General features: G+C 34.5%; 1 protein-coding gene across 2 annotated transcripts; it reads left to right on the top strand.

Moving 5' to 3' along the window:
• The first annotated feature begins 39,421 nt into the window (after positions 1 to 39,421).
• LOC149571508 (zinc finger protein CONSTANS-LIKE 9-like) lies at positions 39,422 to 112,562 on the top strand. Of its 2 annotated transcripts, XM_089813015.1 has the most exons (8): positions 39,459 to 39,732; positions 41,242 to 41,374; positions 41,487 to 41,587; positions 41,798 to 42,402; positions 60,967 to 61,359; positions 86,736 to 86,963; positions 111,607 to 111,947; positions 112,072 to 112,562. In XM_089813015.1, the coding sequence occupies exons 4-8, from the start codon at positions 41,833 to 41,835 to the stop codon at positions 112,199 to 112,201; spliced, it is 1,662 nt and encodes a 553-aa protein (XP_089669141.1). In that variant the 5' UTR covers positions 39,459 to 39,732; positions 41,242 to 41,374; positions 41,487 to 41,587; positions 41,798 to 41,832; the 3' UTR covers positions 112,202 to 112,562. The 2 variants fall into 2 exon arrangements, with proteins under 2 accessions (XP_089669142.1, XP_089669141.1); XM_089813016.1 differs by lacking the exon at positions 41,487 to 41,587 and having other exon boundaries at positions 39,422 to 39,732; positions 41,608 to 42,402.
• The last annotated feature ends 31,617 nt before the right edge of the window (positions 112,563 to 144,179 follow it).

Genomic DNA, 144,179 nt, shown 5'->3' with positions numbered 1-144,179 from the left:
TAAGTGCCATCTTATCTCCTTCATCATCAGATTCATCTTTCACAGCTATATATACCATTTCATCTTCAATTTTATTAGAATCTTTAGCCATAAAACAAGATTTCTTACCTTTTTCCTTGAAGCTCTTGTAGTTCTTGGAGTCTTTCCTGCCTTTATGCTTATAGCTTTTCTTTTCATCCTTGATTTCCTTGTTTGGACACCTAGCAACAATGTGACCAATTTCTTCACAAGAAAAATAGATTAGGAGAACTTTACCTTTGTACTTTCCTCTTCCTTTGGAATACTTCCTTGCAAGCACGCTTCAACAACTTCAAGATCACTATCTAAACTTTCTTCTGATGATCTATCTTCTTTACTTCTTGATTGACTGGATTTTGACATTTTACCCTTTTCTTTGAGTGAAAGCTTAGCTTTAAGTGCAAATTCAATGTTCTTTGAAGTAGGAACATAGTTATCATAATTGTCTAACTCAAAAGTTGTTAATCTTCCAACTAGAGCATCCAATCCTATTTTATTATTTGGACCACATCTCATTTCTTGAATAGCAGATACTCTAATAGCATAAATAGGAAGAAGAGTTCTGAGTTTTGCAATCTTTTACCTCATCAAATTCAACATAACTGAGAGCAAATGCAATATCAATCATCATGATATTATGATTCTTCTTTTCAACAATGTCTTCAACTAATAATGTTCTAGTCAGAGTTTTATATTCAGCATCAAGATACTTGCAACCTGAGTCATTGATGGTAGCTAGATGTAATCTCATAAATCCTTGCCATGCTACAAAATTGTCTCTGTTCAGCTTGGGAATCTCTCTTTTGTAAGACATCCTAATCTTTAGCTTAGGTCCTTGAAACCTTCTCTACAAGCACCAAAATCTCCAATACCAATTGTTGGAAATATAAGAGGAGTAACTAAGAGGGGAGGAGTGAATGATTTACTACAAAAATAAATCCCAGATCCCTTAGATATCAGTACAAAATGCAAACAGATAACTGAATACTATTGAAGCTCGATAAACACACAGAATGTTGTAACTTGGTAATAACTAGATTAGCTCAGTAAAAGATTAACGTATAAACCTTTATATGTTATCTATGATTACCATTACTTTAATTTAGTTGCTAACACATAAAAGAAAATAGCATGAACACATTTGACACCAAGATTTAATGTGAAAACCCAATTTGGGAAAAACCACCAATAGCAACTAGTTACTGATTTTCACTCTTCTAAAGTGAGCCCTATTAGGAGCCAACCCTGTTAAAGGTTACAAAACACACTATTAGGTGTGACCCTATTAAAGGATTTAATCACCCTGTTAGGAGTGGCTTGGTTAGAGGTCTTGAGAACAATTCAATGGAATTGACACCTTGTTAGAGGATTTGCAAATAATTGTTAAGCCAACTCTATTAAGAGATTTAGATCACTACTACAATGGTTAGAGAGTAACAATGAGATGACCTAATTTGAATGCAATTGAATTACTGATTTTAGATCTCTATTTTAGCTTGTACCTGATCCTTCCTGATCAAATATGGCTTTGCTACACCATAAAGATATTCTACTTATCCTTCAAATTCACTTCTTCTACTCATCAATAGATCTTCAATCACATCATCACAATTTGCACATTCACTTACACTTTTTCACACATTTTGAAATCACAACTTGACCTTATATCTTTCACTTTAAGTTGGCTCAAATACAAATTACAATAATCAATATTCATCACTTTAGTTGGCTGAAATCTATAGATAAATCAATTAAGCTTAATACAACAAAATAAGAAAATCCTTCGTTAGCTGACCCTGCTCAGTAAAAACTAACTCTGAAATGATTTCCTTTGTTAACCAATAGAAGCTTGGTTAACACTGCAAACTTATGAAAATCCTTTAGCAATCGACTGAACTCGGTTAGCACTGGTTCCATCCAACTTTCCTTCGTTACCCAAGTGAGCTCAGTTAACACTCGCTTTCTGCAACTTTTCCTTTCATACCCAAGTGAACTCGGTAGACACTGCCTTCTGAATTAGGAAAACACAAGAATGCTCAATAGACACTGAGAACTATCTTCACTGATGAGTGAGCTTGGCATATACTGACTGCAAATGATATGACATTTGTGTAACATCAAAGACAACACACAATTTACCAATTGTATCCAACAAAGGATGTCTCGCTCTCTTCAAACTAAGTTTCTGAACCATCTCCTTAGCAACAAGGCTATCAGCACTACCAGCATCCACAATCACCTTGCAGACTTTACCACCAAACTTACAACAAGTCCTAAACAAACTAGTCTTCTAACAAGAATCTCATGTTATCTGACTCACCAGTACTCGTCAAGCCATCAAACTTTCTCCTTGCTTAGGCTAACTATCTTGGACTGCAACCTTATTCACAACAGCAGTTGTCCTACCAATCAGACATTCAAAAGATCTATGCCCTTCTTTACCACATCTGAAACAATTACCTCTACATGTCCTCCTTTTTTGATTAGTAGGTTTTGGTTCACCTTCAACACTTGGTTTAGCTTGTGCCAAGCTATCTTGCTTCTCCTTCCCTCTAGCATTACCTTGACTTTTCCTTTTCAACTTATCTTCTGCCTTCAAGGCATACTGATAAGCATCCTCAACTAAGGAAATATTCAACATACCAACCTCATCTTGAATATTGAATCTCAAACCATTAATGTACCGAGCTACCTTTTCCTTTGACAATTCTCTATGACCAGACCAAATAGTCAACTTGTAGAACTCCTCGGTATAATCTTTCATAGACATATCCTTATGTTTTAGATTCTATAGTCTTTTAAACAACTCAAGTTCACAATCAGAAGGAATGAACTTAGCTTTCAACTTAGTCACCACCAATCTCCATCTAGTGATCTTCATTTCACCTTCCTCTTCTCTGTCTCTTTGCAATTCTTTCCACCAAAGAATAACATGTCCTTTCAACTTAGTTTGTGCCAATCTCACTCTAAGTGGATCCTCAATATCCTTAAGCTCAAAGTAGTCTTTCAACTCACCAATCCAATCAATTAGGTCTTCAAGAATCAAAGTACTTGAGAAATTAGAAACCTCCATCTTATGCTTCAACTTCAACTGAGATCCAGGTCTAACAATCTGACCCACCCTAGTTCCAATAGGTCTCTCCACATGATTAATTTTGTCCTCACCACTAGATCCAATAGCTTCAAAGTCTTCAACAACTTCCTCATAACTACCTTCAATACCCACATGCCTAGGTACACCACTTGAAGCACTTACAATTTTAGCAATCATGTCACTCTTCATCAATGGAATCTCAAATATGAACTCTGCTCTTATCTTCTTTGAGATCCTTTCTTCCATAGCATCACTAAGATCATTAATTGTCCTAGAGTCCAATCTTCTTGGAGGCATCTTCCAATTTTTTTGTAAACCCAAAGTAATAGATTCACAAAAGCAGAAGATCAATTGACCACTAGATCAACCTTCTCTTCAAATCCTGGTGCAAATTGCCTCAACTTTGATGATTTGTCCACACACTCAAGAACAACCTTGGCTCGGATACCATCTAACACAGTTCAAGGTAGGAGAATCTCCAAAGGAGATGTCCAAACCCTTGACAAACAACCACACAACAGAAATACAACAACAAAGCAACAATAATGCAATATCTGATACCAAATCACAACTCTTTATTCATAGATATAACTAATTACATGCAATATGCCCAGTTGTAAGGCCTTCTTTGTTAGGGCCAACTACAAACAATAATTACAAAATAAGTTCTACAAGACCCAACAAGATCTAACTTACAAACCCAATCCCAACTAATCCAGATACACAACTGGATAAGAACACCAAGAAAATCTACACTTGTACCCTTAGGTCCACCGAATAGTCCTCTAGTTCTCAAGTCATAGCCCTAGCTCTTCAAAATTCGCATCTACACTTCATCCCCTTCTCCAATCTGGAATGATAACTCCCTGAAGACCCCACAAAACCCCTTACTTATACCCATCTAAGCCACAAGGTGGCCCAACTCATTACAAACTAAATTAAATCCCTTACATAAAGTAAATGCCAAAAGTTGGCACATAGACAAATTGGCATGAACAAAACCAAAACCAATATTGGCATACGACACATATAGGAACACTCGGCATCCACTAGAAAACTCAGCACCAACAGGTTCACTCAGCACATGAAGGAACATTAAGTCAACACAAGATTGCTATAGTAACTCAACATCCACTAGGAGCTACAGTAACTCGACATTCATTAGGGCTACAATAACTCAACATCCACTAGAGCTACAGTAACTGGGCATCCGCTAGAGCTACAGTAACTTGGCATCCTTTAGAGCTACAGTAACTCGGCATCCACTAGAGCTATAGAAACTCAGCATACACTAACTAGCTTGGCAGCAATAGAAAATTGGAAACCACTGGCACTCGACTCCAACATGCAGGATTGCAAGAAAGCCTAGGATGTTCTTGCATCAAGTTTTCTCTTGTTTTGAATTATTGTTTTAATTATTGGAGTAGAGATTTATAAGTCTGGATTAATGTTTAATTTGTCACAATTGATTGACCCTAAAATTTTGTCTAGGATTTACTTGTTAACAGATCTATGATCGAGATGAGAGAATGTTTTGTTTGTCATAGCCTATGTACCAATGCTTTCATCAATAATTTTTGTTTGTGGGTCATAGTTTTATGCTTACTAACATGAATAATATTGTAGAAAAGTTATGCAAATAGATTCCTATACTTAAGAGGTGGTGATTTAGTAGTTCTTTAATTTTGTGTACCTTCTAATATAATAATGGACACCTTTCTTGAAGTTGTGAATTATTTGTTATGTTAAGTGGTTTTAATGAGATTGACATGAAGCATGCAAAAATGTATGTGTACTTATGAAAAGCTTATGCTTTAAAGGTTTTATAAGTTTTGACTTAATTTGTATGCAATCTTACACAAATGTCATCGGCATGACCCTTGCACCTCATTGGCGCAAGTGCTAGTATACATTGTATTTAATAATATCTTCTATACTAAATAAAAATAATTTAATCATTCACTTTACTCTTAACAATTACAATAATTTCCTCATCATGCTTAAACTTAAGTGAATTCTACTTATATTTAATTTAGTCCTCATATTAATTACATTGTGTTATTTATTCTTAATCTCTACTCATATATTCAAATTTATTATCTATTTATTTTATCATGATATATATATGTGGAACTTACTCACAAATAGATTTTTATAAATAAAGATTAACAATAATTTAAATGTTTACATCAATGTAGATGATAAAATATAGATCCATTGGCTTTTATAAATATTCTACAAGTATTTGATCTTTATCACCAATTCATAATATTACTACACAAAGAGTATTTCATAATAGTTAATGTACCTAATTTAGAGAAGAGATAGATAATTTGTAAGGTAAATGGTCTAAGTTAATGTAATACCCCTCCTTTGCTATCATTGTAGACTTAGTTGTTAAAGTTCTATATGACTCTTCTATAGATGTGTTACCCCTTATTTGATAGTTGAAATGCAATTCTTTGATATGTTGAGTAATTAATTATGTTAGGTTGTAACAATTTCCTACTTGCAGTGATGATGTTTTAATTGCTCTTAGTTAGTTAATGAAATCACTTTTATGATGATGTCATATGGTGTGTCTTAGAAACATGTTTATTATGTCCTTGTGATGATGAAATGGTCATGTTGGAAAATGATGTTATTTATATTTAGGATTTACTATTATACTTACCCCATACTTGCATGTGTATGATGTGTGTATTTGTTTTACATTTATGTTTGACACGCCTAATATGGCTTAGGAAGGGAGTCGTAGTCACCAGCTAGTTAGGATGTACACGATGTACCACTCCCCGCCATTTCCTATATATATATATATATATATATATATATGCTCATCTTTTATACATATTTGTAGGTACTGGACATCAACTTCCCTAAATTGCCAAGATGAGTGTGTTATATCACATATCTCAATGGTAAGAACGAGGGGATAATGTTCAAGTCCAATCCCATGCATAACCTAATTACTTGTCTTAAGAAGGAAGACTTGTATTGATTGTCTACCCTTTTTAAATCCATGAGTTTATTTTTGTCTATGTTGTTTGATTTTGAGTTTTGGTCAATTTTTGTAATGTGGCTTTTATGTGGATTTGGTTGTGTGATTTATTTGGTAAATGATTTAATTATAATATTTGGGTTAATCATAGAATATTGAGAATATTAAATATTATTTGATTAAAAAGAAAATATTAAAATATGAGAATATTTAATTAATTAAAAAATAATTAAATGTGTGCTTTAATTTAAAAGACTTAATTTGGAAAATTAGTTAAAGAGAAATTAAAATATGATGATATTTAATTAATTGGAAATTAATTTAATATGTGCTTCAATTTAAAAGATTTAATTTAAAAGTCCAAACTATGGAATTGGGTAAAAAGATATAAAAATATTAAAGAGTTCATACAGTGTTATTGTAATTCATTAGTTAATAATAATTAAATTAGAGTTTCATTTAAATAATGAGCTTCAATTATCATTATTAATTTAAATAATTAAATTATGCTTTTTATAGCACTTGCACAATTTAATAGATTGGAGAAAAATAATTAAAATAACATTTTAATTAAATAACTCTTTGAGTGTGCATGAAATGTTTAAACAATGAAAATATTAATACTTTTAACAAAGTTAGTGGCTTTTGAAATATTGGGGAACAAAAACCCTAGTTAGAGTTATGATTCTTTATTAGAGGGTTAGTAGTTCATTTGGAAGACACACATGTTTTGGGGAGCAAATTTTGGACTGAGAGAAAAAGTTATTAGAAGCTTCGAGGGTTTTAGATTAGTAAGGGTTTCACAAGATTGTCAAGATTAGTAGCAACATATTAAGGTAGGGTTTGAAACTCATGGTAGTAAATTCATTTGAAAAAATCTATATTCTTCATGTTCTCTTGAGTGTTTGCAATTTGGTTGTCCAATTTATTGTAGTAACTTAGATCTGTGCAAACGGTTGAAAATCTTGTATCTAAATTAGAAGAATTAAGAAACTTGTTATTATCAAATCCTTAATTGAAACTTCACAGAAGGAAAATTGGAAAAAAAATAAATACATTTAAGATAGAGAATGAAGTATATTATGTTTGCATGTTTTTAGAAGATCAAAGGCATGTGAAAATAATAATTGAATTTTTTTTTTTCATAAAAAATATAATTTAATTTTTAGATTTATTTTTTAGAAATTATTTAATTATTAATTTTGAAAATCAAAACATATTTTTAAAAGTATTATTTATTTATTTCAAAAACAAAATAAATAGTTACTACTTATTTTCTTATAAGTGGGTTTTAATATGATTTCTTTTTAAAATTCTTAGTTGGTTATATATATATATATATATATATATATATATATAATTGTGATTTAGTTATATTTAAAGAGAGATTATAGTGGAGCTCACTATGTATCATCTAACTATGAATATTTAATATTATGAGAGAATCTATAAATAATTTAATTATAATTATAATTTAAAGTTTGAGTTATCTCTAGTTTTATTATGAATTAAAGGAAAAGCAAATATTAATATTGTATTTCAATATAGAAGTCAAATTAATATTTTTTAAAAATGAAATTGATATTAATATTTGATCTAATAATATATATTTTTATTTTTATTTATTTTTAATCAGTAAGAGGCTGATGTCAAGGTTCATTATTATTATGTGTTGTGATTAATTATTATTATTAAGTACTAATCTTGAGTAGATTCAAACTCAAGACCTCCCACATAGGAAGCTCACAATTTACCATTGTGTTGTGGGTTCTTGCCTAATAATATACATTTATGGTATTAATTAAATTATTTATGATTTAATATTATTTAAATTAATAACATGATAATATTCCATGATATTTTATATGCACAAAGAGATTTGACATTTAAATAAGTATATCAACATAACAATTTATTTTAACATGTATATTCTTACGTTATTCTTAAACACATCTTTATGGCCCAAATTAAATAAGAGAAAATGATGGAATAACACCATGTGGCTTAAAAACTATGCATTTTATTATATTATCTTTATAGTCTTGTGATGTTTATTTTTGTGATGGTTTTCTTCGTGGGTTGTTTAGTTGACCAAGTTAGGATGTACATTTTTAAGACTTTTTTAATGATTATTTGACTAAATGTCATGATGTATTTTAAGATTCAAATTGAGATTTTTTTATGAGATCTTTTGATGAGCATTTATGAGAACTTGAGTTTTCAAAACCAATTCTATTTTTGACTTGCCTATCATGGAAGTGAATTTGATCTTTATTGCTTTTGTGGTATGACACACAATTGTGGTTTGTGAGTTTTTGGGAAGGTAGTCTAGGTGCATCCTATGAGAGTGGCTTGCAATGAGGGTCAGGGCCCAAAGTGGCTACTAGGGTAACTCGTTGTAAGTTGTGTAACAAGTGATAACATGCTAATTAAAATACTTTCATCCCCCATGCATTGAGATAAATTAAAAAGACAAGTTAGAGATTTCACCTCGTCCATGCCTTGAGTGCTTGTATAGGCTAAGTATGGGAATCAGATGATACCTTTGAGAGGTATGATTGATTTTCTTATTTTCACAAGAGGTTATTCTAGTTATGCATAGAGTCACTAGGAGATCGAGGTCTTGAGAGACTATTAGGATAACCTTAGAGTTGGTTCATGTGATGACACTCCATAGTATGTAGCCTGAGTCTCCTTCATGTTTTCTTTATATTTGCCTCTAGTGGTGTACTTGTTGGATGTTACTTTTAGTGGTGTATTTACTGTGAGTGGTTACTTATTGATTGGATGTCATTTATTGTTGATAATTGACTTTTACTGATGACTATCAATTATTCATTGGTGGTGTTTTTATTATTGGAGTTAGAGATTGGTGATTTACTTTTATTGATGGCAGTTGTTAAATCTATTGATTATTTTGGTATGTGATGTTATTTTGGATGAGTGTCTTTTTTACTCTGGTTATCTTTTCTTTGTCAACATTTTGCGTTATCCTTGAGGTAGAGTTGGCTATCAGGATCCCTTGTCTATAATTGTTTTATGATTTGACACCCGTATGTGGATCATACATTATATCTCCTATATGGTGGGACTGGGAGCCTGATTAGGTGACCACGTGTGTAGTGCCTGCCCCTAGTTTACATTTTCGAGCTACATTTCTGATATCATTGCCAAACTCTTTTAGGCCAATTTATGTTTGATGATTAGTATTATTATTTTAGAGATTATCAGATGATGTTTACACTCAGTTTATTATATGATGAGATTACTTGGTACTCTATATTTCATGCATGTATGATGATTATTCAATGGTTTCAGTTATCGATGATGATTAGTTAGATGGTTTATTATTCCATGTGTTTCTTATGGATACTTACCCCATAATGCATGTGTATGGTGTGCGTGCTGTTTTATTTATGTATGGTGTTTCTGATATGGTTAAGGAAGGGAGTCGTAGTCACCTGCTAGTCGGGATCTACACGATGCACCACTTCCTGCCATTGTCTGTTTAGCTTAGAATATTGTGTTTGTACATGCGTGGATTTTATGCAGGTTGCAGGTACCGAGTATCAACTTCCCTGAATTGTCAGGATGAGCGTACCCTATCGCACTGTCTCAATGGTAAGGGAGGGGAGATAAACTCTTAAGTCCAAATCCTAAACCCTTTAGCCAATTGTCCTAATTGATAATTAGGACAAGTATCTGAGTTAAGTACCCTCTGAATGCATCAAATGATGTAATTTCGTGATTATAACCCTTTTTGTTTGATTTGGTATGTATTTTTCTATGATGGGTTTTCGTATGTTGCTTTATGAGTCCTTGGTGTATTTTTCTATTAATTAAGTCTAATTAAAAAGACTAATTAATGATTTAATTTAATAAAAAATTATTATGATATCTTTATATTTAATTAATTAATTAATTAAATAAAAGAATTAAAGTTGGAGATTAAAGTTCAAAGATATATTTAGAACAGGATAATATTTATTTAATTTAATAATAATATATTTGGAGTTCATTTTTAAATAAATGCTAAATATTATTGTTATTTAAATTAATTAAATATGTTATCAATTAAGTTCTAAAATAAATTAAAAGTTGAAAGATATTAATTTATTAAGAATTCTAGATCGCATGATCTAAACATGAGTTAAATTTAAGAATTAAATTAAAAGATTAAATTATAAAAATTAATAATGTTATTTTAATTTCTTAAAAGTGCACATAAGATTTAAAGTAATAAATTAATTAAGAATTAAAGTCAAGTGAAATTTTAAATAAAGTTATTTAATAATTCAACTTAATGTGCATGAAAGTTGAATGCAAAAGAATAAGAAAAGATAATAAAAGTTAAATTGGAGTTAACTGAGTTGTGAAAAGAGTCTTCTCGGGTAAACGCACAATTGGTGCCCCGAATTGAGGAGAAATTGCTTATCACAACTTTGGGGGTTCATTTTTTGACATAGACGAATTTGGACGGGAATTTTTGGGAGACAATTTTTGGAAGCAAATTTCAGAAGGCTGATACCAAGAAAGTTTTCCAGGGGAAGGTTATTGAGAGGAGTGAATTCGCATACAGTACCTGGAGATTGCATAATAGCATCAGGATCAGGTAGGGTCTTGTGTTTTGACTATCCATTAAATATGCAATTATCCCTTCCTGTCTTCTTCGTGTCTAGGGTTTGTAGATCTAAATTCTCTGTGATGAAAGTTTTAACTGTTCAATATTGTGAATTTATTAATTGCTCTTCAATAATTTCTGTATCCATGGAGACTGGATGAATTATTAGAACCCTTGTTTTCTTGATTTAGATATTTACATTTTATTTAGTAGGGGTTTTGATTTTTTTTGAAATTGAAAAGTTCTAGAGAAATAAATATATATATATATATATATATATATATATATATATATATATATATATATATATATATATATATATATATATTTATTTATTTATTTATTTATTTATTTATCCTTTGGAAGAAATTGTTTTTATTAAAAATTAAACAAAATTAATTTTTAAAATAAAACTTGATTTATTTTATTTATATTAAAATAAAATAAAATTAAAAAAAAACATATATATATTTATAGTGGGGGGGGGGGAGGGAATCACCCCGTACCCGCCCCCCACTGTCGCAGGCTGACAGTACCTGCGTTGCAGGTACTACGACAGCAGGTACAGGGTACCTACCGCCGCAGGCCCTGCGACCACAGGCCTGCGGCCAAGCCGACGGGCTATAAACGTTATTTGTATATAAAAAAATATATATGAAACTTTGATTTCGATTTTGTTTTTTTTTTATTTATATAATTTTTAATTTATTAAAACAAAATTTATTTATTTAAAATTTTTAAATAATAAAATTATAATATATTTAATTTTATAATAGTTTAAACTTTATTAACATTTAATAAATAAATATTAAATGCATAGACATAGTTTGTAAATTTTTAATTTATTAATAATTTTGCTTAAATATTAATAAATTAACAATTAATGGTTAGATTAAAATAAGTAGTTAGATCAAATGATTATTGATTAATTTAATTAAAATTAGTTTAATTAAGTTAATTAATAATGAATTTTATTTGACTAAATTATAAATTTGGATATTGATTTAATGAAAGTTATTATAGAAAAGGGATAATCGTAAAGGGTAGTTGAGAAAATTCTAGTTACTTGAATTTGACATTAAACTGAAACATAAACCTTACCTTAACTCAAACAATATACTTTCAGATCCAATCTCTGAGACTTTGATGTTGTCTTTGTACTTTGAATGTTTTGGGGTTGGTTTAGCGTTGACCAGTTCAGGTTGTTACCAGAGGCTCGGGATTGTGAATGTGATGTCATGATGATTTGGTCTCGATCTTTCTTAACCTGACCATGGTAATGTGATGAAGTGCTCTATGACATGATTGTGTTACTGTTTGTTATTGCTTTCCAGTTTCTTGTGTGAAGCTGAGGTGTATGTATTTGAGATACCTAACTTAACCATTTTTGAGTCTTGATCAGTTATATTTGATAACCATTTCTGAGTCTCGATCAGTTATACTTGTATTACTTTCTGGTTGCTCATTAGAGAACCATTGGATTTTGTGACCTATCATTGATGCCTTCAGTTGTTGATAGAGAACTGTCGTGATTACATGATTACTATTTGATGTTATCTGTTGCTCATGAAGAACTGATATAATTTTGTGGATTATCTTTTTATGATGTTTTTCAGTTGCTCGTATAGGACTGAGATGGTTTTATTATGATTCTTTGATTTACGAGTTCATGAGCTAGGGTAGGTTATCTATGTGTAGAGTCGAGAAGTGGCTTGCAATGGGGGTCGGAGCCCTAAGAGGCTGCCTTGAGAAACCCATTGTAAGTCATTTTTTTAATAAGTGAAAACATTTACACTAAATGAGAGAAAATGAACCTAACAAGATAATTGTATGTTCTCTCCCATGCCATGAGTGCTAGTACAGACTAGGATGGGGTAGAGAGAACGCTTGGTTACGACCTTGCATTCCATAGTATGCCTCGTCAGTACGAGAGGATACTAGTGGCCGCAGGATCAATAGGGACCCGGGATTCCTAAGGGATTGCTCGGGTAACTTCTACGTGACTTTTGCGATGACACTTTCCCGCTTGCATATTAGGTTTCCTACGTGTCTTGTGGTACCTCTGGGATTTAGATGTTGATCTTTTTAGGAACCCTTGAGTTAGCATACTTATAGGATTTCCTGGACTTAGAGAGTAATTTTGATTATAGGTTTTTGTTATCCTATTTGGGACTTGAGACTATCTCCTCAGCGCGGTGGGAGTGGACCATTTAGGTTCCATGCGGTCAGGTGGTAGTGCTTTTACTCTTACCATTGAGATCCGTTCCGTGGTCACCGTGGTTGGAGATTTCGTGATTGGCATTTACCTACACTATGTTCTTGGATTAGTATGATGGATGGTTAGATTTTATGATAGATGTTGTATCATGTATGGTGAATAGTTTCATATATTTTACTGTACTTTGTATCATGGATTTGAGGATGTTGTATCTTGATCTTTACATATGTATATTCTTTTAAGCCTTTCATACCCTGTGACATGTACAGTGGATGATTGAGCATTCCGAATTAATTTGCCAAGGAGCATTCGGAACAAATGTATATTATGGACATTGGAGTTTCTGATTATTCTTTTATATGTATGTGATAGTTGTTAGACTTAGAATTAATTAAATTTAAACGTGACTCAACGTCTTGGGATCTTTAAGAAATGTAACTTGCAATGTATGTTTGTCGATGATTACATGTTATTGCTTCCGCTACTATGTGTTTGATGTGTATGTCATACTTTCTTACTTTTAAAAAAAAAAATGTTTAGCAAACTTAGTGAAACTTTAGGTTAATTCTTTTGGATCCCTTGGCGGGGCGTTACATCTGGTATCAGAGCCCGAGTTTCTACATTGGGAGCTCTGGGTATATTGGAACGCCACTAGTGTTAACTAGTTGAATAAAAATGCAAACCTTAAACTGAAACTTGAAGCTAGTTGAACTGAAATAGTATATAAACTATTAGTTACCTATTTTTCATACTTCAACACTCAAAACTTCAAAACTGAAATTATAGGTAAACCGAAAATTGAAAATATCTTGTTTGCAAAACATGTGTCTTTTATCTATGTATTTCAGTAGTATGTTTCATGGTATTTTTAGCATCTTGTGTCTTGGATATTATTGTAGGATGGTATCTGGGATGAGATCTTCCGTTAGGGGCCGTAGCCTTGGCCGTGGTAGAGGCCGTGGACGAGGCAGAGATGTTAGTGTTCATGAGTCTATCCATGAGAGCCCCATTCAGGAAGAGAATAGGGAAGAGCATGTTAGTGAGCATCAGGAAGAGAACTATGAAGAGGGACATGCCGACTCTGAGGAGGTTGATCTGAGGCAAATGATGCGAACCCTTATTGATCGCTTACCTCCTGTTCTTGAGCAGGATAGAGCACACCAGGTTGGACATGAGCATAGACGCAGATCTAGGAGTCCTCAGAGGGATCGACATAGATTCATAGTATCTTCTCAGATGAAGGATCTTCAGAGGTCCAAGATCAAGCCCTTTAATGGGCAAGGTTCTGGGTATGTAGTTGAGCAGTGGCTTATTTCCCTTGACAGGATTTTTGCTATGCAGGACTTTGACAGTAATGTCAAAGTGAGGTTTTCCATTACCAATCTAGAGTTATTTGGGGCCACCTGGTGGACTATTGAGGAGAAGAAGTTGGGCATTGACATGGGTAGTGTCACTTGGGAGATTTTCTTGGAGAGTTTTCATGAGCGATTCCTACCAGAGGAATGGAAGCAGCATAGAGCAGATGAGTTACATAACCTAAGACAGTTCACTATGATCGTTGTAGAGTATGAGCGCAAGTTCTATGAGCTCATGCCTTTTTCGGGATTCAGTGACAACCCAGCACAGTTGGCACAACATTTCATCCGAGGCTTGAACAACCATTTTATTGGGGGTGTTAAGGTATTTGAGCCTAAGACCCTCAAGGATGCGGTACATCGAGCTATCCTGGTAGAGCAGAGTGTCAAATTTGGGCAAGGAGGATTTGTGGGAGCGCCTACTATAGCAGGATCTAAGGGCAACCACAATTCCGGTGGAATCAGGAAGCCTCCCTTCCCTAGGAGGAATTAGTATTCTTAGCAGCATTCTCAGCAGCAGCCTCAGCAGCATAAGGGATTTTACCCTCAGGCACAGAGTGGTGGCGGTGGATCCAACTCTAGGATCAATCCCAATGCTCAACGTAATAGACAGAATCAACAATCTCGGCCTGCACAGAGCAGCCAGTCTTTCGCTAGCAGGGGTAGCCACCAGCGGTCAAATGCACCACCTATAGGGAGAGGATCTTGTAGAGGCATGAGATGTTATTCATGTGGACAGATTGGTCATATTGCAGCATACTGCCCACAGCGAGCATCTCAGTATTCAGGACCCAGGCCAACAGCATCTGAGCCTACAGTCGGAAATGCAGGTGGTTCTCATAGAGTATTTGCAGCGGTGGATCACCGTCAGGCAGACCATCAAGGGACAGTAGTTGAGACTACAGGAGCTATCCGAGGTACACCTCTCTCTGTATTATTTGATTCAGGTGCTACAGATTCTTTCATTTCTCCATCTCTAGTTGATAAGTGTAAGCTAGAGTCGGTTAAGCAAGATCATGGTTGGCAAGTGGAACTAGCCTCAGGCGCTAAAGTTTCCACAGATTCTGTAGTTCATAAGTGTGGACTTAGCATAGGAGGGTTTGAGACTTCAGTCAATTTTCGAGTTATTCCTCTTGGCTCCTACGATGTGGTCTTAGGTATGGATTGGCTTGGCTCTCATAGGGCTAGTATTGACTGCAGAAAGAAGACCATTATGTGTCAGAATGACCAAGGGAAGGATGTTGAGATTGTGGGGATACTGAGGCCTATATCCCTACGGATGATCTCTGCTATGCAACTAAAGTGAAGCTTTCGTAAGGGATGTGAGGTTGATGAGGAAGACTCTACGAGGAAGACCCTAGATCACCCTATTTTACAGGAGTATGCTGATGTCTTTCCGAGTGAGATTCCAGGCATGCCTCCGAAGAGAGACATTGATTTTAGCATCGAGCTCACTCCAGGAGCGAAACCTATCTCTAGAGCTCCTTACCGTATGACCACTCAAGAGCTAAGTGAGTTACGTTTGCAGTTAGAGGAACTTTTGGCCAAGGGTAGTATTCGACCTAGTGTATCACCATGGGGAGCTCCAGTGCTCTTCGTGAAGAAGAAGGATGGTTCTTTGCACCTTTGTATTGATTACAGACAGCTGAATAAGGTGACAATAAAGAACAGGTATCCTTTACCAAGGATTGATGATTTATTTGATCAAATCAAGGGGGCTACAGTGTTCTCTAAGATTGATCTTAAGTCAGGATACCATCAACTTCGCATCAAGGAGGCTGATATTCATCAGACCGCCTTTCGAACTCGCTACGGGCATTATGAGTTCACAGTGGTACCCTTTGGGCTGACGAACGCTCCATCAGTTTTCATGTGCTTAATGAATGGGGTGTTTCGTTCCTATCTTGATAGATTTGTTCTTGTGTTCCTCAATGATATTCTGATATATTCTAGGTCCCAAAAGGAACATGAGGAACATTTGAGTTTAGTTTTGCAGTGCTTGAGAGATAATCAACTTTATGCCAATGCGGAAAAGTGTGATTTTTTTCAATCAGAGATACAGTATTTGGGACACGTTATTTCAGGCGAAGGTATCTCTGTAGACCCTGCGAAGATCCAGGCAATAATAGATTGGCCTGCACCCACTACTGTGTCGGAGATTCATAGTTTCATGGGTCTAGCTGGGTATTATCGCAGATTTGTTCAAAACTTCTCCAAAATAGCACACCCTATTACCTCCCTTCAGAGGAAAGGCAAGAAGTTTCTTTGGATAGAAAAGTGTGTAGAAGCATTTCAAAAACTCAAAGAGCTTCTGACCAGTGCATCGATCTTAGCAGTACCTGATCCAGAAGGTGATTTCATGGTGTGTACAGATGCTTCCCTTGAGGGTATTGGAGCAGTTCTAATGCAGAATGGTCGAGTGATTGCATATGAGTCACGCAAACTCAAGGATCATGAGTTGAATTATCCTACACATGACCTTGAGTTAGCAGCAGTAGTTCATGCCTTAGTGAGATGGAGACATTTCTTGTTGGGACACAGATTTGAACTACATAGCGATCATCGTAGTCTTCAGTACATATTCACGCAGCCTAATCTGAATGCTAGGCAAAGGCGTTGGATGGATTTTTTGTGCGAGTATGACTTTGAGGTAAAGTATATCCAGGGGAAGGAGAATGTGGTAGCTGATGCTTTGAGTCGCAGGAAACATGTGATATCATCTATGACTCTTAGTGTCGATTTGAGATGTCAGATACTTCAGGCACTCCCCACTGATTCATGGTATTCGGAGGTGTGCAGTGAGATCAATTCAGGGAGATCCTTGGAGGGTATGTTTTCAGGCTATGTCCTAGAGTCAGATGGCCTTTTGAGACATTCAGGAAGGATCTATGTGCCGCTACTGGATGAGCTTCGCATATTAATCCTATCAGAAGCCCATCGTGCACCTTACTCTGCACATCCAGATGTCAAGAAGATGCATGCAGATTTGCGATGTTTATTCTATTGGTCCGGGATGAACCGTGACATTGCTGATTTTGTGGCTAGATGTCTTGAGTGTCAGAGAGTCAAGGCAGAACACCAACATCCTGCAGGACTTTTGCAACCGAATCTCATTCCTTCATGGAAGTGGGACATAATCTCTATGGATTTCATAGTAGGATTACCTATGACTCTTCATCGTCATGATGCTATCATGGTCACCGTTGATCGGTTGACCAAGGTGGCACATTTTGCACCAATTAGGTCTTCCTACACTGCAGCTTCAGTAGCTAATGTCTTCATGCGTGACATTGTGAGACTACATGGTATTCCCCGAAAGATCATTTCGGATAGGGATCATGTTTTCACTTCCGCATTTTGGACATCACTACAGCATGATCTTGGAGCGCAGTTGAACTTCAGTTCAACATATCACCCAGAGACAGATGGGCAGACAGAGAGAGTGAATCAGGTTCTCGAAGATATGTTGAGGATGTACGTGATGGATAGGCAGACTCATTGGGAGGACTATCTCTATCTAGTGGAGTTTGCTTACAACAATGGGTATCACAGTTCTATTAGCATGGCACCTTTCCAAGCCTTATATGGACGCCCTTGTCGTACACCTTTGAGTTGGGATAGCCTTGAGGATCGCATCCTGTTGGGCCCAGAGATGCTTCGTGACATGGAGCAACAGGTGGTGCGTATCCGAGAGCACTTGACAACGGCATAGGATAGGCAGAAGAAGTATGCTGATGCACATAGGTCAGATAAGCAGTTTGTTGTGGGAGAGAAGGTTTTCTTGAGAGTGCATCAGCGGAAGAGTCCGATCCATTATGGAAAGGGCTCGAAGCTAGCACCTCGCTTTGTGGGACCATTCGATATTCTTGAGAGGATTGGTCCAGTTGCCTATCGTCTTGCTTTACCGCCCAGCCTTGCTCGCATTCACGATGTTTTCCATGTTTCAGTACTTAGACAGTATATCCCTGATGTTGTACATATTCTTGATTGGAATGCATTGCAGGTAGAGGACGGGCAGCTGGCTTTGGAGCCAATACGTATTCTGGAGCAGCGGGAGTTGACCCTCAGGGGTCGAACCATAGAGCAGGTAAGGGTCCAATGGGACCCTACTGATGACTCTTCAGCTACATGGGAGGATGCATCTAGATTACGGGATTTATATCCCTATTTGTTTATAGGCTTCCAGGAGTAAGCCTAAGTCTGGGGGGGTGGATGTAGTGCCTGCCCCTAGTTTACATTTTCGAGCTACATTTCTGATATCATTGCCAAACTCTTTTAGGCCAATTTATGTTTGATGATTAGTATTATTATTTTAGAGATTATCAGATGATGTTTACACTCAGTTTATTATATGATGAGATTACTTGGTACTCTATATTTCATGCATGTATGATGATTATTCAATGGTTTCAGTTATCGATGATGATTAGTTAGATGGTTTATTATTCCATGTGCTTCTTATGGATACTTACCCCATACTGCATGTGTATGGTGTGCGTGTTGTTTTATTTATGTATGGTGTTTCTGATATGGTTAAGGAAGGGAGTCGTAGTCACCTGCTAGTCGGGATCTACACGATACACCACTTCCTGCCATTGTCTGTTTAGCTTAGAATATTGTGTTTGTACATGCGTGGATTTTATGCAGGTTGCAGGTACCGGGTATCGACTTCCCTGAATTGTTAGGATGAGCGTACCCTATCGCACTGTCTCAATGGTAAGGGAGGGGAGATAAACTCTTAAGTCCAAATCCTAAACCCTTTAGCCAATTGTCCTAATTGATAATTAGGACAAGTATCTGAGTTAAGTACCCTCCGAATGCATCAAATGATGTAATTTCGTGATTATAACCCTTTTTGTTTGATTTGGTATGTATTTTTCTATGATGGGTTTTCGTATGTTGCTTTATGAGTCCTTGGTGTATTTTTCTATTAATTAAGTCTAATTAAAAAGACTAATTAATGATTTAATTTAATAAAAAATTATTATGATATCTTTATATTTAATTAATTAATTAATTAAATAAAAGAATTAAAGTTGGAGATTAAAGTTCAAAGATATATTTAGAACAGGATAATATTTATTTAATTTAATAATAATATATTTGGAGTTCATTTTTAAATAAATGCTAAATATTATTGTTATTTAAATTAATTAAATATGTTATCAATTAAGTTCTAAAATAAATTAAAAGTTGAAAGATATTAATTTATTAAGAATTCTAGATTGCATGATCTAAACATGAGTTAAATTTAAGAATTAAATTAAAAGATTAAATTATAAAAATTAATAATGTTATTTTAATTTCTTAAAAGTGCACATAAGATTTAAAGTAATAAATTAATTAAGAATTAAAGTCAAGTGAAATTTTAAATAAAGTTATTTAATAATTCAACTTAATGTGCATGAAAGTTGAATGCAAAAGAATAAGAAAAGATAATAAAAGTTAAATTGGAGTTAACTGAGTTGTGAAAAGAGTCTTCTCGGGTAAACGCACAATTAGTGCCCCGAATTGAGGAGAAATTGCTTATCACAACTTTGGGGGTTCATTTTTTGACATAGACGAATTTGGATGGGAATTTTTAGGAGACAATTTTTGGAAGCAAATTTCAGAAGGCTGATACCAAGAAAGTTTTCCAGGGGAAGGTTATTGAGAGGAGTGAATTCGCATACAGTTCCTGGAGATTGCATAATAGCATCAGGATCAGGTAGGGTCTTGTGTTTTGACTATCCATTAAATATGCAATTATCCCTTCCTGTCTTCTTCGTGTCTAGGGTTTGTAGATCTAAATTCTTTGTGATGAAAGTTTTAACTATTCAATATTGTGAATTTATTAATTGCTCTTCAATAATTTCTGTATCCATGGAGACTGGATGAATTATTAGAACCCTTGTTTTCTTGATTTAGAAATTAACATTTAATTTAGTAGGGGTTTTGATTTTTTTGAAATTGAAAAGTTCTAGAGAAATAAATAAATAAATAAATAAATAAATTTAAAATATATATATATATATATATATATATATATATTTATTTATTTATTTATTTATCCTTTGGAAGAAATTGTTTTTATTAAAAATTAAACAAAATTAATTTTTAAAATAAAACTTGATTTATTTTATTTATATTAAAATAAAATAAAATTTTTTAAAAAAATATTATAAAAAAAAAACATATATATATTTATAGTGGGGGGGAGGGAATCACCCCGTACCTGCCCCCCACTGTCGCAGGCCGACAGTACCTGTGTCGCAGGTACTGCGACGGCAGGTACAGAGTACCTGCCGTCGCAAGCCCTGCGGCCAAGCCGACGGGCTATAAACGTTATTTGTATATAAAAAAAAATATATGAAACTTTGATTTCGATTTTGTTTTTTTTTTATTTATATAATTTTTAATTTATTAAAACAAATTTTATTTATTTAAAAATTTTAAATAATAAAATTATAATATATTTAATTTTATAATAGTTTAAACTTTATTAACATTTAATAAATAAATATTAAATGCATAGAAATAGTTTGTAAATTTTTAATTTATTAATAATTTTGCTTAAATATTAATAAATTAACAATTAATGGTTAGATTAAAATAAGTAGTTAGATCAAATGATTATTGATTAATTTAATTAAAATTAGTTTAATTAAGTTAATTAATAATGAATTTTATTTGACTAAATTATAAATTTGGATATTGATATAATGAAAGTTATTATAGAAAAGGGATAATCGTAAAGGGTAGTTGAGAAAACCTAGTTACTTGAATTTGACATTAAACTGAAACATAAACCTTACCTTAACTTAAACAATATACTTTCAGATCCAATCTCTGAGACTTTGATGTTGTCTTTGTACTTTGAATGTTTTGGGGTTGGTTTAGCGTTGACCAATTCAGGTTGTTACCAGAGGCTCGGGGTTGTGAATGTGATGTCATGATGATTTGGTCTCGATCTTTCTTAACCTGACCATGGTAATGTGATGAAGTGCTCTATGACATGATTGTGTTACTGTTTGTTATTGCTTTCCAGTTTCCTTGTGTGAAGCTGAGGTGTATGTATTTGAGATACCTAACTTAACCATTTTTGAGTCTCGATCAGTTATATTTGATAACCATTTCTGAGTCTCGATCAGTTATACTTGTATTACTTTCTGGTTGCTCATTAGAGAACCATTGGATTTTGTGACCTATCATTGATGCCTTCAGTTGCTGATAGAGAACTGTCGTGATTACATGTTTACTATTTGATGTTATCTGTTGCTCATGAAGAACTGATATAATTTTGTGGATTATCTTTTTATGATGTTTTTCAGTTGCTCGTATAGGACTGAGATGGTTTTATTATGATTCTTTGATTTACGAGTTCATGAGCTAGGGTAGGTTATCTATGTGTAGAGTCGGGAAGTGGCTTGCAATGGGGGTCGGAGCCCTAAGAGGCTGCCTTGAGAAACCCATTGTAAGTCATTTTTTTAATAAGTGAAAACATTTACACTAAATGAGAGAAAATGAACCTAACAAGATAATTGTATGTTCTCTCCCATGCCATGAGTGCTAGTACAGACTAGGATGGGGTAGAGAGAACGCTTGGTTACGACCTTGCATTCCATAGTATGCCTCGTCAGTACGAGAGGATACTAGTGGCCGCAGGATCAGTAGGGACCCGAGATTCCTAAGGGATTGCTCGGGTAACTTCTACGTGACTTTTGCGATGACACTTTCCCGCTTGCATATTAGGTTTCCTACGTGTCTTGTGGTACCTTTGGGATTTAGATGTCGATCTTTTTAGGAACCCTTGAGTTAGCATACTTATAGGATTTCCTAGACTTAGAGAGTAATTTTGATTATAGGTTTTTGTTATCCTATTTGGGACTTGAGACTATCTCCTCAGCGCGGTGGGAGTGGACCATTTAGGTTCCATGCGGTCAGGTGGTAGTGCTTTTACTCTTACCATTGAGATCCGTTCCGTGGTCACCGTGGTTGGAGATTTCGTGATTGGCATTTACCTACACTATGTTCTTGGATTAGTATGATGGATGGTTAGATTTTATGATAGATGTTGTATCATGTATGGTGAATAGTTCCATATATTTTTACTGTACTTTGTATCATGGATTTGAGGATGTTGTATCTTGATCTTTACATATGTATATTCTTTTAAGCCTTTCATACCCTGTGACATGTACAGTGGATGATTGAGCATTCTGAATTAATTTGCCAAGGAGCATTCGGAACAAATGTATATTATGGACATTGGAGTTTCTGATTATTCTTTTATATGTATGTGATAGTTGTTAGACTTAGAATTAATTAAATTTAAACGTGACTCAACGTCTTGGGATCTTTAAGAAATGTAACTTGCAATGTATGTTTGTTGATGATTACATGTTATTGCTTCCGCTACTATGTGTTTGATGTGTATGTCATACTTTCTTACTTTAAAAAAAAAAAAATGTTTAGCAAACTTAGTGAAACTTTAGGTTAATTCTTTTGGATCCCTTGGCGGGGTGTTACAACGTGGTCGAGAGGCAGTGATTTCTTACTATTTGGGTCATCCTCAGATTGATAGATATTGTAATGCCTACCCCTAGTTGACTTTTAATGTTGGATTGCTAGACTCTTTTAGGCCAATTTTATGATTATGTTTTATGATTAGTGATACTTGGTTATCAGATTTGATTAGATGTTATTTCATATTCAGTTGATATATTTGATGAGGTACTTGATAATCAATTATTTCACGTGTTCATGATTATTATTTCGATGATGATATATGTATGTTCATATAGTGATTTCAGTTATTTCATGATGATAGTTAGATGAATGATTAATATGCAGTTTTCTATGGTTACTTACCCCATAATTGCATGTGTATGGTGTACTTGTCTGTTTTACCTTATGATTGACATTCTCGATGTGGTTGAGGGAGGGAGTCGTAGTCACCTGTTAGTTGGGATTTACACGATGCACCACTCCCCACCATTGTTTGTTTAGTTTATATTATATGTATATGTACATGCTTAAAATTTATGCAAATTGCAAGTACCAGGCATCCACTTCCCTAAATTGTCAGGATGAGCATGCCCTATAGAGTATCTCAATGGTAAAAGAGGGGAGATAATTCTTGAGTCCAAATCCTAACCCTAAGCCAATTTTTCTAGAAAGTAGGACAAGTATCTGAGTTATTTACACTTATGAATTTGTCAAGTGACATAAATTCATGATTTTGACCCTCGAGTTTGATCTAATATTTTGTTCTTTATAATGCATTTTCATATTTAGTCCTGTGGGTTTGTTGTGATTTTCAGTTATAATTAAAACAAATTAAAAGATAATTTAATGAAAATTTTATAAAGAAAATTCAAATTTTAAATATTTTTAATTAATTGAGAAATTAATTAAATAAAGGAATTATATTTAAAAGATTTAATTAAAGTTCTAATTTTGGTATATTTATGTTTATTTAATTTAATAATAATTTATTTAGGAGTTTCATTTTAATAATAAACTCTAAATAATGTTATTAGTTGAATTAATAAATATATTATTAAAAAAGTCTTGTGATTTAATAAACGAGAGAACAAAATTGTTTTAATAATGTTATTTTAATTAAATTGCAAAAAGGTTGCACGTGAAAATTAAAATATAATAAAATAATTATTAAAAAGGTTTCACATGATTGCAAAACCAAAGCCCTAATTGGAGAAAGGTCTTTATTAAGAAATTAGAGCTCATTTCTTGTCATGCCCAAACTACGAGGGCAAAAACAAGCAATTTTTTTTAAAAATTTATAATTAAAATGCTCTAAGTTTTAATCTGATTTCTTGCAAGAGAAGTGAAGGTTCACTACAATTCATCTTAAGTTTATAAACTCTTGTGGAGGAATACATCGTTAAGATTTTGAAACTTTCGTTAAAAGATTGATATCGATCATTAATCACGTTATTTCATTAATTTCTCAACAATATATTAAAAATTATTTAAATAACAATGTCAATGAATTCGGGTTTAAAATTAATTGAAAATATTTAATCAAGTTCAACTGTAAATCTCTTAGACAATTATTGATTGACAATTTAACTGATATTGAAAAGTCACTTTAAGAAAAACAATTAACTATAATTAAAACTCTATATATATATATATATATATATATATATATAATTTATTAACTTTAGATATTTCGACTATTTTAACATAATAATTAACTATCAAAATCTTACTAAATTTAAATTTAATCAACTAACAACTAATTAAATTCTAACTAATTATGGAATTAAAGCTTTCTAAATTAATTAAACAACTAAATTAATTTAAAACTAAACTAACTAATCTAATACCTACTAACTAAAAAAAAACTTTATTAATTAAAAATAACATAACATAATTTTAACATAAATCTAAACTTATTTAAATTTAAACTAACTAACTAAATCATATTAATAACCAATACCACTAATATATATTCAAAGACTAATTTAACATTAATATTAAAATTAACTAATCTTTTAACTAATCATTAAATTATAACTTTCTAAATTAATTAACAACTAAATTTATCTAAAAACTAAACTATCTAAATCTAATAATAAACTAGCCATAATTCTAACCTTAATTATATGATAATCAAATTTTAATGTAACTCTATAAAATTTAAAGCAATAACTTTTAAACAAATAACTATTAAACAAACATAATTAAAAACAACTAATCCTAAAGATGAAACTAACAATATAACTTAAAACTTTAAAACTTAAATAAAATTAAAACTAACTCCAATACTATAGTCCAAACTAAATTACATTTTGAACTAACTTAAATTTAAAAACTACTACTAAACTAAACTAACTCAACACCACAACTAAACATATAAAACTAACACTAAACCTAACATACATAATAACTAACCTACTTACTAACTTAACACTAACCCCTAACATCTTACCCTACTCTCCCCAACCCCCTACATCCTACTCTTCCCTCAAACTTTCCCCTAGACCTGTGCATGCGCTACCCAAGGCCTGCGCATGGCAGGTCAAGCCCTGTCCTTGTGCATGGCACGTAGGCCTAGGACAAATACAAACGCAGACCTTCCCATAAAGATGGGTAACCAAAAAGCAAGGTGGGGGGGGAAGAAAATATTAAAACCAATCTTAATCCCTTGATCAAGTCTGCGGAAATTAAGGAGGGGACAGGAGGGGGTGACGTCATCCTATTGATGACAAAAGACTTTGCAAACAAAACTTTGCAACAAACCTTTTTTAAAGAGCATCATGGGATCTGGCGCCCAAGGAGGGATGGTAAGCATTAAACACATAAAGTTTTCTAGGTAAGTTTAGGATCTTAGATATTAGTTTTATGTTTCTTTAGTCATTCATATTTATTTTATTGATTATTTATTTTGAATTTAAAATTGAAACAAGGAATCAACAGAGAATATTCTTTGTTCCACAAATGAATTAATTTCCTCTCTCCATGTAAAATCTAGAGAGCATTTTGCTCTTGGGGAAGATTTTTTTTTAAGCTTTATTTTTCTAAGTAAAGATTTACAAAGCAATGTATTTGATTTTTTTAAAAGGGGGGTATTATTATTATTTTTCTAAATGGTTTTAAAACATAGGTTCAATAGTTTGTTCACAACAATGTAAGATTTATTTGATTTTCTTTTCTTAACATACTTAAACTCAAAATTTGCATGATTGAATGTCATCATTTTATCTCTTTTTTTTAATGTGCATCCATCTAATTTAAAATTACAATTAAATCACATGATAAACAATTATACTTAATCACCAATTTTATTGGCAAACCTGATTCAAAGGCTCAACTAGGAAAGAACCAGGAAGAAAACTTGGCTTCGTTGCCATTACAACAAAGTTGAAATACAAATTACATAGGATTTCAATCCCGGATTTACAACAATTTAATTGAATTTCCTTCATGACCCTCATTAGGGGTTTCATAACAATTTTTGCAACACATTTCTAAGAACCGTGGAGAGAACAGAATTTGATCAGGTGACAACAAGCATGACCAAGAAACAAATCAAACATGCATATTCACACAAGGTTATCACAATAGGATTCACAATGAATCAAAACTAGGGAAAGGTGGATTTTTCCAACAGGAGATGTCAGACACAACACCAAACCAGGTGCCCAATCGGGGCTATAAATCAAGAACTTCCGTTCTTCCATTCTTACATGTCAAAACTCATACGTGGTTTGTGCTGACAGGTAGGGGCCCATAACACCCTACTCTCTCTCCCTCTTCTCGTCCTGAGAAGAGACTCTACACTGTTGGAGTCCAACTAAAAGGACCTTTCTCGAAATTGGCCACTTCTTCCCTCTCCAAGGGTGAGTAATGCCAAAACACCCATACAAGAAAACTTCGAAATTTAAACAAAAACATGGAAGAAAAGCATTCAAGAACATGGTTTTCAATCTTCCCAACATACCCACAAACATACAAGCATCCAAATAACAACACCATAGCAAAGCATGAAACAAGCATGAAAAACTAAACAAGGGAGATGAAAATTCCTACCTTCACAAGAGGTAATGGAAAATGAACAAATTTGAGTAGAGCTTTTCCCTTCCTTGCTTCAATCTTCCAAGGCTCCTCTCTAAATGTAGAGATTGGGTAACAACCTCAACTAGTCCAAGAAGGGCCTCTAAATAAGCCTCAAACTCAACCACCAGCAAAAACAATAACTTCTCCCACCCACCTACAAATCTAGAAGCTCCTAACTCAACCCACACTATGGTTAAACACTAAGTGGAGGTGAGGTAAGGCAACTCATGGTAACCACTTGCAATTTTCGCACAAAGGTAAAATGAGACTTTTTGAGTGATCTCAAAAGTCAACAAAAGGGGCTTAGGGGTTCGAAAAGACCCCCAACCCATACCCATACCCCTTGGGTATAATTATTTCATGTTTTAAAGCCTTAGGAATAGGTTTGGAATCAAACAAAAGCTAGGAAATAATTAGGACCAACTAACAACTCTAAAATGCAGATTAAGCACTAATTCGGATTAAGGATGACTAACCTTGATTAAGAACCAAATTAGCAAAAGATACTAACTTAATCCGACTTAGGTCCAAGGGTTACACAACTAACCCTAACTAGCACGCTGAAGAACATAAACAATTCACAAGTGTCAAGAGACACTAAAAGAACATAGTTATGAACACTAACATTCAACACAGAAAGATACATACATACATCTCACAATACAATACTTGAATTACGAACAACAAGGTTTCCAAAATTAGCACATAGAGATCAGTTATGTTCCTCCGTCGATTTTCTCGGTTAAAATATCTGCACACTCATTGCACACATCAGTAGTCCCATAAAATCACATGTATATATATATATATATATATATATATACGTATCAGAAATTCACATAAATTGAAACATACATCAATCAGGGTTTCTTTCATCCTATTTAATTCTTAACCATTTAAAATCTCTTAAAATCAAAGTATCAATCTTACATTTACTGATTTCATCGACATACATATACATAAAACATTAAATGACAAACATCAAATATGTGAAAATAACATCACACAGCATGAAATAATATAATATGTTTTAAGCATCAATTAATGTCTCAACATCTCGAGTCGTGAGTATCAAAATGATAAAGTAGCAACTAAGGCTACGAAGGGTCGGGGCGAGGCCTCACATTTCTCCACACATAGATTTAGAGGAGCCAATTTCTAAGAAGAAGGTTTTCAAGAGAAGGGGAATTGCTTGCAAGCTCCGTGCATTCATTATTTCAGCATCAAATTCAGGTAGGATCTTGTGAGTTTTGCGCAGTAGTTTCTATTCATTGAATTCTCTATTTTCTTCATGTTTGAATGAAATTATTTTTCAGAATTGAATTGGGTTGAAACCCTTGTTGCAAATTTCATTGTTCTTCATTTTGAAATCATATATGAATTGAGAATTAGAAACCCTTGTTTTGTAATTTTTTAGAGAATTGTATTATGATACAAGTAGGGTTTTGAAAAGAAATAAAGAATGTTATATACATATTTGATTGATTGTTCATTTCTCTCCTATTAATCTAATTGGGGGAAATCTTTATAAATTTATATATAAAAGAAATGGAAATTATAATATAAGGGGAGCGAGGGGGGGGGGGGGGGGGGGGGGACGGGGGGGGAGCTGGATTTTTGAATTGTTTTGTTTTTAAATAAACAAAATAAAATAAAATTTGGAATTGTATTATTAGGGGAGGCCTAGTTTTTCATTTGTTTTGTTTTTAATAAACAAATAATAATAATAAAATTAAATATGTTAGTGGGAGGCAGGCCACCACCTCCACCTTCCCTCCTCTTCATAACCCCACTGGTGGCGATTTTAATGTTGCATGCATAGTAGTATTGTTGCAGCAACAATAGGTACTACCTCTGATGTTGTGACAACCCTATGTACAGGTCGGTGGGCCTTTAAACACATTATTTATATATGATTTTTTAAATATTTTTTTTAAAGTATTTTTAATTTGTTAAAATTTTATATTTAATAATTTTTTAAATATAGTTTTAAATTGTTATGTTAATTATTTAATTAATATTGTTTTAATAATTATTAATTAATTAAATTAATATTAGCTGTTATTTGATAAATTTAAATAAATTTTAGGCAAGAGCCTAAAACACAATGGTAACTTGTGAGCCTCTCATCTGGGAGGTCTTGAGTTTGAATTCACTTAACACATAAAAAAAATTAATTACAATAAATAACAATAATTAATCTAGGCTTCAACCGTTTACCGATCAAATTTTTTTATTAATTTTTTATTATATTATTAATTAATGATTATGGTTATTAATAGCTTGTATTTTTTATTAATAATTTGATAATTAATATTTAAATAAATTTATAATTATTATTTAGTTTGTTTTATAGTATTTAATAAAGGCATTGGTTTTGTGAGTTAATGTTAACTGTGTATTATGGTTTAATAGGAAAAAAAAAGGGATTCAATTATAAGGGAAAATTTGTAAACCTTATTAAGTCAAAAATTTATAAGAAACGAAAAACTTGAACCTGGCATTTAAACAATATTTATGAGACCACACTGTATGATGTACATTTTCTTTGTGTTGGGTTTGGGGTTGACTTAGAGTGTTGACCAGATTTGGGATGTCTACTAGAGGCTGGGAGCTATTGTTTTGGTGATGTCATGGTTTCATTATGTGAACTTGAATTTTGGTTCAGTCCTTATAGGATGATTGTATTGATGAAATCAATGAATTTCAATAAGTGATATTTCAGTGCTTTCTAGTTTCTTGTTTAAGAACTGATGTGTGTTTTATGATCATATGAGATCTTCTTCTTTTACTAAGCTTATGGTAGGTTATCTTTATGTCTTGTTGGGAAGTGGCTTACAATGGAGGTCAGAGCCCTAAAGAGGCTTCCTAGGTAACCCATCATAAGTTATTTTAATAAGTGATAACATTTCATTAAATGAGAGTAAAATGAATTAATAAGAGTCATTATTTTTTCTCGCCCATGCCTTGAGTGCTAGTATAGGTTAGGATGGGAGTAGAGAGGATTCTTGGTTGTGACCTTGCTTCGTTAGTATGCCTTGTCTGTACGAAAGGATACTGGTGCCACATAGAGTCACTAGGGGGCTGAAGTCCAGAGAGGTTGCCAAGGTAATCATAGAGTTGGCTCATGCAATGACACTTGACCACTTACATAGCATATTTCCTACGTGTCATTGTTGGCTTTGTGTTTGGATGTCATTTGTATCTTGGTACCTTTGAGATAGATTGCTTTCAAGTTTTCTTTGACATAGAAGTTGGATTTGACTTTTGGGATTGATACCCATATGGGACTTGAGATTATCTCCTTAGCACAGTGGGAATGGACCATTTAGGTTTCACGAGGTTGGGTGGTAGTACATTTTACTTATACCATTGAGATCTGACAGTTGGATGTCATTGATGGATGTCTATGTGTCGTATTTCCTTTCATTTTATTCTTGTGTACTATGATGGATGGTTATAATCTATTTTATTGTATTTGATTTCAAAGATCTTACGAGATGGTGTAATTTATTTTATGATGTGTATTCTTTGAGCTTTTCATACCTGTGACTTGTATAGTGGATGATTATGCATTATGATTGTTGCCAAGTGGCATTTGAAATATTTGTATATTATTTAAATGGACTCATACTTGTAGTTATTCTTTGATGGAGAATTTTTTATTTATCAAATTTAGTATTAATTAATCTTAAATGTGATTCAACATCCTAGGACCCTTAAGAGATGTAATATATTTTTATATATTATGTTTATGTATGTGATTATTGCTTCCACAATATTATAATCATTCTTGTTTATTATCTTTAAAAAAAATGTTTGGCAAACTTCGTGAAACTTTAGGTTAATTTCTTTTGGGTTCCTTGGCAAGGCATTATAGATGTTGGATGCTCCTTGATATAGTTGTACCATTATCATTCTTGTTCATGTCTTGGAGACTTCTACTCATTTTATGTATCTATGTATCATGTATCTTGAGATCCTACGAGATGTTGTAATGTATATTGATGTACTTGTATTTATTTTTGCTTATTCATTTTTGACTTTATCATATAAGTTGTTCGTATGTATGCTCTTATGAGATTATGTGCCTATCATTCATTATAATTGTAGACATTATACTTAAGACTTAAACTATTATTAATAAGACTTCTTAAACGTGACTCAATGCGAAGAACCCTTGAGGAATGAAATATGTATTTGTATTGCTTATGTGTAAACAATGTGTATATGTATAATGCTTTCGCATTGCTAGTTTGATGTTGTTTAATTATTTTTAAAAATATTTTGGTAAACTTTGTATCGTATTAGGTTTATTTCTCTTGGGTTCTCGAGCGGGGCATTACAATTAAAATCTAATAGAATGCATACACAAACATAAAGAATCAATCTAGCATAAAGATTAAAAGTTGGTGTCTAATATATTGACACCCATACTTGTAATGTTTTGAAATGAAATGAGATTGATAAGAATTCTTATCATTGTGGTATAAGAGAGATTGATTATTATGGATAATAAAACATTTTTACTATTTGTATCAAAGACATGACCTCTAAAATTGATGAACAGTTATGATTTTTTGTTGTCTAACATGTAGACTATTGGTGGCTAGGTTCATGGATTTGGTATAGGTTTGTGGATGTGATACACTCCTTTGCACTCAAACACATTTGAGCTTTGACTTGAACTCCTTTTTTAATCACTATATTGATATCAATATCCTCTATTCTTCTAGTTTAATTTGGATGACTCATGGTATTTAAAAATATCTTAAAAGAGTTATTAATAGGTCACATGGAGACTATATTTTTTGATCAATCCCTAAAACATTGACAAAGGTCAAATATAACTATAAAACACCAAGGATGGAGATTTTGTTATTTGTACTATAGCACCAAATCTAAGTATTTGTGTATTTATCCCATTTTATTGATTCAGGACAAAGAAGATATGCAATACTCATATATTAAGTGAATGCATTAAATGTCTTAGGACACAAACACATGACATAAATATTAGGAAAGGTGTTTCAACCTTGTTCCTAATGTTAGGATTATAAAAATATATTTGTAAGATATAAACTAGGAAAAAGCCTCAATTTTAAGGTTGTAGAGATTTTTTTTTTTGGCTAAAACAAAAATTATAGGTTGTTCATCAACATTAAAATTCATGCTTATTGCATTATTCTTTTGACATTTACACTTTTTAAAAATTGACCCTAATGGTCTTCCATACCAAAAGTTATAGCCTTTAATTTAAGTTAGACCTCCCATGTTAGAAACATAAAATCATTTCGAAAACTTAAAAGAGCTCTATGAGGGAGTTACACCTCTTGACCAACTTATGAAAAATGTTATGATGTGTCATAAGATATATGTAAATGGAGACAACGAAACAAAATAGTATGTGTGAGTTGATGAGTGCATTATGATGTGTTTATGATAGGTGAACAAAATATATTATTTTAATCTAGTGAATTTACCTTGTATTTTGAGTGTTGGCTTTCCAACTAGGTATTTGGATGCTTCATTTTTTAGTGTTTTTAGCTCATGATTTGTGATTACCATTTGATGGTTTTGTGCACAAATTCTTATATTAATAACGTACTCGAGATAGAGGTTTTGAGATAATAAATTTTGTAGGTATCATTATATTGTTTTAATAACTTCAAACCTATTCTTAGTGACACTCCTATAAAGGCTCGACCTTCAAGTGTATTACAAAGAAACTCATTGTACAATTTAGCAATAAAAATTATATCACTCAAATCCTAAGACGAGTCCATGGGCTAGAAATATGATATTTCTTGCACTTATCAAAAACTCATTATAATCCACACATCAACTTGGATGATCTATTTTGGCTCCAATATCTCTGTTTAAAGATATCATATAATGTATTGTAGCATGTGTCATAAGTTTGTCAACAACTATTATCCCTCTTATAATTCTTCTTTGCATCATAGATCCTCTTACAATTTTCATGTAGGAAACACAAAATCTAATGCCATAATTTTTTTTGGAAACAATGATTAATTATTTGTTTTCATATTGAAAATCTTAAAACACTTATTGTTATAATTTTATTTGATTAAGATCCATTCAATATTTTTTTAAAAGCCAAATTTACCAATTAAAACTCTTAAATTATAATTTCAATACTTAAAACTAATATATAAGATTGAGATAACTCTCTTAATAATTAAATATAAATTAATAAAAATTCTTCCAAAATCAAAGAAGGCCAATTAAACTATACGAACTATGCCATTACATCATCTAAAACCAGTCATATCTAATGATAAACATGAAACTAATTAAAAATATATATAAGTTATATTTATGCATCATCTAATACCAAACCCATCTCGTACAAATTCAAATGGTGGGTAGAGATAAAACTCATATTAGATAAAAGTTTGAAGAGCGTAACTATCAATTAAACAATTATATTTTGAACAGATATAGTAGTAGATATTTTGGAAGGCATTGACAAAAATCCATTATGCTAATAAAGTGGTACTTGATTTTCAACCTAAAACAACTCTATATTCTTAGACATATTTAGTGAGGCATATAACATTCAATTTTCAAACTCTCTATATAGTTAATATACTTGTAATGCACATGCAAGCTTTAAATTGTATTGGCAATTATGAATTGTTATTTACTTCAAATATCCATGCCATTCAAAGAACCGAAATTAAGTGAGAACACATTTGAGTGTATACAAAATGGTTTCCACTGGTGAAGTTGAGTGAACACCATACGCACGTCTTAAATAAAGTGATCCACATGCACTAGGGAATAACTTTGTTACAAATGTACATTCCCATGCACCTTCAATGTTGCCAGCGTGATGTCCTTTACTAAGAGTGGGACAATGATTAAACCTTTTTTTCCCCTGTGGAGCTAGACCAAAAACTCTAAAATCCAACACTCCATTAAAGAAGCTTTAGTAGAACGATATTTGAGGCAATCACATTCTCTCATAGCATGCATGTGTATGAACACAAATAAAACACAAAATCTATGCAAAGAGAAAAATCCAAAATTTTAATAAAGATACTAACCTAATCTTATTTTTTCACTTTGATTAATAAATTATGTAGATTTTAATATCACTTGTGAGGTTTATTTCTTCTTAGGCTATACTATATTAGTTGTTACATCTTTAAGTAACTTGAAAGTACCTTTGGGAGAGTTCGTTGAAATTCAAGTTTTAAGGGATTTATTTATTTTCTTAATTATATAATTTAATATTAGTATTCAATTTTTTAAACAAATTCAATAAGTACTATATGATTAACAATTGATTATTGATAGTAATTTTATAATAATAAATTCAATTATATTTTTTCAATCGTGAATTTAGTTTAATCTTTGAAATTATCTTTTTTATTTTTGCTTGTATCTTTATCTTGTTTCTTTGATATTAATAGTAATGATGAATAGAGTTTATATTTGTTTTGATTCTCTTGATTAATGCTAGATTATAATAAAATTCTCTTCTTGTCAAGACATTAGAAATTATGCGCTTCTCATTGTTCAACCAATATTGAGCATATCATGTTGACTAGGGCTCCATTGACAATGAATTCTCCTCTTGCCAAAATATTAGAAATTAGACTCTCTCCTCTCTCTCTCTCTCTCTCTCTCTCTCTCTCTCTCTCTCTCTCTCTCTCTCGCGCGCGCGCATGCGCGCGCACACACACACACACACATCAATGATAATTAATATTTTATTAATTTAAAATAAATAATATAGTCAATTTTATTTTTTTGGCAAAATGGATGTAATTGATCAAAGTTGATAGATCCATTAAAGGTTTGCATATTCTATAATTCTACCAACTACCTACTTGCTACCACTGTCATAAACATACTTAAACATGTGCCCCAACAAACAAAATTGGGCATTAGCTCGACTATAGACTTATAGATGTTGGAATTTAAAATGAAGTCTTTACTGATAACAAAGTGGGCTGGAAACATTACAATGCATATCAATATCTATAATGAGACAACCTTGAGACTAAACACTTTTGTCTCCTTAATTGCTTTTTCCACACTTCATCATGGATTCTTTGCTCTCACCTAGGATGAACATATCACCTTTAGTATACAATCATGAGAACTTTGTCTTCTGGTCTTCCTCACCTTTAGAGGCTTCTCCTCATTTGACTGACTCTACTCCTTCATTTTCTTCATGCTTTGTTTCTCCTTCCTTGACTTTTCCTCTCTAAGTAGACACTGCTCTGCTTCAATCATCAATGGATGAACCAACACTGCCTCTCATCCTCCTATGACTTCTTCTATCTTCTTCTCCTTACGAGTGGTTGTGATCCAAACTAGAGACAATTTGAATTTGTGGTTGGTGCCTTCCACCACTCTCCATAACCCTTCCCTTGTCTACAAACCAACTCTAGGTTGTTGCATCTGTATGATAAGAAACCATCCCACTAGCCCATTGGAGTCTAACACACTGCCTTATCACCCCCAAATCCTCCTCCCTAGTTCTTAGTTGTAACTTCCAATCCAAAAATGCCAAAGAAATGTTAATACTTGTTCATGGTTTAAGGTTGGTTGTCATAAACTCCTCTCCAAAAATAATCTCCACACACTACCATAAGAGGACCACCAATCTTGAAAATCCCTCTCATCTGGTTTTCCATTTGAATGCTTAAAGTTGGTTGAGAGTGTGCAAGGAAAATTTTCCTCCATTCTGATCCTCTTTCTCCACTCAACAAGCTTTCCCAAAACTATTTTGCTCCCAACTAAATGTAATGATAATACTAATTGTCCTATACTAAGTGTCATAGGAACTAGCCCATGTCTTTCTAGAACCTTTTCTTGAAGGCATTAATACTCCCTTGCATAAGCTTAACATATTAATCTAGATAATGAGTTCGATGAATTATTTCATCAATCACTTGGTCTCCACCCTTTATACTTCAACAATTTGCTACTTCATCATTGCTAGCTATGTTCCATTGTAGGTCCTTATTAAGGGTGCCAAAGTTAAAATTTAAATTTGAGACAATTGTATCTTTCCAAATCTCTTCATTGTAGTGTATCTCTATGAGGCTTGCAAATCATCCCCTAACCAACCATTCCTTTTTAATCTAACCCTTTTTAATAACATGATTTTTTTTTCCATCTACATCTCTAAAGTCCTACATCATTTCCTCCTTCTCCCTTGACATAGTATCGGTTGTCTCGTTGGCTTCCTGCCTAACATATGTGACTTTGAATTCCTCAAATGACTCTAAAATAGACTTCCATAACCTTTGACATTGTATTAGCTGTCTCATTGGCCTCACACCTTACATGTGTGACTTTAGACTCCTTAAATGACTCTAAAATAGACCTAAACCTGCAAATATTTATGTTTAGGTACCAAACTCCCAATTCTACTTTAATTATGTCATTGTCAATAATATGTGAATTCCCTATTAAGTGAAGCTTTATCATTTTTTATTTTATGCCCATCTCTATAACTAAGAGGGTAGCTTGAGCATTTGCCTCATTGTTTATCCCTTTCAAAAGACTTTTTGCACCTAACATTTGAATGTTACCTTTGCAATCCCTCATTGCAAATCCAACCCTAGATGGACCAAAGTTACCTTTTGATGCCCCATAAAATTATTTTTTGTCCATCCATGTTCTATAGATTTCCCAAATTCCTTTTTAATCTTCTTAAAATGAGGCTTAACCCTTAAAGACCCATTAACACTCTTTCTACATTTATTGTTTGTTAAAAATTCCATTCTCATTTCTTCACACGAAAATAAAGACCACACAATAAAAAGTTTCAAAACAAGAGCTCTAGGGAGCTTGAGCCCTTGCCTTGCGCAAGGGCAAGAAGGTACGGTAGACATGTGAATTTAGCTTTGTTGAGATATTTAACTCTAGAAATTAGATGTCAAATTGTAAAAACATATATCCAAATGCCTAAGCAATCACATCAAATGAAGTGAAAATTGTTATAACACTAAAAAGGCTAATATTTACTATTTTGATACTTAAAGTATGTAAACAATTTATCCAATAAGTTTTTTATTCAAGTTTTCATTTTTAAGAAGTTTAAGTCATATATATATATATATATATATAGTTGCATTCAATATTTAATTTCTTAAACATGTTACTATTTAAATGATTTACAAAAGTCCTGAAGATTGATTTTTTGATAATTTTCTCATTTGCAATATTTTTAAGTAGAAATAATTTAAAATAAAAATAAAATAATTTTGTATGTACAATATTCATAAATCTAAATTCATTTAGTAATGGTGGAAAATTTTAATTAATGCCATAATATAAAAAACAACAAGTTTAAAATCATATAGAATATCAAATTTTAAAATTAGAAATGAAAAATTAGTCAAAAAAATCAAAATCAATTCCTTCTAAAGGTGTGAAGAATAAGTTGTAAATGAATATTAACATCATCCCTTGTACGTAACTCTCCATATAAATGTTAGACTAGTATTTGGCTGGGGTTAGTCTGGAACAATCTAGTTGTTAACAATAATAATCGAAAATGATGGCTTGGACATGGAGTCGAGGGATAAAGATTCAACATGATTGATCAAATAAGTCACCTCATATTCAAATAGTAGTAGGGATAAGTTGGTTGGACAGAGGAGGAAATATAGGTGCAGATTTGTGATCTACCTGACACCTCAGATTGCAAAGTTTGTTAATAATTACTTTCAATTAAAAAATTGTGTCATTTAATTCCTTTTAATTCCTAAGTGTGTGAAGTATCTTTACAATTTATTTGTAGGCAGAAGTAGATGCTTTGGATGGTGCACAAGTTTGGTTATTAATTTGTGCATTGTCTCATTATTCTTATCAGGAACACCTTCAACTAGGATATTAAATGGTAGGTGACCTATAGTAGTTTCTATCAATACAAAGGAAACTCTATGATATTAAATATATCCTCAGTTCTTGCATCATTATAGCTACTATATGCACCCTCTAGTATCTTTGACGTGCTATGGTCAACCATGTCTATTTCTTCTCAAGCTTACGTTGGATATTTTGGAAACCATGACTATTTGTTCAAAGGTCTAAAAATATGCATAAACATGGGTTGATTATGTCTTATGGAGATTGGCAGGGCAAATAGGATTGTTGATCTTAGATCATATTGTCCTGAGTTGTTAACTTGCCAATGGTCTATATTTTTCTACCGTTGGTTGATCCTCTAACTGTTGATCTTGATATGCGTGGAAGACATTGCACAAACCTTCATAACAACCATTAGTAGGTTGTAGAAGATTTGAGAAGTTTACATTTTTTTTTGTTTTTTGACAAATTTAGAAGAATATTCTAAAGATTGTTTTTTTCCCCTAATCTTTGTTTCATAAAAATGAATTTTACCTTGACAAAATTGCAACTAGCCAATAAGAAACTAGAAATTGCTGTTTCAAAATTAATTAAAAAGTAAACTGATTTTAAAACTTTTTTTTAAATTTTTTTTTTTTTAATCGATAAGAGGCCAAAGCCAATATTCATTATTATTATGTGATTTATTATAAATTATTAAACTTGTGTAAAGTCAAACGCAAGACCTCTCCGATAAGAAGCTCACAATTTACTGTTGTGTTGTAGACTCTTGCCTCTTAAGTTTTAAACTTTAGACTCACTAAGAACTATTGTAAAAATTAATTGCCAATACCTTTAAAAAATAGAAAGAATTTCATTTGCAACGTACATAAAATACTCTAAAGGGTACCTTCTAACTGCAAATTTAAACCCTTGTACTCATAAAACCTGCTGGACTTTTAAAAATTTAATATCTCTGCCACAACATTAAATAATAATAATAATAACAATAAACTAGTGTTTCAATCAATGAAAAAAAAGTCAATAGTAAAAGCTCATAATGTTCTTTCATCAAAACTTCTTTGTATGCCCAGCTGTTCCCAAATCAACAGCATCCCAATCAATGAACAATGAAAGCCACAAAAAGCGTTGAATTGCGATGGGAAACAACTCTATGCTTAATGTGTCATTAAATCAAGTATTTAAAAAAAGATAAACCAAAGAAAATATTTGCTTGGCAAGCCGTCAAACCAGAAAACCACTGCGGCACTAATCACAAGATGACACCGAATCATTTTTCAACCAAAAGTGCGCTCGAAAAACAGCCTCGCACGTGGCCCATGCTCCGCCGCCGATTGAATCCTCGCCGTCAATTTCTAATTCGAAAACCGATCTGAGCCGTCCGATCCCTTTTCTACACAGGCTCGTGCACTCAAGTGTACGTAAGATACGCACACTTTTTCCAAAAACTAACAAAATGAAAAAACGCAAATGATGCTCAAATTTACCGAAATGAACTCAAATTCGTGCAAATTCAGACGGGTGTGTTTAAAGACCTGCCACGTAGATGATCGCGTAATCCTACTGGTTAAAACACTTTTTCCACGTGGTACAGTGTGATTCGCCAGACCCTCATCTGTTTGCGCACTCATCGTCTTGAAAATATCTTTTGATTTATTTATTCCGTAGAAAACACTCAAACAATCCCAACTGAAAAAGCCCCGCCGTACGCGGTGCACTTTTAGGGGTAAAAGTAAAACTAGATTTGGCTTGTAATTAAACAACCCGCAGTAAAAATGTTATTAAACAACCCGAGTCCAGCAGATTAGACTCCCCGTACCGGGTATATCTCTGGAAGAGTCTTCTCTGTTCGCTTATTATTTCTGTCCAATCCTTCGTAGGTGTTGAGAATTTATTTCGAATTTACGCCGGCTTTTACATTTTGGACTACGGAAATCGCCTCCCGCTGTGCGCTTTGCTTGGATTTAACGTGTGCGGCATCCGATTTGAGGATTTTTGGTAAATGCTTGACTTAATTTAATGAAATCTTGTTGTGTGAGTACAATTTTGGTCTGATTAGGTTAAAGAGTCGTGAAGTGATCTGCAACGATGGCTGTGTTTAATAAGATGCATTCGTTTAGGAGAAATTTGCAGTTTCGGCTTGTTTTGCTTCTCAGTTGGTAAATATTGGTGGTGGAGCTGCAATAGCCGCTGGTTGTGTGTAGAGTATTGTAGTTGCAAGAAAAACTGACGTGTTTCATGCGTTATTTTAGATAAAATCGGCCTTTATTGGCTTCATGCGGTAGCGATTTCTCAGGTACTCCGCTATAGCCATAGCGAGCTGTCTTAACTATATCTCCTCGTAATTTAACCCGATCTTTCTTTTTAAGGACGTAGATTGCTGAAGCTTAAATCCTCAATTGAAAAGCAATTAGTGTTTCTCGTCTCAGAGGGGAAAAAAGGAGATATTTTAGATTAAATCGTCTTGGTTTTATTTTGGTTACCACTGGTGATGTAGTCTGCAAAAGTGGTTGGTATTGTGTTTGAATTTATCTTCACAAAAATGAACCGTTCCCTTTCTTGGATTAGGATAAGTTTGCACATTGTGAAGATATTAGTGGTTTATTTTGACACAAACATGAATTGCTTTTGCTTCAATTTAGTAAAGTTTTTTGACATACCCTATTACAGTGGACCTTCTTATCGATGCATGGACTTATAGGGCTTATCAGTTGTAGAATTCAGCATTCTGTAATTAGGCTTTTCTGACGCAAATTGAGTTTATTTTGGTTCCATTCTGTCTGCCATAGCGCCTAGTATTATTGCAAGTGTTTTACTTGCAGAAAGTAAAGTGTTTGAGGTTTATTAAAATCATACTCAACTGTTGTCTGTCTTGGAGTAGACAAAGTTTGCGGTTTCCGGCGTAAAATTATATTCTTTTGGCACAGTTTAGCTTAAAAGTTCGATTCCTAGGTGGTAAAGATCTGCGATGCACCCTGCAATAGCATCTGGTCTTATAGATGTCTCATATCAGCAGAGACATAAACTGTTTTTGTCGTGGAGCAACACAAGCATGACGTTATTGTAGATCAATTTGCCCCGTTCTCCACCATTTTCGAGAGAGATTGTTCGTGTAACCTGCCATAGCAACTTAATCTTATAATAAGTTTGTTCTTTGCAGAAATGTGAAGTTTTTTTTTTTTTTTGTCTCTTGGAGTAGGAAAAACTGATAGTTATTTTAAATGAAAGTGGTCACATTATTTTGTTTTAATTTCTGTGAATAATGATTATGCAGCAGCATGCTAACAGGGACTAGTCACATGGTATATGCTTTTTATCTACATGAACTGTACAACTTGGAGTATGAGAAATTTGCATACCAAGAGGACAATTTTGCCTTTTTAGCGCAATTTTGGCTTATATGGTCTTACCCTGCCAAATATTTGTGATGTACATTGCTACAATGGCCAATCCTATGGTTGTATTTTATTTGCAGAAAATTAAATTGTATCCTGTGTTGCATTACAGGAACCTTGCAGTTTTTTGTGGATCAAATAAGCTTATTTTGTCTCCTCCATTTCGTTAAAGATTGGTGATATGGTCCATGATAGCACTTATTTTCGTATCTGCAAAAAGGAAAGTGTTCCATGCCTTGAAATAGGTGAGATATACAGTTCATTAGAGTAAATTGATTTATTTTTCGCTTCAATAAAAAAGATTGGCTATATGAACTGCCAAAATGGCTGGTCTTATTCTATGCATTTTATTTGCAGAAAGACGAACTGTTTCAAACGAAAGTTACAGTTATTTAGATAAAATCAGCTAATGTTCGTTCAGATTGGTGATGCAGTCTGCCAGATGAACCAGTCTTATGGTTTGTATTTTATTTTGCAGAACAATCAAGAGTTTCATGCCTTGGAGTAGAAGAAATTTGTAGTTTCTGTAGATAAATCCACTTATTTCGGCTCAAATTCAGTAAAGATTGGGTCACCAAATCTTCAATAGTGTCTGATTTTATGGTATGCAATTTATGTGCACTAAAAAAATGAAATATTTAATGCCTTGAAGCAAATGAAATTTGCAGTTTATGCAGATATAAGTTGACAAATTGAAGGTTTTATGGCCATGAAAAGAATGGAGCCAATCTGTGAGTTTTGCCTCAAAGTCAGGTCCACAGTGTACTGTAGAGCAGATGCAGCCAGTCTCTGTTTATCATGTGACCATGATGTTCATTCTGCAAATGCTCTCTCAGAACGCCATGCTCGGACCCTTCTTTGTGATGTATGCAATGTCCAGCCTGCAGCAATTCAGTGCATGCACCATAAGTTATTCCTTTGTCAAATTTGTGATAAAAGTGCCCATTTCAGCTCGGAACCACAACATAACAAAAGGCCTCTTAATTGTTATACAGGGTGCCCATCAGCTGCACAACTTGCTAATCTTTGGGGTTGCAATTTGGATGAAAGAGAAGGGTCAAGTTCAGCTTTTCCTATTGAGAAAGGTTGGGATAAATCAGGGACAGGCAGTTTGTCAAATTCTGCCATGGGTTTTGTGGAGAACTATGGTTCATGGATTGATTCTGCTTCTCCTTCTATGGTTGCTTTGTCATTGTCTGAGTCAAATCCCAATGTCCACACAATGCTGGTTTCACGAGAGGATGCTTCTTTTGGTACAATTGGTTCAAGCAAGGTAAATCTTTATGCCATGCTATTTTTACCAGTGAGTATGAATTACAATTATTATCTATCAACAATTATGTGTAATACTCAATCTAAGTTGGAACTGGATTATTTTAAATGAAATGCAAAATTCTGGAATAAACCTTAGGACAGAGAAGGGTCATGTCTGTTTTACAATTTTATCCATTTCATTGTGTAAAGCAGATAGCATTTCTATTTATATTACAATATAGGCTGTCAACTCCTCTCTTCCTATTGGTAGGATGCATATGCCATAAACAACCTCCCATTTTGTTCTTGTTTTCAGAGGTGTCATCGTTAGGAATTAGTGTTCTATACCTCATTGAATGCTAACAGCATTAATAATTTGTGCATTTCAACCTGTACTAATATGGAATATGGCTACTTAGTAGGATTAATGTTTATTTGTGTCATTGATCTAACAAAAACTCACGGTATATATTTGTAGTTTGTAAAGAGAGGTATTGCCTGTAAATGTATTACTATTTATAAAGTTAATTGCCATGATGGAGAATGTTCAAGAAGATGTGTAATGCCCCCTTCTTGGGCTTAAGTGTTTGGAGGAGTTTCATTAGCCTATTTTATTCACATAGGATAATTTGGAGAGTTTAAGAGGGAATAAGTCAATTAATCAAATTAAGTTGCCTTAAATTAAGGCTTGCATTTAAATTTTCTTATAAAGTGACTAAAGCCAAAAAGCTGAAATATTATTAAGTCCCTTTGGGTGGGCCAAAAATATTATTATTGTGATAAAGTTAAATTTAAAATATTACTTTTGAAAGTTTCCTTGGAAGTTATAGAAGAGGATTGAAGGAACTATTTTTCATGTCTTTTACACTTTATGGAAGTTATAGAAGAGGTTTGAAGAAGCTCTTTTTCATATCTTGTACACTTAATTTCTGTCATTTGCAAAGTCTGGACTACAAGTTCAACTTAAAACCCTGACCTACATGGCTTAGTAGGTCAATGATTTCTGCCTAGTCAGATCACTAGTAGATTCACAATTGAATTTAACAAAGAAACTGAGATCTCGTTGCCAGCTACATATTCCAGGTACACATTAATTGAGATTTGCAGGTAAATAATAATTTGTATATGTGGTGTGCATGAATGTTGAAAGAATCAGAAACTGTAAATGTTGTGTGCAAAGTGACAATGGATAGAGATTATGTGTTGTGCAATGTGAAGGAAAGCCACAAAAAATATATTTAATTGTGATGTACCTCACTGAGGCCTCCTAAAGAGAGATCCATACCATATTATTTATTAGCAAAGATGGAGCAATGAACATATAAACACATTGAAGCCTTAGCAAATAGTTTTGTGGTGATTATTCATGTTACTGTGTCAAAAAATTACTACATGTGAGTTGGTTGATGAACTGTGTGTGCATCTTAAACCATGAAAATTGCAAATTTTGGGTTAAATATTTTACAAGATGAATTTGCAGACGTGATGAAATATCAATTTAAGTGACTGAGAAAACAATTTACGCAAGGATGAGAAGGTGAGTTTTTTTGTAACTTAAATTGTTTCATAGTTATTTGAGTGTACAACATATTTGTTGAGGCCAAAAGAAAGCTTGAATGGGAAGTCTATGAAGTAGTGTAAAAAAAAGGCTTGAAGTGTTATTAATATTGCCCATAGAAAATAAATCATTGGTTGTAGATGGTTTATAAAGTTAATTGTAGATGAATGGTTTTGTGGACAGGTACAAAGCTTATTTTGTTGCTGAAGGATATGGATAATAGGAAGGGGTAGACTAGACCTTTCCTGTTTTGTAATGATCGTAACTTGTTGGTTTGTTATTTCTAGTACTGTTTGTTTTGAATATTAAATGGATCTTAAAGGTGCCTACTTGAATGCATACTTCAAGGAAGGGGTCGACATTGCTTAGCCTACAGAGGTTTTGGGTTCCTAAGGAATAATATAGTGGGGAATGCCCTTGAATGGATTTCAGTAGGCTCCTCAAGCTTGGTAATTTACACTTGATTAATATATTAGAGATAGATTTGAAATTCCAAAAAATTATCACAAACCAACTCCTAGTGTAAAAATCAAGGGCGATGACATAATGAGCTTAGTAGGTTATGTCTGATCATTATATAATTAAAATGAATGTTGATTCACCTAATATTTGTTCTATTTTTGAAATAAGTTTTAATATTGTTTAGGTGTAGACTTTTAGCAATTTGATCAAGTACTATTTTGTACCACAAGTAAATTGTACCAAAGTTCTATTAGAAAAAATTAGAATGATTGAATGTAATCCAAATTCCAATATCTAACTTGAAAGTTGGTATGCAACTATCAATTATTGGCCAATGAATTAGTGTTTTAATAGTTGGTAGGTAGTTTAATTAATGTTACTATTACTTGATTAGAGATATGTTTTGCAATAACATGCATTTCTAGGTTTCATGACCAAGCCTCAAGAGAACACTCACCTTTGGCATACTTCGTTAGAACTCTACAATTTCATGGTATAGGAGTATATTTACTCCAATTAGGCTTATAGATTAGTTGGTGCTCATTGATCTATCACTAGATATATTTTTACTCTTGGATCATGAATAGTCTCATGGCAAAGCAAGTTGCAACATATGGTCACTTTATCTTCCACTGAAGCACAATATAAGGTGACTTTTATCAAATGATTTAAGCAATACAATTGCAATAATCTTCAACATGATCCCATTACATTAACTTTGCTCTTCTTGGACAGTGAGGGAGTCCTCAAGATGGTGAAGAATCCAGTCTATCAATTCAATATCAAATTAGAAGTGCAACACCAATAGATGTACCGATTGGTTGATAGTGAAGACATTTGTCTTTATTGTTTCCCTATAGAGGAGCAGATTATACTCATAATGACTAAATCTCTTAGTAGAGATAAGCCTGAACTTTTGTCTAGTTTAGTCATTAAGGGAGGTTGTGGTTAGCATGTTTGACATATTAGCAGATGGTGTTAGAGGTTTTAATTATAATTCAAGTAAGAACATAAAAGTATTTTTGGGATTTATTTTTTGTCTAATATTGTAGTTTGATAGCCAATGCAGTTTTTAAGCCTATATAATATTTAAAAAAGTATATCTACAATGCAATTTATTGCCTATTTGTATCTTCTGCTGAAATTAATATTAAATAGTGTTTTATTATTAATTTATGCCCAATAATGTACTTTATTTTAATTTTAGGTGATAAGATCGTCTCTGATCTTATCTACAGTTTCTTTTTAGAAACTTACTTATTTTGTGAATATTGTAAACTTATTTATTGAGGTCTTTGCTCATGGTTTATAACATAGAATAATTTACCAATTACTTGCATGATAATCCATTTCTCCAATAGGCTTGAAGAAACATTTAAGTTTGTAAAATTTAGGGGCTCTATTGGTGTTGTTGATAGATTGAGCATTAAGGGAGGGTATTAAAATATGTTTAATTAGTTTTTTAATGCTCAATAAGATTGTCTCTAATCTTATCTACAGTTTCTTTTTTGAAACTTGCTTATTTTAAATATTGTAAACTTATTTATTGAGCGTCTTTGCTGATTGTTAATAACATCAAATAATTTACCAATTACTTGCGTAATAATCCATATCTCTAATAGGCTTGAAGAACCATATAACACATTTTGGTAGAGTGATTGCCTTTATGGTTGACAAGGCAAGTAGTGGTTTGTTTATTTGGATTGGTGCAATTTCAAACAATGACCAAATTATCCATGTCTAATAATCTGAATAATATAGAATGATAGTTTACTTGGTTTGAGTAAAATGAAAATTTTGGTAGGTGTATGTGAAGAACATTGGGACTGATTGCTGGTACCATAGTGTAAGCTCTATTGGTGATGTTGTTTTTCTGTATAATTTCTGGTTATCAAAGTGAAGCCAAATATGATTACCTACTTGGAAAGTATAATGCACTTGACAATGGTCAAAAATTGCGTTGATTGCTGATCACTAGGTTGAAGTGGTTGAAAGAGCTACAAGAGTCACAAGGGTTATGATTTGTGAGGTTTCCAAACTTTTCTGATTGCTGATTGCTTGAATCAATGCTGCTTGGATTGAAGGTCACTGAACTTGCAAGGAATGTTATGTGAGCAACATTGGTTGCAGATTGCTCATAGTCAAGTAATGTGTTGAATGAGGATCAAAGACATGAAATTGGTGACAAGCAATGTTACATTGCTGATAGCTGTAATCAATCAAAGATAGAGAAGCACTTAGAGACAGGCAATTTGTGAGCCTTAATAGGCCAATGTTTGTTTAATCCTGGTTGCAGAAAAGCATCACTCAAAATTAAAGTTGAAAAACGTGAAATGGAGTGATAAGCGACTGGTAAGATCACTTTGCTTATTGCTCATGTCTGGGTGATCAACTGATTGTAGTTATTAAGAGACATGCGATTTGTGAACTTTGATCAGTGAAGGGTTGTTCAAACCTGATAGTAGAAAAGTATCTCTCAAGGTTGAAGTTGAATATGTGGAATGGAGTGATAAGGTATTGGTAAGGTCAGCTTTTCCAGTCACTCATCTTTGGGGGATCAAATGACTGATTAAATAAAGGGTGAAATAACTAGTTCAATCATCAAAGGGGAAGATGCCACGTGGCTTGTGTTGACATTGGCTTTGTTAAAAGGTGATGTTTCGTAAATGAAAGCAATAGATGAAGAATTAACTAGTGGTTGCTGATGTTAAGTGAAAAGTGGTTTGAATTGAAGATTTTGTGGTGACCAGCCTTCAAGTTCAAAATCAACCATGCCATTAATTGTCCAAAGTTTGTGCAGGCAGATTTAGAGATTTATTTGAGGACAAGGAATTTATATGAGCTCACAATAAATGTTGGAACATTTTCTACATTAGACTTATTGAAAGAGTAGGGAGTTTCAAGCAATGGAGAATAATAGCGTTCTTTAGACTTAATAACAATATTGGGAGAGGTGATGGCAACCTAATATGTTAATGAAATATAAAGTGAAAGCCCTGGATTATCTGAATTTCCAAAATGAATTGAATTTTAGTATAATTTAACATAGTTCGTTGTGTTTGATGCTTTATTAGTGTTTTGCTTAAGAAATCATTATCTTAGTTCATTGTGCTTGATCTCTTATTAGTAATTTTCTTAGGAAATTAGTAACTTAATTATTAGATTTGGTTATAGGCAGCTGCAAATTCGCAATTCAACATATAAAGAACTAAAATTCCACATAAAAATTATTCTTAAAAATCGGAGATTAGTTTGGACAAATCCAACTCGAGAACTTTTTAGAAGAGTGAGGTGTTGTCTTCGCTTACCACTATAGCCTTACAGCACGACAAGCCAATTTTTCTTATTGGAATTTCTTAGAACATCAAGAATAAATCAAGAAATAACTTATAGGTTGCCTTGTGCAACTTGCATTTTTTTATTTTGATTTTAGGAATCAGGTTTAAAACCCTCTTATAAATTGCAGTGTGCGGGGTAAATTTTTTAATGTGACTTATAATACTGGTGCAACACGTCCTTTGGGACCACATGGGATGGGGGGAGATTGAACCTTGTAACCTCATGCTTTACCACAAGAAGCTTTCACCAATCAAGCCAGGCCCCCAACCTGCTAGCAACATACTTCAATACACACATTGCAGTTACATTTTACAACTCCCCATCTCTCAATGAAGAATTGCATAACCCTAAAGAATGTATGAATGCAAAAATTCATGAAATGGACTGAACAAAGATTCTAAATGGCATTAGCCTTTGAGAGCACAAAATTTCAAACTTTTGAGATTCCTTCAATCTCTTTGAGCCAGCTATTTTGTCTTTTCTATGTGGATTTGGCATGGAAAGAAATAGGAAATATAAGAAACAAGGATTAGACACCTAACAAACCCAAAAGTATTGCTATAATTATGAATGATGAAGTATGGTCGTAATGGTTTTTACTTGTAGCATTGTTGTCTTTGTATGATAATACTTTAATGTGTCATCTATAAATATATGAATGCCTCCTTATACATTTCAATTTTGTGAATTATGGAGTTGGGTTAAATGTGATCTATAAATTGGTTTGATAGTGAAGGAGCCGTGTTTTGATTGAGAATTTTTTCTTACATATTGGTTCCATCGGTTCCTATATTTGCTAATTCATCTGCTTCTTTATTTCCTTATCTATAAATGTGTTTAATGTCTATATTTGTGAATGACTTTAATTGTTACCTTAGTCTGTCTAGTACTAAGTTAAGCGTCCAGTGTGGAGTTTTGCCTTGTCTGATGACGTTAATAATAATCTGGGAGTCTCCTTCAATTTCTAACTTTTTGATACCTAGTTCTTTGCATAGATTTATCCTTTCTGTCAAAGCAAAATATTTCTGTTATACTACTGATGGTTTTAAGCATAGTTCCCTAACTTTGACTTGACAAGGCCGACTCAACTCTTGACTTGGCTATGATTCAGCTATGACTCAACAAAATGAAAAAACTCTTGAAATTTAGAGATTTTAATGACTCAAAACTTATTTCATGCACCCTTAATTGAATATAACTTAAACACACTATACCATCATCAAATAGAAGCTAACATAAATAAACAAGGAACATGAATGATAAATCCATCGCATACATAAAATGTAAATTGTAGCTGAAGTAAATAGAATACATAAGATCACATGACATAGATATATAGAATTATAAATGTTGTCTAATCATAAATGTATGTAAAATCCATACAACCAATAGCATCAGATCATAAATGTATGTAAGGTCCATGAAATGTTCGTGTAACATCTTGCTAGGCCATTTTAGGATATAGACTATAGAGTTTAGAGTACAGGAAAACAAGCAGTGGATGCTACAATGCCAATCTGGCAAACATACATGTACAACTCCTGTCAAAATTGCTATTGACATGGTCAAGGAAGGAATTGTTAATAGTCGTTGTGCTATCAAAATAGTTGAGGCTAGACACTTAGATCAGCTTTTGCATCCTTAGGTTGATACACAATTTGCAAATACTTTCTATCTAAAATAGTTTAGAACATATACTTTCATTGAGATTAGGCATGAGACTGTTTAATGGTTGTCTCTTAAATTTGGTTGACTTTGTTCTACCTACTCTCAAGTTCTATAATCCTCTCTCATTGATTATGTTGTTAAATTGAATGTGCAAGTTTGAGGATCCATCTTGCTACAAAGATCAAGTTATTGCCATTGGTCTACCTGCATCAGTCAGAGCAGCAGTGGGACAAGTTGTGTTCAGTGCTAAAGATGCAGAGACTTGGCATGGACAAGGAAAACCATTGATTCTAGTATATTTCATTCATAAACATAACCCAATTAATCATCAAAAGGGTCTAACAAACTGAATGTAGTTCTGGAAGCTATGAGTTAGTCAAATGTATTTAGATTTTTTTTACTTTGCACTTTGAGATTGCATGCTATACTCACATGTTGACATGTATTAGTATAATTAACACAAAGTTTGCACAATAAAACCTTGTTAAAAATATCCAACTACAACTTTTATTAATGGTAATATATGTTTAAGAGAACTGAGTAGTTTAGTCTATATATGGGGCTGATTTATGGTGATTTTTGATGAATCTCCTACTTAGGCAATTTTTGGCAAAAAATAGGCGAGTTACCAATCTGAGTCAACATAACTCACCCACCTCGATTCAGCTCTCCAAATTGCCTGAATTGCAACGATTCTGGGATCTATGGTTTTAAGTATAGGTTTTGCCAATTTTGCTGTAATGTTGCCTTCCCATGAATGCATTATGCATCTAATTCCTACTTCCTCGGGGTCGCCCCTAGAAGCTCCATCAAAATTCAACTTGAACCAACCATATTTGGGAGGTTCCCATTTGCAATTTGCTCGTTCCTCTCTACTTTTGTCTCCACCTTTTCCAAATACCCAGTTTTGTTTGATTATTCCATACCACTCTGTAAATATTCCTTTAATTGTTCTGCATTCCCAAGTCTATTGTTTAAGGTCTCTACTATACTTGCTTCTATCTTATTGATTAGCAAATGGGGAGGCATGAGTTTTTTTTTGAAATATTCTTCGGTTTCTTTCTTTCCATGTCTCCCAAACAATGATTGAGGGTGTTATTATCCAAATGTCTTTAAAGAGACTATTATGTGGTTTTGAGGGTCATTGATTTAGAATGTCTACTATATTACTAGAATGCATTGAAAACCAACTTAGTTTTTGATATAATGAATTCCAACATTTTGTGGTGAAAGGGTAGTTGAGTAGGATATGGTCCACTGTTTCCTCTTCTTGTTTACATAGGACGCACCTAGATGGGCCTTTGAAACCTAGTTTTTTGAACCATTCAATAGTGAGTATTCATTTTTGGAAAGCTTCCCATAGAAAGGTACTAGCCTTGGGCAAACAAGCTTTGTTCCAACAAAGGTTGAGGGGGATGTTAGTGATTTGCAAATTATGATGTTCTACAATCCATTTGTATCCATCTTAAACTTTCTATTTGCCATCCTTAGATCCTACCCATATGATTTTATTTGACCTATATCTTTGAGTGCAAACATTCTTTGATCTAGTATTGCGATAAGTTAAAATTTCTCGTCTACTATTAGAGGAGTGTCCTCTAGGTTTCGCCATTTCCAGCCTAAGGAATGGTTGATATAGTCTCTATCTACGTATTGGTATAGCATGTTGCCCCAAGCCTTTTTCAATATTGTTTTAGTATTGGGGTATATGTTGAGTGAATCCAGAGGTTCAAATTCAGCCCAAGAGTTGTCCCCAAAAAGTACATCTTCACGTTTGCCAATGTCCCATGTTATATTATTGCTTATTATGTTTTTGCATTTCATCATGAAGTTCCATATTTTAGGCTTTAGGGTGATTATTTGATTTGAAAATGTTCTCGTGATCTGCTCTTAATATGTATTCGTTTAGTAGGATTGCAACCCACTTTCTGTTAGGTTTCGAAAATGTATTCCATACTAACTTAGCTCCTAATGCCATATTTTGCCATTTTACATTCTTAATCCCTAGTCCTCCATCTTTGACGAGTTTATATTCTCCCATTTTATTATGGCAAACTTTTTGTTTGTCAAAGTTCCTTGCCAAAAAAGCTTCTCAGTTTTGATTCTATTTTTCTTTTTACACAATTGCTACCGATAACACTGACATTTGATAAGTGGGGATTGTTGAAAGCATTGATTTGATCATGGTTGTTGTTCCAACATTAGACAACCATTTTCCTTTCCAACTTTCCAATTTTTCTTAAAGCTTTGTGTTTATAGCTTCCTAGAGTTTGTTGGAATTTTTTCCTTTGTTCAAAGGTGCTCCTAAATATTTCCATGGGAAGTTGCCCCTTTTGAAACGTAGAATTTCACATATTTCCTTTTCGTTGTTGTGTTTAGTGTTTAAAAAGATGATTCCTGATTTGGTAGCATTAACTTTTTGACCTCAAGCCTCCATATAGCGATTGAGAATAAGCTTGAATTGGCGGGCTTCCTTTTTTGTGCTTGTTCTTGGTAGGATTGTGTCATCCACGAATTGTTCGTGAGTAATGTTGGGAGTGTTATTCTTGATCTTAATATCGAAGGTTTTTCGTTCCAAATGTGCTTTGTTAATGGTTCTCCCTAGAGATTCTACCATTATTACAAGGAGAATCAAAGAAATTGGATCTCCTTGTCAAGTACCTTTGGAAATGTTGAAGAAACCTCCCGGACTTCCATTTAAAAGGATTGATATTTTGGGTGTTGAGACATAGCTGACTATCAAGTTGATCCATCTTTTAGTGAAGCCAAAGGCCTCAAGACATTTACATAAAGATCTCCACTCAACTTTGTCATATGCTTTTTGAATATCTAGTTTGATTAACATACAAGGTTCTTTACTTGCCTCAACTAAGTTAATGATTTCGTGGGCTGTAATTTTTCCTTCCAAAATTGGTCAATTTGGTACAAATTTGGTTTGTTCTTCTGATATATAATCTTAGGTAATAATTTCTTAAGTCAATTCGCTATAGTTTTGGATAGGATTTTGTAAGTTGTATTACACAAGGCAATATGTTTGAAATCTCTTGGCACAACATAATTGCTCTTCTTGGGGATGAGAGCTATGAATGTGTTGTTGATTTCTGTTATTAAAGATCCTTAATTGTGAGTGGTTTCAATGGCTTCATATAATTCATTGCCAAAGATGTGCCAACATTTTTGAAAGAAGTTTGCGTTAAAGCCATTTGGTTTGAGGGCCTTGTCTAGGTTGAGCTGAAAAGCCACCTCCTTAATTTCTTGTATAGAGAATTTACTCTTTAACCATCTATTGTCCTCATCAGTGATGATTTTGGGGATTGAATTTAGCATCTCTTGCCAAGCTTGATAAGCTGTGTTGTTGGATGCTTCAAAATTATTTAATGTATTGTAGAAATAGTCTATGAATATTTGTCTCATCTTAGTTGGGTCTTCTACCATGTTGTCACAATGATTTTTTATTTTAGTAATTCTATTTATGCTTCTTCTTCTTTTGGTATTATGGAAGAACTTAATGTTTTTTTCACCCTCCGACAATCATATTTCTCTAGATTTTTGTCTCCAATAGGTTTCTTATTTAGCAAGGAGATCCCCATGTTTAGCTGAGAGTGCTATTTCTCTATAAAACATTTTTGTACTCATATTTTCCTAATTACTAATTTGTTTAGGGAGTCTATTTCTTGTTCCATCTTGATTTTTTCTTCAAAAATATTTTTGAAGTGTTCCCTATTCCACTGTAAAATTTAATTTTTGAGAGATTTGAGTTTAGAGATAAAACAAAACATCTTAAATCCTTCATAGGAGTCTTCTTGCCTCCATTTTTCTATCAAATTCAAGAAGTCATTGTGTTGAAACCACATGGTTTCAAACTTGAAGGGGTTCCTACTATATTTTTCAGGTTCGATAATTTCTAATCTTAGTGGAAAATGATTGGATCCATAATTAGTTAAAATTTCTGAACTTAGTGGAAAATTAAAAGTACCGAGATCAGTAGGTATCTATCTAATCTTTTTGCAATTTGACTAAAACCAGCTTGTCTATTATTCCAGGTGTAAATTCCGTTATTAGTCTTTATATCCATTAAATTATTGTTGTTGATCCATGCTTTACAATCCTTCTGAGATTGTGAGATGTATTTAAATCCTCTAGATTGTTCTTTAATATTTGAAATTGCATTGAAATCTCCTCCTAGTATATGGGCCTTTGTGTTGTTGGATTTGAGATGTGTTTCTATTCTTGTCCATAATTCTTGTTTTTCAGTATTGCTGGTTGGGCCACAGATATTGTTTAGAATAAATTCTGACTGACTATTTATGCTAATTACCTTCTTGGAGATCTAATTAGGGTTCATTGTTATTGTTTCAAATTTTACTTTTTTGGGGTTCCATAATATAGCTTAATCCTTTTGATGCTCCCTTGGATTCTATCCAACATCCTAATTTGAGTGTGAAGTTTTTGGTTTCTTCTAAATTCAATTTACTTGTAGTAATATTAAATCTAAGTTAAGAAGTTTTTGTTACGTTTTAACATTCTTTGTTTGTTAGGGCGTTTAATCCCCTAACATTCCATGTAATTAACTTCATTACTCCTTGGGAAGGTCCTTCCCAATGAGGAGGGATTCCTAATTTGCTTTAGCCTATCTACCAAGGCACTCAAGGCTCTTCTATAGGCTTCTTAGGGTTTTATCTTCACCTTACCACTAAGGGAAAACTTCTCCTATTCCCCTACTTCACCAATCCACTCCCACCAATTTGTAACTCTTCACTATCTCCAAGGTTAAGCTTCATCCCTTGTCTTGAATCCCACCATAGGATGAACCAAGACATTCACCAGGCTTCCATGGCATGTAGGGCTTCCATTCTTATGCATCCCATGATTTTCAATGTGCTTAATGAGGTTTGGGTCATTAGTTTGTAGACGACCTCAAGAATTCCTTGTTTTGGAGGGCTACAAGGTCTAGTAGCAGTTAGGCCTCCTAATTGAGTTTTAGGTCTCTAACTTCAGTCTTCCAAAGGAGTTTCCAAACAAATGTCAGATTCCAATACCCTTTTCAGAGTACTTCAAGATTCACTTGGTTTTGTGTCACCAAGGTATCCATATAGTGCCAGACTAAAAATCACCTATTTTTAAGGGTATTGTGGGCTTGTCTCAGCAGTTAACTAGGGTCAATCAAAACCCCTTCAAGATGGTAACTCCAAGGCTTGTCCCTTGGCCTGGTGTGCTCTCATAGGTTACTCCTTCCAACCAAACAATTGGATTGATCATTTCAATCCATCTACTATGGTTTTTGACCTGTGTTTTGCTGATCTTCACCTAGCCGGGTAGCCTTCTACTCGCCTAGGGCTTTGCTTTAAAAACAGCAAACCAACTCCTAAACACTCCTAAATGCATATATATACAGTATGTACATTGTTCTTCCTTGATTCCAAAGGGCCATAGTGATTTGACCATTGGAACTCAAGAAAGAGCCATTTTTCTTGGTGCTACTCCAATCAGGGCAGTGAACTGTCCAGTTACAAAATGATTTTCAAACACCTGCTTAAACAGAACTTTACGGAACCAATTCACTACACAGAAAACTGCATTCAATCCTCTAACTAGCAATGTAAAACAGTAAGCCCTATCAATCCATTGACATTTGGATTTTGAGCATGCAAGATGACTATGACAAGAAAATTCACTAGTTTGCTATTGCTTCCAATGTGTTTCTGTACAATCTCCACACCAACCCTCCTCTTGGGTGTGTAATGGTGTTTTATACTTCTGTTGCAGGTGTGGCAACCTCCTATACGGACCCATAACCGAAATCTTGCAAGTTGTTAGTTTTGGCAATTTGTTGTCAAGAGCAACTTTTCACAACTTTGCACTTTGACCATGTGTAGACCTCAAGACATCTCACAAGATTCTAGTAAGGTCAAAAACCAACTTCTAACACTATTTCCCACCTCTGGAGTTATTGGTCAAAGTTTGGTCAACCTTTGATCCATTCAAACAATTACAAGCAACTTAGGCATTCTAAGGACACTCCTCGACTCCCAACTTTCTCACCCTCAGCTACCTATTTACATAACTCTAATCACATCCTTGGGGCTTCTTACTTGGCCCTTATTCCCTGGTGGTTGGCTAAACCCACCTACAAGCCAAAACTTCTAGGATCTTTCATGATGATCCTTAGGTGCTCCTGCACCACTTCCCCTTCCCTGCATGTAGTATATCTGTAAGCTTAACCTGATTTTCTGCTAAACTATCCTAATTTATGAGCTCAACCAATGATTTCATTCATTTTTTCTTTTAACATGTGGTAAAAACTGTTGTATCGAATCCTTCATTTGTGATTGCAATTCCTAATTTTTTAGTTAGGATGTCTTTCCCATTTTCTTCAGAATTTACCTGATTTTCTATTTACAGTTCTAATTCTTCCTCCAATTCCTTCCTCCAGTTCTACTGGTGAGTTTGGTAGTGTCTGTTACTGATGTTCTTTTGCAATAATTTTTTTGCACAATGTTCTGCTGTATTGTTTATGTCATGCCACTGTTGGAGTTGTTCACATACTTTGCTGTGCACATTGGAGATATCTTTCATCATGCCACTTAACACATTCATATTTGTGATATTGCTATCAGGATTTAAGTGCGTGAGCATCACCTAGATCCAATGAGTGCTAAGTGTTCCATTTATTCTCATGAGAGATGGATTCATGTTTAATCACTATTCATGAAACATGGGTCATTGAGTTTGACTTAAAAATCACACAGTTAAATCCTGAGAGCAATATCACAATTTGACTTGCTGTGGAAATTATCTCCTACTTATCAATTGATGAGCTTAAGGGGCTTTCTAATAAATGGTTCATAAGGCACAGCACTTGGCGAAGGTTTTGCAAATGGGGTTGCAAGCATTGGGTTTAACCATGGAGGAAACTTCGTAGTTAAGTGCACTCAGGCTAGAGTAGTACTGGGATGGGTGACCTCCCAGGAAGTGCCGGTGCTTCACCCTTGTGAGCATCACTTAGATCCAATGAGTGCTACGTGTTCCATTTATTCTCATGAGAGATGGATTCATGTTTAATCACTACTCATGAAACTTGGGTCATTGAGTTTGACTCAAAAATCACACAGTTAAATCCTGATAGCAATATCACAATTTGACTTGCTGTGGAAATTATCTCCTACTTACCACATTCATATTTCTTTCCACTTTCCCTATAGATGCTGATTGAGTCTGTTTTGTGCCTTCCTTGACAATTTGAGAGATTTTTTGTGTGTAATCGTCTGCCTTTTTCTGCTGTATGAGAATTTCTTGATTAAATTCATCTGTTAACTTGTCTACAATATCCTCATATATTTTATTTATCCCTTCATACATATTTTCTGCTGTGAAATCTACCTCCTTCATTAGATCTTCCTTGTTGAAAGCCCTGAGATCTGTTGTTTGTAAATATGATTCTTGAAGAGTTTTTCTTTTCTGAACTGAAGGGTCCTTTGATGTTAATTCAGTTTGATTGTGCAGGTCTGTTTATGTGTTATATTGACTTCCTCTTTCCTGTATGTTTATTGTTTCTGCCTCATTTTGTTTTGATAAGGTCACATTGCCTTTGAATATTTGGAACTGCTCTGTTTCTACTATCTCCCCTTCTTCCAGATCTTGGTATTTGTTATTGATAATATTTCTTATGTTCTGATCTGTATTTTTTTCCCACTCCTCCCTCTTCCTGTCTGAAATGATTGGCTTCAAGATTATTCCTCATTCTGGAATCACTTGGAAATTTCTTTTCTAAATTTGAGGAGGTTTTACCAGGTTTGGGCAAGGGTTCAAGAGACATTTTATTGCAGGTTTGAACTATGGTTTTAACTCCCCAAACTGGAAAGTTTTGTGCCAAACCTGTTTTGGAAGAGGCAGAAAGTTATTGCAATTTTTTGGCACTCTTTTGGAGCTGCCTTGAAGATCAAATTGGCAGGGTTCACATGAGGACTTGGATGGCTAGGGTTTGCGACATCAAATTAAAGGATTTGAGTTAAATCTCAGTTTGGGTTTGGAGGTTTTTATGCAAATTTTATGCACGTTGCCTAGGGTTTTATTCACTGACTAGAGTATTTTTAATCCTAATTTAGAACAGTCTTTTGAGCAGATTTGATTGCCACATTTAGAGCAGCATTCTTGGTGGTTTATGTTCACTTTGCATTAGGTTTTTCATGCCCTAAACTTTCTGCCACTCCTAGGAGGATGGATTTATCATTTTTTTTTTCCATCTCAGAGGGTATCCCCGCGACCCAAGCTTAGTGGGTTCCCCCTACAGGGCAAGCTTGAGGTGAGACTAGGTTCTTCGGCCTTGGGATAACCAGCACTAGTCGAGCTAGGGAGTCAAATTCAAGACCATGGGGATCTACCCACAACCTTGGACCAACTTGCCTAAGCCGTGTGGGGGCCAGATTCATCACTTGTGGTTCTGGGTATGATTGTCATAATTTTGCCCATGTTTGGAAGTACTTTCAGGTTTCTAATTTCAGTCTTGTGGTGTGCATTGTTATTCATAAATTGTGTATCTCATGTTGTATTTCATCTGTGATATTGAATGATCCTTTTGGCATTAAAGATTTGATGTGTTTTTATATCGTATATATTGACTGTTACAAGCACATGACCCGTCTGAAAATAATAATTCAGAAAAATCAGAAATTAGGGTTTGAACCAAATTAGAAAATTCAGAAATAAAGGTAGAAATCAGAATTCTAGAAAATATCCTTTTGGGGATTATACATTGATAAATCTAGAATTGTTCATCATATGCATTATAGAAAGCAATTAAGTTGAATCGAGAGTTCAAATGAGAGTTGAAATTTATAAATTCATATACATAATGTAACTTAAAAGTTAATAGTTAGTACTTGGAGTACCCGAGTACCCCACCTCTGCCATTCCGCGTCTATGCCGCCGCCGGGAAGGGTACTTGAATTTCTATTTGAATTTTGATTTGGGTATGTACTATATCCAATGTTCAATGGTTTTGGTTCATGTTGCAATCTTGCTATGTCCAAGAATTTCAATTTGGTATTTAATACTGAAACATTATTTCATAATCAGCATTTCAAGTTCTCTATGTATAATATACAGTACCCCCCACCCCCTTGCCCTCCCGCCACTGTGCCCCCACAGTTCCGCCTCCGTTCTGCAATTGAGGCCCTTTGTCCACCCATCCTGGCATCCCGATGTACCCAAGCACTGGTGTTACACTGGAACTATCTTCCCTTGAAGTCTAAAATTGAATCCTTAATGCTTCAAAATTTCTGCTACAAACTAGTATGTTTCCCTTGACACAAGTATCTTCTTTAAAGTTTGCAGTTTGCACAACTTAATGTGGATCTGTGACACAATCTAATATGAATACGTTTTAGAATGAAAGAACAAGTATTTTACATTAGGCTACAGAAATAGATGGCCAAATTATACTAGATTTGGCTCCAGGCACATCAATCAATAATCCTCCAGGACCAAAATCAAGAAAGATCTTATTGACTTTTTCCCTACCACTATAAAGCACGATGGGATGTGTCTACAGAATGCTTGAGAATAAATTCAAACTACACAATCAACTACCATTAATGTTCCTTCAACTTCCTGGTCACGTTATATGTTTCATTATACAGAATGCACCAGTATTTTTGTCTCCTGCTCTTTTTGTAAGGTGTTTTATCAAGATGTAGCTCCTTGGAAACTTATGTGCAAATTCTATAAGCTGGTCATGTTCACTTTAAGCTTTTAAGAGTTACCATTTAATATTCTAATAGGATAAATAAAAAACCATATGGCTATTACAAAATAAAGAAAGTTGCTGCTTGTCTCCAGCTTTATCTGGCAGTAAACCATGAAGAATTGAAATATCAACCTCAAATACATGCTCTTGCATTCGTATAAAGGGAGTGTGATCCCAGCTGTTCCCAACAATCAAGCAATGAAAAGGGCTGAAGTTTGAACAGTTTTTTTGATTCACAAATGAAATTGCTCAGGCAAGTGGGCTAACGCCATCTAAAGAAGGTATTTATGTTGAGAGGTGTAATTTGGATTGAAGTCTTCATGTCAAGTATGAGCATAAGCTAGAGTACCAAAAACCACACCATTTTTGCAAATTTATTTGGTAGCTTCCTCTTTGTCTAGAGAACTCATATAAATTCTTTTCAATCCCCATGTTGAAGAAAGATCCACTTAATGAGAGTTACCTGTAACACTCATTTTCTGCCAAAAATTTGTTATTGCCAATGCCATAGAAGGGGCTGCACTCCAAATCTCCTATTTTTTATTGCTAAAAGAATTGTTACATGATTTGTTATTGCCCTAGAATTTGTTTTCTGCCATAGAATATGTTATTGCCAAAAGAGGATTTTAGCAATGAATGTGAGGATGCCTGTTGACATACCTTTTAATGTACTGAAGAGTCTGTTGTAAGGGGAGAAAATTCAAGAGCCACTTGATCCTCCATCAACTGCTTGCATATACAAAGAGTCAACGAGTATCCATTTAAGTAACAGCTTGCTAGTGAAAAAAAGTCTTTAGAAAGGTATTCAGTTTGATTCTATTTCAAAGTTGTAGTACTTTGAAGCTTTGCTTAGAAAACGATACCAGGAGGAATAAAGCCTTTAAAAGTATTGTAAAATAACAAAATTGTCTACATCGTAACTTTACAGGATTTGCTCCAAAATAGGTATGCTAGCAAGGCTTATCACTACAATAAAAGGCACCTGTTAAGCATGTTTATAATTAAATTAAGACCAATAATTAATGAGTCACATAACATTGTAGATTGCAGAGTCTTCCTGCCATTCAACTTGAGAGCCACTTTAATTTTCCTTCTTGAGAAAAGAGTGTTGATGCAGTACTTGAGAGTTGAAATAATTTGGCTTCTAAGCTAAAATTAATAAATTAAATATCCTGTTTATTTGGTATATTATTGAAACTTTGTTTAGCTAGGTCAATGGTCTTATAGGTTTCTATGGAAGTAACTTGCAGGCTTCAGTTTCTGATTGACCATTTGCCAACCTGGGGAAAATAGGTTATTTTGAGTGCATTGATCAAAATAGAGTCATGGTTAATTTTTTTAAAATTATACAAATGTAAGTGCGACAAAATTGGAAAGTAGACTAATAACTGGTTGACCCAAATTGGGCCAACATATTAAGCAACATCTGGTGAGTGCTGCTGGGGTCAGAGAAAGTAGATCAAAATATATCCATACTCAACATTCCAAAGGTGCAGTTCATACAGGGAGTGTACTTTTATAGTCCAGTTCTAAGCATATAGCATTGAAATCAGTTTTATAAGTTCAATTTAGGCTGCTGGATATCAGATTTCATTGACCAATACTAACTGACAAGATAAATTAGTGCCTTTTCCCTAATCATGAATATTAAATAATATTCATTTTCAGTAGCTTTTCTATTTATATTCAAGATAATCTTTAGAGTTTATTTTTTGCCAATTTAGGATTTGTTTATTTTCAATTTTATCATTATATCATAGGTGAATATCTAGAGCTGGCATTCTATCATAGACTTTCATCACGATTTGCAGGTTCGTGAAGACCACCAGCTCCATTCAAAACAAAACCAAGCCATTGTTCAGCAATTACTTGATTTGCAAAAGTTGCATCCCTCAGGTTCAATGCAACTACAGGACCAACAGGAAATGCAAGCATGTGATCTGGTACAGGGTCAAGTTGATGCACAACCCATGGGAAGTTTGATGTCTAAGTCTTTGAAGAATGATTTGGATTTACAATCACAGCGATTTGGGAGATATCAGAAAGGTCAGCAACAAGAGGACAAGAATCTGACTGAGCAGCAAACGGAAGATGTTTCATTGCTTATACCCATGTCACAGCATCTTAACTCAGACTCTAATGCTGAAATGCCCATTCAAGGAGACTCTTTTTGGCGCTGTACTTCTGCAAGTCAAAGAAACCAGGTTTGTGATGTTAAAATAAATAGAAGAGATAAATATATGCACTTCAAATGAATCGTGAAAAAGATACTTGAACATTCCTGGAAACTCCTAAAGAGAATGGAATTTGTGATTAAAATGGAACATATTATACTGATTTGAGTAACTTAAGAATATGTACAAAAGTCTTCCACACAATAGCAAGTTCTTTATAGGAATGAAGTTCCCTGTGCTGTATTTGTGTTTGTAGTTTTACTGAAAGCCTTTTTTTTTTTTGAAAAAAATCATACAACATTTAGAAATAAACCCAAAGTGCTTTGGCTATGTAGTTGTGTGCTGAGCCCCAAGAACACTGTGAATCAACATTATGATGTTCGAGAAGCCTCATGGACTGGAGTAGACATTTGTATGAGATAAAAAATTGACAGGTCTTCTTTACAAATTAATTCCCATTCAACTTTATTTATGTTTAAATGGTCATATTGGCATGTCATGTACAATTTGTTGAAAAATTGCAATATACACCTCTAAATGTGAAAAAATGCCATCATCAAAGTGACTGAGTAGGTTAGTGGTAAAGAAGCTACTGCCCATGAGAGGTTCTTAGAGTTCAAAATAGCTTGTCTGAATTCTGGTATGGTATCAAAGCCAGTTTGACTTTGTTTTGAGGATGATAGGACCTGCACGTAGAGGATGACAGAAGGGGAGATACTGAGAGTGGAAAACCTATAATGTTCCTTTATTCTCTTTCACATTGCATAAATTTGTAGTAAAAATGATACAAAATCCACGGGGAAGCAGTTTTGTACTAAGCAATACTTGGCTCTACCAATCTGGAAAACTGAGTTTCTCATCTTATACTTTTTTTTTTCTTTGGAGGGGATCACACTTTATTTGAGGTATATATAAGCAATATGTCACCCCTCAATTTTCACTATTGACCAGCTAAAGGACCTTAAACAGTGATTTTTTGCTAAGTTGCACGGGTACCTCCCCCCCCCCCCTCCGGACCACGTACCGGTTCGAACCGGTTCGTGGTTCTGGTCCGGTTCGACCTGGGTTCGTTTTTGGAGGCCTGGTTCGATCTGGTTCGAACCAGGGTTCGAACCCAAGAGAACCACATATAAAATTTCGGAGCAGGGTTCGAACCTAAGAGAACCACATATAAATTTTCCACATTACAGCATGTTTTAATTTAATTTATGTTGATACATCTTGGGTCTGGGTTGGTAGGCATTACAATGCCACAGTTTTTTAGTGTTGAGTAATCCCTAGCTGTAAAACACTTTCTATTTGAATCAAAATGCTACTAAATTTGAGACACCCACAAGAGAAGATGCTCAACATGTGGTGACCACCATGACCAATTTCGAGGAATTTCAGGGCCTATTTGAGTAGCAATATGAATTTTTCAAACACTAAACAATAAACAACGTTTTATTGGGAAATGTTGCCCTGCAGAAGAAAGTTACGGTCACATGAATATGGTCAGGTGGGGCAGCTACTTACCACATTATCTATCACTGTTTGGCTGATTATTTCTCCTCTAGGTATATTAAAAATTGTATTAAAGAATATTGAATCTGGGACGTCAGACTGTGTTATCCAAAGGCCTCCATGAATGGTCTTTTTCCAGTTTACTGTTGTTGATCAGTGCTTGGGAGATTGTGCACAAAGAGATTGAAGAATATTCAGCTGGTCAAAGGGATTTACCTTCTGTAAGCTAGATCTAATTAGTTTTTAACCATGTTCAATCGATTATGTTAATCATAATAAGAGTTTGGTAAATAAATTTATGAAAAGAAGAAATTTTTATTAAAACTTACTGTTGATCTGCATAAACTAATCAGATATAGTTATGAATTTTTTAAATGAAAGGGAAGAGATCTAGTCGCTAGGGGTTCCAATGATCGCTGTGGTTTGCTACTATATTGTTTATGCTGTTTTAAAGTTTTTTGTTGTTCAAATGTGTTTATGCTACTATGCTACATTCTAATTCTAACTCATGCTTCGTAAAGATGTGTATATATATATATATATATTTAAAAAAAAAAAATTTTTTTTTACATGTTTTTGTACTAACGAACCCAAACGAACCCGAACCCCTTTTCAAAATTTTGTCGAACCAGCAAACCGGTTCTCGAACCCGAACCCAGAACCGAACCGCGAACTGGCAACTTAGATTTTTTGTCATTGACCTATACATTATCTAATTGATCATTGTGCAATTTTAATGTAACTACGAGATGTTGTTTGTCAAAATTTTCGCATTCTTACATTAAATTACACACATTAGATTGTGAAGTATTAGTGATTATTGTTTGAATTGAAAACAAAGGATTCCTACTGGCACAAAATTGTTGAAGGAAATGTGTTGGCATGCATTATCCATGTGACACAAATCTGAGTGAGATCAATTAAATTTGTTGTTGGGCATTAAAGACCACTTGAAACAAATAACTCTATCAATGTGATAATCTAGCTTGTGTGATGTTACATGAGAATTGAGTGTCTAAGTAACCTATATGTAACTGCATGCTGCCCCTTTTCTAGCATACTAAACAACTATATAATTTGTATAAAGATAAGCTAAATAGCATTCTATATACCAAATTTAGAGATCCTGAAGGTAGTTTCTTTTAATAGTCTATGCCTAAAAAGGGAGTAAAAATTGCACATCATACTGTCATATATTATATATGATGATTGATTAGTTGTCATCATCATCATAGAAAATTACACATCCATAAAAATGTTTTACAATCTTTTCCTTCATTCACATCTCTTTAGTGGTGGCACCCTTCAGTTGAATGGTAAAAACTTAAAAGTCCTCAAGAAGAATATCATCCTCCAGCAAATCATGATCGGTATCCATTGGAGACTCACTTGATGCTTTCACTTTCACATGTGCTTGCTACCTATGCTGTTGGCCCCCTCTCAAAATTAATGATCTCTTTTGCAAGAAACATGGGTTTCACATTCTTAGCAATTCAATTTGATTGCATCACAATATTCTTCACCTCCACTTTTTTGAGTCCCACTTAAAAGGTTGTACCACACAAAAATGAGATCACTAAGGTAGTTTAAGGCCAAGCTCTTTTGCTTCTTCGTGACTAGCCTTAAATATGCTCCAATTGTGTGCAAACCTTGAATTGGGACAAAGATATCTCAAAATATAGATTGTAAGTGATCTAAAACTTCCTTGATTTATAGTTGAAATCAACAGATTGAACGACTTATAATATTTTGCTACTTGAAAAAGCAAAATTTGTTCTTGGGAATAAGTTGGCAAACCAAAAGATATTTGAAAACAGTCACATTGGGGTTTTAGAAAAAGTAACAAATATTGTTAGGGCTAGGATTTTTAAGAAAAAATCACCACAACAATGAAAGGGGCAAAAAACTATTAAAAAATGTGATAAAATTCATGAGTTATTTGTGCACGTAATTTTAGTGATTTAATTAGTGAAAACGTAGACTATGATTTTCTTTTATCATTGAAATTTTTTGGTTTGAAAAAAAAGGGATTGAAAGGGATGAGCAATGAGTAATGATTTTTTCTACTGTGGCTCAATGAAAATTAGCTAGATGATTAAAATGTCTATTTAGACTGGAAATAAAAACTAAAGAATAAAAAATGTTTGCAACAGAACACAGGACTTTTATCCTAGGAAGAAAAAAGTAGAGAAAAACTAGTTGATAGTTGCAGTTGCTTATGTAACTAATTATTGCTCAATACAAACTACCACACAGTTAGGTATGCAACTTTTAGTTGTTTTTCATATTGTCTAGTTTGCGACTTCATTTTTCAACTATAACTGCTCTTCCCCTAGCCACTTCAATAAATGTCTCTCTTTTAGATAAATTTGCCATTGAGTGTCTCTATGCTCTGATTTGCCCTCTACTTGTCCTTGAATAGGTTTTCTTGCTTTAGAAAATGAAGGGACACACAGGTGTTGTAAAAGGTGACTCAATCTCGTATTTTAATGTTTGATTTGTTTGTTATTGTTAATTAATTATAAACTCTCATGGAAAAGGCTTGGAACTATGACTTGGCTATTATTGCCATATTTTCAATTTGTTATGACATGCGTAAGAGAATACCTTGTCATGAAGGATGTGTTAGAGCATCTATGATTCATCTTTCCTGGCACACAAATTTTACATCTCAAGGTAGGGTGCTTGATGAAGAATCACCTCTCATGAACCCGAAAGGCTGGTTATCCTTCCTTTTTGCAAGCCATTTCCCATAAATTGAAATCCGATTAGCTGTATGAATTTGCTATTAATTAGTCTTAAAAGGAAAAGCAATTTAGTTACAGGAGCAATAATGTAATTTCTGAGAGTTATGTCTATGCATTTATATATGTGTAATCTATTTATATTCTTAAACTAATCTGTCAATATTTTATTGCTGATGCTAATATTTATATCTGCCTTTGTATCCTAATTTTCCTTTTTGTTTTTCACATTTCACTTGATTGATGAGTGATTGATTGATTGAATGAAATTCTTCGATTGTATGATTTGAGATATTGATGAATGATGATTAAGTGCTTGCTGATTAGATGTTTGATTAAGGATGATATAATAAATGCTTGTTTGATATATTGGTTAATGAGTATTGAATTAATGCTGATTTAGTATTATAATTTGCTGATTTGTTGTTTGCTTGATTTGATAATTGATGATTGCTTTTGTGGATTCACGAATGATGATTGATAAGTGATTCTTGAAAGTTGGCAATGATATCCTTTTTATACTTTATTGGTGAAAGGGTCACCTACTTTCAAAGAATTAAGTCCCCAGCTCAAATTGCTGCCTTCTGAAAAAATAAATTTCAAATTGATTTCTCTTAGATGTCCGCAAAAAAAACCTTCTTCCCTTTATATCTTCCACTGTGAGGGAAAAGTAGCACTCCATCATCATGTCTACCCTTTGCAAGAAACTACCTTCCACAATTACCACCCTCTGAAAGAGTACAATCCTTAATAATTTCTTCATTCGAAAGTGTTGGAACTCTAGTTTTTTGCAAAATTCAGAGTTCCATATAATGAGAAAACCCTAAAAATGTCCTCAGACCAATGCTCAATAGGTGAATTCTGCTGGGAATCCCACTTGTCCGAAATAAATAAGTGTGCACATCCATTTTTAGTGTTTATCGTACAGGGTAAAAGGATACTTATCCCATGTAGTACAGTAAGATATAACACAGAACATATACTTTATTCATATACACAATATGCACTCCAATGCTTACAATATGATTACGCTCATTACAATGATTCTGATGATGTCCCAAAGTCCCTTCTAGAAGGTGTACATATACTTTCCCGAAGGGGTGACTCAACCATTATGCGCCCTTTTGGATACAATTCTACCTGTTGGCTACAATATAGAATTTACCAACAACATCATCCCCCCCAAAAAGTGAAGTCGTTTTCGGACGACAATTACAAAATATCTGAGACAAATTAACAAAATGGAATACATTAACTATGACTAACTATAACAGGGTAAATCTTTTTCCTTCACATCACATTCACATTCCTCCCATGCCTGCACCAACTAGTCTCCAAAACACGTTGCATCTATAGCCTCTGCTAACACAATACTGTCTCCTTAGCCAAGCTAACCTTGATAGCCACCTGTGCCGCCTTCTCTGCTTCCAACTCTTGGGTACACTGAGCCAAGTGTCGCTCTACTGCCTTCAATTGGATGATTAGCTCTTCCCGAGCTCTCTATGCATCCACCAATATAGCCTCAAGTCCAATCAACACCTACTCCGAGTGCCTCAAAGTGTAGCATCCCTCTCAAAAGGCTTCCTCCAGTGCTCTCTCCACCTTTGGCACACAGACACTCCATGCCTGTAGTAGCTCCAGGTCTTATCAACTGGTCACATTTCCCACGACTGATGATTGCACTGACTAGGGGTCTAGGGGGTAACGCCCCCAGAGGGGTCGAGGGGCAGCGCCCCCGTGGGGTCCTAGAACACCATTTTTGTGATTTTCTTCCAATCACACTCTTTTTGCCTACCGCTTATGTTTTACTACTTGTTTATGTCTTTCCCTTCACTTCGGTATCATACGTTATTCATTGTGAATTGTTTTGATTTGTCATCATTTTTTTTTAAGAACCTTCCTACCATACTCTAGTATGCTATAATTATAACCCTATTTCCTTGATTGCGTTGGCCATACGTTACTATTTTATGCTTTGACTGGCTTCATTTTTGCTTGTCGTACGGTACCCAATGTGAGATGTCCATGCTATACGATGTTTTCTTTAATGTGCCTTTATTTGTACCTACATTTGTACAGTTTCTACTTGTATACTTCTCCTACTGCCAATACCGTACGATGTATGACTACATCATTCACTACCTCCACAAGTATTCTATACGGTCACCGCATGCCATACGACAACTTTTGTCTTTTACAGCTAACTGTAAGGTGCTCTTCCTAGGCCATACAGACTACCGCACGACAATTATGTTATTCCGCTGTGTCGTACGACCATACAGTTTGCTTCCTGTCACCACCTCTTTCTATATCCTTGTCATACGGTGTATTAGTGTACTACCTGTGTGATTTCTACTCTCTGCTTGGCCATATGGTGGATCACTGTGATTACCTACTAACTCCACACAAGGTCGTATGGTCCAAAATACCCCCCTATTGCATTCAGTACGTCCATACAACCCTTAAGCTCGTTACTCCTTTCATATTTTCTTCATTTCGTACAGTGTTCATCCTGAGTGTTTCTTGTGTACAGTGGTATGGCCGTACGACTTCCCAGTTTGCACGTTTGTATTATATTTGCTTGCACTTATTATAATTCCTCTTATAGTTGTACAATGAAAATTTGTTCAACTTTATTATTTAATGGTACATGCGATTTATTTAATCCGTCAGTACTATTATCCCCTCTAGACAAGTCTTCCAACCGTACGGTGCACTGTATGGCCTTCAGTTTACTCTTTTATCATTGTTCTTATTAACAAATTACCACTTCACATTCTTTATTATTATTTACATTTACTTTTACATATATACATTAGTAATTACTATTTTAATACTATCTCTTAGTTGTTCGTCCACGGGGGCGTGTTATTACTTTCGTGATAGATTTTCAACTTCGACTCATTCATTGCATTGGGTACTTCTTGTCAAGCGTACATAATTTGATTGCTCCATTATTGCCGACTTCGCAGATCTTGTATTGTCCTACCCACTTCACTTTGAACTTTCCTGGTCTGATTTCGTTTCGCCCATTTTACTTCGAAACTAACTAGCCTGGTTGAAATCTGTTCAACTTCAAGTGCTTGTCATGCCGTGCCTTATGCCTATTCTATGTAACCTTTGTGGCCCATTGTACTTGAGTCGTTGCTCATCAAGTTTATTTAAATTATACAGTCTTTCCCTCAGGCTTTCCATATCTCTTGGCTTGTTTTCGATTGTGGTTCTTAAACTTGGTACCATGAATTGCATTGGTTGCCACTCCTCGCTATCAATAACTGTGTTCTTGATTCTAGAACCTTCACTCCGTATTGTTGGAGTTTTTATTAGGCCCTTCTTTTTTGTTATGATGTGTTTTCCTTGCTGCCGACACCTTTCTACTAACTCCGTGGTGCAGTGTAACTTTTACTTTCCGCTCGGTCCGTTCATCGTGTATCGTACGATGGAATCTTTTCTTTTTCTGGGTTTGTATGGTATGTTCTTCCTCTTGTACTGGCTATACGGTATGTTCTTTTCTTCAACTTCAGCCGTAACTATGTTGCCTTCTTTCACTTCTTTGTATTTCTTTGGACATTCATTTTCCTCTCCTTTATTACCTTTGTCGACCCTTAACATATTACAACTTGGGAAGAGCTCGTAACTCTCCATTTGCCAGTGGAGTAGGTCGTTCACCAAGTCTAGGTCGTAATCATTCGACCCTCCTAATCTCAATACTCCTCCTTCGTCCATTTCCATTCTCTTCTTCCCCTTGCTGTCACCTTCGCCTTCACCTTTGGAATCTGACAACGCTGCATCCTCCCCTACCATCTGTGTGCGTAGGTCAATTGCAAATCTTCGGCCCCTGTGTTCCATGGATAGGGTATTTTGTTTCCAATCATGTTTCACTTTTGCTTGCACCAACCAACCCCGTTCAAGGATAGCGTCATACCCTTTTCTTTTTAGCAGAATGACCATGAAATCTAACAGAAATGGATGCGTTCCAATAGTTACCAGCTGCGCCATCAGGGTTCCCAACGACTTGATTCCGTGCTGATCCCTTGTGAGTAATTGAAATGTAGGTGGCCACAATGTAGGTTGTCCCAACTCTTTCCATGTATCCTCTGGTAACACGTTCACGCCTGACCCTCCATCCACAATTGTGTCTGTAAGTATGGTTACTAGGATACCTGTCTCAACTACTATCAGATGCCTTCTTGTCGTGAGTGCCAGTAGCATTGGGTCTATTGCAGTCGTTCCCCTACTGTGTTTTCCTATTTCCTCCGTTGTTTTCGAAAGTGGTGTCATTTTCAGAGTCGTCGTCCGTAACTGAGGCATTGTAAGGTCATTTAATTTTACAGGAACTTCTATTTGCATTACTTGCCTTATCATGTTTTGTTCAGCTAGGTTCCTCTTCGAGGTATCAGTAGTGTCTTTTGCTTGCAACTTTCTTGTTTCCATCTGTTTTTCTAATTCCGCTCGTGCTTGCTGCAACCTGTTCTTTTCTTCCTTTGCACCAGGGTACTATGCCTTCTTAACTTTCTCACACATAATGACTACTGCTTCCTCCTCACATGTTTCGATGCTTAACAAATTCACCCCCTGCTTCGGGCATTTCAAATCTTCGTGGTCTCCTGGACCACACCATTTGCATAACAACTACGACGTCTCCTTCGTGGTACAATCTCTGGCGAAGTGCCCCGAGAGGTTACATGCACGATATTGTATCATCGACTGTCCACTTGAGTCATGCTCTATCTGACTTCGACCTTCATTCTTATTATTATTACCACCCCTTCCGTTATTGTTGCGATATACTCCTGAGGTTGCATCGTTGTTCGTGTTTGTTCCGGTGGACACTTCCTGCGTTAGTAATACTTGTTGGTGCCCATTTGACTTCATCTTGAATGAACATTCCTTTATGGAATGTCCCGCAATCTGGCAGATATCACAAAATTGTTTTTTCGAGCACGAGCCCTTTGTGTGGCCTTCCTCTTTACAGTCCGTACACCACAATTCCCCCTTCACCAAGTCAGATTCTTTTTTAGATTTTTTATTTCCTTCATCATTCGTAGCATATCCTTCTGCAACGCTCGAACTTTCTTGCTTGATTCTTCATCGTTGCTACTACTTTCAAACGATGAATTGTCTGAGTCTGACAATTTTGTGCTTCTTCCTCTTGCTTGTTTTTTGTTCACTCTCTAGATCTATCGCCCAATTATATGCATTTGCGTACGATGCTAGAGATACAATCTTCATTTTCTTCTTCCAAGCAGGCCATAGCCCCTCAGCAAACCATCGTTTCTTTAATCTGTCAGCCGGTGGGCTCTGCATCTTCCTCACCAACTCTTTCAGCCTTATTGCATAGACACGGATCGTTTTGTTTTTCCCCTGCTTTGTGCTGTATATCTCTACTACAATTTTGTTATCATCCCTTAGCAATCAAAACTCTACCATGAACTCCTTCCTAACGTTTGCCCATGTAGTCAATTTCTGAGGATCGACATCTGCAAACCAATCAATTGCTACACCTTGCAGGGTCGTTGAAAACTATCGAACCCAACCATCTTTGTCCGTTACACCATTTGCCATCCATATTGTTTCACGTCTTGCAGTGTTTGATTGGATCTGTCGTCCCATCACTGTTGAACTTTGGCAATTTTTCCTTTGGTCCTGCCATTACTACTTCCTTTTGATTCTGTGGTACTTGCTATGGACCCGCACTGTTCTGAGCACCCGTGTTGTTTTGAGTACCCGCGTTGTTCTGAGCACCTGTGTTCTTCTGAGTACCCGCATTGTTCTGAGCACTCACGTTGTTTTGCACAACCATGTTGCTTCGGACAACTGTCCTACTTCCAACAACCGCATTACTTGGTGAGAAAAGATCTTCCTCAAGCGAAGTTGTCCGATTCTCTGCCTGTATTTGTTCGTCGGGTGTATTGGGAACGAAGAGTTCACTCTAGACTCGTGCTCCTTCATCACTTTGAGCCATGCGAGTTACTTCCCTTCCGTTCGGATTCTCTACCCTCGGCGTATACTAGTTAAGGAACTCCTCCCTTGTCTCTTCCACCAAATTCAATCGTTGTCGAGTCTCTTCTAGCAATTCCTTCACACTCCTCGGTCTGTTAGGTGAATGCACTCCCTCCGTCTGTGCTCCTTCACCCCCTCAATGTCCATTGGTAATCTGCTGAAGCTTCTTTGTGCACTTCGCCTATTGTGCTAAAATTAAAACTTCCTATGCTGTGTGTATTTCATCCTTATCCTTTATCTTATTCCTATCCTTATTGAGCAAATTAGGCATTAATCTTCATAATACTTCCTACATTCCAGGTTCGACTGGCAACGGCGCCAAATGTTTACTGTACAGGGTAAAGGGATACTTATGGCATGTAGTACAGTAAGATATAACACAAAACAGATACTTTATTCATATACCCAATATGCACTCCAATGCTTACAATATGATTACGCTTATTACAATGATTTTGATGATGTCCCAAAGTCCCTTCCGGACGGTGTACATATACTTTCCCAAAGGGGTGACTTAAACGTCACACACCCTTTCGGATACAATTCTACCCGTCGGCTACAATATAGAATTTACTGACAATGTTCAGCTTCTCAGAGTCGAAATTAACATGTTTTGAAACACTAGTTTTTAGGATTCTAAGACAATCTCACAGTGCATCCTTCAAGTGAGCCATTTTCATGAGTCAATATTTCAGTAGCTAAGCCCTTTCTCATCAGACCAATTGTTCCTTTCAATTGTCCCTATCATAAAGTAACCCTGTGCCTATTTGCAGAACCCCATGACCCTACTTGTTATTTTTCCCAATCCCATTCCATTTGCAATTTATCCAGATTTCTTTCTACTCATTTCAAAATCTATGAAATTGGCCTATTGTAGTAATTAATATTTCACGTACAGATCACTTCTGTACCAAACCAATCGGTCCCTATAGTTGTCTTAGTGTCTATGCTATAAAGAGCTTCTATGCAAGTTTTTAGAGACTCAATAGCTCATTTGATATTTTTTCAAGATAGAAACCGAACACAATTAATTAATATTTGCTGATTATACAGTCAACATGTGACCAGAGGCCTGATTTGAATTTTAATGTCTTTCTATAAGACGATGATCAAGATAAACGAATTGATTCTAGTGACTTTTTGTAGAATTGTCTACCAGTGTGCAAAGTGGTTGAGCCTTATAATTTAGTGTGATACCTTTTCAGGGCCAAAACTTGAAGCAGTTTAAAATGAGTTGCTTACTATATTTCAGATAATTAGAAGCCAACTTTGATAGTGGATATCTTCTGCTCCGGGATGAACTTTCCAGAACCTTTTATTGATGTACGATGTTTGATCAGATGTCTATGCGCTTCTCAGTTCTCATGGTTTCAAGAAATGATTTGATTAATTTTCAAGGGCAGTTACAAAATGCATGTTATTCCAATTGGTCACTTCAACATTGGCTCAAAATACAGAATTGAGGATGCCAAATCTCAAAGTTGGACTTCAAATGCATTTCAAACCACTCTCAATACCAATTTGAAAAGACTCAATGGCCAGTCATTTGAAAACCTTTTTTTAAGCTAGATCCAGAAGGGTCCTAGCTGATATCCTACACCTGAGATTGATTTTTAATTTGAGTAGAAGGTTTATATTATTTAAATTATAAAATTATTTTCAAACAGATGTGGCGAAGGGGCCAAAAATTTATTTGGTCATTTCAAATGCTGTTGGGTTTTCACAGACCGAAGTTTAAATTAAATTGGGGCCTATGCCTAATTGCAAAAGTAAAGGTAAGGTTTCATCAGGATATCTCTGGAGCAATCTAAAAGATGAGTCAATAACCAATGGTATTGATACTTGTTGACCAAAACCATTGGATGGAGGTGTGAAGAGTCTTCCCGAAATGTGAGTCAATCGGGAAGACGTGCCATTTGAGGGATTGAAGATTGAAAAATCTCCCCAAACTGCTATGCCCTGTCAGGGGCATGTAAATCTTTTGACAATTTTCCCACAGAGGCACCATTTTAGGGAATCTCATGGAACACAGAGATCTACAGATCTTGGAAAGACTTCAGAAAACTTTTTAAATGAATGCAATCAACAGACATAAAGCGAGATTCTGTAGCCTTTGTAAAGAATCGTCCCTGTCTGTACAAAAGAGGAGCTCTGATGCAAGGCATTGATATCCATGAAAGCATAAGATGTGAACAATAAAGCTCTTGAAATCTTTCAGTTAATGAAGTGCTCTATTTGTGTTATGTTCATGTCCAGCCACAGATTTTGTAAATGTATTTCCCTCCCTGTCTGTACAAAATGGGGCTTTGACACAAGGCATCGACATCCGTGAAAGCATAAGATGCGTACAAGAAAGCCCTCAAAATCTTTGGGCCAATGAAGTGCCCTGTTTGTGTTACATTCACAGCCATACACATTTTAAATGTATTTTAATCACATGAATATTAAGATGCCAATCAAACCTGTGGTGATCCCTCAGTGCCTAAAGATTACATCCAAATCTGGATGTAGTGGGATCAAAGGCCATAAAATTGCGTACAAACATGTAGGCAAGATGTGGATAGATAGACGATGCAAGTGAACTGTCAGACAAAAATGAGATGTCATCCCATGAGATGCAATGATTGCACGAGATGCAAAAATTGAATTTGCTGCAAGAAAATTATAAAATCTTTTAATTAAAAGTGTTGGCAGGTGTAAAGAAAAATTCACAACTTGCGCCAACATCCCCCTACCAGCACCAATATATGAGCTATTGAACAGTTTAATGTTGAATAAGGAGAAGAAGAAGAATGCATTTTACTAAAAGCAAAATTAGCAAATGCCATGACCCCTATTCTATGTCATCGGTGAGAGAAGTATAATGTGTTAACAATATCAGGAAAAAATAGATAACGACAGGACAATCAAAAGTTTCTCCGAAACATGAACTCTCCCTGATGGCAAATGGAGTTGCCAGTTTAAATCTTCAAAAAGAGATTAATAGGCGTATAGCCAAGTCCCATAAACATCGTCGACATTCCCTCTATACGTGTAAAGCTTTATTGGTATCCAGGGAGAGCACAGATGAAAAGAAATGTAAACATTATAGCTGCGAACAAATTTATGGCCATAGCTTAAAAAAATATTAGAAGAAATCAAAAATTAGTTTTGCTTTACTGATGCTGAAGTCATTGATAATGATGAAGAAGAATTAAAAAATCAAACTACAACTAGGGCAACAAACTTTCTTGAAGGGAAAATGGAAATAAAATTTATGAACAATGATAAATGGAATTACAAATTTTGTTGAAGCAAGTAAAAACATTTGACAGAAATATAACACATCCAATAGGGTGTTATTACCCAAAGTGAAGTTTTTTTACTAGAAGGGGCAGATTTGCTTAATTTTACAAGGAAGGGGAAGGAGATAAAATATATGAAATGGCAAAGATAAATTACTTACACTAAGTGCGAAAGATGTAAATATTAGTATGCGGGTGGTTATTTCACCTAACAAATATGATTACTAGCAAGCACAAAATTCTGAAGCAGTTTTATTTCTATTTGGATTTTCATTAAAGATTATATTTTGTCCAAAGAGATGAAAATATAAAATCATGATTAATTTTACCCTTAAGTGAAAGTATTTTACAAAGAATGTCAAAATAGGTGGTGATGGAACCCCAAATTTTTGCAAATTCAGAAGTCCCAACCCATCACCAAGAAATCAGGATGAAGGGAATAGTTACATATGCACCATAGCCAGCATATCAGTATTATTGGGGAAACATTGACCGATGAAAAGAGTAAGCAGTGCTAAGAAGGCTCATCGAAGAAAGTCATATCGAAAAGGTTATTGGTGTAAGAATGATGTTCAATATGAGTAGCTTTGCATTTTCCCGATGCCCAGGGAAGTTATCGGTGTACTTGTTACTTATAGGATTTCATCAGTGTAATGTGTAGTGCTGGGGATTTGGCTAACATGTCATGCCAATTTCTTGCGTGAGTATCGGTAAAACCTTGGGCAATGAAAAGCTTTGGAGTAACAATGACAATCAGTCAAGAATGACTTGAATTTCTCCAACACCCAATAGGAAGATTGGGTTATTCCATACCAATGATAATATTGGGGTAATAGATGGTAGCAAGCAAAAAGACTTTAAGATACTCCGATACTCGATGGAGGCTTCAGGAGTGTGTATGTTGATAATATGATACCATCGGAGTAGGTGAAGTGATCGGTGTGGTATGAAGATGGATACCCCGATGATCAATGAAGCTAGCAAGATGACTTATGCCGAATCAATTTGGCGGAATGATGCAGTGCTAAAAAGAGGTTATGAAATGACAATTTGTCGCCATTTACACGTGATATATGATGTGTTTGCAAAACAACAAGAATGAGGTAATTCAATAAGAATGGGATCAAGGGTGATGGAAGGATATGATGAGTAACAAAATCAACGGAAGGAAGCTTTGTGACAAGAATAAATAGAACTTATTAATTGAAGCCTTTATAAATGTTGGAATTTTGACCTGCTACTAAGACGACGTTGACAGAGCCTGAAGATGATCGAGATTTAAAAATCTAAAAACACCCTAGCTCGGGAAAATAAATTACCTAGCTCCAATCCAAATCTTAGCTTTACACGAGGTGTTTTGGTTTTGTGACCAAACTCAAATCCGAAAGTTAGGTAGTTATTTTTAATTAATTGTTTAGTTTTTTCCAAAAGGTTTGTAATAAGGTGGTGTATTTTCACCTTAAAGAGGCTTGCAAGCCACTCAGCCACACACACACACACATATACACATAATGTAAAATGTAAAGAGAGCAAGAATTCAAATGAAAGAAGTATTGATTTGCATATTGTGAATAAAATATAATTTAGTAACATTTTCAAATTTCATCTTCACAATTGTTTTGTGGAGTATTTTCATTTTCGGATTAGTTCTCTATTGTAATTATCTTAAAATTGATAATTGCTACTCCAAGTCACTATGTAAAAGAATTGTGTGATGTTAAATAGTTTGAACATCAAGATACATCTAACATTCATTTAGCTTGTTGCGTCTTGTCTAATTGATTTTTGCAGTGATAGTTAAATTCAATTAGACTAGTTGTGAGGATTATTGTACAATTTCATAGCATCAGAGGTTGGGTAGTTGACAGGTCCATTTAAGGGGTGGACTTAAAAAGTTGTCCTTCAGAGTTATACATGGGGTTTGGAAGTGGATGACTCTATTGCCCAAGTGAGGAGAAGGCACTGATCTATTATATAAAAAACATTCAAAATTAAGTTAGATATTTGTAGGAAGATATCAAATCAAAAGATACTTGTAGACTCAAGTAAGAAATAATATACAATAAATATACCACTATATTGTGAATCAAAAGGAGAGAAGAAACATCAAAATATCAAGTATACCCACCTTGATTTGCGAGACCTAGGAGTGCACAAGAAGTCAACTACAAGTTAGTTACTCATGTTCGTTGGCCAGGTCAAATAGAGAGTTTGAACATAGAATTAGGCATAATCTTAGAACTTCCCAAGCTGTTGATTTGGGAACCAACAAGTGGAAATATGTATAAAGGCATATGCAAAACTCATTTTGTTACTGAAGGGATGTAACGAGTTTATTATTTCATCATAAGAGGAATACAATTCAAGAGAGCATAAAAGTTGAAGAGCAAAGGTTTAGTGATAATATTTATCTCTTAATTAAATTAATAACTTTTGTAATGTAAGGTTGTGATGGTCTGAAGCACTCCCTTATTGTTATAAAAGGGAAATCAGGACTAACATAGAAAAGGTTGAATTGGAATATAATTTATACCAAACACTACCTTGTGTCTCTAGGGTTTTAATAGAGACCATGCATAAATAATATGCTTTATTACATTGTCAACTATTTATTGATTTTAATACAAGGATATCATTTTGAACCTTCTCCATAGTATTGTTAGTCTAATCTTATGAACTTGTATATCAAGGATATCATTGATTTGTCGTGGCGCCTTAATGCTTTTGTGTATCTTTTTTGGTCGGTCTCTTCAAGCAAGAGTGAAATTCTATCAGATAGGTATTGTGATTTGGAGGAATAAGTTGGATTAGCAAGAAGGATGTTTGTGATTGGCATCCTTGCACATTTATGCAAGACATAAACTAGAGAAGTGTTGGACAATTCAAGTTTTCAAACATTGGAGGAGTAGATAATTATTATGACTCAGTGGCCTAAGATAAGGCACTGATCTAATTTCACCTGAATACCAATCAAATAATTTTAAATTTTATTTTCAATTGTGCAGATAGAAGTAGGAGGTGTAGGAGTAGGGTTACAAGATAGATTTATCTATTTCAGACCTTTCATGTCACTCTGAAATAGAAGTAGAGATCAAAGAGAGATCATAAGAAGCCTTAATCTGCTTAAATTACCAAGAGGTACACTTGCCTTGGTCTAGCAGAACCAGAAGTGTAAAAGAAGTCAATCTCTGTGAGGATTGAATCTCATTCCTTAGTGAAGTCAATTGTCAAACCGAATCATATAGCTCAACATACTTGTAGGGTTTTACAATTTGTTGATTTGAGAACCAAGAAAAGTTTACACTTTTTTCTCTTCCCATTACTTTCTTCCTCGATTAATCCTTCCTTGGTTCATATGCTCCATTTCTTTCTTCCTTTCTCCATATCTACTTTTTGATGAACACTTCTTCCTTTTATAACTCATGTTTGAAGGAAATAAATCTTTATTTCATACTGTTTGACCATTTATTAAGCATAATAAAACTATATAGTATATTATAAGTTTATTATTGTTTTTTTGATAGATAATTAATTTTTATATTTTAATGCAATAATTATTCAATATTAAATCCTGTTACAAAAAGTGGACATTACAATATGAATTACCATTCATTGAAGTAATTTGGCATTTATAGTCCCAACTCGTGTTTAACGTTGGGTTAGTTGCCAAAGAAAAACTTATTAATTTATCAATAACTTATTTTAAGTTTTCAGTAAGCTAAAAATGTTGCAGATGAAGTTTGATTAAGAATTATTATTTCAAGATTTAACACCTAATATTATTGTCTTCTTTAACTCTATTTTGTATATGACAAAGAAGAAATCCTTTGCTTGGTTATATATTAGTAATTGCAATGGCTACTTATTTCTCCTTTGCACTGGAAATAAATGTTACATGTAATCTCTCCTATAACTTCTCGATCTTGTTGAATGAAGTAGCATAAGGTTTGAGAATATCTTGACAATGCATTTGATGGTTTCATCTAACATTAATAATCTCCCAAATCATTGCCTCTTTTATGCTGCCCATCGCATCATAAAAAACCCCATGGTAAACCTTTTCCTACAGACCAATCTCAATACCCAAATTAAGGTTTTTGTAATTCGTAGTCTCATGAGAATCTGTCCAAAATGATTTGTCAAAAAAATGTTTAATGATGATGCTATGTGATTGAGAAAGCTACTCTTTAACCAATTTGATAAAATAACTACACATTTCAAGGTAATCTTTTAGGCACATTAGTTTTGCAAGGTTAGGAAGTTTGTGTCATACCTTGTTTCACTTGGTCACATGAACTTCTTTCCCTTAGTGAAGGATCTTATCATACTCAACACCTTAGTGTTATCATATGTGAATTTAGCAATGAATATCCCCATCTAGTATAGGTATAATATCTAACACATTGCATTTTGCCAATCTATTCAAGGGTTAAATCAAAGGAATATATTTTGCATGGGCTGCAAGACAATATAGAAGTTTGTCTTTGGTAAATTGCATTGCCTATTGTGGATGGACCAATCTCAATACCTAAACTAAGTTGTTTGAAATTCATAGTCTCATGTGCATCCATCCAAAATGATGTTTCAAAAAACAAAATGTTCAATGGTGATACTATGTAATTGGAAAAGCTACTCTTTACACAATTTGATAAAGTAAACATGCATTTCAATTTTATCTTTTGGGCACATTAGTTTTGCAACGAACTCCTTTCTCTTATTGAAGGATCTCATCATGTTCAACATCTTAGTGTTTGCATATACGAATCTAACAATGAATCTCCTCATCTATCATTGGTCTACCATTTAACCCATTGAACTTTGCTGAAGTATTCAAGCATTAAATCAAGGGAATTTATTGTGCATGGGCTCCAAAAAATGTAGAAGCTTATCTTTTGTTTGAGGTATTGTCTTTGGTAAATTCCATTGCCTTGGCTCAACCTCCACTACCCCACCAAACTGATAACAATGCAAGTGGGCTAATTCCACTATTATATGCATCTACAAATTTGAAGAAGTCTACTGCACTATTTGATTAGTATTGTAGTCCATCCATTCGACATTATGATGGAACTTTTAATCTCCCATTACTTGTGGTGCTCAATAAGTAACTCACTAGTAAACTCTATGATCTCTTTTAGCATATAAGCTCTAAAGCCTTTCTATGATGGTGCTAGAAACCAAAACCATCAGAGGTGTGACTCTCCCTCATATTGGAGGGTATATTAAGGAGAATTTTTTTCTGAGGAGGAAATCAATTTGGGGAATAGTATATTATTCTCAAAGGAAACAATGAAAGTGGTGACTCAATCCTTATGAAAGGTGGTGACTTTTCCACCAATAAGTATAAAGAAGGATTCATTCCAAGCATTGAAGGGGAATAATCCATCATCACTCACCCATACGTTAAGGTATCAATCAAGGGAGATCAAACTATTGAAGAGTAACACTCATCCAAGAGAGCAGAAATCGGCATCCAAAGAGAGAAAGTCGGCAGATTTGATATTTACAAGGTGCTTGGGCTAGATTTAGGGAAAACTTAGAAAAGTGGTCATTACATGTTTATTGTAGCTATTTTGAGGACTTAGTTTTTGTGGTTTTTAAATTGTGTTATTATAGTACAATCTCTGTGATTAAACATAATTTTGATGTACATAGTAGTTTGGAATGCAATGTTGTTAGTAACATTTTACCATCCACTCATCCTACAACAAGACTAGAGGTTTATTTGTGTACCAATCAGTTAACTGTTTTATTGTTAACTTACCTTAAAGTCATTTAGCAGAAAAGCTTACATGCTAATCCACATTCTGTTATTTTAAACAAACATTTTATTTGGACAATTCATGTGCTAAACTCTCTATTTTACTTAATCTCTCTATGTCATGGAGATACCTTTAAATTGAAAAATAAGTAGCTTTTGTTTCTTTTTCAGACATTTTTTTCATGTTTTTTTTTTCAAACCTGAGGTTTTCCCCATTTAAATCCCATTTTTCCAAAAAACTCTTATACTTTTAGTTTGCAGATTTTTTTCCTGAGAAGACTGTTGCTTCTATGGTTTTACATAACGGAAGTGGGACCATTGTTGCACATTCATGTATAAAAAAGCTGTTTAATCATGCTAAAATAGATGGCCCTTATCCTAAATTCCAAATTATTACTAGAATCTAGTATTAGGAGTGGACTATAATATTAGTGGTATAGGAATTGATCTTGTGCTCCCTCTTTTAAGTGTTTGAGGCTCAATCCTAGAGGTTTATATTTTGATGTTTTACATAATGTCAGTGGCCTCATTGCGTCACATTCATTTATTAAAAAATGTTCAATCATGCTAAAATAGGCAGACATGCTAAACTAGTTCAAATAATATATGATACTAGAATAAAATGTTTGTAGGGGCTTAAATGTAAGTGAGTAATCCAAAGAATTATAGTAGTATTGCTAGCCTCCAATAATCCTATATTGACTATAATCAATTTCTTTCTTGAACCAAAGAAGAATAAGTATAAATGCCTTAAACATTGAGTACCACCCTTAGTCAAGACATGTTTACCTTCATTAGCAATCCTATTATCACCTATGTATGTGTTCCCTAAATGCCTTGGTGATTCAAAGTGATATTGGTAGGTCCTCCAGTGGAGAACAATTTCTCAATCATAATAGAATTGGTTCTTTGAGGAAGCCTAATAAATCTTACTGTTGACATGTCTTCTTCCTATTGTGTCATCACCCACTACAGTAACAAGAGAAGAACTGCAAGAATTATTTGGGTTTTTTAAGATGGTTTTTGGATTAGGATTGATCGTAGCAATAGACTTGAACTAGTAGAACAAAATATTTTGAGAGGTAACTCCCTAATTAGAGGATGAATAAGATGCAATAACAAAATCATTCGCTCTTAGAATTTGATTCAAGCTAGAAAAACAATCTTCCTAGCATGAAAGCTTGCATACTAGCTTCAAATAGTCTGCTAAATTATTGCTACCATACAAGTAATTATTTAAATTGACATATGTGGTTGCTCTTCTCCTTGAAAATCTGAATCTTGTGTTGATGTCCATTGTTAATCAATAGGTTGATCTATAACTTTAATATACCTCCTCTTGATAATCAAGGGAGGACTTTCTTTTGACCTTGAAGCTTCTCTCAGCCCCGCAAGTACCATTGGAGTCTTAGACCTCATTATGAACACGACTTCATCTAAATTGATACAGAGTCATCTCTCAATTCAAGAACATTTCACAATACAACAAATGGAGTATCTTAATTTCCCTCATTTATTATTTTTCCTTTCAAGTCCCCCACCCTAAAGAAGAAAATTCTAAGCATAGAGTAACTCTGAACTTTCTCCACTTCCCAACTCCCTTGGCTGAAAAGTGAAATCCCACATTGAACATGTTGTCTATCCAATATCACCTTGCACACACTACACTACAAATTTTAATTGATTTCTCACTAGCACACAATACTTCCAAACTCATAATTTTTTTCAAAGCATTCTAATTTGTAACTGAAAATTAGGACAACTCGTGAATCTGAAACTTGTATAGATAAATTGATTTGCTCTATACCCTACAAAGCCTAAAATTAATTCTACACACTTGTGAATTCCGAACAAATCCAGCAAGGATTGGTCAAGTGGGTTTTCATTCTAGGTTGATACCTGAACAACAGCTGTTGACACAAAAGTTTACACCCCTACCCAACATGTTATCCCCGGGTGATCTTGTGTAACATGGAAACAACCTCTAAGTGTGGGACTTATGCTCTGAGGTTGAATATTTAGAGAAGGCCGACTTCCTTACAATCAGGGTGCATCTAAACTAAGACTTTGAAGAAAAAGGGAGAGGGATTACATGAAAAGTAAATGTTGAAAGGGAAAGGGGGTGATGCACCAGATTGAACTATGGTTACAATCTTTGCCTACAACTGCACTACACATCAATGAAAAACTCAAATACACTATTCTCTACTCTAATATGCCTTCCCAGATATCACATGCAGGTTTGAACCAATCAAATGCTGAAAGGAAATGGGTTTTCACTTATAGCAATTTAAACACAACACATAAATCTGGAAAATAGAATGGAAACATTCACTACAAGGCACAAAAACATGCACTAGATAGAAGAATGGCAAGAATAGGGTAAGAAACAGAGCTATTTCATTAATGGAAGGCAAGGAATACATTGGCAAAGCATAAGGCTGCTACAAAAATGCCAGCAGAGAAGAACCTTGAAAAATAATTATGAACTGCCTTTTAAAGAGTTCAGGCATAATTGGAATGAAACCATGAAGTTCAAACTCCAACCACTGGATGAAGAGAAGAGAAATAACTGAATATTAGAGATAAATCTTATCATGTACACAACTTGCTCATGGAAGTGACAGAAAAGACCAAAAGGAAATGCACGCAGTTGTTGGAAAGATCAAATCCAAGAGATTTGATCATTACAAGCAATAAAGAGGCATGGAGTGCATTAGTGATGTGGAACAAGGCCTCAAAAGTCACCCGATAATAAAGAATAGTCCTTGGAAGAGTGTTGTGGATGCAAGCAACCAAAATGTGACGTTGTCAAAAAATGCGGGATGGGATAATACATAGTGTTAACCCACTTGTGTACATCTGTAGAGTTGAACTGCGTGGAAAAGGTTAGATTTTCCCAGAAAAAGTGATGAACATTGATGATGATCCTTCATATTTGAATGAAAGGCCAAGATTAGGCGAAAGAACCCCCAATGAGTTATTAAAACACCACCGTGGATGAAGATTAGCTTTAAATCCAACGGTTGGTGCTAGTTCGCAAGAGTGCAAAAGGGAGCATCGTGAAATAGCAAAAAGCGGTTAACGTAGGAAAGTTTCGCTATTTCACAAAGGGCAGAAAAGTGAATCTGCAAAATAGCAAAATGGGGATAACGTAAAATGTTAACCCTGCAATTTTAGCGTGTTAACTCTCTGCAAAGAAAACAACCCATTGAAGTTTTCTCAGATTGGTTCTATGTGATGGGTTGAATGGGGGCAAAAATAGCCAACATTTTTGGCGACTCAATGGGATGTTTGCTTGCTAAGCATTGATTAGCGGCCTTGAGCAATCCATTGGGCATGGAGTCATCAAGACAAAACGACGCACTAACCCACTTGTAACTTCACAAAAATTCTACAACCAACAAAACTACAAAACTTGTTATCTCCAGGAGGGAATGGCTGTGCACGTGCACTTCTTGGAAAGCTGGAAAAACCTACTCTACTATGTACAAATATTTAGAAACCGAGAAATTAAACAAAGCCATTTAATGGCTTGTTAAAATAGCTGCCCTTTCTTACGAGTTGGTTTTTTCTTTCATGCATGTTGGCAACTGAAAATAGTAGCAAGCATGACAAGCATACTGCTGCACTTTGCAAAATCTTCTAAATATTGAGGACAAAGAAGCTCTTGACCATTGGGACATCTTGATTTTGAGCAAGACAAACTTGGTCCTTCATGTGACAATCCTTGTTATGCTCTAAAAGAAGCATAACCGGGGGCAACACATTGATTCGTTGCAGAGGTAGATGCCTTATGAGGCATCCTCTTGATGGCTTCAGGTCTAAGCAATCAGCCTTGACCGTGTTGTTGTGCTCTGCAACCTTGGTACCCTGCTAGTTTGGAAGTGGCTCCTCTTCTTGTGAAGAAATAATCTCCACCTTATCCTCATGCTGCTCATGAGCCACCTCCTTGGGAGCTACTAGTATGGTGTGAATCTTGACTTGTTGCTGTTGTAGAACATGCTTCTCATATATAAGAGATGATGACTCAACATCTATAGAACAGTAGATAGCAGCAGACTCATCCAAAAGGTCATCCTCATAATCAATCTCCTCTATCATAGCTGCAATAATATGCATAGGTTGAGGGGCAACCTTATGCATATCAGCATGTTCCTCCTCAAGGACGGATATATCCTTGGGAGCCTCTTTCTCATTCCCTGCATCATGAAGGACTGTATGCTGCAATAACTGATTTTCTTCTTCTTCCTCTTCTTGCAACAGATCCTCATTTTCTTCTAAAGGCTCAAAAGCCATCATTTGTGCCTCAAGGATAGGAGCAACCTTATTTTCTTCTTCTTCCTTAACTAAAGAGGGAAGTTCTTCACATAAAAGAATTGGATTTGTTAGAAAGTAAAGTCCACCGAGATAACTGAGATGGGGGGAAGGGGGGGGTGGGGCTGAATCAGTTATCCAACTATTAAAACATTTGTCAACCTTATTAATCCTTAACCATGTGAGCAATATAATCAGCAACCATAAGAAGATACACACACAATAAAACACCAAATATGTTAAGTAGGAAACCCTTGATCAGGGGGAAAACCCCGGTGGGGATGTCACCCACAAAATGATGTACTAATATAAAAGTTTCTTGTAAGAGGATGGACTTTGTTAGGAGCCAATGAAATACATTCAGTACATATCACTGCTTGCTAGGAGGCTAAGAAAATCCCGATTAGGAGATTCCAACCCTGTTAGGAGTTGTGCCATCTCTGTTTAGAGTTATAGAAGGTAGATGAACTCATTGTCCAAACAGCTTCAGGGGCAAGATCACCGAACTCACTAGCCAACTGATTTTTGTATTATTCCTTGCAGAATAATAGAAATGAAATAACTTGAACTCCTCTATCCTCTTGACTGGACCAAAACCTCTTTTGATCTCAATACCAGATCAACAACTTTGCATCTAAATAATCCCTTGGATCGCTTACTTGCATTTACCAAATACTTTGCATATCACACTTGAATACATACTTCACAACAAGGAAAATAACCTTCCTTTATACCATATCCTCAAAATAATTCCTTGAGTCAGCTTTGAGGTTCTCTCAATTAATTATAGTAGGACCTCATTAAGATATCACTATTATTTTACAATCACACAACATTGTTGGCTCACAGTCTTCACCACTTCTCACGCGTGCAACCGTTGACCTTGGGCACTAACTGACGTCATCATTAGGCTGTCTATTGTCATTGTTTAACTGCGCTCATCACGATTCTATCCCTCTAAAGAGATACAATCCAAACATCAGAAACAACTTATCAGGTACTTTGTTTGCTTACTTTCCTCTGTAATTCATAAATAACTTCCGCATGTCTTCGACTCTCTGTATGCACACTTGTCCACTTCATCCTCAGCTGCACTTGACCTGATTATCAATACACAGTCCGCATGACCTCATTCTCTGTCTGCCACTCTGCCACTCTTCACAAAAACGATGCTATGTTAACATCAGTGACAAACACAATCATGAATGCAACATGTCAATCATGCTAACCATCTCTCCAATGCTTAGAACAATCCCCTAAAGGAATACCATCAGCATTCATGTTAATAATCCAAGATAGTCACAAATAATAGCTTTGGGAAGATTTATTGCTTCACCCACACATTAGCATAAATTAAGTCTTGATTTTCTAATTTTTTTAATCAATCCTAGTATATTCATTCATAATCCCTCCCACCTAGCATTTTGCAACTGTTTGCTTCTCTAGTAAGCTAGAATACTAACTCCTTTTTGCAGCCAATAAAAGTAATTAAACTGATTAAATTTTGCTTGGTTTTATTCTTACAATGTCTTCTTATTGACAAAGGAAAGAATACAGTACTTGCAGTTGGGAGTTATATATTATTTGTGATGTCTACTTTTAAGATCTGTTATAGGCTTTATGATGCAGAACAATTCTAATCTGGAGTTTTTTCTAGTTTGAAATGTGTAGCCACGGGATCAAGTTATACGTGATCTTTGGAATTATTTGAGATGTCTACTTTTAGTATCTATTATAGATTTTATGATGCTTGACGATTGTTGTCTTGAGTTAATTCTTGTTTATTATGTGTAGCTATGGGGTCAAGACATGCAAGATCTTAGAATTTATGATGACGAGGAATACTGCGACACGTTTCATATGTCTGATGTTGATCTTACTTTTGAAAACTATGAAGACATATTTGGTGGCCCCCAAGGTAAAAGCACTTCGATTTTTGAGGATGTGGACACAACCTGTTCCTCTATGGATAAAGATGTCTCTATTGCTGATTCAAGTGGATGCAACGAGAGTTCTCGCAAGGTTGGTGTCTTTACGTGCAAAGTTAGACATGTAGTGATATATTTCTATTATGCTGCGAGTAGCCAAAACTTACAGCAATTAAGTGGGACAAATTTTTTTATTTACAGCTTTTAATCTGTTAATTAGAAAATAAGTATCAAATATTTAATCTTTGACATTTTTTTTAATTTACCTTTTTTATAGCTCTTGAAAAAGGAGTATGCATTGCTGTTCACGTTAGCATGATAATAGTCAACAATATGCATGCACAAGCAAACTATAATTAAAGCCATCTCCCCATTTAAAGTTTAAACCACTTTCTCTACATATTGCTACTTCGGTGTCATGGCCATCCTATATACTATTTATGTTTTTCTCTCAGATTGTACGTGGATGTCTGGCATGGTGTGAACTTGCTTCCCTATTCTATTTAGCTTATAAGATAGGACTGTTCTATGATGATATCAGAGATTGGATTTTGTATGTTACCACTGCACAGTATAGCAGAAATATCAATTATTCAGAGTACATAAAAATTAACACTGAATGGTTTGGAGCAGCCCCACCTTTAAACGTCCAATGCACATGTGAAACAAAGATAATCTGAATGCATGTATTTTGGACATGCAAGTATAAGAAAATCTCTATCACTATAAACAGGTGTACCCTTGGTATTGGTTTCAATTTCTACTATAATAGGAGAGGCTAGAGTTAGTAAATCAAGGAGGTTTAAATTCAATGCTTAATGAGTTCAAATAGGATAAACATCGTATAAGCCAATCAATAATACTAAGCCAGACATGCTGGTACCAGGCATATGCGACAAAGGTTTTTGGAGGACTGTAGTAATAAGAAGTCATTTGTTAAAGGCTATATATACATATATATATATATATATATATATATATATATATATATATGTATGTATGTATGTATGTATGTATGTATGTATGTATGTATGTATGTATGTATGTATGTATGTATGTATGTATGTATGTCATATTCAATTATTTTTTAATAATGTAATTTCTATTCAATGGTGTAGTAATATAAATAAACGATAAATATAATTGATAAGTAGGAAATAATTTCCACAGCAAATCGAATTGTGATATTGCTATTAGGATTTAACTATGTGATTTTTGAGTCAAACTCATTGACCCATATTCCATGAGTAGTGATTCAACATGAATTCATCTCTCATGAGAATAAATGGAACACTTAGCACTCATTGGATCTAGGTGATGCTCACAGGGGTGAAGCACTGGGACTTCCCGATAGGTCACCCATTCCAATACTACTCCAGCCTGGGCGCGCTTAACTACAGAGTTTCCTCCATGGTTAAACCCAAAGCTTGTAACCCCATTTGCAAAACCTTCACCAAGTGTTGTGCCTTATGAACCATTCATTAGAAAGCCCCTTAAGCTCATCAATTGATAACTAGGAAATAATTTCCACAGCAAGTCAAATTGTGATATTGCTATCAGGATTTAACTATGTGATTTTTGAGTCAAACTCATTGACCCATATTCTATGAGTAGTGATTCAACATGAATTCATCTCTCATGAGAATAAATGGAACACTTAGCTCTCATTAGATCTAGGTGATGCTCACAGGGGTGAAGCACCGGGACTTCCCGGGAGGTCACCCATCCCAGTACTACTCCAGCCTGGGTGCGCTTAACTACAGAGTTTCCTCCATGGTTAAACCCAAAGCTTGCAACCCCATTTGCAAAACCTTCACCAAGTGTTGTGCCTTATGAACCGTTCATTAGAAAGCCCCTTAAGCTCATCAATTGATAAGTAGGAAATAATTTCCACAGTAAGTCAAATTATGATATTGCTATCAGGATTTAACTGTGTGATTTTTGAGTCAAACTCATTGACCCATATTCCATGAGTAGTGATTCAAGACGAATTCATCTCTCATGAGAATAAATGGAACACTTAGCACTCATTAGATCTAGGTGATGCTCACAGGGGTGAAGCACCGAGACTTCCTGAGAGGTCACCTATCCCAGTACTACTCCAGCCTAGGCGCGCTTAACTACAGAGTTTCCTCCATGGTTAAACCCAAAGCTTGCAACCCCATTTGCAAAACCTTCACCAAGTGTTGTGCCTTATGAACCATTCATTAGAAAGCCCCTTAAGCTCATCAATTGATAAGTAGGAAATAATTTCCACAACAAGTCAATTTGTGATATTGCTATCAGGATTTAACTGTGTGATTTTTGAGTCAAACTCATTGACCCATATTCCATGAGTAGTGATTCAGCATGAATTCATCTCTCATGAGAATAAGCGTGTCCAAGCTGGAGTAGTACTGGGATGGGTGACCTCTCGGGAAGTCCCAGTGCTTCACCCTTGTGAGCATCACCTAGATCTAATGTGTGCTAAGTGTTCCATTTATTCTCATGAGAGATGAATTCATGTTGAATCACTACTCATGGAATATGGGTCAATGAGTTTGACTTAAAAATCACACAATTAAATCCTGATAGCAATATCACAATTTGACTTGCTGTGGAAATTATTTCCTACTTATCAATTGATGAGCTTAAGGGGCTTTCTAATGAATGGTTCATAAGGCACAACACTTGGTGAAGGTTTTGCAAATGAGGTTGCAAGCTTTGGGTTTAACCATGGAGGAAACTCTGTAGTTAAGTGCGCTCAGGCTAGAGTAGTACTAGGATGGGTGACCTCTCGGGAAGTCCCGGTGCTTCACGCTGTGAGCATCACCTAGATCTAATGAGTGCCAAGTGTTCCATTTATTCTCATGAGAGATGAATTCATGTTGAATCACTACTCAGGGAATATGGGTCAATGAGTTTGACTCAAAAATCACACAGTTAAATCCTGATAGCAATATCACGATAAATCTAATTTCATAAACCATAAACATTTAATAGTAAACTTAAATAGAATATTCACTATTGTAGATTGGAAAACCTAAAACAACAAAACAAATTATTTTTAAGTGTAAATAATAGTTTTAGATTTATAGTTTATTATATCATTTTGAATTTGTAATATTTAATTATCTAACACATAGAAGCAGAAATCTGCAACAACTCCGAATTAATCCTGAAGCTTGCAGAATTTTTCCTTGTAAAAATCCCGATTCATGAAAATATTGGTGACCAATCATTGACCCAATTTTCACTAATCTTTGCATTCGAAGTGCACTAAAATCATTTAGAACCCCCTAAGAAATGACAAAAAATGTAAAAGATCATTGCAAAAATCTACGGAACCCTACAAAAAACTTATAAAATTGACAAATCACTTAGAAATAGGGTTGATTCTAGGATGGAAGAAAGTCAATGAGGAATCATCTTGGGAAAAAATTGTAATTTTGTCCCTTTAGTTTTCTTTCGGACCTTTGGAAAACTCTAATCAGAGGAGTGGGGAAAGCAATGGAGGTCATCAACAAAATTTGAGAGGTCCTCAATCATCCTAAATTGTTAGGGACATGTGAGATGGTGTCAAAGCTAGTAATGAATTTGTTTTAAATCACCCCTGCCCCATGGATTTTGATGAGATCAACTATATAATTAATATTGCACATTAATTTTAAAATTATAATTATTATACACTATTATAGATTCCCCTTTAATGGAGAAGCAACAAACCTCTATAGTTTATTATTCACATTATAAAGTAGTTTCAAAATTATAATTATAATTGACTGTTAGTATATATTAATAGCATAGAAGTAGAAAATGGCAAAAAATCACGATTATACATGACTATTCGATAGTCGATGTGTGCAATGATTTATTCCCAAAAAAACCAAGATTGTTTGGTCACAACTCTCAACGATGTTTTTGCCATTTATCAAGTGCTTATTTGGCAAAAAATGATTGTTAATCAACAAAAAAATTGCGGGGAACTAGAAGAAACTCTTAAAGCAACATTGATGGGAAAAATCTGCAAATATGTGACATGATAGTCTACAAAATTGATGTGCAGCTGAAGACATAGGTAGGAAAGTTGGCTTGAATATTTGCCAAGTCTCGAAGTGTTGGAGAGTCGGGAAGTAGCATGGGAGATAGGCAGTTACAAACAAAAATTCTCTCTTTCTACATTAAATATTTTGTAAAGCTTGATTTTGATGCTGCTACTTTTTTAACATGAAACAGAAAAAAAAAAACAACGTAACAAAGCCACCTTATTTATTTGTTGCGTTATGATCTAAAAGAGAAAGGTAATAGAGTTTTGCCTTATTTATTTTGGAGAAAACAAAGAACCCTACATTAATCATAATAATCATTTTAGGCTTGTCAATTATGACATATAAGTTCTTACGATTAACCGAATTGCTGGATATTTATGACTTTACTCAAAATTAAATTAAATAAATTATGCAATTCAATCTCCATGTTCAACATAGATAAGTTGTTTTGGTGTGTGTGTGTAAATATATCATTGTGTATATCATGTCAACTTTATATATCATTGTTTATTGAATATATATGATAAAAGGAACTTGAGAAAATTCTAATGAATGGTTCATAAGGCACAACAATTGTTGAAGGTTTTGCATATGGGGTTGCAAACAAAGTGGCCTTAACATTGGAGGAAACTCTGTGGTTAAGCATACATTAGTTGTACTACTAGGATGAGTGACCTTTTGGGAAGTCGCGGTGCTTCACCTCTATGAGCATCACCTAGATGTGATGAGTGCTAAGTATTCCATTCATTTTCAGGAGAGATGGGTTGTTGTGAACCACTAGTCACAAAACATGGGTCAACGAGTTTAACTCAAAAACCACACAGGTGAATCTTGATAGCAATATCACAATTTGACTACTTGTGGAAAATATCTCCTACTTATCATTTGATGAGCTTAAGGGACTTAATAATGAATGGTTTATACAACACAATGCTTGCTGAAGGTTTTGCAAATGGGGTTTCAAGAAAAGTGGGCTTAACCTTGGAGGAAGCTCCATGGTTAAGTGCGCTTGAGTTGGAGTAGTAATGGGATGTGTGACCTTCCAGGAAGTCCCAGTGCTTCACCTCTGTGAGCATCACTTAAATGCAATGAGTGTGAAGTGTTTCATTCATTCTCATGAGAGATGGGTTCTTGTGAACCATTATTCATGAAAATTGGGTCAATGAGTTTGACTCAAAAACAACACAAATGAATCCTAATAGCAATATCACAACTTGACTTGCTATGGAAAATACCTCCTACTTTTCAATTCATGCGCTTAAAGGGCTTCCTAATGAATAGCTCTTAAGGCACAACACTTGGTGAAGGTTTTGTAAATGAGGTTTCAAGCAAAGTGGGCTTAACCTTGGAGGAAACTTCGTGGTTAAGTGAACTTGAGAATGAGCAAAACTAGGATAAGTGACCCTTTGGGAACTCTCAACGCTTCATCTCTATGAGCATCACCTAGATGCAATAAGTGCTAAGTGTTCCATTCAGTTTCATGAGAGATGGGTTCTTGTGAACCACTACTCATGAACTTGGGTCAATGAGTTTGACTCGAAACTACACGAATGAATCTTGATAGCAATATCACAATTGGACTTTCGGTGGAAATTATCTTCTACTTATCAATTGATGGGCTTAAGGGGTTTTCTATTGAATGATTCATAAGACACGACACTTGCTGAGGGTTTTACTAATGGGGTTGCAAGCAAGTGGGCTTAACCTTGGAGGAAACTTCGCAGTTAAATGTGCTTGTGTTGGAGCTATAATAGGAATGGTGACCTCCTGAGAAGTCTATGAGCATCACCTAGATGCAATAAGTGTTAAGTGTTCAATTTATTCTTATGAGAGATGGAATCTTGTAAACCACTACTCATGAAACTTGGGTCAACAAGTTTGGGTCAATCACAAATGAATTCTACTTATATGAATATGAGGATTTTCTTTTATTGATAATGTTTTGCGAAGAAAGCTTCATTTTGAATTTGAAAATTAAGAAAGCCCATATCATATTTTAGCGCTACTTCAAATCATATCTTGATAATAAATATATATGAATATATTAAGAGGAGATTGTGCAAGTGTTTAGAATCATTATATAAGTCCTTTATCATCTTCACTGTGGAAATGTCCTTTAATTTTAAAAAAGTAGTTCTTGACTAATTTTACTCAATTTTTCACATTTTTTTTGTAAATTTGATTTTTTGCCAGTTTTTTCTAATGTTTTCAAAAAAATCCCACTATGATGTTCTGATTTATTCTCCAAATGATTTATGCTTCTCTGAAATTTTAACATAATAATTTAAAATAAATAATAAGATTTATTATTTATTATATTATTAAAAATTTATAAAATTTAATAAATTAACAAAATAGTTTAAACTTTAGGCAAATGTAAATTTATCAAACAAAATTTTGGGTAGAAAACCATTTTTTGCCAAAAAATCCATGCAATAATTTATGGATTGGAAGAATCCTACTTTTTAAATCTGTAAATAATTTTATAAAATAATTTTCTTTTCTAGTTATATATTTAATTTTTTTCCAGCATTTTCACATTCATAGGGCGGGAAAAAATTAATGAAAATTTCTCAGACCCTACTTGGAAATTGTCACCTGTGTGCCTGGATGGCATACAATACCCTCTGTCACATCAAGACTCTTCTACGACACATGGCCTTAAAGACTTCATGGAATGGAAAAAGTAATCAATTACATTGCATGAAGGGACTTTTTCACCTTTTGGGGTTTGAAAAAGTGAAAAAAATGGTATTGAAGATCTAGAATCAGTGTGGAGTTGATACATCAGTGGCAGATTCGAGTCAAAACAAAAGAGTAGTCATAGGACTGCTTCAACAAGGAAAATCCTGATTTCAGGATGATTCCACATTCAATTCTTACCTGATTTCAATTCCAAGATGCTTCTTACCTGATATTAGTGGGTAAAGCAATCAATTTGGCTACTTAGCAAATATGATGTTCTCTGCCACATGTCTTTCTGGTTTATAATTTGACTCCATTGAGGAGATTAGTTTGTATAGTAAGGGTTGGATTCTGTTGGTTGAGTCCAATCAACGTAGTGATCTATTTTAGTATCTTTGTGGACCAGTCCTTGTTTGCTTCTCTGAAAATTTATTTATTTAGTCAAGATTTCTAAACCACTTCAAAGTAATCATTCAAGCCTGCTTTATCTTTCTAGTGAGAGAAAGCAAATAGTAGATTGTTTTTGAGGAGACTCTAAAACATTTGATACAACAAAGACAAGAAATCAACTAGGTCTATTGCTTTGTCTTTGTGGAAAGGAAAACATTAACCTCGAGTTTTGTTGTAGCGATAGGCGAGTTGAAAAATAATCCCTATCAGTTAGGAGATGGAATATTGCCAAGAACATCCATTTGCACTATGTCGATGCTCTCATTGCATCTACTATCGTTCAAGATGTCTTTGAGATAGTTGCTCACTCGATCAAAATTCCTTGTATTTTGTGGATTGGATTACTAGTTTACTTGATTGGTTTTTTAATTTGGGGAGCTAGTTGATGATTTTCTTGCTCAAAAGTGTTTAAATTCCCATTTGTAATCCATTTGTCCTTAGATAATAGTCTCTACCATAGTTCAAATTAGTGCCGATATCTCATTTTCTCACAAGATTTTGAGGGTGGCACGAAAATTTGTGTTTTTTGCGCGAAACATCTGGGAAGAGAAGTTGAAAATTTCTTTGCGAGAAAATCACCACTTCTTGGCACTTCTCGGTGAGAGTGTTCAAGTTCTTGCGAGCATTGTTAGTATAACTCTGATGCCCAACAAAACGGCCAAAAATTATTCTTTTCCAGCATTGAACGTTTTGGGTGGAGGAGAAGGGTTTATGAGGATGCGATTTTGTGACTTATTGCATATATATATATATATATATATATATCAGTTTGTTTGGTTTGTTTACTTATTTAGTGACTCATTACATGCATCTATGTATTGAATTTTGTAAAAAAATGCATTTTAAATTAAGTTCCCAATATTTTCCCGAGAAGTTGCTGATTTCTCTTTGATATTTGCTGAGAAAATGTTTTTTAGTCACGTTGATAAGTGGCTGAGAACGAGATTTTGAACTATGGTCTCTACAATGATTTTTGTCTTGAGACATAATAGCTAACCTAGAGATGAAGATCTTTTTTTTTTCTACTTATGTTACTATTTATTCATTATCACATATAGACTACTTTAACTCTGCAAGTTCTAATGCAATTTATCTTGTTTGCAGGAAAATTTTAATGGGTAGGCATTCTATTCATTGATATATTTTTGCAAGGATAATGACTTCCTCTGAAATTTGAACTTATCGCACCTTGTGGTTCTGGGTATATTTTCCCACCATTCGATCTTGCTTTTGAAATCTAAATAAGCTAGCCACATGCTTTCAAATTTGAACTGAGAAGACCTCTTATGAGGTGGATTCAAAATTTGGACTACTGAGAGGCCAATGGTAAAGTGTTGTTTGATGAATAAGGCCTATGGTACTTTGGTTGGTTCAAGTTTTGTAGCTATTTGATTCATGGATCTATGGAATTTTAGTTTGGCTCCATGAAGTTTCTAGATAACTTGACTCCAATTTTTAGTGTACATGTATGTTGAGAATGTTGACTTGGTGGTTAGCACCTCCTTGGAGATTCGTGTTGTGGATCCATATAACTTTCAACATTTGTATCGGGCATTAAGAGTTTGAGCTTTTGGTGCAACGACAAATGCTACCTACAATTGGTATCAAAGCCCTTAGGTCATGGGTTTGAGTCTCCCTTCAGTTGGAGTTGAAGGCTTAATTGGTGCTTTGGGGGAGATTGTTGAGAGTGTTGACTTGGTGGTTAGCAACTCCTTGGAGATTCAGGTCGTAGATCTAAGTAAGTCTTAGCATTTGTATTGGGTATTAACAATTCGAGCTTTTGGTGCAATGACAGATGCTACCCATAATGTAAACATCTTATAGTGCACATGTATGAAAGATTTTGCTGCATTAGTTCTGAAAGCTTAGCAACTATCCTCCTCTTGAATTGTATACCCCCTTTGCTTTCCTCTTATTTGAATGAATTGAAATCCCCAATAAGTATACGCTTCTCATTATATGTTAGAAACTATTCTCACAAATCTTGAAGATAATGTGTATGCCAATTGCCCAAAGGGGGAAGTAGGTATTAGTTAAGGTGCTGTCGTACCTAGATATGTGACAAAATTGGTGAGAATGTACTTTAAAGCTTTCATTGAATCATGTTTCCTAAGTTCAATACAAGTGAATGTTTTTGCTTCCCTACATAGTGTTTAGTTGTTTTATTATCTCAATCTCTTTTATATCTACTTAATAATTTATTATCAATAATAATAATGTTCCATGATAATAATAGAGAAGGATAGATACCAAATGTTTAAGGCCAGGCTATTCAAACATTTGATTTTATCGATTGGAATCGTCTGATCAAAGATGTAATCATTAACACTCCCTCTTAGCTAGGGAGGATGATTTTATCCAAATAAACAACACAGTGTACTACTGTTATGTCATAGTAACATCAACAGTATTGTATGCCCAAGAATATCAACCATATGATATTCACAATACTCTTATATTTTCTTGGTATGTGCATTGACATCATGTCTCATGATGTCTACCAAAGAAGATATCTGCTCAAGGTGTCTCCACTAATACTACGTCTCATAGTATTCACCATGCCATGTCTTAGCAATATAATGTATAGTAGTATGAACACTACTTAGTTAATTGCATAAGAGATATGCCCTATCATGATCTCCATAGACATCATATGACATCTATCATGATAGTAGGTTAAACTATTGTTAAGATCGTCATCTTACAATAGTAAACACAGGTAAACTTTATTGAAAGATCGTCACCTCTCAAGAAGTTTTCACAAGATCATGTAATAACTCACATGACATCCACCATGAACCATATCAGAGGGTGGGTCCACCATGAATATTCCCAGAGGGTGGAACATAGGTTTTCACCTCATCCTTCTCTATGAATGCATTAAGGTACATCTAAGGAAATCACTGAGGTTTGAGTCTTCCTTTCAGTAAGGGCTCTAATCCATAACTTGAAGCTTGTCTTCAATAATGTACAAACTTCACTCTGGTTAAATGATTTGGAGAAAATATCAATTGTAAGATCTTATATGATAATGTACTTTGAATGAATAGCATTCCAAGTATTCATCTATAGTTTAAGCATTCACATAAATGCCTTTCAGTATACACATATGGAACTTCATCTCATGAATTGTAGTCCTTTGATTGCTATAGTTTCTTGTTCACTAGAGAATCCATCTCGACATGGTCTACTCCCTCTGAATCAATATTACCAAGATCCTCAAAAGTCAAGTGAAGCATATCTTCTATTTGCTCCCTCTGTCACAGAAACATACCTTGATTCATAGTAACATGAGTGAATGTACTAAACCATGGATTTGTCCTCAAGCTTGGCAACACCAAATATTAAGATAATGTGGTTCCCTTCCAAAGCTTCAAGTACATGCATCAACGTCGTGACCTCTTCGTCCAATGTTGCCTCTAATGAAATGTTAGGCTCCCTCTTGATATAGAAGGATAATCATAATCCCAATCATCAAAGATATCTTTCTTCAAGAGTCTTTTATTAGTTGACATAATTCACATACGACTAAAATTCCTAGATCCAAGACCTCCCTGGACCTACTGTCATAAGACCAAGTCCTAAATCAAACAGTTATATAATCATCTTCAGATTTGAACCAAATCCTCATAGTCTAGTCCCTGTCAGTGGAAGAGCCCCCTTACCTGACTTTGTTTCATAATCCTAGGTGCTACCATCACCTGCACAAATGCCTCACCAGCATTCTAATGCACCATTCTTCTTTTCTTGCAAGAACATCCCCAAAGACCAAGGAAAAGAACAAGAGCATAACAAAGAAAATAATTTTTATAGTACATATAGGGATACAAATAAGGGACTAACTACAAAATAAAATTGGCATTCAAGAAAGAATAGTTATCTCACTATTCTGGAGCAAATGCTATCAACATTCTTCTTGATGTAATTTGCTTCTTTTTTCCTTCTAAGTATTGCTCTTCTTCTAAGCTCCAATTTCGTTCTTTCATCTAGTGAAGGATCCTAAACCACTTAATCCTTTGATGTGCATACAAGTGTTTTGCAATTTATCATCACTTATCACAATAGCATCATGTAGTATTGTTGAAGTAATGCCTTCCTCATATTCATTAATTGTGAGGAAAGAATATATCCAATCAAGAGTGAAGGGTTTATACATTTCCTTTCAAAAGTTAATGCTTACTCATAAATACTTTCCTTAATTCTGATCACTTTCTAATTAGGATGATGTAAGTCAATTTATCACAAGTCTGATCACAATCCAAGTTCTAATGTACATCCTTTGTTTACAATTTGATTTCAAAAATGCCTTGTGATATATTTCAGCTTTTAGTATGTCATTGAATCTATGTATTATACTCTGCGCAGAATTCCATATATTCCATACAAATAGTAACATAAATTCTTCAATAGGGAGTGTGATGGAATGATGATGTACTATATTCAGATTCATTTAATCAATCTGACCGATTACTCATATTCTTCAATTAGGAATTCCACTTGGTAGAGTAATGCTCAATGATACCACTCTCTTTTGTTAACAATTGGTGTACGGTCTTTAATCGACCTATAGATGACCTCCAACTTCCGAATAACCATTTTTTTTTATTCCAATACTCCAAAGGATTATCTATTAGTTTATATATTCATTACACCATTTGTCAAACCAACATAGATTTTGGTATTAACAGACGTACTTCCTAAAATAATGTGTCTAAGTTCGTAGTCAATAATCCTCCTTTGCTGCTTTCATTATTATCTTTAGTAGTTGTTCCACATCATAAATCCTAGAGAACAAATAGACCCACAGTTAGTGTTAGGCAATCGGGAAGGGAGAATGATCCATAATATTACAATAGTGTCATTATTGGTTACCAGTAGCGCCTTCCTTGAATTTCATCTGTAAGCATTATAATTATCAACCTGTGTGGCATCCCATCACTTGGTGAGAAGCCTCCTCCAATCAATGGATCAACAATTTTCACTGTAGAAGTGGAACCTTCTCAACGGGATCACATGTTGTATAAGGACCAATGATAATGTGATCTTGCTTTACAAGCTCATCTCTTTTATGAAATTTTCAAGGCCAAAATAGTATTATAGAGTAACTGCCTAAGATCTAACCAGTTGTCCTCTGGAGAATAACTCATGGAAATAATACTAATGCATGAATTTTTTGTGATCTTCCAGTGGAAGCTCTTTGGTACTCTCTAATGCAGGTTGCACAATTTTAGCAACTCAAGCGATCGAAATTGTGCAGACAACAATACCATTGTTGTAGCAGACCATGCCTGTCTTTTGTCAACCTGCTAGTGTACATACTAAGTACTGTCATGTCATTGCCTCAGTGATTGTCAACATTTAGAGATTTTAATTTGACAACATTTGCATATACTTTGTATATTACATCTACCCAATCTCCTCTTTGATTGAAAGAACTGAATACAGTTGTCATCTTGCGTTTAACTTTTCTGCTGCAATATCACTCTCGAACCTATAGAGTCCATGTTTTCCAAAACAATACTTCTGTGGACAATGATTTCTCTAAATATTTCAATATTCTCCCGCATTAAACTAGAGGACATGATAAAAGTGCTCAACTTGAAAGTAACTTCAGCAATTACGATATAGTCTTCCTTTTTTGAAGTATTATTCAATATAATCCTACTCGTCATTAGTTATGGCTTCACAATAACAATCACATATGGATCAAAACACTTTATACATCCTAATGCACACTATACTTATTTTCTTTTCTATTTGTAAGCACAATTATGATATAAGGAGCCAAGGCAATGCTATCTACAAATATTCTTTGAGTCGATGACACAGTCTACCCGGTGTACGCGATGATTTATATCATCCTGGGCAGCAGCCTCCAACAACTAGCATTTCCTTCTTATCATTCTATCATTGCATCCTCCGCTATACATGTGTTTGTGGAGTTCGGTGTTCAACCTTTGTTAACTTAAAATACCGATTTGGAAGATTATTCTCTTTACCATTCCAGATCTGATGATTGTGTTGTTGTTGGCTAGTTGATCTAAAATAAGATGAGGAAACACCGTTGTCCCCTCCAAACAAGAACGACTTGGGTATTCAATGCTGACAGATGAACCACCTATCATCTTTCTGCAAATCATCGTCTACTTAGGCTTCCCATCTCACAAATCAATATAGTCATAAATGTATTTGAGAGCAATAAGAACCGTATCAATCCAAAACTATGTTTTTGTGTGAGGAAGCATCATAATGGTAGTGCTTAGCAATCAGTGCTCAAACACATTTGACTTGCCCCGACATGGAAGATCCTATCTAAACTTTATTTCTGTCTTTGTTTATTAAAAAACAAAGCTTCTGCCTTGGACCAGAACAAACAGGAGTATGAAACACCTGGTAAGAAAATTGAAAAACACATCTTCAAATGTTTCTCTATCTCTTCAGTATGCTTGAATTACAAACCATATACTAATTATGGCTCACTAACCAGAAAATCAAACCATTCAGATTCCCATAAGTTCAAATCAGCTCTAATACCATGTTAAAGATGTGTTGCTGCTGTAACTTCTAATATCACTTATTGATTTCTGTGTTTTCAAGTTACTCTTTCAATGAATATGTAAATGATATGAAGAGGCATGTCTCCCGTAGCTTGTCAATATCTGAACTGATATTGGTTATTACAAATAACATTTGCTCAATGTATTATCATAATGATAATAAATTATATATATATGTGTGTGTGTGTGTGTGTGTGTATTTATGTATGTATAATATATCTCACATATATAAATAATATATATATGTGTATATATATCTCATATATAATATAGATAGATAGATATAGATGTATATCTCCGTAACAATTTATTATCAATAGTAATAATGCTCCGTGATAATAATAGAGAAGGATAGATATCAAATATTTAAGGCCTTTAGGCCATTCAAACATTTGATTTCATAGGTTGGAATCATCTGATCGAAGCTACAATCATTCACAGGAGGTTTCATTGTTAGAATAATAGTGACAAAACTCACAGAAAACATGCAAATTCTCATGTTTTAAACGGACTTGTGACCTATGCCATGTCCTTTTCACTTGTTTGTGCAAGTTTTTCAATAAAACAGTCAAATCAGGAAATAACACTTGTAACTGAAAAAATATATGCAATTGATGTAGGAGTTTATTGGTGAAAGATGAATAGCTTCCACAAGAGAGAACAGCCAAAATAGCTTGCCTGATAATTACAGATGAAATGATCGATTGAATATACAATATCACAATGAGATGCCTTGCAAATAAAAGAAACGTGTAATGTAATAGAATTAACTAACATGATAAGATCTTATCTACACAGCTAAGACATCTAGAATCAACATTCAGATGACACAAGTATGAGTATGGTGTCAACATTAGTTTCGATGAAGAGAATTCCAAGAAGAAAACAAATGGTAGCATAGCATCATTGGAGATGTTCAGGTTATTGAAATGATTGAGAGACAATAACGCAAAGAACACTTTCAACTTTTCTTGCATGGCCAATATTTAGAGAGCTTATGAGCCACGAGTATTTGAGGAGACAAGAAAAATTTGAATGGGAAAAGGCCATGTAAATTGAACTTGAGAATCATGTGAATTTAAAACTTAATTTGAGCTATCTTACGAGTTTCATTTCTTGATTCATAATTGTAGTGAGTATGCAATGCCTATTGTTACATTTCAGTAATATTTTCAATTTAGCTATGTATAATTGTTTGTCAGCTCAAGGTAGTAATAAATGACGGTTGATGGTTGTGCTCCTTTTCACAATCGTTGGATCTTTTAAATAGATTATTTATCATCAAGAAAAGTAGTACAATTTTGTCAGATTGACTCTAACCCTTGGTTTACCATCTGGAGGCTTCTTCTATAATAATTTCATGGGCGAATAAAGATATATTTTACCTCTATATCTAGTATGCATTGTCATCTCATTTATTAATTCACGTATTTATCTTAACAGGTAGAACAGTAAACAGTTATAACACCAAATGTAGAACATTGGATTGCAGTTGAGAGGTTGTTGAAATGTTCGAAAGGGACATTTGGATTTGGCATTCTATATAGCAGAAGCAAAGTTCCTAGGCTATGTAGGTTTATAGATTCGAATTGAGTAGTTTTTTTTGGAAGACACAAAATTCACTTTTCGTGTATGTTTTCAATCTTAGCACAGTTGTAGTCACATGGACTAGCAAGAAGTAGCACTTTCCTTGATTGAAGTAGAATATTGAGGAGCAGTGAATAGAGAATGTGAGGTAGTCTGACTTAGAAGGGAGCTTTTAAGATCTGATATTCCACAAACAACACTTGCAGCCTTGTATTGTGACAATCAAGGAGTGCTCAGCATTGCCTAGAATCCAGTCTTCCACAAGTGTACCAAACATGTGGAAATGCATTGTCACTAGATCAACGAACTTGTATTAGATTAACTTAGTTTTTCAACATTGTTCAACAGAGGACCAAACTGCATTTATTCTTACAAAGTCTCTGAGGCTTGGCAAATTTGTAAAATTTCAGAACAAACTTGGTGTTGTTAGTGGATTGGCCATTAAGGGAGGCTTTTAAAAGTAATTATTTTGTAGTGATGGTCAATGAGTTCTTAGTTGTAAGCTTTATTAAATAATAAATTGATTCCGGCTTAGAGTATACTTAATGCTTTATTTCAAATTCACTTAGTAGGTTCCTTTTACTTGTCCCACATTCAAAACATGGGTTGTCTTCCTGACTTGTAATTCTATATAAGAAACCTTTTGCTTCTTATTTCATACAATGGATATCTTGGTTATCCCTGACCATCCATCAATCAGTCAAAACATACCACACATATTATAATACTTAAATTATTGCCTTATAGTCCGTTAATCATCAAGCACAATTGTTAGTCCATAATCACGTCCTTCAGGATCTACTACTGTTCTAAATTGGGAGGATAGCTAATTTGAAGGTGGTTTAATCCACCACTGTCCTGAAGCTAATGTCATCCACAAATTTGCCTGCAAAGCAAAGAAATCATTCATTATTGCAAATTGTGCATTTCAACTCTGACAAATTACTTTGATGACCACGTAAAAGCAAACATGTCACCATAGGTTTCATTCTTCAAGATAGGGACCTGTTCCATATGATAACTGTATATGCTTATTTGAACTTGTTTTTTGTGGCCCTGTCATATGAAGGCAGTTATACTTCCGACTTGTATGTCAGCAGTTGATTGGAAATTTGGAAGAGTAGTGATTTACCACCATAGCTAATAATAAGTAGTCAGTTGCCAAATGGAGAAGACCGAAAAAGCTTACGAAAACGTGGTAACCATTAGCAACTACTGGTCAAACATAATAGCAAAGGTATAAAGGTAAAGTGAGCTTTTGGATCTTTACTTGAATGTTTATAAATTGGTCCACACAATAAAGGAAGTAAAACCTAGACATCAAGCAGGGAGAAAAATGAATAGATGCTCAAGTCAAGGAATAAGATCAAGGAACCAATAATGAAGAAGAAGTATACGAAGACAAAAGGTAATCTCAAATTGGTAGTCAACAAATTGTTTGATAGGTACGCATGGATTGGGATTCAAAGGTTAGTTGTAATACAATTATTTCAATCTATTTAAATACTTGTGGGCATTATTATTATAATATAGTAAGACAAAAGGATTAATAATGAAGAGACATAACCTTCCTACAAGGGTAATGAGTTCCTTGAGCTATTATTTTAGCCAATTTAAAAAGAGGTGCCTAAAACAATCATCATATACCTAGGAAAAATATATGGATAATATAATGAAGTGGAATACTAGAATATTATAATGGTTCTTTAATGGTCATCTTAGTTGTTAGTTTATTAGGTAGTTTCTATTTTTGTCTTTAGTTCACAATTGTTTCTTTTAGAAACATTGTCTTTGTAAATATATATAAGGAGCTATAAGGAGCTTTCATCTCCTTTGTTAAACACAACATCGATTTATCATAACATGGTATCAGAGCAAGAGCCAGTCTGGGTCTGAGTCCTCTATGGGAGGTTTCAGGATTTTGGAAGGTTTTCAATTTTTGACTATTTTTTAATCGTAACATTTTCTTCAACGAAACTCGGTAATTTTTTTTTCAAAATTTTTAGAGGTTTTTTCGTGAATGTTCTAATATTTCTGTTTCTAAGCTGTTTTGGAAGGGTTTATGCAATTTTTGTGGTCACTTTCAGCAAGGTTTCTTGTGTACCATTTTCTGTATTAAACCTATGTGCATTCAGTTTCATTGACATATTTCTGCTCACAATGGGGATTTTGTCTTTCCACTCGGGTTGTTCATGGATTTTTAAAATTTTTGGTTCTAATCTGCATCACGGATCTGTTTGTGTGCCATGCGTCAGATTTCTGCTCATGATATTTATATAAATTTTTGCCCTTATTTTCCTCCCGCAGCTTCATTGGTCATGATTTCTGATGGTGACCCACGTGACTGGATTTATTTCTGCAACCTGCATCATTTTTTAGGGCAGACCTTTCAATTATTTTTGTTTGCTTGCAACTTTCATTTGCGAAATGCTGTTTTTTGAAGGATTTTAACTGTTTTTCAGAGCTTGCAAAATTTCTACATGCTGTGATAGTTCTGTTCAGGTTTTCGATCTGCAACCCTGGTGAAATTTTTCTTTCAGGTTTTCGTGCCTGTGTCTTTGGACTTTTTGTGACCTGCATGCAGGTCTGGTTTTCTTCAGCATCATGTTGTTTTTTCGTTTGCAAATCTGTGTGTTTTCCAACAACAATCCGAACATTTTTTTGGGCTTTTTTATTTTAATAAAATTTTCCACAAAGATCATTTTCGGTTTTTCATTATTTTTTCCCTTCAAAAATATCTGTTGGGTTTTAATAATTTTTTTCTCAAAATCAAAGTTTTGTATTCTCTAATTTGTGTCTCGGATTCTGTTTTTTGTTTTTGATCTATTTTTCACCTCAAAAGTTGTTTTTGGTTTCTGTAATTTGTGATACTCGAGTGGAACTTTATGTTAGGATTCTTATTTTTTTATTTTTTACTGTTTTTTCTGAAAAACTGATGCTTTGTAAACTTCATTTTTGGGGTTTTGTTTGTTTTTTCCACAAAAACCATGGCTTCTTTTAGTCTGTTTTGAGTTGTAGTGCTCATCTACAAAAATTCTTGGTAATCATGGTATCTTGCATTCACTTTTGGGCTAGGATGTCCAATTCGTCCAAATGGGCCCTTTAACCAATCACAGTTCAAATTGGTCCATGGTTTTGGTATTGTCCGCTTGTGCATTTGGCCCACAAGGGAGTGGTTTGAACCAGACCATGTCTAATTCAGACCTAGTTAGACCAAGTTGGAAAACATCGAACCACGAACGAACTTGGTCCCATGCATGGTCAAAGTCAGCGAGCAAGCTGATTTTTTTTTGCAAATTTAATTTTTTTTGACATCACTATTAGGTTAGAATACGTTGGTGAATAGAAAAATGATTCGAGGTGCCTTTCTACCATAGTTCCCAAACTCAGACTCGGCAAGGCCAACACGACTCGTGACTTGGCTACGACTCGACAAAATGAAAAAAAATTCCTTGAAATTTAGAGATTTAACGATTTAAAACTTATTTCATGCACCCTTTATTGAATATAACTAAAAAAACACTATAGACATCATCAAATAGAAGCTAACATACATAAACAAGGAACATAAATGATAAATCCATCACATTCATAAAATGAAAATTGTAGCTGAAGTAAATAGAAAACGTAGAATCATATGACATAGATATATAAAATAATAAATGTTGTCAAATCATGAATGTATGTGAGATCCATAAGACCAATTACATCAAATCATAAATGTATCTACTCAAGCTCTATAAACTAAAAACAAGTCTATTTGCCCAAGCTCTAGCTCAAGCCTCATCCTCATCCTCAAGCTCGTTGCAGCCTTTGAGTATCTCGTCTACCTGCTACAAAGTCGTCTAAGGTAGGTCCTAGAGGATTGAGTAGCCATAGCCCCCACATATGAGGTGGACTCATGAACATCAACAGGGTGTGATTGTGCATGTGTGTCTACCAGAATGTGGTCTATCCTCCTATGTAATAGCCACAACCTCAACCTCTATATCTATCTGGTCAACCTAGTTGAGGTCCTCAGTGAGGTCTGGATTGATAGCCTCGGTGAGCCACTTTGGCTTTGGATCAATCTGCTCTAGAGTGATTGGAGAGCAGTCAGTGTCCAAAATTTGTCTGGTCCTAAGACCAAGGTTGTAATGAACAAAGATGATATCATTCAACCTCTGAAAAGATAACTTATTTCGTCTCTTTGAGTGGGTGTGCTCAAACTTGGACAACCTGAAGCGTTGTTTGGCTAACTCAAAATAGGGATGGCATCTTTTAGAAGATTTGGGTGAGGGCCCAAACATTTGCCAACATCTATTTGAAACAAGGGAAAAGAAAAAAAATGCCTCATTTACAAGTACAACTTTAAGGTTAAATTACAAAATTAAAAATTAAAATGCATAACTTATAAGCCATAAAATTAAGAATTTATTATTTTTACCTAGTTGTAATGATATCCGAGCATCTGTGCACATCCTGCTAGAGAAAATTGCCCCTTCTTGATTATTAAATTTATCTAGCTCAATGGTTGTAGATGAGGCACTGTTATCACCATTCATCTTCTACATCACTGTGTATAGGTCGGTAAGAACCTCCTCATCCACATTGAAGTCATGACATAAATGAAATGCTAGATTCAGGTAATAAGTTGCTGCATGGATGGGCCTGTGAAGCTGATTCTGCCATCTCCTATCAATAATCTCCATATTTCTCCTCCACTTTTGCATACTAGAATCTAATAGCCTCCTTGTCCCTATCCATGATCTCATATATGTAGCCAATAGAGGGTTTCTCTCCATCAACAATTCATAGGAGAACTATGAGGGGTTCAATGACCTGCATATATTGTAAAAAAACATTTAAGCCACAAATTAACAAAACTAAATTATTGAACAAGTAAATACTAAATGTTAAATTGTAATAAATTTACCTCTAATATTTCTTTAGAAGGTGTCCAAAAACCAACCTCATCAAAGATGCAATTTACCACATCTATCCCTGCAGTGGTCATAGCAAAGGAATAGGAAGTCCACTCCACCCCAACTAACATGCTTCTCAAATCTTCCCTTAATGTCAACAAGGATTTCAATACAAGTAAATTTGTGGCAAACCTCATGATACTAGGACGAGCTAACTCTTTTTGCCTCGTGTATTTCCTCATCATGCTAAGGACCAATGGATGATTGTAGACAAACTTGCAATTATTCTTGGTCCTTTCAACACAGGATTTGACCCACTCAAGCTTACCAATATCCTCCAACATGAGGTCAAGGCAAGGGGCCACACAAAGAGACCAAAATGTTTTGGGGTGTCTCTCCATCAATAGTTTACCTTCAACAATTTTAAATTAATTAGAAAATTACATATGTTAAGAAACTTGGAATTAGAAAAGTTCAAATAAATTTATAGTCTTTCCATCAAATTTTCAAAACTTGAAAAGTTATAACTCAAAAGTTTACCTGCAGCAACATAACTTGCTGCATTATTTGTCACCACGTGCACTGCTTTTTCTTTCCCCACCTCTACTATGACTTCCTCAATAACCTCATATAAGCATGTGGCATTTTTAACATTAGTGGAAGCATCAATAGATTATAAGAACATGGTGGATCCTACAAATTTTAAATAGAGAAAAATAATTAATTATCATGGATCGTCATCAATCAACACATCAAAATTTAAATAATTCAATCACGATTCACAATGCATGTAGGAAAGTAAAATGATCAATCACCTCTACAAGAAACAAGAAAATGTAGGAGTGTTCTATTCTTCCTATCCATCCAACCATCAGTCGTCATGGTGCAACCCCTTTGGGTCCATGCCTTTTTGTGGTCCTCTAGCTCAATTTTCATATCCTCAACCATTTCATCTATAAGAGGAAGCCACTTAACTCAGCATCAGTAGGCGCTTTAAACCCTGCACCACAAATAGTTTCGACATTTCTCGTGGCTTTCCACTAAGGAGCCCTGTTACAAATAGTTTATGATTAGATGATAAATCATTATGTAATATGAATCCATGATTAGACAAGTAGAATTAATTGAAATTTAACTTCAAACTCAAAGAAAACAAATAAAAAAGAACTAATTACCTAGCTGCAATAAATGGAATGTTGCAAAAGTACCAAAATGTGCAAATTTGTTTTCTGGCATCATCATGAATCTGCATGTTCCAACCCATGCTCTCAAGCAAGGGTTATGCACTAGGAGTAGTGTGCGGCACAAAATAACTATCCAATCTCGACTTCCCCACTCTAGGACGAAATGTAATAGGACCAATATCAGGAGCAGAAGCACTTACACTAGCACTAGGAAGAAAGGGTGGCCTAGTAGAACTCTTTCTAACACAACGTGTGGGTGTGGAACCCTTTCCAACACAACATGCGGATGTGGGAGGATGGGAGCCAATAGCACTTAACTCTTCAAGTTGCCTCATCTTATTTAACTTCTCTTGTTCATATGTCTCTAATTAGACATAACAAAAATGTTTTGCCTCAACAATTTGTTAGTGTTCACAATAATATCATGTCCAGGTATGCCAACAATACGGTATTTGAATCTATAGATGCCACCAGAGTTTATATCTTTACAGAAAAAATAAAAATAATAATAATAAAAATAATAATATTAAAATTTTAAAAAAATTGTTTCATTTTTTTATCTTCCGAGAAATTCCTCAATATATTTCCAAGCCAGATCCTTTGGAGGCATTGTCAAAAATGAAAGTTAAGTTTGTCACAATATGAAAATTCAAAATTTTACAAAGTTATAAAGTTAAACTAATAAAAAAATTCAGCAAACACTACATTTTTTTGAGAAAATTGTAAACATATGTTTGCAAACTTGTTCCAAAAACATTGTAGGGTTTGCAACTTTGCAATTTATTAAAATACATTCAAGATTAGCAAATTAAAGCAAAAAAATTTAACAAACAATGAAGAGTACATTAACGTACAAAAAAATCAACACAATCTACAAATTTCAACACTTACCTCTTGCAAATGAATTTAGGAGTGTTGCTATTGACTCTTTAATGCTGCCAATGCAAATTGATTTGTGATATCCTTGATGTTCTTATTTGCTGGTTGCAAACCTATGGTTTCTCTTTGTTCATCCTCTCTTTCACTTTTCCTCTCTTCTTCCCATACTAAGCACTTAGAAGGCCTTTTAGGGTCATAACTAAAAGAAATGTAAAACAAAGGTTGTGTTTTTTTTCGTTTTTAAGTGATCAAATATCGCAGCCGCATGGTTGATTTATGGCCTCGAGTAATGGCAATTTTGGTGAATCGCTGAGTTAAGCAGTTTTTGCCCAAAAATCGGTGAGTTACTAAGCTGAGTTAGCATAACTTGGCTAGGTTGCCTTGGCTCACCAGAATCGCGGCGATTGAGGGATCTCTTCTTTCTACAATAATAAGTCACTTTTGGTTTCACAAGACAGCCCTTGTCCTTTTCTTGAGAGTGCTACCCCCAAACCCATATCGAAAAACTTGGGGGAAAACTGTGCTGATATAAGTGGGGGAGAAATTAACCTCTAAGTCTGATTAGGTTCCATTTTAGAACATCTGCAACCCTAAAAAGTGGATTCTAAAAGGCTTATGTTGGCTTGCACTTGATGAATTTGAAGCTGACAGCAATAATGTTATTGGTGCAGCTGATCCCATTGGCCTTGGCTCTATTTGTGAATCAATTGATGCCAATGTAGAAGAAAAAGATGATGATGAATATCATACTTGAACTTGATTTTATGATTTATGACTTAACATTTTATTGTTTTGAATCGTTGATGTTGAACAAGAATATATGTCAATATGATGCTATGACGGTATGGTCATGATGCTATGATTATAAGCTTACAGTGTTTAAATGTTTTTATGATACCATGTGATATTCTAATCGTAACTCATGCTTCTAGGCTTCATATATATATATATATATATATATATATATATATGTGTGTATGTATGATTTTTACATGTTTTTGTACTAATACACCCAAACAAACCCAAAATCCTTTTCAAAATTCTGTCATACCGGTGAATTGATCCTTTGTACCCGAACTTGGAACCAAACCCAAACCAACATCCTAGGTGTTGGGGCATCTTTCTCAACTACAATTGTTTGGAGGGTTTGCTGATTTTTACTTAAAATTGTAGGCAGTTGTTCCCCATGTGTATACTCTATGTCCAAGGGAGGGTGGTTCTATTATCAAAGGCTTTGTAGATTTTGGGAAGGTTAGTGGCAAACTCATCCGAGTGCCAAGAGTCAGTTGCAAGCGCTTGACTCTTGTTGCAGAGCATTCTAAAGAAGGGGGCTGCCTTCTCTATTTTTTCTGGACAGATTTTGGCTACTCTTGGTTATTGACATTTTACAGATCCATGGAAGGTCTCAATAGCAACACAATGTTATGAAGATCTTTTCACCACAAGATATGTAGTCTTCTGCAGGGTAGTTAGACGATGACTATTAGGGGAGGGTAGTAGAACATTGTAATGTGTCTTTAATGGTCATCTTTGTTGGTCTTTAGCTTATTAGGTACTTTTTATATTTGTCTTTAGTTCATAATTGTTTCTTTTTAAACATAGTCTTTGTAAATCTATATAAGGAGCTTTCATCTCCTCTGTTTAATACAACATCGATTTACCATAACAAGGAACAGGTATGGGATTTAGGACAGGGGACCTAAGGATTAGGACATGGACATGAACCTAAGTGTGGCGATTCATCCCAATGGAATATAAGCTACAAATCTAATTGTCTCAACTACTTCACTATTAATACATCTTGCTTAGACTGAAATTGAACATTCCACAATAGTTACAAAGGTCCCATCTATAACTGAGTCTTTGACAAATCATACGCTTAAATGCCACCATGTACAGTTGTGCAATAGGAACTCGAACCTGAAATCCACATCAGCACACTTCATTGTCAAGAATTCTGAATTTGAAACACCGGCACCTCAAAAGGGGCTTCACAGTGATTTGATCTAGAAACTCATATTAGAAAGAAGTATGTTTAGTTTTTCTTAGGAATTTTCATGGGTTCCTCATTTTCAAAGACATGGAAGTTCTTACATGCTCAAGATTTGAGTCAATCACTTTGTCATGAAATTTTTATTGCTGAGATTTAGCATGTCCACTAAGTTACAGCTTTGAATTGTTTCAGGTCATATTTTTAAAAATCCCATAAACTCAATGTTAAGATATCATTTGGTGTAAGTTGCATGTCAGTATTTCACATGCTTTTGATAACGGTTATTAAACTTGACCTTTATAATCTTTTTATTATGAAAACAGTTCTGATTCAAATTTTATTAATACTTTGATCAATCTACTTATTGGATGTGAATAAATCAAGATTTTGCTTGCTGTGTAACTCTGAAATTGATCTTTAATGATGGTATATTTATAAGCGGTGCCTAATATCACACAATATCCTTCCAGCCATCTGCAGACACTCCAGTTGGTTATATGGCTTTATCATCTCAGGAACCTGCGAATGAGGGAGAAGCTGCCCTGCCTGGAACAGGTGGGGTTGTCCAAGGCATACCAGATCAAAGTGGGCCTAGCAATATAAAGCCTGTTCTTCCAGTTCATTCTAGTTTTTCACTTTCTCTATCAAGCTTAAGTGGGGAAAGCAGTGCTGCTGAGTATCATGATTGTGGCTTATCACCTCTATTTCTGAAGGGAGAACCTCCGTGGGGACCTTCAAATTCAGATACTGCAGTTTCACAGGCTAGGGACAATGCAATGATGAGATATAAGGAGAAAAAGAAGTCACGGATGTATGTCACTTTTTAATTTGAATTTGTAGGTGCCATTGCACACAAATCACAACCTACAAGATACAAACATGTCAAGAAAATATTGCAATTAACTCCAATTATCTGCTTTTTTCTTTGAAAACAGGTTTGAGAAAAAAATACGCTATGCATCTCGCAAAACTAGAGCGGATTCAAGAAAGCGTGTGAAAGGTCGCTTTGTGAAGGCAGGAGAAGCTTATGATTATGATCCTTTAAGCATGACCAGAAGCTATTAAAATATAACAAAAGTCAAGTATCTGTAATTTTCTCTGCTATTTGTGTATGTCAATTTCTCACTTGACAATACTACGAGTCTTTGCCCCTTGGTTGCAACATGCTTGACTGTGCTTATGCATATGAATTTGAACTACTGTATTCAGTCTCCAATAAGCTGCCATTCTAAGAATGGTTGGGGTATCCCAGATCCAGTGAGTGAATCATGCTTGCTTTATGTTAACTTATACTGCATTTACATCTAAATTATAATGGATAATTATCATGCATTGGGTTTGGAACAGGTCTTTCATGGCATAAAAGAAACTGTATTGTATTTTGAATATTTCCTTGTATATTGCAGTGACAGAAATTTGATATCCATTTCCTTGATCATGAATTCATTTGATGTATTCTCTGGTCCATTAGAATTTATAATAATATGCTAGTTTACAGATATTTCATATTGGAAAGATGAAACTCGTAATTAAGAAATATTAGTCCAAAACCAAGCACCAAATATTTTGTATCAAATAAGGCTTCCTTTTATAGGCTTGACAAGTTAAAATGATTATGATATCTCAAGAGAACTGAAAATTGCATTTCATTTCATGTTTCTTTGGGAAAAAGCTTTGGTTATTGGCATGCATCAAGTAGTATAAGAGATAACCTATCATGTGCTGGTTTTCCAACTTCATTCGGAAGAAAAAGTTAATAATCATATCTCACTATAAGTGTAAAAGATTGAATCTCATGTAGCGATATAATGTAATTTGGCTCTGTTGATTTTTGTACAGTTCAGTAGTGAAGCCTAAAGTGGTATTTGTTTTTGTAGTGTTTCAGATATACATTACGTAAAGTGCATCACTTTTTCCTTATAGGAGGATTTTACCTGGTGCCAGGTTTGACAAATTTTAGTTAGGAATGATTCCAACAGATGGTCCAGAAAGAAGTGAGGTATCACACTTATTAGCAAGAATGATATACTAATTTTAATGTTGGATATGTGCTACTCATAATGCATTAACATAAAACCATCCAAATCCACATGGTAAACTCCTACTGTCACATCAGCATGTAGTGTTCCCTATCAAAACTTGACTTGATTTACCCTAAAATTCCAAACTAGGATTTGTGTTCCCTATTAAATCAAGTCCTCACACTTATTAGCAAGAATGATATACTAATTTTTATGTTGGATATGTGCTACTCATAATACATTAACATAAAACCATCCAAATCCACATGGTAAACTCCTACTGTCACATCAGCATGTAGTGTTCCCTATCAAAACTTGACTTGATTTACCCTAAAATCCTAACTAGGATTTGGATTGTGCTTGGAAGTGGAAACCATAATTGGTCTCTATATGTTCTTGACTAGGTGTTAAATCAGATTAAATTAAGAAACAATTAATGTTTCATAATACATTCGACACTTGAGCTCCAATTCCTTCTCTCTTATTCAGGGTGCTTGGAAACCAATCTGAGTAGGCTTTTTCAAGGCTTAAGGACTCCATTTCATATCTCATCTTACAATTCACCTAGCTTGTGAGGAATTATTCTACCTCTCCCTAACAAAACTATCCTTTGAAGGGGCAATAGCAAGCGATTAAGGAATGAGCTATGGATATATTAAAACCTCATGTATTATGATTAAAATATAATTGATATATAATTTTGATTTCACTATTATTAACAAATATAATGCTACAATTTTTTTTTTCAAAAAAAAATGTTCATAACTTTTGAATGTGATCGGTGATGTTGGCATGGCACATGCTTCAGCTCTACATGAAATGTTTTTGACCTGGAGCTATGAACCAGTGATACCACAAATGGGAGGACCTCATCCCCACTTGTCACTTGTTGAAACTCGCAAGCTTGATGACTTAGCAAAGGCACAAGGCTTGCGAGCATGGTGGTCGAACAAGGATTTGAATTTGGTAGCTGCTTTACCAACAAAATGTTTACATTGTGGTACTACACGTTCAAAGATGCTACAACATATATTCTAGACCATATATTGGCCCTTTATTTTTGTTAGAGTTCATAATTAACATTTTGTGAATCTATCTTTGATTCATAGATAACTTGCAACAAAATCCATTTTCACATGATGTTGGATAACTACCATTTGTAATTAATTGGTATGAGCCCTCCTTGTACTTATTCTCTAAATCTGCTCTAGATCTCACCTACACCCTTGCTTCCATTCCATTTGGTCCTTCTCCCCCCTCTATATCTTTTGTGAGGAAGGGTCACACCTCTTCACCATGTCTTTCCTTTTCAATTAGCACTCTCTTTCATAATTGCGACCCTTTGAGAGAGTCATAATCCTTCACCTTTTCAAAGTCACTTCCTAATTTCTCCCCTCTATCCTTGATTCTAATGCTCCTCTCTCTCTTCCTCCTTTCCTCTCCCTCCTCAAATGGAGTTCTTTTCTCTCACTTTTATACCTCTCATTTGTGGGAGCACACTTTTCCACTCATGCCTTTTGACCATTTGTTTAACTTAACTAACATTTGATTATTTTCAATCTTATTCTATTATATTCTAATTTAACTATTGTTATTTGTTATTTAAATCCTATTTCAAGAAGAGGACGCGACAACATAATTTTCATTTGGACTATGCCTTGAAAATTGCATCTTTGTGGCATATTTTTCCAGGAACTAGAGATGAGAAAATAGCTCTATGGTTTATTCTTTCCTAAAAAGTGATTTTTGAAAAATCAATTATAGCAATCCTCTAATGCATTGACCATGTTTTGCAAGTGATCTGGTACTTAGGAGATAATTTCCACAGCACGTCAAATTGTGATATTACTATCAGGATTTAACTGTGTGATTTTGAGTCAAACTCATTGACCCATGTTTCATGAGTAGTAATTCAACATGAATCCATCTCTCATGAGAATAAATGGAACACTTAGCACTCATTGGATCTAGGTGATGCTCACAGGGGTGAAGCACCGAGACTTCCTGGGAGGTCACCCATCCCAGTACTACTCCAACCTAAGCGTGCTTAACTCTGGAGTTTCCTCCATGGTTAAACCCAAAGCTTGCAACCCCATTTGCAAAATCTTCACCAACTGTTGTGCCTTATGAACCATTCATTAGAAAGCCCCTTAAGCTCATCAATTGATAAGTAGGAGACAATTTCCGCAGTACGTCAAATTGTGTTATTGCTATCAGGATTTAACTGAGTGATTTTGAGTTAAACTCATTGACCTATGTTTCATTAGTAGCGATTCAACATGAATCCATCTCTCATGAGAATAATTGGAACACTTTGCACTCATTGATCTAGGTGATGCTCACAAGGGTGAAGCATCGGGACTTCTCGGGAGGTCACCCATCCTAGTACTACTCCAGCCTGAGCGCGGTTAACTACGGAGTTTCCTCCATGGTTAAACCCAAAGCTTGCAACCCCATTTGCAAAACCTTCACCAAGTGTTGTGCTTTATGAACCATTCATTAGAAAGCCCCTTAAGCTCATCAATTGATAAGTAGGAGATAATTTCGACAACACGTCAAATTGTGATATTGCTATAAGGATTTAACTGTGTGATTTTGAGTCAAACTCATTGACCCATGTTTCATGAGTAGTGATTCAACATGAATCCATCTCTCATGAGAATAAATGAAACACTTAGCACTCATTAGATCTAGGTGATGCTCACAGGGGTGAAGCACCGGGACTTCTCGAGAGGTCACCCATCCTAGTACTACTCCAACCTGAGCACACTTAACTACAGAGTTTCCTCCATGGTTAAACCCAAAGCTTGCAACCCCATTTGCAAAACCTTCACCAAGTGTTGTGCCTTATGAACCATTCATTAGAAAGCCCCTTAAGCTCATCAATTGATTAGTAGGAGATAATTTCCACAGCACGTCAAATTGTGATATTACTATCAGGATTTAACTGTGTGATTTTGAGTCAAACTCATTGACCCATGTTTTATGAGTAGTGATTCAACATGAATCCATCTCTCATGAGAATAAATGGAACACTTAGCACTCATTGGATCTAGGCGATGCTCACAGGGGTGAAGCACTGAGACTCCCTTATGAACCATTCATTAGAAAGCCCCTTAAGCTCATCAATTGATAAGTAGGAGATAATTTCCATAGCATGTCAAATTGAGATATTGCTACCAGGATTTAACTATGTGATTTTGAGTCAAATTGATTAACCCTTGTTTCATGAGTAGTGATTCAACATGAATCCATCTCTCATGAGAATAAATGGAACACTTGGCACTCATTGGATCTAGGTGATGCTCATAGGGGTGAAGCACCGAGACTTCTCGAGAGATCACCCATCCTAGTACTACTCCAATCTGAGTGTGCTTAACTACGGAGTCTCCTTCATGGTTAAACCCAAATCTTGTAACACCATTTGCAAAACCTTCACCAAGTGTTGTGCCTTATGAACCATTCATTAGAAAGCCCCTTAAGCTCATCAATTGATAAGTAAGAGATAATTGCCACAACACATCAAATTGTGATATTGCTATCAAGATTTAACTATGTGATTTTGAGTCAAACTCATTGACTCATTGAATGTTCCATTTATTCTCATGAGAGATGGATTCATGTTGAATCACTACTCATGAAACATGGGTCAATGAGTTTGACTCAAAATCACACAGTTAAATCCTGATAGCAATATCACGATCTGGTACTTGTTCATTTAAAAAAGTTAAAACTACACACTATAATATTATTGTGTCAAAATAAATGGTGCTAGGTGACCATGTTTTGTAATTAATATGGTACTCCTTCATTTTAAAAAAGCAAACGTGCATACTATAATAATATCAAGTCATAAGATAAATGGTGCTAGGTGAACTCTAGGATATGATTGTCATGGGTGAGTAATAATCATCAATATTCTAATCAAGATGACATTTAGAATTCACACACTTGTGTGATACAAGTTATATGTTATGACTAAGATGTCATGGTTCAAGACATAAATTCTATATATTATGAAAAATATAACACAAGATATATGGTTACTAAGATATTTGATATCGAAAATAGCGAAAGGCTCCATAAATAAGGTTACAAAATGTTTTAGCAAAAGAGGACTAAAGTAGCAATTACCAAAATAAATCTTACAACTAATAATGCAAATGAATAAAGAATATTCTTATAGTCTAAATTAATTAGTGTATGCTAAATGTTATTATAATATTTTACACCTTGAATAGTCATCGAGTTGATCACGCCAAGCTTATTCTACAATTTGCATATTCATAAGGACTCAATGACTTGAAAGAATGTTTGCAACTTGATTTCCTCTAGAGAACAATATTGCAACATCATTTATCCATTTTCTACAAGTTTCCTATTGAAATGACAATGATTTTCCACATATTTGGTATACTTATGGAAGGCTAGAATCTTGGCAAGCTTTAGCATCCCTTGACGGTCACTAAACAAGGGTGAAGGCTCCACTTGAGACATCTTTATGTCTGAAATCATCCTTCTGAGCCATAATCCCCTACATGCAACATTTATTGTTTCTTGATACTTTGGTTCTATCGAGTAAAGAACCATGACTTGTTGCTTCTTGTTAGTCTAGGTGATTGCACATTTCAAAAGACTAAAAACCTATCTAGAAGTGGATTGTTGTTATCAATAAAACCTTTCCCAAACTGAATATGTGAACCAAACCTGCCTATGATCTTTGCTTCTACTAGATAGAATGCCAAAGTCAAGTGTCCCTTAAACATAGCTCAACATTCGCTTCACTACAACTCGGTATTCTACCTTGGGTGTTGTCATGAATCTAGAAATGAAACACAATGTATCTTTAAACGAGATCTACCATCTGCAAGAAAAGTAAGGTGTGTCCAATAGTTACTTGTATATTGAATCTTTTATTGCCTTTGAGTTTGCTTTGGGGGAAAGTTTCAACCCTTCATAGGTGTAGAAGAGATTTTGCGATTTTGCATTCTGAACTTGTCAACCAAACCCTTGATGTATTGAGATTTAGAAATAAAAATAGCATAATCTATTTGCCAAACGTTTCCACCTAGGATTTTTTAGAAGGCCTAAATTGGTTATGTCACATTATGTAGTTAAATTACATTTCATTTGGCAAAACAAATGTGAATCACTACTTGTAATAATGATATCATCAACACAAATGACCAATAGAATGATCTTATTGCTTATGCTTTTGAGAAAAACTTAGATCAGCACTCCTCTTGAATCTCTAGTCAACCAAATACCTATCAGTTTTGATGTCCCATGTCTTTGGTGCCTACTTCAAGCCACATATAACTTCCTTTACATTGTATACTTGATCCTTCTTTCTTACAACTTGAATACCTTGAGGTTAAGACATATACACTTCTTCCTCCAAGTCACCATCGATGAAGGCACTTTTTATGTCCATATGATGGACTTTTTAACCAAATTAGGCTACCATTGCAATAACTAAATGAACTATGCTAATCTTTGTTGTAGAAGCAAAATCTCTCTTCATAGTCAATGTTTTTCCTTTGTAGAACTATTATGTGACCTATTTTGTACTTGTCAAGTGTACCATCAACTTTGTTCATATATTTGTAGCCAATTATCTCTTCCTTGGTGGAAACTTTGAAGAGCATGTTGATCAGTGTTTTATGACCATGCCAACACATTGCCAAAGGACATTCACCCCTTATATGCAAAGATTGCAAAAAGATCATAGAGGCAATGGCAAAGGTTCCTATTTGCAAACTTGCAACTTTGTGTTGGATATGAGCTTGTTTGAATTGATGTATGCTAGTAATCTATGGGGAATTAACCTATTCACTCTAGATTTATCAATTTTTGTATGCAAAAGATTTAATAATGCAAGTGTTTGGTCCTAGTTGGAACAAGATTTTGAAAACAAAATAGAAATAGTAAGGGTTTAGAGATCCTATTCTAACCCTAGAATGCTATAGATAGTGAATGTCTAAATCAACTTACTAGACTTAGCTCTCTCATCAACTTCCATCAAGCTAGTGCAATCTTCTAAGGTAGACAATAGATGTTCAAATAGTTAATAACTACACTAACACCATTAACATCATGCATATCAATGAGTAAGCAATAATTGCAGTTAACCTTGTGTTCAAATTCAATTTGACCACAAAAAGAAATTTGCAATCAACAAAATACAAGTAGCATGGATACAGTGCATTTCATAAATGTCCATCCAAGATTTCTTTCATTCAACTAAAATATTTAAAGCAAATTTCTAAAGTACATTTGAAAAATTAGAGAACTACCCAACATTCCAAGATCTTGACTAAGTCACCCAACTACAATGGTTTATTTCAATTTCAGAGACATCAAAGTGACAATTCTCCATAGGCTCCTCTTTACAAATGAGAGGAGCAGGGTTTTTATAAAACTTTAAATTACTTTCAACATCCTAGATTGATTTGAAACCAATGGCCATGTTCATCCTAAGGAAATCCTAATTAGGGTTGCTACAAACATTAAATGACATCTCATAGGAAAATTACAATTCTTTGAAATGTGCATCCTTTTCGAGGATGAACCAATGAGAGAATTCTATGGGGGAAATGCATTGAATGCACTATTTCTACTTGGAATGATTTGATTGGTTAAAGATGAGTGGACATTGCCTCAACATGTTCATCTTGTAGTCGTCATTTCAATTCCACTACTCTTGGAATTATTTCATGGATTTCTTGACTTTTTAATAGCTAAATCCTTTGCTTTTCCAATTTTGAACCACCTTGTTGACTTGATGAATGACTTGCACATGCTTTGTTCAAGTTCCTATGTTGACCTTGATGTTGGAATCATTCTTGTGTATGGAAAGACTTGAACTTGAACATCCCTTGGTGTACCTATTTGATCATCGTCATGTTGAACTGAAGTCTTGGACCTTTGCACTTTGCATCTCTACTTCCATCTTTCACTTTTATCTTCCTCCATTTCCCACACTTGTTTCACCTCTATCCTTGCATCAAACTTGAAAAAGAAAGAGAACATTTCAAATTAAAGTCATGAAACTAAAAAGGAATATACAAGAACTTAAAACATCTTCATGACAAAAAAAGGTTAGATCTTGAAATGGTTCTTGGAATTAGATGGGGAATCTTGAACTATGTTAAGAATTAAATTTCTTCCCAGATCTGCTCGACGGAATACTTGTCCTATGAACTAGTGGTTTGATGATGCCTATAAAACTTTCCACCGCTCCTTGTGCTTGGCTTTTGATACTCATTCCCCTACTTTCGCCAATTTATGACTCTCTTACAAACACTTTCTTCCCCATAAGAAACAATAATTTATTGCTTCCCAGGGTAGATCCCTCAATGACACGCTTATTGAGTATCCCAAGTTGTTTTGGCTCATCATGTTCCCCCGGCGTAGCCAACCCCAGTCCACCCCTGAGCTTCGCCTCCTTGCCTCCCATGTCTCCATGTTGTATGACATATTGGGTCAGCTCGCTCCCCTTCCCAGCCCACTCCCCCATTGTCACTAATTCTCCACCTATAGCATTTACGAGGCCATCAAACTTATGAGATGTAGTAGGGCGGTTAATGAGGAGGGTTTTCAAGCTGAACTCTTCAAGATCAGTACCACGACCTTGGGCCCTTATCTCTCTACACTCTTTAATAGGGTGGTTTGTTTTGTTTTTTCAGACTCATGGTCGAGACACGTTATTCACTTGATCCATAATTTTGGGTTGGCCTCTGATCCTGGAAACTATAGGACTATCATGATTGGGCATACATTTGCCAAACTTTATGCTACATCATTGAATACTATCTTATTTAGTGAGCTAGACAAGAGGAATTGCAAGGCTAAAGGTCAAGCAGGATTTAGGGCAAACTACTAGACCATCGATCATATCTTTACACTACAGGCTATTATTGAGGATTTTTTCAGGTACATAGATCAGCGTTGCATTGTGCTCTATCTCTATGAGTCCATACAACTTCATGACCATACTTTACAGCTATCATTTCTCAAGAGTTAGACCCAAGCACAACTTATTATGACCTTCTTCTCACCTTTAGCTCTGGCTCAGGGTGCGAAGCAACCGTACGGTTTCCCTAACATGAGCCATTCTAGATTTGTGAGACCCCACAGGGGATCTCTTCACCAATGACACTCCTCTCGTAGCACTTAGCTTAATCACAAGGTCTCTGGTAGCCGCGTAGATCAGCTACTGTTGGAACTTTTTCCTGTGAGGAAAAATACCTAATATTTTTTGTGTTGTCTCCTGCTTTCTTCTTCTTCTTCTGTTGTAATTGTTCTTTTTTGGACACCATTTGGTGCTCCATTTGTCTGCTTTCTTCTTGGTGTAAGCTTCCAGTCCCATGACCCATGTTGTGGTCTTTTTGTTGGACATTAATAAAATTATCTTATCGTATCTTATCTGTCCCCTTTCCAATTTGGCTTAAAGCCCTCCTGAAAACTTTGATGATATGATTACAAATGGCATAGATCTAGAGTAGTTTAAGGTCCTTCAACTTGCAATGGTGGTACTTATTCCTAGGCTTGATTGTCTTGATTACAACGAGGTTGGCTTCTTAAATGCCAGTCTAATGTTTCAAATTCTTACTTTCCCTAATTGTTGCACTTGTGTGAGATATGTTCTTTTTTGCAATTATTGTTTATTGAATTATGTCGTTTGGCATGGAGATCGTCCTTCATTTATAGTTGTCACACCTCAAAATTCATGTTCACAATATGTGGTGAAACTAAGTAGAGTGTGGTTGAGGAATCTTATTCTAATCTTAAGAAATTGAAAGTTGAATAGTGCTATGATAAAATATACCAAACATTGCTTCGCCAAACTCAAAAACTACACAAAGTCGGTGCAATCTTCAAGGGTTGTACAAATATTTTTATATTCCAATGAAAACCATCAAAATGAACAAGGTGCACCAAAGGTAGAAGTCAATCATCCACACAATGGCTCAAATCCAACCTTACACTCCACTCAAGATTCACCTAAGAACAAAAGGTATGAGCAAGATGATTCCACCAAAACACTATTTTCAGTCACACTCATAAAAGTACTTGAAAACAATTTTACCTTAGGCGAGGGAATGAAGAGAACATGTGAGCACAAACATACATCAAGAGATCACCAAACTTTAGTGACAACTCTATTATCTTGGTAGCTCTTAAGAAACAATATCAAAATTTTATCCCTTTACGAATGAGAAGTGAGGCCTTTATAAAGGTTTCAAATTACAAAGGGTGATCAAGATTGTTTGAGAGTATATGACCTAGATTTTTCCATCTCAACCCTAATTAGGATTAGGTAAAGAAGAGAGATTCTACAATTAATGACTGGGTCCACATGGACCAATAGAAAAATACATGTTCACCAAGGTGTGATAGTAAATGCCCACTTTGTACATAAAATTCCGTCTTCCCAAAATAGCTTGTCATTTATTCTTTTTCTTTAACATGGAGAATTTTCTTGTTTATTTGGAATAACCTAGCTTGTCTTGATTGTAGAACTAGTTCTAGTAGAGGGAAATTGTTGCTAAGCTTTATATGCTACTTATTGAAGTTTTCACATGTCCCTTCCATGCAAAACATACCAAGAATGTCTAAGCCTTCTTTTGAAGGATAAATTTTTCTTTCTACCTTGCCTTTGTTGTTTCTTTGTAAGATTCTTTAAAGTAATATAAATTGAAGGCTACCTTAACAATGAAAATACCATTTTCTTTTAGGGATATTTTTTAATGTTTAAACTAGGCCATTAGTATCTATTTTTTAATAAATCTAAAAGAGAAATTAAGTTCCTTTTATTTAAATTAGAAGATTCTTAAAATGGTTTTTTAGAAAAAAAAAAAAAAAAAACTTTCTATTAATATTGAGAAATTACATTGTTCTTATCTAAAAGTCTAGTTAAATTACAAGTTTAATTTATTTTTCGTATAATTTTGTGTTTGTGTCTGGAATGTTATAATTTACCCATCAACATCATAAATACACTTCCAAATAATTGGGGGATAAACGTAAGTGACTATAAACAAAACAACATGGAAGGATGGAATTAGAAATCTATCGAGGAGACAAATCTATCAAAACAAGAAAAACAAGTCTTTGAACAATTTCTAAAGCTAAGACAAGCTAACCATAAATAAATAAGTGATAAATTAATTTGGGGAGCCTTCAATAATGGGAAGTGTAGTGTTAAAAAGATCTACAAATCAATTATAAACTCACAAAGATGGGATAAAATAGATATTCCTTTAAATCTATGCTAGGACTCAACATGCTTACGAAAAGTAAGCATTTTGCTTTGGACCTCACTACAAGATAGAATCTTAACAGTGGATAGGATTGTTAAGATGGGTTTTGATTGACCATCAAGATGCACATTATGTAAAAAGGATTCTGAAATGGTGGATCATATGTTGTATCAATGCTCATTTGACAATCAATGTTGGAATTGGTTAAGCCAACAACTTAATTGGTCAACTACCCTTCTTGATAATCTTTTAAATCATCTAAAAATTTGGCCCAAAAATGAGAAGTTTCAAATCTATAGTAATCTATGGAAAATTTCCCCTTCCATTATTCTATGGAAAATATGGAAGGAAAGAAACAAATTGATATTTGTTAACGAAAAAATGTCTATTAACTCCTTCCATAAAAAAGTAGAAGTTAGAATAGTAGAGGTACTTAATAATAACTTGAGGAATAGGCTCTTAGAAGAGGGAGCTAGCTTAGATTGGGATGCTGAAATGAATAAAAATTGAAAAAATCTTATAAATCCCTTGAGGATATACTTAAAAACAAATAAAAAAGTAAGAGAGGAATGTAAATGGGAACCCCCTCCTTTGTGATGGTCAAAACTAAATTTTGATGGAGCATCGTGAGGAAATCTAGGAGAAGTGGGAATAGGATGTATCATTCATCAAGATGATGGATCTTGGAAAGTTAAAGAACCAAATATTTAGGGGTAACTATGAATAACCAAGCAGTAATAGAAGCATTGATTGAAGGATTACAAACATGTATGAATTTAGGTATAAAAAAACTAATTATAGAAGGTGATCCACAGATAATCTTAAATGTATTAAGAAAAGGAAATACTCCAAATTGGAAAATAAATTCCAAGCTTGAATATGCACTCATTCTAATAGACAAATTTGAAGAAACTAGAAAACAACATATATATCAGGAAGGTAATAAAGAAGCTGATAAATTAGCAAATCAAGGGGCAAATCGAGAAAAAATTATTATTAAAAATCATCTAGTTTTAACCAATTAAATTAAGCTTTAAACTTCAACAATCTTTAAATTTTTATTTATCAAATTATAAAATAGAGTCCTCGCTTCTAAATACCTAGGAATCTACTTGTTAGAATACCCCTTGTATGACCATATGGAATAGCAATTTAGGACATAATTAAACTCATCAAATACTGTGGTTAGTCAAAATGGAATATCTAATTAAGTTACTTGGATATTCAATCACATAATGTACAATTTGGTAAGAGTGTCTAGGAGTAACTTTGATAAATCCAAAATATTTGAAATAACATTAAGTGGAGTTCTTTTAGGTTTCATGTTTATTAATCTCGGTGTCTTAGGTTGGGTCCGAAATTGGTGGTGTTCTCTCTATGAAGTTGTTATTGTTTAACTCCATGAGTCAAATGTTGTTCTTAATACCCTTTATTTATTTATTTGGATATAGCTTAATATATTAGATCTAGCTAAGTAGTTATGGTGACTTTTATAAGTTTTCTATTCTACCATTGTAGTACTTGTAATTATAGTGGATCGTCATTTTCGGAAAATGATTACTTCTCTCCTTTTTATAGCTATGTTGTATCCTCATTAGATATTAATGGCACTGGATTCAAGTCTAGTGCATGATTTCTTCTTGGAATCAGTAAAGCGTTCTTCATAAAATCAATTAGAGTTCTTCAATTCCTTCAAAAGTTTCTCAAAATTTCTAGCTTTATCTAGTAGCTTGGGTTTTATATATATACATTTTTTCCTTTGATTTCTTGTCCATGGATGATCATTTCCATCTTGCCTTAACCATGGAATCGACAATTGTTTTACTTCATGCTTAAGAGGATAGAATTATGGCCTTTAGAGGTTTTGTTAAGCCTAGGAGATGGAATAGAATGTTGAAGGAAGTTGATGATATATATCAAGGAAAACATGAATGTGTTCTATCTTACTAAATTGAATTAATTCAGCAAGGGACTCAATTAGGGGATTAAGGGATTTTTTCAATATTTGAACAGATTTGTGTTTTAATCAAAAATTAGGAAGGGCCTAATTAAGGAAGGATACAATTAAAGTAATAAGATTAATTCCAGAGTATAGAATGTACTCAACCATTTTGAATGTATTGAATTATAAGTTTCATGTTAGACTATAGATAGATGAAAATACAATTACTTAAAACAAAAAGGGTAAGGCAAAATAACAAATAGAAAAGAAGATACTCAAAAATCAAGTTTGGATAGAGATTGATTAAAGCATATTTATCTTAGAGAGCTTGTTTAACTAATTTGACATAGAATCCAAAGTCAATATTAGATATTGATTAAAATAATAAAACTAGTTTCACAAGGAAAACAGGTAATTCTGAAAATGAATTTTAATTAAGCTTACTAATTAGTTCGGCAAACTTATCAACTTAACATCGCATGTAATCAACTAAGGACTATACGATTCTTCTTAATTTTAATTTAAAATACAAAGCATGGAGAATTATATTTAAGAAAATTATCATTACAGAGTATTTTTCAATGTTCGAGCAACTGGAGTCAACAACTGGACGGATCAATATTTAGCAGAAGAAGGGATGGATGCTTCAGAAATCAATATGGTTCTAACTGTAAATTTGCTAGAGAGTCCCAATTCTGTAGTTATGGATTCTTTGAAGGAAAATTTACCTCGATTTCCTCTTATTCTGCTAGATGAATAAAGCCTTTATTTCTAAATTGTTGTTATTGGTATTCAAAACTAGATTGTGATTCAACTACTCAATAAAATTCTTATAAAGATTAGAATTTAAAGACAAAGGTAGGATGAAGACGGGATAAGGAAGATATTTTAATAAGTGATAACAAGGTACTCTGGTAAGAACAATAATATATTAGTATTTCTACCAACTTAATGTTCTGGAAATTAACAGTAAGACAGTCACAAAAACTAAATGGGTACTAATATCAATATGATCGGTTTACGGCTAGCAAATCTCATAGTTTGATATGGCTCAGAATAGTTAATTTTAATAATTGTCAACCTCCAGTTCAGGCAAAACAAAATCATTGAAATTTAACAAATCAGCTTAGCATATTCAATTTGAAAATATCTATACTATCTTTATAATTGACTTATTTGTTCTAACACTTAATATGAATAAGGTAATAATTTGGAGAAATATTCCTATCAGAATTAGTTCAGCAATAATTCATATCAGTAATATCTATAATATTCCAAACAATTACTAGAGATAGCTTGGTTAAAGCTTTGTCTACATTTTTAGCCTATCATATTTGGCGTCTCTTTCTAGGTTCTCCTATCCTTGGATCAGTTTTGTATCAATTTTAGCAGTTTGCCAGTCATTTTCCATTCTGCTCTTTTCTATATGTCTTTGTCAATTTTCTCTATTTTGAGCCTATAGTTTGTCTTTTTCACTCCTTTATTTTTCAGTTGTTCTCCCTTCTTTTAAGAACTTTGGGTATTTGGGTGATAATGTATGTTTGAAATTCTTGAAGGCTTCCAAACATAGCCATATGCCTAGATAACTACCCTATTTCTTTCTTTCTTTCTTTCTTTTTTAAAAAAACTTTCCTCTCTTGTTTTGTTTCTCTTTGTCTCTCTTTCCCTTCTTGGTGTTCTTGGGGTATCTCTTCTTGCTTTGGTGCTTCTTAGTATTTCTTTTCTTCCTTCCATTATTTGTCTTTCTTAAGGCTGTGTGTCTTTCCTTTTTTTTTGTTTCCTTCCCTTTAGCTCTACTTCTTTGATTCTTTTCTCTCCTCTACTTTTTATATTATTTATCTAATTTGGCTTCTTCTTTATCTTTAGTTTTGAGTATCTATTTCTATTGTTTTTATTGTTTCTATTTATGTTAATAGGTATTGGACATCTAGACTAATATTAGAAAGAATTCAATACCAACTAACAATGATCTTGGTCAAGATTGAGTATATGCAAGATTTATGTTCAATCTTGATCTGGTGCAAACATTAGAGTTTACAAAGAAAAAGGAAAAATATGAAGTTTACAGTTAGAAGGATAATTATATTGTAAGAATTTGATATCGCTCTAATACCATGTAAGAATTTGTCTAAGGTAATAATTCAATGCCAAGATCAAGAAGCTTAGTAGATAGCACAAGAGAGACAAATGAGGATCAAATGAGAATGGATATCAGATGATTGGATATCAGATAATTGGATATGAGATGAATACACACTAGAAGTGCCTATATATAAAGGCAACTAGAATGACTAGGAGTCAGCAAAGAGGTAAACATCACAACTAAGCACATGTCCACCAAGAGTGGATTATCCTCCATTAAGCACATGAGTTTGTGCAATGATGAGAGGATAAGTTTACATAGGTGTATCTCATAAAGATATTTTGTAGACACCATGTGCTTAAATAAGTTGCTAACTCCTATGTTGTCAACAAGACAACTCATATGTCTATGCATATTCCTAAGTGTCTACATGACAACTAATATAAAAATGCATTATCTTAAGTAAACTTAAGCAAAGTGTAATAATAATTAATTATTTACACTAACATATATCAAGGTATAAGGGGCTGAACTTTGGAAATAATACCCAGATAACATGAAGGAAAGTCACAAGGGGAAAAAGAATGTAAAGCAATCCCCAAAAATATGTCAAACCAAGAAAACATGTCAATCTGCAAGCTAATGTTATATTTTGATCAAAAGGTGTAATCACAAAATAGATATGGAAAATGTGAGAGAAGGCATGCCTTCTCAAATCATGTTACAAACAATAAATTTGATAAAAAGTTATAAAACATTGATTCATATGTAAGAGAGGGTATGCCCTTTCAAAGGCCCCTATTAAGAAACAAAGGCAACTATACCTACATGTAGACAAGACATTAATGTCTCAAGCAACACTAGGGTTTTATTCCCTATTCTTTTCCCCCCAATACCTACACTTTGAATGAGAAAAACAATGTGATTTTAAAAAATATATATTAATGAAAATTGGCAATATCCTTTCACCGATATAAAAAAAGGTTTATGGCATAATAAAAAACAACTCAATAATAAATCAAGGCTGATGTTGTGAAGTTTTTGATAAGAAAAATAGGTTTTACAGGGATCTTGAAACCCAAAAGTTGTTACATATAAAAGGGCAGTAAATAGAACAACAAAAGCCCAGAAATAGAACTACGACCAACAAAGAGGCTAGATCGAAAGACAGGCAAAAAGCCAAACAAAAAACCTACAGAAACCAAAAAGCCAAAATACAAAAATTGATAATCTTTTACTTACTCCTTCACCTTTCTTCAAGGTCCTGCATAGTTTTTGCCGCTTCATAGGCTTTCTAACACTCCTCAATCATTTGCTCCTGATTCTTCAAGTAGGTCCAATCTAGTTGACTATGGGTTGTGTCCGTGATGGTTTCCTCATCCATCTTGTCTTTAGCTTTGTCCTTTCCCTCATTATCCTCCAAAAGACCCTTAGCTTTCAGCTTTTTAGCAAGAGTAATAATGTTTTCATTGAGAGAGTTCAGAATTATGATCATCTAGTTAGCCATGTTATGGTTGTAAGTCTCCAAAATTTTCATCCTTTTTTTGACCAACTTGATAGCATCCCCCTGATCAGTCAAATTCCCTTTCTCAAATTTCTTCCTCTATATTTCCAACTATCCCATTCTTTCTTTAACCTCCTCCAATTCATGAAATAGCCATTTAATTAATTTGAAATTATCTATCATGCTATTTCTTCCATTGTTAAGCAGGTTCATTCCCACTTCCCTCACATTGTCAGTGATGGCCACCAGCACCAGATCAATAAGTTCCTCCATTTGGATCTTTCCCTTTTTTCTTCAAAGATTTGGGGATTCATGACTTCTCTTACAATCCCCATCTTTGAAGTTCTGACATTGAAATTTTTCCAGGCCATACATATCTTTTATAACCACCTCACCACTTCCTTCCTCTGTTTTCTCCTTTTCATGCTCTTGTGGGGGGCTTGGAGAGGGAGGAAGCACTGAAATCTCCATACCAAAAACAATTTTCCCCTCTAAGGGCATGCCCTCCTCTTTCATCCTCCTCTGCTTCTTTCTAGAGTTATCAACCAACTCCTCTCTATCTTCATCTTCCTCACCCTTATTCTCCTCATCTATATTCATATCTTCACCTTCTTCATTATATTCTTCTTCCCCCTATCCAGCAGTTTTGGGCCCAAGGCCCCTAGGGTTTTTCCTACACAGAACCTTAGTTGAAGTAGGTGTTTCCTTATCTTTTCCCCTTACCTTATTTCCAGATGAGAGATAATCTTCCTCCTCTAAGCTTATATTCTGAACCTCTTCCGAATCTATGGAGAAGTTAGAACTCCTCGTCTCCTCAAAATCAACCCCTGCTTGAGCCAGGGTGTTGATGTTGTGAAGTTACCAAAGGTTGGCATGACAATATTGATCTTTGATCTATAAATAAATTGAGAGCGACATTGATATGATCAAACTAGGGTGAGACATAGAAACATTGACCATTTTTTCAACCTATTTGTCACCAATGCCTCAAGTAGTGGCTATAAACCCATAGGGACAATGTAGCAAACTATTAAATAAGAAGGTATGCTAAATGAGGTTGTACCCTTTCTCCCTCTATTGCTGCCTTTGTATACTCTTCTAGTGGATATGGCTTCACATCTAAATCCATTATTGGGGTTAGTAAAGTAATTGGTTTAATAAGTACTTACTTTTCAAATATGTGTGTAGTCTTTAACAAGAAGAAAATCGATTGCAGCTATCATGACTATTGAACAAGAAGAACAAAATACGTTCATTATTAATATTAGGTTATAACTAATAAGATGATGTTTACTAAGAAAAAGATGAAGAAAAGAGTTCAAACATTACCAAATCTCTAAATAACAAGACCTAACCCCAGAATTATATTGTATTTGACACAAATTTTACAACACATTCAAACTTTAATTACAACCTATCTTGAGAAGTATTTTCCCTAAGAAAACTTGAATAATTGAGCCTATAATACATAGTTTAATAGAATATATATATATATATATATATATATATATATATATATATATATATATATATATATATATATATATATACATACATACATACATATGTATGTATGTATGTATGTATGTATCTGTATGTGTGTGTGTGTAATCTTTGTGTTATTAACTTCATATATGTGACTATTTTCCAATCTTTATACTAAGATTTCATATTATTGTTTTTTGGATAATGCAACATCCTATTGTTGCTTTCCATTTTGAGTGATATGGTTGGCAATTGTATGTAGAGCTTTTGTGTTAGTAAGATTTGAATATGAAATGACCATCTTATGAGATGAGGACACCATTTTTTGGGCTTTAGCATCAACATCATCAACTCACTAATCACATCTCCATTCTAATTATACTCTCCTAATATAGTAGGTGCTCATGAGGCCTCACATTTCTTGTAACATAAATGGTGTGCTTTATTTTTATTTAACTTGAACTTATCCCATCAATGGTTGTTCATTTCCCAAGACAAAAGGCGACACCAAATATAAATAAATATTTTGGTCAATTTTTAAAATATATTTATATACATATTTATAAAAATAGTGTGAAAATATATCATGCACTAAACCTTTATAATTCATCCAATTAATGAAAAAAGAAAAAGATAGAATATATTATATAAAGAGTATAGATAGAATATAAATCTTTATAATTCATACATATAATTCAAGCAATATTATATAAAGAGTATAGATCTTTTTACCTTGATAAGCCTGTAAATCTTCCCAAGTATGAAGATCTACAAAATTACAAATTCTCACGTGCTTGTGAAAGTGCAAAGCATGAATCATAGGAACTCGGGCTAGAGGAATCCCCTAGACCTAAATGAGAGGTAACCACCAAATATTGTGTTGGTTGAAAGAGGTCATCACAAAAGCTAGCCAATTCTAGTGCAGTTGTGGCTCAACAACATCCCAAGCCTGCCACATACTTTTAGTGACAAAAGTACCTTGAACTTAAAGTACATATTTCATTATTAAAAGGGTTTAAAATCCAATCCCCTTCTTGGTCATTCTATGAAATGGGTAACCTGGAGAAATATAATGGCCAAGGATAATTGTATAGGCCTCGTTACTAGAGATGTCACTGATGACATATTTGGAGTACAAGGAAAGGTCTTTCCTTTGGGTTGAAAGAATGGAAAGGCCTCCAAACTCCATAGGGAGACAACAATACTCCAAGAAACTATGTTAAAGCCACGAAAATCAACTCTAGAATCCCGTAAAATATCACACAAGAACTTATGCAACTTTTTATAAGAGGCGTTGGATGGAGTCCAAGAAGAATTATAATAAACAAGAGTAGTCACTATATTTTTAAAGAAATTATAGAATTCATCATCTAGAGAAAGAGGCTTGGCAATCCAGTACACAATTTTTTTTTCTCAATCTTGGCCAAAATTTCATTCTAGATAAATGCTAAGGTATTTTTTATATCAAGAGAAAAACTATAAGATCCATTGTTAAGAAAATTGGAGATATATTCACTAAATCTTGAACAAATTTTCTAAAGTCAATACAATCAACAAGATAATGTTTATTGCAATGATAAAAGAGACATAAAAATTAACCATTAATATGTTTTGATTTTTTATAAAGTTCTAGAAGGAAAACAAATGATAGTATCATATTTAATTCTCTGTAAGAAAGTTTTACCCAAAACCAAAAGATCATTGAAAGGAGATGTAACAACATGTAGCATTAGTAAAAGAATATCTAAAGGAAGCTTCTTCTGTGAAGATGAAGAATTGGAGGAAGACAAAGTGGTGACTTAAGATATAAATCCTAGACCACATTTAATAACTTGCATAGGAGGATCTATAGGGATTTTGATACCTTGTTCATTAATACAGAGACCTTGTCCATTACAATCGTGTTTATTAGTAGTGGCACAAACCACATTGTAATTATGTTTTAATGTAGAAGATGGAGGACATTAATATTAAGCTTTACAAAGATATGTGGTATAAAGAGGAATAGAAAGAGAAACATTAGGAGTCATATCAATATTTTCATTTTATTTATGTGGAGAAGAAGAAGGTATATCAAGATCTTCATGTTTAATTAACGTTATCCTCGGAGAGAAATAATCAAAAAAATGTTACAGCCCCACCCATCCTACTGCGATGGAGGTGCAAAGGAACCTGAGCCCTTGTGTAGCCGAAATGCAAACGGGAGGAGAGGAGTGGACCAGAGATCAAGATAATAAATAATGCTTTGATAAAAAATAAAAATAAAATATTTCTTAAGGTCACCTAACAAAGTGCATATACTAGCTCCTTAGGGTTGTTTGTTAAGGTGGGTTGAGGAGAAGAGGATCTAAGCATCACTAGGACAGGGCCATTAGGAGCTAGATCTCTATCTTCATAATAAATGTGCACCATAGGAGGAGGATTAAGGTGGTTTAATCTAATGCCTTATTTAGGTTAATTATTTGAGACCCTTATGTAAATTATATATTCCATATGTTTTGTTAAAAAAATGGAGGAGAAAAATGTATAAATGTTGATAATAATAAAAAAGTCTTCAAATATGCCTTGCAAGGAAGAATATATGTGAAAGTCTCATAATTCTTGGAAATATAAGAGTAATTGAGAGGGGAGGGGTGAATTAGATACCACAAAAATAAATCCAAGATCCCTTAATATATTAATACAATTCAAAACCAATATTCTACTAAAACTGAAATATTATTGTAACTCGGTTAGCACAGGAATACTCGGTTTACACTACCAATCAATGTCACTCAGAAAAAACTCAATTAATACTGAATATATGCATTGTTACTTTGTTAACACTGAACGTGCAAATCTTATGATATTAAGTGTGATTAACCTTAATCAACTTAGTTGTAGAATCATAAAGCAAATAACATGAACACAAGAGACACCAGGATTTAATGTGGAAACCCAATTTGGGAAAAACCATCAATTATAGCTAGTTACTATTTTTCACTCTTTTGAAGTGAGACCTGTTAGGAGACAACCCTGTTAAAGGATTTAGTTCACCCTGTTAGGAGTGGCCTTGTTAGAGGTCTTTAGACACTTCAATCTAGAAATTCCACCTTGTTAGAGGATTTGGAAAATAGTTGTTAAGCTAACTCTATAAGAGATTTGATTTGCTGCTACAATTATTAGAGAGTAACAATAATATGACATGATTGTTGATGCAAACTATATTTGTTGATTTCAAATCTCTGTTATGGTTTGACTACTTGATCCTCCTTGATCAAACTGTTCTTTGTAGCTCGATCAACTCTAAATTTGCTTTCTTGATTTATCTTTTCAATCCCATGCTACTTCCACACTTCCTACAATTCAATCCTCAAATTTACCTTATACTTATATGTTTTACCTTGTCAAGTCAACTTGAATACAATTTCAAATAAATGAAATTCATCCCATAAGTTGACTAGAACTAACCAACAAACTGATGCAAGAAAATCCTTTGTTATCTGACCCAACTCGATCAACACTAACTCATAAATGTGTTTCCTTAAAACTTCCTTTGGTAATTGACTGAGCTTAGTTATCATTGGTTCCATGCCAATTTTTTATTAGTTACCGAGTGAACTCAGTAGACATTGTCTTCCTGTAAAATTGCTTTAGTAGCCAAGTGAGCTCGAATAACACTCGCTCTAAACTTGGTAAACACTAAGACACTTGTCATACACTGCAAATTCCTTTGACTCTCCAGTGAGCTCGGCATACACTAATTTCTTAGTATATACTTGACATTTATGTAACATCAAAGACAATATACAATTAAATGATTGTATCCAAAAATCTCCCTCTTTGGCATTGATGACAACAAAACATGTCATGATACATAGAAATTTAAGAGAAAAATAGAAGTAAGGATAATATCCTTAGTTTTATTTTAATTCTCATCCATAAGAACTCCCTCTACTACCTCTTTCATCGATCTCTTATTGCAATAACTACAATATCAAACTCTCTCTTTGATATCAACTCAAGTTCATTCTCCCTCTTTGACATCTTTGATATATAATAGAAAACTCTCCATATTAGCCATAAAATTTCTCTAATGTATGACAGAAAACTCTCCCTCTTTGACATATTATGCCAAAGACAACAATCAATGCAGTTTTAGTAGTAGTTTTAGGCTAAATGGAGCCCACAAACAAGAGGTAATAAGAAATATGATAAGGGATCATAGGCTAGATTTCATCCTTATACAAGAAACCAAAATAAGAAAGGAGGTGGTGGAAAAAATCTCTTTTACTAGTAGTTTGGATGGCTTTGCAACAAATTTGGAAGGGGCTTCAGGAGGTTTGCTTACTCTCTGTAGCTCTTATCTTTTCAAGTGTCAAGTTTTATATGGTGAAGGTAATATTCTCCTCATTCAAGTTGATAATATTAAAAATAAAGAATCCTAGTTTCTTTTGAATGTGTATGCTCCCAATACTAAGAATGGTAGGAGGAATTTTTGGGTTAAAATTAAGAATGTTCTATCTAGATTCCAAGTGGGAATTGTATTATCATGGGGGACTTCAACACCCCTTTAAGGGATGATGAAAAATAGGGAGGTCTGCCTCTTGATCTGGATAGCAAACTGGACCTTTCTAACTTTATCAATGATTTGGCTTTTCTAGATGTTGACCTTTAGGGAGGTCTCTTCACTTGGTCAAATAGAAAAGTGGGTACAGATTGCATTCAGGTTCGTTTGGATAGGGCTCTCATCTCTTTAGACTAGATGTCTTCATACAATTTTAATCTTTCTTTAATGGCCAAGACTGGATCGGATCACTCGCCCATTTCTCTCACTTTAGACCTCATTGATATCAAGTGTAACTTCCCCTTCATATTTGAGAAAATGTGGACCTCCCACCCGAATATTTCTCTCTAAATCTTGGATTGGTAGAATATCCACATAGAGGGTTCTACTATGTTTAAGGTGGCTAAGAAACTAAGGAATGTTAAGTTGAACATTAGAAAGTGGAACAAGCTTGATTTTGGTAATATCTTTCATTCCAAAGCTTAGATCTCAGAGGACTTTGGCATCATTTAGGATGTTATTCAGAAGGAGGGATATAATAAAGAGAGGCTGGAGGTGGAAAATTCTATCCTTTCTGAGCTTCATAATGTAATTAGTCAAGAGGAGGCCTATTGGAAACAGAGATCGAGCATTGTCTAGTTGAAAGAGGGGGACCAGAATATTAGGTTCTTCCACACCTCCACTTTGAAACACAGAGTTCATAATAGAATTAGCAACATCAAGAAGGGGATGTTTTCTTGCAAGAAGAAAATGAAATAGCTATTGAGGTTATTTCCTTCTTTACTAATCTACTTTTGAAAGATCCAAATGTGGTGGATCAAGTTTAGTTGGATATCTTATCAAATATTCTAGATTGATCCATCTTAAGGAGAATGTGACGATTGGGGCTATTCCCTCCCCTCTAGAAGTAGAGCAGGTTATCTTTTCTCTTGTAGCTGACAAGTCTTCAAGCCTAGATGGTTTCCCATCTTTTTTATTTCAGATGTTCTAGAATGTAGTTAAACATGATGCCACTAAAGAGGTGCAAGAATTATTTCATACAAGAAGTCTGCTCAAGGAGGTCAATGCCACTTTCCTATTGCTTATCCTGAAAGTGGCTGGGGCAAATTCTATGGACCAATTTAGACCTATCAGCTTGTGTAACTCTTTTTATAAGATTATCTCTAAAGTGTTAGCATCAAGGATTATCAAGGTTCTCCCTTCCATTATAGTGCCTTAACAATTTGGATTTGTCCTGGGGTGGCAAATCCTGGATTCTATTATGACTATCCATGAAGTTATCCACTCTTTAGAAGAAGGTGAGAGAGAAGGTTTCCTCCTCAAGCTTGACATGTAAAAGGCTTATGATCGAGTGGATTGGAACTTTGTCTTCAAAGTTCTAAGGGCCTTTGGGTTTAATTCTAGGGTCATCAAACTTATTGGCCAGATGGTGAAAACTATCTCCCTAGTGGTGCTGGTTAATGGCTCCCCCTCAGCTTTTTTCAAAACTTATAGAGGTCTTAAGTAAGGTGATCTGATCTCTCCCATTCCTTTCATTATTTTGGTTGACCATCTTGGAGGGATGGCTTCTGCCAATAGAATTTTGGGTACTCTGTCTAGAATCAAACCTTCTTCTAGTCCCTTACTTTTCTCCCACCAATAATTTATTGATGATACTATTATGAGGGGAAAGCCACTATTGGTGAAGCTAGGGTGGTGGAAAAGATATTGAACTCTTACTCTAGGGGTTTGGGATAGCTTATCAACTAGAACAAGAGCTCTATTTTCTTCATGAATACTCCAATTGAGTATCAAAGGAAGATTGCTACTATTTTGGGTTGTGAAATGGGAAGCCTTCCTTCTACATATCTAGGTCTCCCCATGGGTTTGAGACCCCCTGACTCTTTCTAGAATAACCTTATAGACAGGTTTAATAAAAAACTTGTTGGTTAGAAAGGAGTCACTCTTAGCCAAGCTGGCAAGATTCAGTTGGTCGAATCTACCCTTCAAAATCTTCCAACCTATGCATTGAGCCTCTTTGGGATTCCAATAAAGTATGTAGATCTCATGTAGAAGATCCAGTGAAACTTTCTTTGGTCAAGATCGGAAGATAACAAGCAGTTTTCCTTGGTCATGTGGGATAATGTGTGCCTCCCAAAATAGAATGGTGGATTGGGGATAAGGAAGTTATGACCTTTCAATAAAGCTCTCCAAGCTAAATAGGTCTAGAGAATCTTTTCTAGCAAGGGGGACTGGAGGGACATCTTGGAAGACAAATACCTAAGAAGACCTTCAATTAGAAACTTGCTCTTTGGTGAGTCAACTCCCAAAGGATCTAATATTTGGATCAATTTTCTTAGTGCCACAGTAGTTGCTAACAGTAGGGAAAAATAGATTATTGGGAATGGAGAGGATACCCTTTTCTAGTAGGACAATTGGCTAATTTAGCGGCCTCTTATCTTCATTCTTGATTTTGAAATATGGGCCAACACTTGCATCTAGAGGTTTGGAAGATTTGTTTCTAATTATAGACTCAGCCAAGGTTGGAGGGATCTTACATCCATACTAGAGGACCTAAAACCTCTAATGACTATTCTTCACTCAGTGGTAGTGAATGAGGATCAAGACCATCTTGTATGGGAGAATACTTTGAATGGTTCCTATTTAGTGGCCTTGGGATACCAAGCTATTGTGAGGTAGGATTTGAGACCAGACTAGGCTAAGGCCTAGTTCCCTGGTCTTATCCCTAAAATCAATATTTTCTTCTGGCTTTTACTCCAGAATAGGATACTGACTATAGGCAACTTGTATAAAAATGGTCTTCCTATTCCTAATAGGTGTGTCCTTTGCAAAAGCCAAGCTGAGACAATGGATCACCTGTTTATACATTGCTCCTTCACTAGAGAGGTTTGGTCTTTTTTAGTCAAGCTTTTGGGTTGAGTTGGTGTGCTTCTAACTCAACTGTTGTATTCTTCTAGTAGTGGGATAATTTTTGGCAAGGATCTAGGCTACAAACTATAAGTAAATGGGCTTTGCCTCATTTTGGATGGGGTATTTGGAAGGATCACAATAACCATATCTTTAGTAATACTAGCCTTCCTACTAGAATTGTTTCTAGTAAAATTCATAATGCTCTTATGGAAAATTATATGTTTATTAAAGGATCTAACCCTTTCACAGGTGAAACTGGTAGCAATATTGATTCTCAGACAAGAAGAAAGGAGTGTCACTAGTCTTTACCCCCAGAAGGTTGGCACAAAGCCCACTTTGATGGAGTAGGCAAAGGAAACCTAGGAGTGGCAGGATGTGGAGGGGTGATCAGAAATAGTCATGGGTTTGGTATAATGGTAATTATTTTTCCCCTAGGAAACCAAACAAATCATTATGTGGAAGCTTGTGCAGCCCTTTAAACAACTAAATTGGCTAAAGAGGTAGGGGTCAAATGCCTATGGTTGGAGGGGGATTCAAATAATATTATTAAATTCCTAAGGGGAGAACACCCTCCATCATGGAGTATTAAGAATATGATGGAGGAAAAAAAATATATCTTTCTTTCCTTCGAAAGGGTCTATGTGTCACATGTTTATCATGAGGGAAATGTGGCTACAGATTGGATGGCTAATGAGGGAGTAGGGAGGGACATGTCATATAGATGGCCTAATGGAGAGGGATTTTCGGTGGCCTCTAAAAGTATAATTAAGTTGAAGAGAATCCAGGGGAGGACAGGCAATATAAAGTGTAATTATGGTAGTTAATGTTGTCTATCAAACTTGTAAAATGATAAGAGCTTGGCACGGGCCGATTCAAAGGCATCATAATTAGGGGGCTTTTTGGCATGTTTTATGGGTGATTTTATGGACAAATGGTAATTGATATTTATATTGCTTTACCAAGGTTAGAGGAAAGTACATGTTTTGTGAGATAAACCAGGTTTTGGATCACAGTGCCTAGAGAACATAGTGTTCTTGTATTTCTTTCTGTAACATAATGGTTGGTGAGAGGCATCGTACAGAGTAGAGGGAGAATTTGAGAAGTGGAAGAGGCATTCAAAGGTGTGGGAGAAGCTAAGGAAAGGAAAAATCTTGTCCTTCATTGAAAAACTTCATGGCTGGGATCCAAAGATAACTGACCTTTTGGTGAAGTCATGGAGAGATGGGAAGGTGAAGATAGATGGGATTGACTTCAGGTCAATGAAGGGGCTATCACCGAGATCATTAACTCCCCCAATCAGGGCATAAAATTGTATAGGGATAAGAAAATATCCCTAAATTTGGTGAAACACTTTGGAAAGGATGTGAAAGAAATGAAGGATCTAGTGAAGATCGGTACCTACTATGAGCCTACATCTATTAAGAAACTATGGAGGTTTTTCTGAAGGGAAATTATATCCTACATTATGCTCGACACAAGGTTTGACAGGATTCAAACCCACCATTTTGTTATTCTAAACCATTTCAGGTATGGAACAAAAATTTCCATCTCCTTTTACCTATTTTCTCTACAAATAAGAGTATTATTGATTATAAGAAGAAAGTGTACATGAATCCTACCTTTCATGAGGGTTTGTTATTACTCATTTATGAGCATTGTAAAGCTGAAACACGCAGAAGGGTTGTTTCCCAGAAGGTGGATTCCTCTAAGGAGATGGAGTGCTCCTACCTCCTGTTAGATATGGAGGATAGTGCTAGTTTACACTCAGAAGACAAAAAGGAGGTGGCTAAAATCATGAAGTATATGGGTGGGAAGAAGAAAAAGAAACTAGGGAAAGGAATGGAGAGAAGGATAAAGTAGGAGGGAAACTCAAAGGAGGATTATAATGATGAGGAAGAGGGGATGGACTCAGATAAGGAGGGAAATGTGAAAGAGGAGGGAACTAGTAAGGCTCAGGTTAGCAGGAAGGAGGACAACTCAATCAAAAGGAAAAGAGGAGGTGAGAAAGATGCAGAGAAGGCTCTCAAAAAGGGTAAGAAAAGCATTATTGAAGCTCAAGAAGAGAGGAAAGAGGAAGAGGGTTTGGCTAATACCACTGTTACTCTTGATGCAAAGGGAAGGAAAACTGCATGGAGGAACTTTCATGCCAGCACTTCAAAAATGGGTCTAGTTAGAGAACATATCCACCTAGAGGCTCTGGAGGGAAGGGATGGAAAAATACAGTTGGAAAAGCTCATTGACCTGGCTTTGGTGATCCTTAGCAACAATGCACGAGAAATGGGGATAAACCTCCTTAACAATGTATGCAATAGTTTGGTGGACAATTTCCATTCCATTAAATGGATCTTCCATGAAATTGAAGAGATTAAGTTCAGAATGTAGGGGCAAGAAAGACTAGAAGGGGGGACAAGAATGTTAGAATTAGCAAGCTGGATGCTAGGGTTTTTGAGATTGAAAAAAGAGTGGAAAGGATGGAGAGCTCTCTCATAGCTCAGCTTACCAGAGCCTTAATATAATAAAAGGTCTTAATGATAACATCATTCAGCTACACGTGATGATGGAGGAAAGCAAAAAGGAAAAGGAGGAAAAGGAAAAAGAGGAAACCCGGGTGGCTAATGAGGATGTTTCTTTGCAGGGAAAGAGCCTAAGCAAAAGAAGGAGAACAAAAAAGAGGAAGAGGGAACAGGAGGTCTCCCTAGATGATAGTCATTTGAAGACTAATGAGGTTGAGGCCATGGAAGAGCTAGAGCTCAAGAAAGTGGAGCTAGCTAAAGAATTAGTGCACTGATTGTTGCTCCTATTTTTTTGTCTATTCCCTTGCTTTTGGCCATGTGTTTTTTGTTTACGTTTGTTGGCCAATTTTGGCCTACTATTTTTTTTGTTGCTTGGTTGCTAGACTTGAACTTTTAGTAGTGTTTTAATGTTAACTGGTGGGTTTCAAGAACCCCTGTAAAAAACCTATTTTACTTAACAAAAAATAATCAATGTAATTTTCATGTACCTTGATGTACAGATTCATATGAAATTTTCTCTGACAATACTACATCAACTTGTCTGATCTTCAACATGCTTGGTTGATGCATCACTAAAATCTGATTAGTGAGCTTCAGATAGGCGAATAACCCCTAGCTTACCTCTTAGATACAAAAATGCATCCTTAGGCAATGGCTTGGTGAACATGTCTACAATTTTTCTTTTGTATTCACATATTCCAACCTCACCTCTTTGTCTTGTACCAATTCTCTCAAGAAATGATATTTTATTTAAATGTGCTTGGCCTTGGTGTGCATCATGAGATTCTTGGATATGTTCATTATGCTTGTGTTAACACAGAAGATAAAAATTGAGTCACTGGTCTCCTCCTTCATAGCTAACAATAGTTGCTCTGATACCAATTGTTGGAAATATAAGAGGACTAACTGAGAGGGGAGGGATGAATCAATTACCACAAAAATAAATCCAAGATCCCTTAAGATGTCAATACAATTCAAAACCAATACTCTACTAATACTAGAATACTATTGTAACTCGATTAGCATAGGAACACTTGGTTAACATAGTAACTTGGTTTACACTAACAATCACTGTCACTCAACAAACACTCAGTTAATATTGAATATATGCATTGGTACTTTGTTAACACTAAACATGCAGATCGTATTATATTAAGTGTGATTAACCTTAATTAACTTGAAAAATCATAAAGAAAATAACATGTACACAAGAGACACTAGGATTTAATGTGGAAACCTAATTTGGAATAAACCACCAATTGCAACTAGTTACTATTTTTTACTCTTATGAAGTGAGCCCTACTAGGAACCAACCCTGTTAAAGGTTACAAAAAACAATGTTAGGTGTGATCCTATTAAAGGATTTAGTTCACCATGTTAGGAGTGGCCTTGTTAGAGGTCTTCAGACACTTCAATCTAGAAATGTCACCTTGTTAAAGGATTTGGAAAATAGTTGTTAAGCTAACTCTGTTAAGAGATTTGATTCACTACTACAATTATTAGAGAGTAAAAATTATATGACCTGATTGCTAATGCAAACTGTATTTGTTGATTTTAGATCTCTGTTCTGGCTTGAATACTTAATCCTCCTTGATTAGAATGTTCTTTATGGCTCGGTTAACTCCAAATTTGCTTCCTTATCTTTTCAATCCCATGCTACTTCCACACTTCCTACAATTCAATCCTCAACTTGACCTTATACTTATATGTTTTACCTTGTCAAGTTGGCTTGAATACAATTTCAAATAAATGAAATTCATCCCATGAGTTGGTTAGAACTAACCAACAAAATTGATACAGGAAAATCCTTCGTTAGCTAACCCAACTCGGTCAAAACTAACTTAGAAATGATTTTCCTTTAGACTTCCTTTGGTAACTAAGTGAGCTCAGTTATCACTAGTTCCATGCCAACTTTTTTTTGGTTTCTGAATGAACTACACTATCTTCTTGCAAACTTCCTTTGGTAGTCGAGTGAGCTTGGTTAATACTCATTCTGAACTTGGTAAACACTGAGACACTCATCATACACTACAACTTCCTTTGACTCTCAAGTGAGCTCAACATACACTGATTGCTTAGTATATACTTGAAATTTGTGTAATATCAAAGACAATATACAATTAAATGATTGCATCCAACAATAATACCATGTGCAAAACACCATGAAGGTATGTAAATAACATAAAATAACTTTGTATGATTGATGAAGAGAAGTAAGAATAAATGTAACAACATAAGTTATAACACACCAAACAAACATAGAAAATTCTATTATGAAAATTAGTCCTAAGAATTAGATCAAGCACACAAAGGAGCTCTAACACCAAAATCATAATAAAAAAATTTCATGTTGAGCTTACCAAAATATACAATGGAAAGGGGAGACAAGATAAAAGAGGTCTTTATCCACATTTTTTTAATCCACCATCAGAAGGAAGATGACCCAATAGGCTTAATTAAGACTTAATCACTAAGTGTGTGCAATGATCCTTTGTTGTTATCATTAATAATGAAATATATTTTGGAAATTAATCTAATGATGCAAGATAAATGACTAAAATAAGATAAACTAAGAAGTTTAAGGAAAAACTAGACTGACAAAAACATACAAGAACTCGCAATGACTAGAAATGAAAAAAAAAGAAGTTGTCTTAACTTGTGGGCCAAATTTGAAGGTGATTTGTAGGGAATATAACACCTTGGGTGTTTTGTTCCTATAACAAGAAGCCTACGGTGTTATGTTCCTAGGTTTTTCTTCTAGTTCCAATTCTAGACCTCTCAATAAAACTTGTATTTGTTAGATCAAGTTTTGATACTTGCACTACTTATACCTACGTACATAAAAATAAGGAAGAAGGTTGGACACAGGGGTTTGCCTTAGTAAAAAAGCTTTCTAGAATCAACCTTGAAATGACATAAACAAATGAAAGTGTGTTATCATATATCAAAGGCTAGATCTGAAAACTAGAATGTATCATACCTTGGTAGTGAAAATTCGTCTTCGAATGTGATCAAGTATGTTGATGCAATGTTTTATATTTACAAAAAAAAACTCAAAAAGAAATCTTGAATTTGACACGTTTTTTGATTGGGAAGAATAAAGAGGATGTCTATGTAGCTAACACTCCTTTTATTGGCCCTTAATGAGGTAAGAAAGCTTGATCTTTAGAGAAGAACATGTTGAATTCTTAAGAAGTCTAGATTTTAAATTCTAATTATTGTCTTGATATATTGAGGTATTAATCATGGTTTATTGATAATAGATACTCAATAATAGATGCCAATATGAGGAGAGATAGGGTTTTTATATACCTCTCACAACATCTCAAGGGTCAAAACATAAGTACATCGATTGTAGATCAAAATATACCATTAAACATCTGAGATGAGATTTTAGATCCTATATGGGTTTGATCCTCGAGGAAAAAAAATACCATGGGCATTATGTTTCATCAAATTAGAGCTTAAATCATGACCAAAAGCCTCAGACAATCAAGGAATGTCAAGTTACAAAGTATAACCATTTCTAAGATTATGGCAGAATATGAAGGTCACAAAAGGTAACATAGGGATTAAGCGAAAAAAATATGAACACACTTAGAAATATGGGACTACCTTACTTTTAATTAGGATTGGAATGATAGATGACCCATATTTGAATTTAAGTTTCTATTAAACTTGTTCCATATGAAGTCCTAGTATGAACATACATTGTGGAGAGTACTCAATAAATCCAAATTGTTTACACTATTAGTTTGTGGCGACTAATCAAGG

Source organism: Cupressus sempervirens, chromosome 2, assembly GCF_028749045.1.
Source record: "Cupressus sempervirens isolate cs-2001-9-10 chromosome 2, ASM2874904v1, whole genome shotgun sequence".
Classification (NCBI taxonomy): Eukaryota; Viridiplantae; Streptophyta; class Pinopsida; order Cupressales; family Cupressaceae; genus Cupressus; species Cupressus sempervirens.
The sequence above is the reverse complement of the archived record's forward strand: the minus strand, read 5'-3'. Positions and strand labels throughout refer to the sequence as shown.

What these genes read in the sequence shown, in the direction of transcription:
- LOC149571508 (XM_089813016.1), top strand. Translation starts at nt 41,833, where the DNA reads ATGGCCATGAAAAGAATGGAGCCAATCTGTGAGTTTTGCCTCAAAGTC. An exon ending in GCAACGAGAGTTCTCGCAAG is followed by an intron (nt 86,964 to 111,606) that starts GTTGGTGTCTTT and finishes ATATCCTTCCAG; the next exon opens with CCATCTGCAGACACTCCAGT. An exon ending in GAGAAAAAGAAGTCACGGAT is followed by an intron (nt 111,948 to 112,071) that starts GTATGTCACTTT and finishes CTTTGAAAACAG; the next exon opens with GTTTGAGAAAAAAATACGCT.